A 144,179-nucleotide genomic window follows, 5' to 3' on the forward strand; every position below is an offset into this window, starting at 1 on the left:
GTAACACTCCCACAGTCACCCCACCCACCTCCCTCACAAACACAGTGAGGGCCAATACACAGTGATGCTGCACATGTGAAAGCAAATGTCACTTGAACGTGCACACCCAAACTCCCCCTTCACACTCCTCCACTGGTCAGCCACATGTGTACCATTGGCCAGGGCATCATCATACACTGTGTCCAATTCCCCTAGGCGGGCCTCTGCTCTCACCTAGAGGGCTTACAGGGACTCCCACATGGTCCTCTCCATCCTCTCCCACTCCCTGCAAGTCTCCTAGAGGACCTCAGCCCACCTCTCTGCCCGACACAGTGTTATCTCCACCCTGGCTATGGCGAGTCTTGCCTCCTGAGCCCTCTGCCTCTCTGCTCCAATTTGCTGCCCATACTGCGCCAACACGGAAGTCATCCTTATATAAAGGTCCACATTTGTGTCCTGCCTGATGCCGGATACCTACACCCTTTCGATGGTATGCCCTGAGTCACGAAGCCTCCTACTCAGAGACTGCTGCTGCCTTATTGCCTGATGCCTGCGTTGCCTCGCCAGCCTCCGGGCTGGTGAAATTACCCAGGGGCATCTGGCATGTGCTCTGCTCCTGGATGCCTGTTCTCCCTCCATTGACACAGCTACTGTCATAGCCTGGATCGGCATGGTGACCACCTCGGCTGATCCAACGTTGACTCCCAACTCAGGCAGGGATGTGATGTCCACCAGATGGGCCGCAGTGGGTGGGACAGGTAAACAGGAGTATCTGGGCCTGAAGGCACCAGGGAGGACGACTGGCACACAGAGGAGGATAACGAGGAGAGGGTTGCATAAGTGGCCAGCCCACGCACTCAATTCGAGACCAGGAATGTAGATAGCAAGTTCAGGAGATGCCAGACCTCATTGCGATGATATGCAATCCCACGATTGTGAGCCTGCAAATCTTCACGAATGTCGGCTGTAGGCCTCATAACACCGGCTATCACAGGTTCCACTCTATCTCAAATAGTGAGATCTGCAGGCATTGGGGTGTCAGTTTGGGTGGAAACATCTAACACCTGTGGATGGGTCTGGCCTGGGGCATGCCGGCAGGTGCATACTGGTGTAGGCGCTTGCTCAGGGCAGGAATTGTCCCAGGCACCTCCATAGTGATCTGCACTACCTCCTGACCCTGAGTCAGGACTGTGACAGTCACACCCACCTCACCACCCCCACCGGGCCCCATGGGCTGGGCTGATACGGTATCCTCCTCCTACTCCTCCTCCTCATCCTCCTCCTCTCCCACCAACCTCGATGCCTCCCCAGCGTCTTCCGCAGTGGATTGACCCTGTGTGAGCTCACCTGTACCCCTGCTGCCGATGAGTCCACATCCACCTTTGCACTCTTGGACCTCCCTTCAGCAGCTGTGGTCGATGGATCAGACTTGGCACCAGCCTCCTCGGTCACTGATGATGTCATGACCAGGGGGCATGGCTGGGCCTTGCGTCTCTGCCCGGTGGAGTCATCCCTATGTGTGTTTGGCACAAAACATATGCACATGATGTACACTGCCAAAGGTCACAACCATCATCACCCTCCACAACACACAGGTACATGCAATGTACAAACATGCACATACATGTCTGTCTTTCACAACAGACAATCATATCCTTGGACATGTCACTGTCACCACCTACAAATTGTCAGTGGTCGAAGTGTACAAAAAGAAGTAGTGGAACTATGTTCCCTACTGGCCTGCACCGCTCCCCACAGACCCCATCGCTGCGCCCCCTCCCATGCACAATAAAACCCCCCAAAAACATGTGCCTGCTCTTTAAGGAAACGTCCTGTGCAGTGCACTGAAAGTGCAAGTTTCAACTTCTTCCTACACTTTTATTTTAAAACGAAACCATTCCCGAACGGTTTCTTTTTAACATAAAAGTATAGGAACGGTAAAACCTAATTAAAATAAGTAGAGGAGCACCGCTCCTGACCGCTCCCGCCCACTTCGACCACTGCAAATTGTGCATGCTACACACATGCGTCATGGGACATACACATGTTATGCACACACATCACCTGACAGTCCTGAAGCAGTGCACTGAGCTATCACATCAGAGTCCCCTCTTCATCAATCAGGCAACAAGACTAGGTCACACATTGCAATGCACCAGTTGCATCCATCCAGGAGTGATGGCTGTTGTGTCCTTTCCTGGCTGAGGCATCGGCGTAGGACAGGGAGGCAGGGCCCTCGCGGGAAGGCCTCGCTTGCGCAGCTCCAGCAGGAGCATAAATCACACCGACACACTCAGCTGGGTGCTCTGCCCCGGAACTGCCTCCGCGGAGCGGGGCGGGGCTTTTATTGGACGCCTTGCATCACTGCGTAGCGGGACGCAAGGAGGACATAACATTCCTCCTTTATTTTCACTGAACAAAACAAAACACATACATTTCTCAGCCAACGGGCTGCCTCCTTTTATTGAGTCACTTGAGGGGTGATCTACCATTCATAGTTTCTGAGCCTAGCGGCAGGCCTGGTAGCGGTTCGTAACTCATATCGCCCACCATTGGAACTGGGCCCCAATGTCTCTTCGAGCTACTCACCTTCATTGTGCGGCTTGCCCAGTTCTGGTTCGCTCAGTAGTTCCTCGGCTCCTCCGCCCATGCTTTCTCCGCCGTGTGGTTCCTCTGGTCCCTCGTCTCGTGGTGGATCATCTTCTACTTCTGGGGGACACTTGCCATCTGTCCACAATCTCCTTGGCACTGCCTTAAACCATGATGCATTTCTCATCACTTGCCTTTGCCCCCTTTTTGCGGTTATCATCGTGCCTTGCTGTTTGCTGATTGTCCACAGGGCTGCGTCATAGCAGGTGTCCAGTTTGGATTTGGACGGATTCTGCATCATGACCACTTGATCGCCCACTCAGTGATCAGACTGCTTGGCATGCCTCTTGACGCTCATGTGGGCGTTGGCTCCTGTCCTTCTTGACTCGGTTTGCTCCTTGACGAGCATGTCCGGGCCCCTACTCGAGTGATGTGGTATGGAGGAGTTTATGAGGGTGCCGAACATCAGGTCTGCTGGCGGTATGCCTGTCGTGCTGTGCGGTGTGACCCTGTAGTTCCGCAGGAATCGGTAGAGGTCGACCTGCCACGGGCTAGCATTGACACGTGACAGGCGCAGTACCTTGTTAATTGTCTGCATGAAGCGTTCCACATCACCGTTTTCCTGCGGCCATCTCGGCATAATGTGGTGATAGCGGATGTTGAGCTCTTTGAGATATTTTTTGAACTCTTCCCCTTGGAACGGTGGGCCATTGTCGCTCCTGATTCTTCTTGGTAGTCCGTGCGTTGCGAACATTTTTTCAATCGCGGGTATGACCGCCTCAGCTGCCGTGGAGTTGACAATCTGGACAGGGAGTGGTCGTCAATGGCCACCAGTAGGTAGATGCCTTCCTGTAATGTGCAGAAGTCTATGCTTATTGCGTCCCATCTGCTGGACCCTCACACTGGATGGGCTCCAGGTTGGGCGGCACCCCTGTTATCTGGCATGGGAGGCAGGTGCCGACCAACCGCTCGACTTTGTCATCTATCTGGGGGAACCATACGCAGTGCCTGATCCGGGCTTTGGTTCGTACTATCCCTTGATGGCCCTCGTGTGCCAACGCTACGATCTTATCTTGAAGGCTCAGGGGGTCGATGATTCGAGTTCCACGGAGGAGGAGTCCTTCTTCTGTGATGGAGAGGTCCTGCCGGATCGTGAAGACCCCCGTGAGGAAAAGTTTTGCCTCTGCTGTCTTGTTGCGGATGTTCCGCAGGAACGACCTGCATTCCCCTGAGATAATTGTATCCTTTATTAGGTTGCAACATGGGTCTTTTTTTGTGGCCTCAACAATGTCGTCCAGGCTGATTGCTCAAGGCATCATGGTGTGTATGACTTGGCAGATGTGTTCCTCCGTTTCCTCTGCCAAGTGGACTTCCTTAGGTGTTGCCGCTCTCTGGTGTCTTGACAGGAAGTCTGCCGGGTTTCCGCTGCCAGGCTGGTATGCCAGTTCGAAGTTATATTGTTGGAGGTGCAATAGCCATTTGGCGATCCGGGCGGAGGGTGAGAGGACATGCCCGTGAATATGGGGAGCAGTGATTTGTGGTCTGTATAAGTTGTACATTTTCGGCCGTACAGATATAGGTGGAAGTGTCAGAAACCCCATAGCACGGCTATTGCCTCTTTTTCACTGTGGGAGTATCGTTGCTCCGTCGGTGTCAGTGCCCTGGAGGCATAGGCAATTGGCCTCTGTTCACCCGTTTTTGTCACTTGTGTGAGGATGACCCTTAGGCCCACAGGGCTCGCGTCCACGTACAGTTCAGTTGGAAGTGCAGTGTCATAATAGGCCATTTTGGTGTGGGCTGACAATAATGCTTTCATGTGCTCGAACGCCTCTTGACAGGCAGGTCCCCACTCCCACTTTGTGCTGGCCTTTGTGAGTTCTCGAAGGGGCTCCAAGAGCGTGGTCAGATTTGGGATGAACCTCCCGCAGTAGGTGGCTATATCTATGAAACTGTGCATTTCCGTCGGCGTTGTGGGGGGGTAGCAGCTTGGATGTCCGCCACTTTTTGGGGGTCAGCTGAGATGCCTGTGCTGTTGAACGTGAACCAAAGAATGATATATCGTCCTTCAGGAATTCACATTTTTCTTTATGAATCATCAGCCCTGTGCTTTATAACCTGCCAAGGAGCATGTGGAGTCTTTTCATGTGTTCCTCTCTGTTGCTGGCATGAATCAGAATATTGTCACTGACATTTAGGACCCCCGGTATTGTTTGCTGGAAGACCTCGGCGGCCGAAGAGATCCCGAAACTCAGGGACTTGTACTTGCGAAGGCAAATGTGCGTTGAACACATTGTTATGTACCGGGAGTCCCAATGTAGCTTCAACTGGTGATAGCCAGCGTTCAGGTCTACCTTGGAGAATATGCTGGACCCGGTGAGGTCTGCCACTATTTCGTCCAGCATTGGGGTGATGTGGTGCTCCCGCTTGCGTTTGGTAGGCACATGTCTATGCATATTCTTACCTTGCCAGGTTGTTTTGGCTTCTTCGTGACCACCATGGGGGAGATCCAAGGCGTGGGCCCCGTCACCTCTTCGATTGTGCCAGCTTTCTCCAGTGCCCTTAGTTCCTTCTACACTTGGCCACGCATGTGGAACGGTGTCCTTCTGTGTCGTACTGCCCTTGCTTGGACTGACTCGTCAATGTGTAGCCTGATCAATTTCCCCTTCAGGCACCCAATCCCCTTGAGTAGGTTTGGCTATTTTCCTAGCACGTTCTCAACCTCTCGTGAGTCAGTCACTTTGCAGATGAAACTCACCAGCCCCAGGTCTTCAGGTGTGTCTCCACTCAGGAGGCATTCGATGCCTGCGTTCACTACATAGATCTTTGATTGTAGCACCTTCTCGCCGTGGTTGATGGTGGTACGGAACCTGCCTACTATGGGTAGTGGGGTCTTGCACCCTTATGCAAATAGTAGCGTGTCCGTCACTTTCAGGTCAGGTTGGGGCTGGAGTGTCCTGAACGTGCTCAGTGGCATCACGTTTACCGAGGCCCCGGTGTCCATTGTCATCAATACCTGCTGGCTCTGGATTGTCACCTGGCATTTTCGTCTTCTGAGCTTCTTCCTTGGCGTGGCATTTCCATGGTTGAGGGCTGACACCAGGTAATCTTTTCTCCCTTTTTTCCACTGTTCGTTCATAGAGTCTTGTTGGGCACGTGCTTCATCATCACCTTCTTCCTCCGTGGAGGAGTTTGTGGTTTCGATTCACCGGGCACTGGCCTGTTTCTTTTTCTTACCCCCACTCTTTTCCTGGGGCGCTTGCGGAGCCTGTTGCTGTGTGCCTGACGACCTGCATACCTTGGCATAATGGTCTTTCCTGCCACATGTGCCGCACGTGGTCCCCTGAGCCGGGCAGTTGTGTCTTCCGTGGTGAGGCCCTCCGCACCACCCACATTCCGTGGGTCCCCGGGATCAGGGCTGCCACCTGGAGTACGTGTAGTTTCCACCGGTCTCATCCCTTGTAGATTGCCGATTTGTGATCTGGGCCACCGTAGCTGATGCAAGGGCTGGCTGTAGTTTCTGAAGGGTTGTGCCCATGTGTGCTGCTCTGGCGTGGGCTAGTTCAATCTGGCAGCCCAGCTCAAGGATCCGTGTCAACAAAATGCCCTTCTCACTCAGTACCATCCTCCTCAGTTTTTCTTATTGGATACCGTTGATGAGCTGTCTTCGGATTTCCTTCTCAATGTCTGTGCATTCACACAATATTGCCAGCTTCCGCAGTCTGGTGTGGTATGTGTCAAGCGTCTCCTCTTCCAGCTGGATCGTTGTACAGAAAATGAATGTCTCGTAATCTGGGTTGAGCTGTGGGAGAAAATGGGCCGTTAGGGCATTCTTCGCTTGCTGGTAGATATCCAGGCCGTCATCTATTGTCAGAGAATTGAAGATGCGTAACACTTCATCCCCCATGTTCAGTAATAGGTGTGATCTCATCTTTCTTGCCGTGGTAATGTCCTTAAAGTCCATTACCATCTCAAACTTTTGTAGCCACAGTTGACATCTTGGGCCAACCGATGCGGGGTCAGTGTAGGGGTTAAAAGGATGGATAAACACTGAGGAGCCACCTTGTGGGCAGGCTTGCAGTGTGGACCCCGACAGGTTAGCGGCCAGTCTGGATGGTGTGCTGGGCCTGGGGGTGGATGTTCCGGTCGCCATGACTGGGCTTCACTTTTCCACTTGTGGGGGTCGACGTCTCACCTAAGCGTGCCCCTGGGAGGGTCTTCGGCCTTCGTTGCATGTGTCCACGTGTGGGGCGTGAGTGGGGTGCCTTCTCCCCAGCCAGGATCCTGTTGCGTAGTGTCGATGGCTCCTGGTGCCGTACGGCTGCGTGTAGGGGCTGATACAGCGATGTGAGTGGGTCAGGAGAGGTTTATCAGGCCCAAGCAGTAGAGGAATGAATTTCCCAGAGAAAGAAAAGCATTTTGTTTTGGGTGGGTGGGGGTTTGTGTGCCCCCCCCACCGTGTTTCCTGTTTCCAAAAATGTCGCTGTTGCGTGATGGTGCTAACAGCTGTTTTGCCTCAGCACGTGTGCCGTTGGGTTCACGTCCCTTGTCGCCAGTGTTATGTCCTGTCCTGGCCGAGGCATCGGCGTAGGACAGGGAGGCTGGGCCCTCGCGAGAAGGCCTCGCTTGCGCAGCTCCAGCAGGAGCATAAATCACACTGACACACCCAGCTGGGTGCTCTGCCCCGGAACTGCATCTGCGGAGCGGGGGTGGGGCTTTTATTAGGTAGCGGGATGCAAGGCGGACATAACAATGGCCAGTCACACGGTCACATCTCAGTCACATACACATGTACACCATGCCTGTTCATGATGTTGACAACAACACCCATGTGTCACACCTCTCACACAGGCATTTCTCAGACACATGTAGGAAACCATGTGCACATCGTAATATGCTGCAGTACAACACACATTGCAAGAGTAACATCAATGGAATCACGCATGCTTCCTTGAACACATGTGCAGCACTGTCTGGGACGTGCACACTTCCACCACACATCAACATGCACATGCACAGCGGAGGAAAGCAACACATGGACCACACCTGATGACCCCAGAGGTGCTGCTAATCACTGACCTGGGTGTGCAGCGCTGGCTAAATCCTCTCCAGGACCGTCATGTCGGTGGTGCTCAACCGGCCCCGGCGCCCCTCTTTGTTCTCACCAGCCTTGAGGAAGTGCCGGGAACTTGTTGTGGGTCCTGGCTTTCAGGTCCTACCAGTGCTTGTGCACATGCTGGTAGTCACAGAATGCCACCCCCCCCCCGCGTTGATGGCACCCACGATCTGGTCCCAGATCAGCTTCCGTCCTTCCTTGCCGTCTTGTGTTGGGGCGTTGCAGAGGGCATCATAATGCCCCAGGACTTGCTCCACCAGGATGTCAACTTCCCTGGCTCTGAAGCTGACCGCCCTCTGCCTTGCTGCCATGGGGTTGCCACTTGCCTCTGGCTTTGTTTGATCAGACATGGCAACCCCCGAGGCAGGTGTGGGTGGGCAAGGTGGTCCTGGGGCTGGGCTGTAGAGTGGTGGTGATAGTGTGGCATGTTGGGAGTCTTCTGAATCAGCTGAGGTGGTCACAGGGCCTATGACAGGAGCACTGACAATGGCTTGACAGCAGGAATCAAATTGCAGGGCAGGTGGTCAGCAGGCACACACTGTGGGCAGGCAGCATCAGATGGCTCGTAGGAGCCAGCTCATGGCAGTAGGAGGCAGGTAAAATAGCTCGTAGGTAGGAGCGCATGGGTCTTCCGTGTTACTCATGTGGGTAGCCGGTGACGGTTACTTTGCACGTGTGAAATTAGCATGTACACATGAAATCAGAGGAAAGGGATTAATCGTGTAAATTACGTGACACATGCTGACCGTTGGGCGTTGGCGTTCAGAATCGGGATAAAGGTGTGCATGGGATAACATGAAAACGTATGTGCAATTTGTAGCAGACAAATGTCTGGACTTCGGAGATATTTTGGGGTGCCACGCAATTTGTTCACTACTGTGACAGTGTGTACTTCTTGTTTTGGTGGGGGATTTGCCTCTGTGCACTTGTGCGTGTTTTTCTTTTTTCTGAGGCTAACGATGAGTCGCGTACACAGTATTCATACTCTGTGTGCCCCTGTGTATCACGTACCCCCATTCTCAACATAAGCGTAGTAACCTGGGTTTCATGTATGCATTTTTCGTGTTGCTATGTGCCACAGCATACCACGTAGCGCATTGTTTTTTCACGTGAGCTATTGAGGGGTTGTGCACATGCATTTTTGTTATTTTTGGTGCCTGTGTGTAACACGTACCGTTTATTTTTTCACCAGGGGTGATATTGAGCCTTGCTGGAGCATACTAGTATGTTTTCCATCACATACTCCCCCTCACTGTAATTGCCCAGGACAATTGCTTGCTTCACCTCCCTGTGTACAACTCCACCAGTACCATGAGTGGGAAGGGCACAAGAGGGAAGCGTGTCCAAGATGGCTGTGGTGGCCGAGGTGGCCAAGGTGTTCGGGCTCGGGGACATGCAGGGAGCACTATGCTCCCACCCAAAAGGGTCAGGGAGCTGCAGGTGATGCTGACCTCCCCAGCACCCAGGGTCCGGGAGCTGCCGGGGCAGCTGCAGTCCCCACCACCCAGGCTCTGGGACCACCAGCCATGGCTGTAGAGTCCACGGCCCAGGTCCAGAGACACGCAGGGGTAGATGTTGTCTGTGCGTCAAAGGACAAGGGACGTGCAGTGAAAGGACCTGGCACCGGCACCCGGTGTCCAGGAGGTGCAGGGTCATCTGCTGTCCACACCAGCCAGGGCCAGGAAGCTGCAGGGGCAGCTGCAGTCCCCAGCACCCAGGCTCAGGGACCACCAGCCATGTCTATCGTGGTCACAGCAAAGATCCACAAAGACGCAGGGGCAGATGTCTTCTGTGCATCAAACAGCAAGGGACGTGCAGTGAAAGGAATTGCCACCAGCACCGGGGTCTGAGAGCTGCAGGGTCATCTCCTGTCCACACCAGCCAGGGTCAGGAATCTGCAGGTGTAGCTGCAGTCCCCACCACCCAGGCTCAGGAACCACCAGCCATGCCTATCGTGGTCACAGCCCAAGTCCAGAGAGATGCATGGGCAGATGGCATCCGTGTGTCAAAGGGCAAGGGACGTGCAGTGAAAAGACCTGGCCCCAGCACACAGGTACGGCTACCTGCAGGGGCACCTACCGTCCCAGCATCATTGGGTGATGCTATGGCCCAGGCCGCTAATGGTCCAGCCCCTACTGACCCGAGTGGCCCCAGCCACATAGGGTCAGCACGACCTTCCAAGAAGGTGAAGCGTCCAGTAGCAGAAGAGGCTCAAACCCAAGGCACGGCACAGCAGACCACCACGTCGAGGAAGATGAGTTTCAATGATGAAGAAATCCAGATCCTCGTGGACTACATGTGGAAAAACTACTGTGACATGCTCGTGCAGGCAGGGAGCACACATTCGCCTGCTCAGCAAATGGCCCACTGGCAGCGAGTCACGGATAGAATCAATGCCTTGGGCAATGAGAGGCGCACCGCTGGTGAGGTTGTGAAGTGCTGGAATGACTTCCGGCGCCGAACCAAAAAGAAGCTGGGTGCCAACTTTGCCTCTACTCTAGTGACTGGAGGTGGGTCACCACGAGAGGACGAGGATCTTACTCCACTTGAAGAGGTCATCAGTGAACTGATTGATGTGGAGCAGACCCAAGGCATAGGAGGCCTGCCAGATTACGAGGCAATGTCCGGTGAGTGATGTAGCGTGTGCATCCAGAACATGTGTATGTTGCTTGAATGAAGTGTTATGATTGTCTGGCACTTCAGGCTATATTTACATGACTGCCATGGGTGAACCATGTCATGGTGTACTGACCTGTGCCTGTTGTCCTGTACACTGCATACAACCAATGTGCTGCACACTGGTATTCTCCTCAGCACCACACCTGCTCACTCCTTTCCTGTAAATCTCTGCCAAACCTCTCTTGAACCTCTTCCAGCTCACTGCTGTGATTCAGGACAGCTTGGGATAATCCTCGATTCCACACTCTCCTTCTCTCCTCACATCTGTGACGTCTCTGACAGGTCAAACTACCAGATGCCCCTCCTCAGAGGTATTCTTCTTTTTTTCTCCTTCACCCAGCAGCTCACTGTCTCCTGAGGACTGGTTCTTCCTAGGCTGGGCTACTGCGACGGCCTCTTCCCTAATTTGAGTGCTTGAACTCTCTTCCCTCTGCAACTGATCCAGAACAGGACTGTGAGATATGTCCTTTTGTCTTGGGGCCAGACATTGTATCTCCCCAGGACTATGATCTTGGCACTGGCTCCCAGTGGCTACGACTGTTCAGTTCATTATCCATGTGCACTGTTTTATGGGTCCTGGGGCTGCAATTCCTTCAACTGTATCTTCCTAAGTAGCTTCATTCTCATTATCTTAAATCATCCCTCTCCTACTCCCCCAGGATCAGTTGCTTCTCCTAGAAAGAATGTGGTGGTTGATGTCTTTCTTAGGCTCGGGCCTCCCTCTGGAACAGCCTCCCTGCCTCAATGAAACTTGAGGTGAACCTTCCCTGGGTCTGGAAGCACATCCGATACTTCCTCTTGTGTTGTGCTTTCTCTCCTCCTCTCCCCTGCTGTAGTTCTAGCTGAATGTGAGAATGCACTGGTCACCTAGCCATGCTCTGATCTCTGACACGGGCCTCTGAGCCACCAGTTGCACCTATGCACTGCCTCCCTGGCATCCCCTGCACTTGCGGTCTGTTTACTGTATCCTACAACCCACTACCAGCACTTGACACCTGATGTCTGCATTTACCCTTCCACTGCGACCAGCCCACTGCATTTTACTTACTGGTTATGATGTTAAATGTTCAGTTGATGCCGTTCCCATGTACTGCGTTGCCCCTTCCCACTTCCACCCCCAAGTCTCCCCTTCACCCTTTCCCTTCACTTGTATAATCTCAATGTCACCTGGCCTCATGAGACCAGTGTGTCTGGCTTCACTCTATTCCCCCATACTTGCATCATCGCACCTTGTGACACTTGTGTGTTAGCACTTTGGGAATTCCATGTCCTATCATATCACATCCATTGTACATGGCTCTGGGACAGTAGTCATCAAGAACCATCTCATGATATTTGACAGTTGAGGCATGGCAATGCTACGTGGCATCTGGGTATTTGCATCAGTGATGTTAGTGACCCAACTATGCCAGTCAGGTGCTTGTGTCTGAAGTAGGTGCTATGCACCATGCACTGCATGTAGTGTTGAGCCATTCTGCACACATCCATGGCTGGTTTCAGGCTACCCATGCCTTCCATTCACACTGGCAACGCACGGAACTTTGTGTCATGAGTGACATAGCATGTTTATGTGTTGCAGGACACCATTGTGATACCTATGTGTGTGGGCTATGCTATTTACCTGGCTCTACATGTTTTTTTTCTGTCCATGTGCAGGTGATGAAGCACTGGATGCAGACGAGGAGGTTGAGGAGGAACTGGATACTGACCCGCCATGGAACAGCAGTGGAGGATGTGGTGTGGCAGCCCATGATAATCCACTGGTGCTACAGTCCATTCCGGGTCTGACTCAGTATGAGTCCACCTCTGATGACACCTGTAACTCTGGTGGTGAACCAGATGTGGATTTGCCGATGCTGTCGCAGGTGAGTGCATCAAGTGTTGGTGCTGTTGTAGCCCCTCACAGGGCCAGTCAGTGTTGGCAGATCCATCTGTGGTGTTTAGGGCTGCAGGGTCATGCTCCACAGTATTGGGTCCTGGTCCTGGGACAGCTGAACAACGCAGGGATGCAGTCCTGCAGCCACAGACAGTGGCATCACATCAAGGGCCATGCTCCCTTGGGTCAGGCAGGCTTGGGGCCCGCACACGCAGTGGACATGTAGGGGCTGGCGATACAGTGTGGGAGCAGTCCATGTATACTGTTGCACGAAAAGAGGGTGCTTCCTATGAGATGTTGGCTCAGGCCATGAATAGGGTGGCCAATTCCATGATACCCCAGCAACACAGGTAGAGTACCAGCTGCAGGCATTGCTGTCCACATGCTGCTCACACAGGCTGCACATGGAGGCCAGCAACAGGAGCTGACGGGCGGAACTGGGGTCTCTGCAGGCATCCCTGATTGCAGAGGTTCAGTCCCACAGGGACGCCCTGAGGCAAGAGTTTCTTGCCCTCAGAGCTACACTGGAAGTGCTAGAGGCAGCCCGAAGTGCTCAGTTTGAACAGCAGATGCAACTGTTGACTCGAACCATCTCAGAGGAACTCTGTGCATCCCGTTAGGTGTCGCATGCAGACCTCCAAGGCATCATGTTGCAGATGCATTCATCACAGTCCTGCATGGCTGCTGCCATGGAGGACCAGGCCAGGGCTATGCGTGGTGAACCTCCCTTACCACTACCACCTTCACATGCTACACAGGAAGGTAGCGACAGCAGCGACAGTCTTCCCACTCCATGATAGCTGTGCGGCCCATGAACCCATGGAGGTTTTTTTCTCAACATCCACACATGTAGGTGTTGACGTGCACCCTGCCCCTCCACCCTCCTGCGTCCCCAGTCTCAAGTCCAACCTGTGTATACACCCCTAGTGGGATTCATCATTGACTGCATGGTTACCATCCCTTTTGTTGTTGGACATTGAGATCCATCCTTTCTTCCTGTTCCAGCTTTATGAATTACCTTGACAATCTCCAGTATTGTTTGCCTTCCTGCTGTATGCGCTTACCTACCCCCTTTAATTAGCAGAGCCACATACAAACTACAAGTGTGCCCTGTGCAAATTGTGACACATTGAGGCACTTGTGCAAATATAATGAGTCACTGTCAGACAGAATCACTATTGGGTCCAGTGTTTGTGGCATGTTGTACTGGGCAATTGATGTTCCTGTCTGCATTATTATTTTGATGTGTGAGCGTGTGTTTTTTCTGTACTTGTACCATTAATCGTTGAGCGCTTTGTGACAGTAGTGTTATGTGTTGGCCATTTATTTATGCTTTTGACATTGTCCACCATGGCATGGTGTGAAAACCATTTAACATAATGTGTGGGAGGGTTTATGTGACATACCAGCATTTAGATGTGTACTTTGGCATGGTTTTAGTGGCATACTCCATCTTCCATGTGTTCCTTTCATACACACCAGATTGAATTAGTTTAAGTTCTAAGGGATGCACACAATGTAGCACTTCTGAGGACACATTCTCAGTGTGGTAAGGTTGGGACAGATGATTGTCCCTTTGTCATCATTGAATGGCACCTGGAATGTGCCAGGGCAGGGTGCACTCCACAGGGGTCGGATTTTAGGTGAGAAATGTAGCCACAAGCTGTGTACGGGCAGCCTCACCACATGCCCTTTCCCTGATCATGCACTGCCACTGTGCATGTGGTTGGGAATTTGGGGGCACCACCATGACCACTGGTACACCACCCCGTGTTGCAGCATTGTGCAGGACACATAATGCCACAATGATCCTACACACTACTGGTGGTGCATATAGTAAATCACCACCAGAGTGGTCAAGGGAGCGGATGCGTGACTGGATCACTCTGAATGTGCGCTCCACTATAGCCTGATTCGCAGTATGGGCTGCGTTGTATCTTACCTCTGGTGGTGTTGCAGTGTTCTGTATTGGCGTCATCATGTAGGTGCTCAGAGGGTAGGCAATGACCCTGTAGAGGTGACATGGTTTGTCAGTGGTGTGCTTTTGTCTGCATGTCACATGCATGCATTTGCAGGGCTATTTCTACTCACCAATGAGCCATGTGTTGCCATGCCTCCCAGCTTCCAGGGCCTGGTGTGGGGGTGACATTCTGAATATGAAACTATCATCGGTGGACCCTGGATAGTTTGTATAAACAGAAGGAATGATTCCCTTGCCATCACAAACAACCTTCACATTGATGGAATGCCAATGCTTGCGATTGTGATAGATGTGTTCTGTGGCACTACGTGGACGTAGGGCCACAAGGGTGCAATCGATGACACCAAGCACTTTAGGGAGGTGCTCCACCCCGTATAAGTCCTGGACCACGGCCTGCCTTTCTACCGGTGTTCTGGGCATGTATATGTGTCTGCAAACTGAGTCATGACTGGGGCGTGCAGTCATGATTGCCAACATCTGGTGTAGGCAGCGTGACTGTGTGGGCTGTGAAAATCCACCGACTATGGCAGTTGTCCGCTGAAATGGCCCAGTGGCCAGAAAATGCAGTATATTGAGCACCTTTTCCAAGGGGCTCAATGCTTGGGAGCACAGGGTGGGTGATGTAAGGTCATCTTCCCAATCCGTGACCAGGTCTAATATGAAATGAGGTGAAAACCTATGCCTGTCATAAACCTGATCATCAGGCATTCCAAAAAGGCTGGTCCTGGATAGAAAAATGTGGGCTCTGGCCATCCTCCTCCTACTGCGGTGTCCCATGATCACTGCTGCGAGAAATGGTACATTCATCGTAGCTGTATATGCATGTTGTTTGTTTGCTCTGCCTTTTTATGCATTGGTTTTCGTGCACAGTGATGCTTATGCCTGCTTTTGCATGGCGGACGTGTTTCCCAATTTCTGCATCTTTTTTCGCACGCCGGAGATCCCTGTTCGAGTCCATGAATACGTGTTGTTAGCACGCATATGGGCGTTGCAAGGATTTTACTGTGCTACTTCTGACGTTACACCCACATTTTCGCTTGTTGTTCCCTATTCCACGTGTTCCGCCCCCTTTTTAGGTTGCTGTGCAAGACGGTACGCCACTTCGCTGAGAGTCTCGCGCAAGGCGTTTGTGGTGTCGCAGTGACGTGTTGGACCCACGCGGATTCATCGCAAGTGTCGGGTAAACTCTGCGTATTGTGCTCCATGAATCGATAAACTGGTGCTTGCATGTGTTTTCGCGTGCAAGTCCCCCTTTTCCGGTGCTAATTAATTGCATTAATTCCATTAATCGGGCCCAAAATGACCCAAAATGGTTAGCTGCCTCTCTGTTTAAATGAGAATATTCAGTAATCTGTCAATTCATCTGAGTGCCTGGTTGCAGTAACTCTGTCATTAATTAATATGTTTCTTCCAAATAGCTCTGCTTATTCTACAAACATGGGTAAACTACTTAAAAGTGTTTTTCCAGGTGTAAACGCATTTCTCCACATTACCTATACTTAGCAGATGCACTGGGAGACAGTAGGTGTAGTTCAAGTGATCCATGTTCTGGCCACTAGAAGTAAATGTATAGCAATTAACACAGAGTAATCTACTAATTAAGTATTCCTGTCACATCACCCTAACAATATTATTGCTAATCATGGTGCAATAAGTATCTGAACTACAACAGTTGTGACTTGAGACCCCTCAACTATGAAAATATGTAACTGGTCTGTGAGAAAGACTCAGTGGATACCTCTTCTTTTTGGGTGGAGGGCTGAGATAGGTGCACCAGAAATGTCTGTTACTCTGTGAAGAATGACCAGAAGGTGACAAATTCGGGGTTCCCCAAAGCACTTTAACATGGCCTTGCCCATATTTTCATTAGCGGTGGATGTTTCGCAGAATCTTCATGAAACACATATGTTGTATGAGGGTAATATGACTGTCCCTCTATGTCTTATGAAAGCTTGCCCCTCATTTCTGTATTGGGGACCCTCTCAACTCTTAGAGACACTGTTTCTTTGTGACCAGAAGTTAAAACGTTTGTAAGTGACTAAAGATGTCATCCGTTAGATTAGGAGAACATATGCAGAACTGCTGTTGCTGCCGAGATCAGAATTTGCTGCCAGCGCACAACTCCTAATAAGTTACGATGTACAATCAGGTATCAATAATCAGACATAACTGGTAATCTTGATTAGAAAAGGGAAACGACTCGATAGAAAACCAATAGGAAAGGAACATATTCAACAATACACTACAGAATAATATTTAAACAATCAGGTTAATCTGTAGCACTACGAAAGAGTCCAGGGCTGAGCACCCAGAGTCACGTAATAGATTAGAGATTGTCAGAAGAACGAGTACCATCTGGAGAGCAAAGGGCCAGAGGAGAGGATGCAGGTCCTGAGAACAATCCTGTCAAGAAACATTTGCCCCTTGTGCGTGTGGCCGCAAGTTGGTCTACTCAAAGCCTGGAAAACATTAATAAACAACCTAAGCAAATAACTGAAAAGGGAGTCCTGTGGCTGGCAGTTAAGTATATCACAGCCGGACAACAATCCTGGTGCCTCTGGGGAGAAATGCATCATAGTAGTAGTGTGATACAAGATAGTTCTCCTGGCCCAAGAGGGTGGGCTGCTGCTAGAGGGTAAGACTATTCAGAACTAACAATTACCCTAAGCAGGGGGATTACTTAATTGCTGGGATAAGATTGTCAGGAAGTGGGCAAAGATTATTAAATCCCTAGTTAAGCCCTTGAGACAATTTTAGTTAGCACATTCTGACACTTCTTATTTTAGATTGTTGTCAGGGAGCAACATCCTGTTTTGTGGATATAAAACCTTCATAGGAGTTGCTCCCAGTCCTCTCCTGCCAAACTAAATCTTGTTTGAACCTAATATATGTTTGTGTGTGCTCTGTTGCCCCTTTGTTGCAAGTCAGCATATACACCAAGACCATCTCTGCAAGTGTACATCCTCGACAGCTAATATTTCAGTGCTGCCCCAGACAGATAATTTATTGAGACAGACGTAATTCATAAATTGTAACGAGATTTATTTTTCAGTCCGTCAATGAGTTACAATCTTTAAAAATTGCAAAAGGTTCACTGTTTTTGTACTAGATGGATAATCTAAATGAAAGACAAACTAGTATTTCGCAAGAATGAATACCTTTGATTGTGCGACTGTGTGAATCTAAATATTGTGTTTTTTTTCAATATTTCTTTGATCAATTGTGTAATAAAGTGGTGTACTAATCAATCCACTGTTCCCATTAAACTTAGTTGTCTCTTTTAGTTTTGCTAAATAGGTGACACTTCAGCACCACCTAGTATTAGAAAATGAATGATATGGAGTGTGTCAAAGCAAATATGATATATTAACATCAATACACAGCTTTTGTGCTATAAGTTCTTGCCTTCTGCACATGCGTACAATGCAGGCATGGCTCTACCCAGAGTGGATTCATCATCATCATCATCAGTGAGGTTATTTTGAATATGCATAGACAATCCATAAAAACAGGGCATAATACAAAAACATCAAAAGAATGAGTAAATGTACATCCGTAAAATACAGTATTAAAACAACCAGAAGGGATTAGAAATACATTTAATTCGATATTGTCAGTTAGCTCATTAGGGGTCAATGACTGCAACAAACATTTCCTTCGATACAGAGCTTTTTTCAAGAAAAGAAGTAAGGACCAGGCCACACAAGGTGATTTTGGCCACAACAGGTATATCAATGCTGGCTGATACTGCACAAAGCACTGTTCCTGCATTAATGGCCGAATAAGACAACTTCTACATATCACAAAGATAGGGCAAAAAAAGATCAAGTGGGCTAGATACTCATAAAGAGCATCACGTAATGGGCAGGATCGATCTGCACCACCCTCGGACCAAGCTGTCACCCCAGCCCTCAGATGGATACAATTGAACCTAATCCGTGACAAAAGTACACAGTCTGTTGGGGATTCAGGCCAGAGTAGATTGCCTTGACCACCCTGAGACATTATGGTCATCAGACCACGATTCTTGGGCTTCAGGAGTTCTAGGCCTTCTCCGTTCAGTTTTACAGATTTGTAAAGGCCTACAGTCCATCGGTTTATCTCACTCTGGGATAAGGTGCTGCTCTCTCTCATCTATAGTTTGATTTTAGACAGCCACGGAATCTTGTCTTTCAAGTCCATATCTAGCAAGAAAATAATCAGTTCCTGGGTTAAGATGGCATTATCATTCCCCCATAACCTGAGCCCATGTAATACAGGTTGCAGGGAGACTATGGGCCTCATTCCGAGATTGGAGGTAGCCATGGCGCTATTTGCGCCATGGCTGCCTCCAATACTGGGTCCGGCACCGGTCTGGTTGAATGGGGACTTACCGGGTCATTCCGACCCTGGAGGACCCGGTAAGTCCCCATTCACCAAACCATTCCCCATTCCCATTTGAGCCCACATAGGGCTCAATGGGAATGGGGAAGGTGCTAATAACGGGCCTGCGAATAGCAGATCCGTTATTAGCGCCTTGGTCCCTTAGCGGGACCCGTAAAGGACGTGTGGTCAGACCACACATCCTTTACAGTTCCCGCTAAGGGACCTCAAAATTGGGCAGTAAGGGATTACCGGCACCGGTCTCCTTACCGGTGCCCAGTATCCCTTACCGCCCACCTCAGAATGAGGCCCTATATCCTCTCTTGGTGTGCAACCCAGCTCCATGTGCACACCAAAGTTAGGGGCAGAGGTGGGCCACCCCAACAGATTCTTAAAAAATGGATTCTCCATAGACTGCACCATGTTGGCAGGTGAATGACCTCACAACTCCATTACAAATATGGTCACAGACACCTCTTTCCCTGTGTTCAACTGTAACAGCGGGGGGATTGGTTTAGCCTTAAAAATGCACATAGCACTTGTGACCCCCACCCAACGCCTGTTTGAACTTTAAGGCTTGTTTTAAAATATGAGCCATACCACCAAGGTTTGCTGAAAATCAGACCCCCAGGTAGTCAAACTATTCGACCCTGGGGATAACAGTATTCCTGCAATACATGGTCCTGAAATGTATCCTTCTCTGCCCCTTCCAACAAACCATCACTGTGGATTTAGCTGCGTTAACCACCAAATCCAGCCCTTCCATGTAAGTGGCATGATCCGAAATGAGTGCCTGCAGACCTCTTGGTGTGTGTGCCATCAAGACAGAGTCATCAGCGTATACTAGTACCGGTAATGATTGTCCTGTCAGTTTTGGAACATCAAGGAGAAACCCTAGGAGGTGATTAAGCAGCCCATTTATATACAGGCAAAAGAGAGGAGGCGCAAGCACACACCCCTGCTGAACCCCCATTTCGACAGGGAAGGAGCATGTACATTGCCCATTTATATCACTCCTAACACAGGCCTTCGTGGAACCATGTAACCTGGCCAAAAGATCTACTAGTGATCCCGGCAGTTCATGGGCCTGAGCATCTCCCACAACTTAGTGTAATTAACTTTTTCAGTGCCCAGATCCATGAATGATGGGTAGAGAGGCTCCTCCTCCAAATGAAGAGAATGTGCCACAACCCAGTATGAGAAAATTATTGATATGGAGTGTAGCAAAAGAAAAATGGTATATGGAGATCAATATACAGCTTTTCTGTTATGGCCACGTTCTTGCCTTCTGCACATGCATAGAATGCAGGCATGGCTGTACCCATAGTGGATTCATTCTTAAACCCTCATAGTAAATATTGCCTCTGCCTTCATTGAATTTCACCACAGCCTTGAACAAGGAATGATTGCATGTTTACTCTGATCAGATTGTTGAGTTTATTTACATAAAATGAATTGACTCCCGGTTGGCCTTCTCTCCATCTTCCGGGAGCACAGTAATGTTCCTAGCTTCTTTGTCTCCTGCTGTGCATGAGATAACAAACTCAAGAATGCTCCTTGGTTGTTGCCAGTGATGGGTGCACAAAATTCAGGGTGTTCTCATATAAGTGGGTTGTGGCAAATCTAGGCAATTTGTCCGTTCTCCCCAGAGGGGGAGCCACCCCTTTGAGGCTAGGGAGGTGAGCCCACTAAGCAGGACCATCTCAGTGGTCAGGACAAGCAGGACCTCACTGGAAGTGACACACCTCTGTGGCACAAGGCCTCCCATTGCTTTAAGGAACTCCCTCCAAAGAACAACATTTCTGCCTTATCGGAAGAGAAGAAACTAATGGTATGACTTTTGGCCTGCAAACAAGACTGACAGCACATTTCTACTATGGGCTCAATGTAATGCTGGAGACCAGTTGAACTCAGCTGTGTGCAAACAGCAACAGGACCCTTTGATGTACGCAAGGGTGAATACAGAGATAAAGAATCCTAATTGGAGACAAGAAAATCCTATGTAGAGGTGAACATCTAGTATACTGATGTCCTGGAGGGGCGGAGCCAGCATAGTGTGGAAGTGAACGAGGAAGCAAAGTCACTGCAAGGCTGTTGCCGATAGAGGCAACACTGCTGAATGAGAGGCGATGACTGGCGAACTGTCCAGTTAATGCCATGACAACACTGCAGCAGAGCAGTTGTGGGTGATAGACCCGAGACACTATGTCAAGACCAGGAGAGAAGAGAGGAAATATCACTCCATTCTGGATATGATACTCAAGGGTTCTGGCCTGCCGGTCAATATCGGAGAAGCAGACGCCTACAGAGGCGACTCAGCCGAACAAGAAACAGAGATCGGAAAACCATCTTCCTTGGAGTTGGGAGCATGGTGCAGCTGTGATGGGTCAGAGACCCCAGAAAGAATGCCAAGATCAGGACGAAACAGAGGATAGAATCTGCTATTCTGAATACAAGAACTATGAAGTCTGCTGTGCTGGGCAGCATTCGAGATGCAGATACTTATTTATGGGCCAAGAACGCTGAGAAGGGAATCACACAGCCAAAACCCTGCTGGGAAGCATCCCACTGGAGCATGCCCAGAGCTACAGTAGGTACCAGGGTTTCCCAGGGCAGAGGGTGGCGAACTGAAACCCATGAACATGTAGAAAGAGAAGGAGAGGGTTACGAGAGCCTTAGAAAACAGAGAGATGATAATATGATAAAAGTATTGAGGCCAGCACAACGTTTACAAAACACAGAAAGCAAAAGGAGTCTGTGAGGCCTAAGAGAAATAAGATATATTTGGGGAAACCTCAAGAAAAGGGAATCTGGAAGATAAAAACGAAGGGGTTATAATATAAAGCCAAAGAGACATTTGGAAAACCCCAAAGAGAGGGAAACCTGGAGGGTACAAGCAAGTAGATCAAGGCACAAAGCCAAGGAAGAGAATGTGGTTTAGGTGGTGGGGAAAGTATAAGGAAATCATTCGTTCCTGTCAAGGACTAGAGCCATTCATTGTAAAAAAGAGACTTGCAACTTTTTGTGAAGTTTCAAAAGGAGAGCAGAAACACTTTTGATTTTTGAACTGTTTGTGAAAACCATCTCCAGAATGAGAGCCTCTAAACATTGGTCCAAGAAAGCCTGAGTGAGAACATCATCACCCAGGCTCATTTTATGTTATTTGAATATAGTGGTAGGGCTCGATAGTAAATAAGTTACAGACTGAGGACTGTCTTTTTTTGGTGATGACTGACGGGCACCCTTAGTTTACCTTATAGGTAGGCAAATCCCTTATTACAATAGGGACAACAAAGCATTGTTCTTTCAGTTTCATTAAAACATGTTTAACATATCATTCATGAGCCTTCTTCTTCTTCTGGTTCACCACTTATGGTGTCAGAACTGGGATTCAAATGACCCAATAGAGAGTCAGACCCTCGCCCACATTGTTTGGCCAAACCCATTGACCAGCTCTCACCTACAAGACTGTGGGGTATAAAACTGTCTTTAGGGACACACCCAAAAGGCACAACACTGGAGAAACCAAAGCCTACTGCCCTTTAGCCGAACTCCCCTTTGATTCAGAGGATGAAAAAGATCTCAAGTCACATCCCTCTGAAACATTTTCAATACCAGAAAACTATGAGCACAGAGTCAAGATGACATCACTCGAGACCCTCATAGAGAGAAATATTGAAAATCAGGCTAGGGCCAACCAACACCACCAGGAAAGTCTTGATCCACTATGGGTAGAACAAAGTTACTGGGTCATCCCTCATGGGTTCCTACACCCAAAGCATGAAGGAGAAGTCCTCAACTCCTTATTTACACATTTTTAAAGAATATCGTCTCAGTTCAAATGGGACGAAAACATGAAAATATGATATTTGGCACTGGTACTGAGGGTAGAGTTACAGTTCTTGTACCAAAACATAAATCTCCAATGGACTGCCTTCTTCTCAGATATAAAACAGGCCCTTTTAGAGTGGGTGGGGCAAACTGAGACCATTTTTCGCTTGAAATTTTGAAACACTGAGTTACTTCCTTGTGAAAGCCCAATGCAATTAGCAGGAAGAATCCAAATCTGCTTATCCAATGATTTGGGAAGAAAACTCTACCTGACATTTTAGAGGTTATCACACTTCAACAATTTGTTAATGTGTTACCTCCATTTCTCCAAACAGCTCAGTCCCATTTTGAGCCATTTAGATACCTTAGAACAGTAGGGAAGCCAGTAGACCAAAGATGGGAGTCCAAACCACCCAGTAGAGCCCATACTGTTGAGACCCATAAAAAACTCGAAAAAACGTTTTTGTTAAACCAAACCCAGACTGTCCATAGACCTCTACCTCTCCCAGTCACAAAACCCAAGTTGACTCAAGGGGAAGACATGGGATGAACAAAACATCTTGTTCCTACCATGCCCACATGTTCCTCCTGTCGGATCAAAGTTCACTTTGCCCGAGTCTGTCATAGAAACCTCAGCGAAGAAGCCATTCTAATAGGATGGATAAGGGCAGAAGAATGCATAAGACAAGAGGAGGAAGAGTAGATGGTCTGGAAGAGGCAGAGTTATGCTACTGCACCCCTCAGCCCCTCCATAGCCAAGAAGCCATCAGGGTTAATGACATCTGGGCTAAAGCCCTTATGCACTCTGGAAATAAACATACTGGCATACGTTCCCTGAGGATCAAAAAAGAAAAAGGGCCATAAAGATCACATGCGTGCATGGGGACGTGGAAACTTATCCAGAAATTCCCCACACGCTAGAGGTTACGTGTCATCCCACTAAAATAAGAGCTACACTGGTACCCGGCCTACCAGAGAAAGTCATGATAGGCACTGACTTCTCAACATTTTCGGATCTCTTAATCCACCCTTCTGCAGAAAATTCCTCAGAAGAATATTCCCCCTTATCATCATGGGAATCCTTTACAGGAAAATAAGAACCAACTGTACGGACCTTGGAAAAAATAACCACAGAGGAGCAGTAGACTCAGAAGAAGGGAGCTACTCTGTGGCATTTCACAAAATGGAAGAACAAAGGAATGTGGACTTAACCATGATGGCCGAGCCTTTCACTTAACGGGATTTGAGGCTATGGATGTGAGCCCGCTAAGCAAAACCCTCCTTATGGGTCAGGAAAAGCAGGACCTCACTGAGAGTGACTCACCTCTGTGAGACAAAGATCCCATTCCATTAAGGAACTCTCCCCAAAGAACACAATTTCTGCCTATATGGGAAGAGAAGAAACTTATTGTGCAACTATATGGCCTGCAAGCAAGACTGCCAACACATTTCTACTATGGGCTCAAGGTAATACTGGAGATTAGTTGAACTCATCTGTGGATTTACAGCAACAGGCCCCCATCGCTGTACGCAAGTGTGAATACAGAGACAAAGAATCCTGATTGGAGATAAGAAAATCCCATGCAGAGGCAAGCATCTAGCATCCTGATGTCCTGGAGGGGTGAAGTCTCACTAGGCAGTGGAGCCAGCAGTAATGTGGAGGTGAACCGAGGAAGCAAAGATGCTGCGAGTCTGGTGCTGATAGAGGCAACACTGATGAATGAGACACAGCGACAGGCAAATTATCCAAGTTTGTAGCATGACCATGCAGCAGCCATAGTGGGTCATGGACCTGAGAACCAATGCCAAGACCAGGAGAGAAAAGAGGAATGATCCCCCCTTTCTAATGGTACCACTATATGGCGTTCAATCAAGACTGAGAGCACATTTCTCCAATGGGATCAAAGTAATGCTTGAGACCAGTTGAACTCAGCTGTGGACATATAGCAACACACTAATTTGATGTATGTGAGGGTGAATGCAGAGCAAAAGAGTCCTCAATGGAGATGATAAAATCCTATGCAGGGGCGAGCCTGTAGTGTACTGATGTCCTGGAGGCGCAGTGCCGCGCTAGATGGTGGATCCAGCAATAGCATGTAAGTGAAATGAGGAAGCAAAGACTCTGCAAGGCTGTGGCCGAGAGAAGCAAAATCCATTGAACAAGAGGTGACAGCGGGTGAACCATCCAAGTTGGGGGCATGACCACACAGTAGCCGTGGTGGGTCAGAGACCCGAGAAACAACACCAAGACCAGGAGAGAAGAGAGGAAAGATCCCTCCATTCCCATTACATGATCCAAAGGGTCGGCGTAGCAGACAGAATCCGAGAAGCAGATGCCAATAGAGGTGACTAAGCCGAACAAGAAAAGGAGATGGGAAACCCATCTTCCTTGGAGACGTGGCCATAGTGCAGTCGTGGTGGGTCAAGCACCCTAGAAACAACATATAGACTAAGATGGAACGGAGGAAAAAATCATCCATTCTCAATTAAAGAACCACAAAGTCTACCGTCTGAGCAGCATTTGAGAAGCAGACACTTACAGGCTATGAACACTGAGAAGGGAGGCGAACGGCCACAGCCCGACTGGGAAGTCACTCCAGATGGCCCAAGAGAAATAAGAGACATTTTGGCAAACATCAATAAAAGGGAACCTGGGAGATGCAAATAAAAGGGGTATGACGTAAAGCCAAAGATACATTTGGGAAACCCAAAGAGAGGGAAAACTGGAGGGTTCAAGCAAGTGCATCAAGGTATAAAGTCAAGGAAGATAAAGTGGCTATGGTAGTGGAAAAAGTATAAGGAAATCATTCCTCCCTGTTAAGAACTACATACATTTAATTGAAGGAAGACACATGCAACTTTTCCTAAAGAGCATAAAATGAAAAGAAGAGCAGAAACACTATTTATTTTTGAACGGTTTATGAAAACTATCTCTAGAGTGAAATCTTCTGAACATGTGTCCAAGAAAGCCTGATTGAGAAGGCCATCACCAAGGCACATTTTATTTTATTTGAATATAGTGGTAGGACTAGTAAATAGGTTCTGGAATGAGGACCTCCTTTTTTGTTGATGACTGACAAGCAATGTAATGTCCACAGCTGCACAGCTTTTCAATGTCCTATCGGTCATGGGTTGTGAGGAATTGCCGTCTAAGAAGGGTGTGAAAGTCCTAGCTTTTTAATATTTTCATTAATTAAAAATATAATATGGGTAACTCCATCTCAGAAAGGATAATCCTCTACTTAGATCTCCTTTTCGTAAGCTCCATGCCAAAAACATAGTGTACACCTGTGCACTGCTGAATCAGTACCCCTATCTGCAATGCCTCCTTTTTAGTGGCACAGAGCTGGTTCTGGGGTCAAAGGTGCTATCTTGACAGCTGCAGTGATAACCAAGTATTTGCAGCATGGGGGCTGCATTTAAGATCTGTACCTCTGTTCCCAAACCACATAACTATGAGAGTTACATTTCATGGTGGAAGTATACATTCAAAACATAATGCCCGAGTTAAGGTATGATGGATAACATCTATCATAGTTATTACAGCCACATCAATTTTATAATGGATGTGTCAGCAATGTGAGATCAGTTTACCTATGGAAGGATTATGTGTATTCTGGTCAGACAGCATGTTCCTGCCAAGTGACAGGAGAAGAGACTAGCTGGATATGCCTCTCCTTTTGATCCTTTTGTAAAGTCAGGTAACTCTTCCCTCCAGTGAGCCAGCCTCCCAGTAGGACATCTAAGGGCAGACCTATCCTTAAAAGACTCACCTCATTCCAGGGCACTGTATGCCAATAGGATTTTGCTGCTATTGACAAGGGAAGTGGGAGGATTTACTGTAGACAGAGAGAACTCAATACAGCTGGAGGGAGATTCCACCATCTTGTTTTCTCTCTATATCTCCCTTCCTGTCCTCTCCTTTTCTTTTTTTTATTGTGCATTTGGTTACAAGATAAAACCTTAAGCACACATTTTAATACACGAACAACATTAGAAATTTTATTTGACAGTCCATCGTTATAGTTATAATAATTATAAAAAGGGTATTAGGATCTGCACTTCAAATACATACATTTCCATCATTAGAAACCACATAATGATCACATTCATCCTGGAGACTGGCAATTTATAAAACTTAAAATATCTCAAAATATATCATTCAGTCTCTCTTACTCTTGAAATTGTACTAGCTTATAGCACTAGATTTAGGGAGCCATATATCTCCTCTCTATGTGTCAGTTCAAGAGCAGTTTTACGACCTCAATTTACCACACCCGTTATGGTCAGAGAGGAGGCACCAATTAGGATACTCCAAAATTAATTTCCCTCTATATTGATCATCTCTGTTACCATAGAGGCGCAGGCCTTTTCATACTGAGGGTGTAATTTGGGACATTGTTTCATTATATGTCGAGTAGATTCAACAGCATTCTGGCATAATCTACACCAACGGTCTTCGTATGGGATGCGTATCCAGCTACCCGTATATTTATACGAGAGTAGGATATTTAGACGAAGGTTGGCGATGTATTCCCTCATTTTCTTATTACACAGTTTCAAGAGGAATGAGGCCGGCCTATCCACCATAAAATCCTGTTGAGTATATTCCATGTAGCATCTTTCCATAGAGAGTTTTTGCATCCACACAGCCCTGTCCCATGCCCAGGTCTTCTTCTTTAATTGTCTCTCACAGTTGGGTATTTCTAGTATCTCCTCTAAGGGAAAATGTATGTTATCACAGTGTCCCCATGCCTCCTTGTGTAAACAACTCAAAAAGGAATTCATTGGCTCTACTTGTAGTCTTTTGAACATTAGCCCCATTATTGTGTTATCTTCTTTTGTTCTGATCACAAGACAGCAGTACAGCTTACAGTGCTTCAATAACCAATGTGCCTGAAATGAATGACACAAACAAAATATCAACAAAGAAATATCAATTAGGAGAACAGAGGCCCATTTCACATCGTACTGCCTCTATCGGGGTCCCCTTAGGTACATTTAGCACATATTTTGGAACTTTCCCTTCCAGTTTATCCAGGAAAGTTGTGTGCCTGCCCCGAGAGCAATTCCATTCTATACAGCAGGGCCAGAATAATGCTACTTTGGTATATTTGTATAGCACCTTCGATATTATTTCCACGCACACGAGTAATGTACCATTTTAATAGGTACCATTTCTTTAAAATATGGGGAGTAACATAATCCTCATAACATGAGACCTTTTGTGCCACATTGATCGGGATCATCAAATAAATAAAGTGATCACTGACTTGACGCTTTAAGCCATTGAGCTTCCAACTGAAGGAGTCTGACTGTTTACCTCTTTTTCCAAACACCATGATTTTAGTTTTCAATGAATGAATTAGCAAATTGTTCTCCATAGCGTATTGAGTCAGTGCATCAAGAGTACGATGAAGTCCAATGGGCATATGATCCATCAACACTGTATCATCTGCGTACATAAGCCATGAAATTGGATCATTGCCTATATGGGGGGGAGAATTTCTCAAATCAAATACAAATCGAAGTCTGACATGTACATTTTGTATAAAATGGGTGCCAGCATCCACCATTGCTTTAAACCTACATTAGTTGGAACCTGGTGCATTGAGTTTCTCGATTGTGATAGGTTAAATGAGACCCCTGAATCGCTAAACAGGGCTTTGACATGCAATAAGGTAGGGTCTAGGCCCCACATCTTGAGCTTATCTCAAAATGTTTGATGTGACACAGTGACAAATGCCTTAGTGTAGTCCACATAGCACACACACAATTTCCCTCCACAATGTTTAGTATCCTCAATCATATACTGCAGGACACAATTATTATGTATTGTGCTATGTGCTTTTGGGAACCCTAGCTGGCATTTGTGCAAGTGTCCCGTCTCTTCCGCTCAACTGGTCAGTTTTTTTAATACCAATGTTGCAAAGATATTTGTACTCATTTCCAGCATTGCAAGGAGTCTATAATTAGTGGTGTTTAACCTGTAGGCCCTTTTAAACAAGGTAGCGCTATCTGGGATGGATGGGGATGCAGATCCTACTCTCGCACCAATAATCAGACTGACTGGATGTTGACAAATCTTTGGCTGTTTTATTAACAATTATCTAAAACAGGGAGTACAACGGGCATCAATGGACGCCACACAAGCATCCTCAATGTTTCATATGAAAAAACACATATTTATAGCAAAAACTATTAATCTCTGATGACATGCTACGTGGCAAAATAAGCGAAAACCTGTGGGGGTTTATGATAGGCTGAAAGGAAACCTCTAAGTATTCTTTCTATGGGGGAGTGGACTGTGATTGGATCTCTAAGGTAAGGTGGACCGGTATGCCCACCCCTAGTGCAAGTCCTCTTCTGTGTTATGAATTACACAACGTTTCTTTGGCTTTCAAACTATAGGACTCTTTGCTACGTGGCCCTCTACAATTGGTTGGTACGCTTCTACCCTTCTGGAATAGTCCACCCGCTAGTAGCACGCAAGCTGGTACCCCATGTGCTGGAGGGTTGGACTTGACCATGCCTCCCCACCCAATTACCCCATCATCCATCATCACTCCTGCTGTCTGCCATTCAATGAGTCCTTTCAATAATAATAGTAATAATAATAATAATAATAATAATAATAATAATAATAATAATAATAATAATAACAACAATAATAATAATTATTATTATTATTATTATTTAGCATTTATATGGCACTATGAACCATCAGGTATCTGAGCGCTGCTTATTATTATGTGTGTGGTGCTCATTTATCTACCTCAGAAGGATGAAAGGCTGAATTTGGCCCCGACAGGATTCAAACCTGTGTCAGCAGGCTCTGCACAGATGTCAAAAGCAAGCACTCTACTTGGCCTTGAAAAGGATCACTGTGCCTGAGAATAAAAGAAGTGTGAGCATTGCCTTATCTTCTGGTCTCGGTGTAGCTTGCCCAAGGTCTATTTTCAACTTGACCATGTGACAGGAGACCATGTTTTGAGCTCCTTCTTTGCATTTAACATGATTAAATTAATAAAACGTGCATTTCTAGTGTTTTTCCATTGCACCTCAACAGGAGCTGATCGTGCTTCTCACGCTAGTTGTATCTCCTCGCATAGATAACCAGGCTTTTGGTGGCCCCAACTCTTGACATTTGGCCAAACAAGTCTTCTCGAATCTTCCTTCGCCGTCACCTGATTTCTGCAACTGCGCCACACTTTCAGCCTTCCTTTTCAATGGGTCCTAGTTTGCTAAAATGTGTTGTGGAACATCCAGATTCTATATATATATATATATATATTCATATATATATATATATATATATTGGCCGCACCACCTGCAGTCTATTCACTACGTATAGCCAGTCTCATGATTACTTTGTCTACTTGCGTTACAGCATCTGTACAATTGTAAAATGGCTTGCGTTTTCTCCAGTTCTCTTCGCATGTGCTACCTTCATTCTGCACATGAAATGTTGCTCGATTCTTTACTTGGCCATCAGATTCTATATGGTCTATATACTGTCTTCATTGGCATCTCATGGTGTGTTATTTCTGCTTCATGTGACGTCACCAGTCTTCTCGTTCATTCATCTCCACACTTCTTGCAGAACTTCTTTCAGAAGACTGTCATTTCTCTGTGGGTACATCATAAAGGGTTTTCTCAATGGATACCTTGTTTCGATGTATATGTACCATCACTGGCATTGCGCATTAGGCAATTTCCGGTTTCCAACATATGGGCAAAATGGGAGCCCCTACAGGCAGTGTTTTCACTGAAGTACGGACTTCCTTAGCAATGGTGGCAGTGCTTCAGTTACCCCATTGACCGCAGTCCTATTGGACTCCATGGGAATGAGGATTTACCATTTCCACCGCCTGCCAAAATATCCCATAGGCACCGGGAAGTCAGGTGCCAGAAACGCGTGCATTTTGCACCATCCCACGAAAAGCTGCAACCCTCCCGGGCTGCAAACTCCCAATACCCTGGAACCTGTGCCATGTTGTGGTGCAACATCTCATGAAGTGTGGATATGGCGGGAGCCTGGTGGGCATTCTTCTGGACTTGCTGTGACTCTTATTCACTCATAGACATCCCCTTAATTGAGTTGTGGACCGAGAACGAAGGAGAAGTCTACCGGATGACAACTGTCGCTGACCCAAAGCCTGTGAAGGGCTCCAATGCACCAGTGCCGTAAAGATCCCCTGCTGGGCGTCCCACCGCTCAAGTGTATCCACCTATTTCTTCCAAAGTTACTTCTTCAGCTGCCCAGGCCAAGAAATCCAAACCGGGGACAACTATTGCCTCACCTTGGGGACAAACATGCTGCACCATGTTCTTAATTGAACAGGTACTGTCTCAAGCCTATGTACCTACCTTTGTCTTGCTGTGTTGTTCATGTGTTCTTGGAAGGCTGCAGTTGAGCTGTTTCTTGCACCCACCTCCAGAGCATCCTGAGTCCCAATGGGGTGAAATACCCATTGGGCTCTAAATTGACAAGCCAGCTGTTGCTTACCTGAAGAAAACCTTCAAAGACTCTGTCTATTGCTTACCTGCCTCTTTCCTCCTCAGCCCTTGGTCACTGGCCCCCAGTTCCACCTGAGATTCTGTGAGAATCACCTGGTATAGGCATGGACTTTTAAATATGTGTTAAGCATGGGTTAATTGAAGTTGCAAGAGTTGATCTAAAGTATGCTTAATTCTTTCAGCAGTTTCTCTCACTTTTGTGTTGCTTTAAATTGATTTAAATTGTGCTACCTTGTATTCTTCTGTGATATTACTGCGCGAATAGTTATAAAGCCTGAGTGCATATAAAATACTCTTTTTATATAACTGTTAGTGTGTCAATGTTTCTTTGAACTGATTGTATGCTCTAAGTACTTTGTGCCTCAATACAGCCCTTCTCCCTTCTAGACACAGCCTGTCTGCTCAGCCATTGCTACCAAACCTTAGGGTAGTTCAGGCTAAACATAAGGGGTACAACCCTATCACCTAAGGTGGGGTTTTCCAAGTTCTGTCACAGACAGCAACTTGTTTAACAGTCACCAACAAAAGCTATGAAAAGTGAAAGCAAGAACTATCCAAAGAAATGTTTGTATTATTAAATGCGTGTGGATTGGTGCATGGTGGCTCCAACAGATAATGAAGGTTCAGATATAGCAACAGATATGGACTTGAAACAAATACCAGAATTATTCAGGGTGAATAGCTGCCCCAAGAAGATCTAGGTACCTACAGTAGGCATATGTGCACTTGTGCGATTTTACTGGGATGGAAAATACTCACCTGGACTGATCAAACACATCTCTCCAGCATGAGTGATATTATAGGAATTTTATATTGTATTGAAATTAATTTTATTAGAGGTTGTTTTACTACGTATTCATCATATTTACCACACTTTTGAAATACATTTTGTTTCTCGTCATGTCAAGTGTATTTTTTGATAGATTGAAGCGTAATCCTTTGTGTTAGTACACTGATTTAGTTACTCCTGTCGCATAAACCACAACTTTTACTAAGATGTTTAAATTACTTTTGTGTTTAGGCCACACGAGACAATGCGTAGCTCACATTCAGCAAATAATTGTTCTGTGAATTTTAGGCTCCTCTCCCTCATTATTAGTTTTGACAGATTACTGTTGCCGACTGTTCTCATGGACACTGTAGAAGGCTGAGGAGATCAACGGCACTAAGTAATGCAAACCAAACATTCGATTGCTAGGAGTGTCCGCCCGCATGTAAACAAGTCACAGCAAGGGGAACTGTTGCATACATACATCCTAAAGTAAGGGAAGAGGAGAGACTTTTCCTGACAAAATAATGGGCTGAGGAGTCATACAGCTAACATGGAAACGTGTTCACTTCCCACCTTAGAGTTGCAAGACTTAGTAATCGATCTAATTATGAATTGGCAATAGTTGGGAAAAGGCGACGATTCCCCGTCAATTACCTAGCACAATGCCTGTAAGAAGGCGGAAACTGTTGGCTTTGACAATACTTGTTATTGCATAGAAGGGGAGCGCTCTGTTTTGCCCTCAAATTACAAACCTTAAAAAAAGCCTGCACGAAATTATTTGCTGCATTACACAAATACAATAATTCATGAGACTCTGTGTACAGTGCAAACGATTCCCGAGGGGGAAAGAAAGACCCATAACTCATGGGTGACATCGCATCCAGCCAAGCCCCTCCTGAGTTATGAGTATCTGTTGTACTCAAGGGGATAGGCTCCATATCCCTCAGCTGCTGGGCCGCATTCTCTCGACAGCACAGTCAGCAGAAAGCTCCTCTTTTTCTTTTCTTGCCTCCCTTGCTTTCCCCATCCCAGGCAGCAGGGGCATGAATATATCAGTGACTATCTAATTTATTGCCTAATGAGTTGGGCTTTTCAACAGGGGAACATAAAACATTGGACGATCTGATCTGCTGGAGTACAGGACACGCATCTGCCAACGATCCCTCACTCCACAAAACCTGCAGTCGGTCGCTAATGAAGAAGACCCGCACCGCTACATGGAGCCATAGAGACGGTTCCTCTTCAGATCAATGTTAAGGCGGATACCAGTCTGTCTTTACTTTGTGCACAGGACATTAACGGCGATTTCCACGCATGCCTCCTTGTTATGAAACAACAATCATGTTTCTTTGTAGCCGATGATATCATAATTACGTTTCCTGCATAACTGTTCCCGTATCTGGAAAACAAAACAAAACGCAGAAACTCCAGTAGTACAGACGCCATTTCTTTCCGGTGTATCTTTACTCTCAACCATGCCAATTTAGTCTGATTTTCTGTCAATATTGACATTGGGGTTACTTTTTTAGTGCCTTGGAGAATAACAAAGCCTGTTATAACGTGGATTTTGCACATTTTTGCATTCCTGCTGCTGCATACACGTTTGGCTTTACGCCTGCATAATATTCATGCTGGTATCAAATGATGGATTCGTATGGAATCTGCCTGTGTTTTAGCGCCTGCTAAATGTTATATCCGCCCTACGTCCCGCAGCGCGGTGACGTAGGGCAGCTAAATAAAAGCCCCGCCCCCTGGAGTGGGAGGCAGTTCCGGGCGAATGTGAACCAGCGTGTGTGTGTTTTCATTTAGCGCTCCTGCCTAGGCCGCGCTCAAGGCCACGCGGCCTCCTGGACCGGAGCCAGCCCCTCGTGCTAGGCCTCCGGGAAACAAGCATCTAACAATGGCGACGAGGAAGTGAGCGAGCATCCACGCGCTCCACCACGATTTCGCACGCGGATGCCACACGGACGCTCCGTGTAAATTTTTGGACACCCGGTGGGGGCCCCCACGATCACGTGACCCCCACCCCCAAAAAAAAAAAAAAAAAAAATGTTTTTTTTTCTCATTCCCCTCCCACACACCTCATCCTCAGGGGGTGAAAAAAAAATGTTTTCTCTTGTCGTGTCATCCCGGTCATCACCTGCACGACGTCTCCTGCATGGCACACAGGCCACGAAGCGCCAATCCATCGGAGCACAAGTGCCGGTGGGACACTGCCTCACCACAGGGCGCGCACGAACCCAGAGGGCGGAGAATCGTTGACCAAGCGCACGCAACACCATGGCGACTGGGTCATCTACCCCTGGACCCTCAACACCGTCCAGGATGGCGGCAAACCTGTCTATGGCGTCACCACCGCCTCGCACGCAGGGGAGTTCGTCGACGTTGATCCAACCATTCGACCCATTCACAGACCCATCGTCCAGTGGGCCCAGATGGCAGCTATGGCTACAGAAGTTTGAGATGGCCATGGAATGTAAGGACATCACGTCATCCAGAAAGATGAAAGCTCATCTACTCCTCAGTGTGGGCGACGAGGTGCTGCGCATCTTGAACTCCCTGGATGTGGATGACGGCCAAGACGCATACCGGAGTGCAAAGGACGCTCTAACAGCACATTTTCTCCCGCAACTAAATCCAGACTATGAAACTTTTATCTTTTGCACGACCATCCAGGCCACCGATGAGACTCTCGACGCCTACCACACGAGGCTGAGGAAGCTGGCCATGTCGTGTGAGTTTACGAACACTGAAAGGGAGATTAGGAGGCAAATCATAAATGGATTCACTCGGAGAAGCTGAGGCGTCTCGTGCTCAGCGAAAAGGGCATCCCTCTACAACGCATCCTGGAACTGGGTCGACAGAGGGAACTTGCCCACTCCAGGGCCGCCAACATGGAAGTGACCCTACAAAAACTCCAGCCGTCTCTCTCCACGGCGATGGTTGCTCAAATCTCGGACAGACAATCAACGAGAAGCGAAAGTGGCAGTGGTTACACCCAGAACAGGTGGCAGCCTCGAGCACCAGGACCAACCGAATGTGGATGGTGTGGTGGTCAAAGGCACGGAAGGCGAAACTGCCCGGCGCAAGGCACCACGTGCGGTGCATGTGGCAGGAAGGATCACTACGCGAAAGTGTGCAGATCAGTGAACACGCCACTACAGCCTCCGCAAGGATCCCAGGAAAAAGGGTCATCGAAAAAAAAGAAACAAGCCAGCGCGAGGAGGGTAGCGGTAGTCAACTCCTCGACGGAAGAAGAAGGAGATGACCTCTCAGCCCTACGACAAACAGCAGGCACGGAGAACGAAGGAAAGGGCCGAAAGGTGTACTTAGTATCGACACTAAACCAAGGGCCAGCACCGTCTAAAAGAACCGCCAGGCGACGAAAATGCATGGTTAACATACAAGGCCAGGACATACAGATGACCATTGACACGGGGGCCTCGGTAAACGTCATGCCAACCACCGTGTTCCAAACCCTCGCACCACGGCCCGAGCTAAAATCCACAGACACTCGGCTGTTTGCCTACGGCAGTCGGAAACCTCTACCAGTCATCGGGAGGTTCCGCACCACTCTTGAGCATGGCGAACAGAAGTTGTGATCGAAGATCTATGTTGTCAAGGCGGGAATTGAAAGCCTGCTGAGCGGAGATGCGGCTGAAGACCTGGGCGTGGTCAAATTCATATGCCACATTGACGACACGTCCGAGGTCGAGAACTTCCTCAGGCAACACCCCAAGCTACAGAAGGGGAAAGGCTGTCTCAAGGGAAAGACCATCAAACTACATATTGATCAATCAGTGCAACCACGCGCGGTACGACACCGAAGGACACCGTTCCACATGAGGGAACAAGTTGAGAAGGAGTTAAGGTCACTCGAAGCCGCTGGCATTATTGAAGAAGTCACGGGACCAACACCGTGGGTTTCCCCGATGGTGGTCACCCGGAAGCCCAAACAGCCAGGAAAAGTTTGGATCTGCATTGATATGCGCCTGCCCAATGCAGCCATAAAAAGAGAGCGACACATAACACCTACAATTGATGAAATCATCACTGACCTCACTGGATCGTGTGTGTTCTCGAAGGTAGACCTAAAGGCGGGGTACCACCAGCTGAAGCTCCACAGAGAGTCGCGCTATATCACCACGTTCTCAACCCACCTAGGTCTGAGGAGGTACAAGCGCCTGAGTTTCGGCATATCATCGGCCGCGGAGGTTTTTCAACAGACCATCCAGGAGGTCATCAGAGGCATACCAGGGGTATTGAACGTGAGCGATGACATCCTAATACACGCACCGGACACCACGGAACACATCAAGAGACTCAAGACTCTACTGGGCAGGCTGGAAAACGCCGGACTCACAATTCATCGAGAGAAGTGCGAATTCCTAAAACCAGAAATAACCTTTTTTGGATACAGGTTCGACCGCACCGGCATATCACCTGATCCCCAGAAAGTGGCGGATATCCAAGCTGCCAGCCCCCCGACGACTCCCACCGAGGTGCGCAGTTTCCTGGGAATGGCCACCTACTGTGGCAGATTCATTCGGAACCTAGCAACCCTATCCGAACCGCTGCGGGAGCTAACAAAGGCCAGCACCAAGTGGGACTGGGGGCCCGAATGCCAGGAAGCATTTGAGAGCATAAAAGACTCCCTGTCAACTGATACCAAGATGGCCTACTATGACACGGACCTCCCGACAGAACTATTTGTGGATGCCAGCCCAGTCGGACTTGGAGCAATCCTGATGCAGGTCACAAAAGAGGGCACAAAAAGGTTGATTGCATATGCATCCAGGGCGCTCACAGCAACGGAACAAAGGTACTCCCATATAGAAAAGGAGGCAATCGCCGTTCTATGGGGGTGTCGACACTTCCACATGTACCTATATGGGCGCAAGTTCACGGCGATCACCGACCACAAGCCCCTACTACCAATCTTCATTGGGTCATCGACACACCCACCAGCCAGAATCACCAAGTGGCTGCTACACCTCCAGCAATATGATTTCGAACTTGTCTACCAACCGGGCAGCGGCAACCCCGCGGACTTCCTGTCGAGACACCCACGACCAGCCACCCAGCAGGAAGTGCTAGTCGCCGAAGAAACGGAGGAGCACATTTGTCAAGTAGTCCACACCATGAGGCCCAAAGCGATAAACATTGAGGACATTGCAACATAAACCCAGAATGACCCCTGCTGCGATCTGGTAAAAGATGCCATCATGTCAGGCAACTGGAAAGAATTCATGTCGCACACACGCAACAGAACCGAGGGGGCCAAGGAGTTCCTAGCAGGCATGTTCACGGTTCGACAAGCCCTCTCAATCACTGAGGGAGGGCTCCTGCTAAGGGGTGACCGCATCATCATACCCCCAAGGTTGCAAGACAGGATAGTTGCCCTAGCGCATGAAGGACACCAAGGGCTTGCAAGAACAAAGGCCCGGGTCAGACACAGGGTATGGTTCCCTCACATCGACGATCGTGTCGAGGACCTAGTGAACACATGTCTACCCTGCCAAATATCGAGTGGGCCACCAGACCCAGAACCAATCCTATCGGCCGAGCGTGGCCGGGCACGATGGGAAGCGATCAGCATTGACTTTTGCAAAATCAGAGAGGGTCTACATCTACTGGTGGCAATCGACGATCACTCACGCTATCCAGAGGTCGAGATACTGGAGTCCACCGCCGTGGAAGTGGTCATCCCGGTGATAGAAAAGATGTTTGCCACCCACGGTCTGCCCACGACCATTAAGAGTGACAATGGACCCCCGTTCACAGGGGAGGAATTCAGGTCATACATACAGGAACTGGGCATTAAATACCACCACATCATGCCAAGGTGGCCACAGGCCAATGGGGATGTCGAGCGATTCATGAGGACCATCAACAAGGTACTCAGAGTATCAAAGGCAAACGCCAGCCCGTGGAGGATCGACCTATTCCGGTTCCTAAGGAACTATCGGGTCACCCCCCACAGCACCACGGGCATACCACCTGCTGACCTTATGTTCGGAACTATCATCAACTCGTCGATTCCCCATCATCCAAGCAGGACCCCTGACGACGTCGACCATGCACGCGTGGAAACGAGGAGAACACGTGCCAATGCTCACATGAGCGACAAGAGAAGAGCAAGGCCCTCAAACCACAGAGTGGGCGACCAAGTCATCATGTTGCGAAATCCCACGAAATCCAAGCTAGACACCAGGTACGAGGAACTGCCATGGACTATCAGCAACCGGCGTGGGACCATGATAACTGTCACCCGGGGAGGTCGGGAAGTAACAAGGAACGCCTCCTGGTTCAAGCCCGTGCCCCAGCACCTCTGGACGGATTGCGAGGGGCCTCACGACGACAACGAGCAACAAAGCAGCGACGTGCCGGCGCAAGACCCCGAGGAGGAATCCACAGGGGATCGCAGCTGGCAATCACAGAGACTGCCCAGCAGTAAGGACACATGCAGCGAAGGTGAGCAGACTTACGAACCGAGCGGGGACAGCCCCCAAGCGAAGCGATACAGTCTGAGAAAGACCACGAGACCGCCTGCGAGGCTGAATGACTATGTATGCTAAGCCAACAGCAGTGGCAGGAGTTTATAGTTAAGCATGTTGTTTATGTTGTTTTGTTAGGTTATTTTGAAATAAAGGAGGAATGTTATATCCGCCCTACGTCCCGCAGCGCGGTGACGTAGGGCAGCTAAATAAAAGCCCCGCCCCCTGGAGTGGGAGGCAGTTCCGGGCGAATGTGAACCAGCGTGTGTGTGTTTTCATTTAGCGCTCCTGCCTAGGCCGCGCTCAAGGCCACGCGGCCTCCTGGACCGGAGCCAGCCCCTCGTGCTAGGCCTCCAGGAAACAAGCATCTAAAACTAAATGCCTGCGGATTCTGCAAAATCCATGGAAAATGCGGACTTCTACATGGATATGGCAAGTGGCATTTAAACGTTTTGGCAAAGTGAAGTGAAAAAAGGGTGTTATGCATTTTTTGCTCTTTTAACACGTTTGTCTTTGCTTTGGAGGGAATGCCAGTGGATGTATGGCGGTCCACTCCATGCAATTACTACATTTGAAAAATAAGCTGCATTAAGTTAAATGACACCCAAACCTTGTTTGCAAATACATTTGAAGTGATTGGTCTGATGCCTTAAACTGTGTGCTGAAATTACATTAAAGCGTTAAACAAAACATTTTTTTTAAAAAGGACATTTCACAGAGGGGACTTTCTACTTTAGCAGTTTCGTTCAATACGGGTCAGTCCCTGCTACTGTCATTTGCACCATGAATTGCAAACATTGTTTAAAAACAAGTGCAAGCGCCTTCACTTTATTAACACGTTACAGTGCAAAACGTGTAAATGCTTTCAGAAAGCATTTACAAAGAATATCGATTGAATATTTGGTCGGAAACTATTGCTTTTATGCCACCGTGAAACTATTGTGCTGCTAAAAAACCATGTGGTTCTTGCCGGCAGATCAATGGCGACAGAATTCTTGTTCCGTGCCCCAGCACCATTTTCAAAAACCTGGCAAATCCACTGGAGCCCTGAAACAGGTGCCTCTGTTTCTAACACCCTTTGAAGCACTTGAATGAAAAGTGAGGCACAATATGGAAATATTGCAAACCAGGGCAGTTACAGGGATTTGGTGAGGCCCAGGGCAAAACGTTGGTGACCCCCCTTGCTATGTTTTGCACTTCACCAGCGGCACTGCGAGTTGAAGATGCAAACACTCTCCCTCTGAGTTTAAGCGTGACAGTACAGATATGTTGATGTTTCTCCCTAAACGACGTGGGCTTCCCTACAATCTTGGGGTTGGTCCATTGAAATCACCATCAAAAAGATTAGTAGGGGTTGGCCACCAGGGGGCGCACGAATGACCAGCCTCACTGTGTAAGCTCCGCACCCGCAGGTCCCTAAAGCGAGTTGAGCCCCCGCTTAGAGACCCCCCCGCGGAACTAACAACGAACCGGGGGCTGTGTGTGCCCCCACCACCCCCCACCAGCAGGAGAAATCCCAATGATAATCGGATTCGGGAAAGCCATAAAACCGCTGATCAAACTTAAGGCCACGACGAGATCCAGCAGAGGCAGGAGAAGGAGGAAGATCCGGAGGGCATCCAGCCCGACCCGCGTACCAGGCAGAAGATTCGAGAGGGGACTCCCGCCCCCCCCGGGGGCGAAGAAATGAAGCAGCGAGATGTAAAGCCACCCCGGGTCAAAGGAAGAGCGCTGGTAAAATACGTGCTGCGCCGCCTCCTCCCTGCCGTACACAGACAGTAATAACAGGCCAAGAGGCCCACGGAGCGCAGCGGGCAGAGTTTTCACAGGCCTGTGCTCCCTCTGTGGCCGGTGCTCTCTGTTAGGATGTGTCATATACTATTCTTGCCAATGGGCCTGCCATCTACCTGGCATCATCTCATCTCTGACATCTGACTCCTGGTTACAGCAGAATCCAGATGACAAAGATGCTGAGGGGTCCAGGTTCTAGAGCCTGGTGAGAGAGAATGGGGAAGAGAGGAGGACGGTTATACTGCCCCTGTCTGGGGGTCTCTCTCCTTGCATGTGTTGTTACATAAATAAACACTTTGAATACTTCACAGTTTCCACGTGTGTCTCTCTCAACATTTAACACCTGTGCTCCCTCTGTGGCCTATGCTCTCTTTCATGGGGATCGTGCTCTCTCAGCGGCTGCCGGGGGAGTGGACCGCATGGAGGCCTCATGGATGCGGGTGAACCCGTGAATCCGACAGAAACACAACAGGGGGAGCCCCCCAAAATAACAGAAAAAGGGAAAAAATATGAATAATAATAATAAATACCGAAACCGACACATGGAGGGTAGAGGAGCATACCACGTTCCACTCCAAAACACATGAAAAAATGAGACAACGTGAGGCAACTCTCCACACCCCAGAGAACAGTACCCACCAGTGCGGGGTACACATCAAAGCAGTATTAAGGACAAAGGACCCAAATAGAGAAAGATTAAGAGGTGCTACAAGCCACAAGCCCCCCATATGGAGAGAAAGTGAAATAGACAACAATAAGGTGACTCGCCTACCACTCAGGTCCCAGAAAGAGTGCAAAGTCACTTCAAGGAACCCGTATAGCCCCCATTGAAATGCCTCCCATAAAACACCACCACCCAGTGAGAGACAGAGGACTCCACTTCGAAGCCAACAAGCCAGCGAGGGCCATCAAGGCTGATGGTTGGGCTCCCGTAACAGGGGGGTGTGCCTCCTCAAGTGAATCACCACAAGACGCTTAAAAAGCCTCAGGCAACCCCGCTCACTTGATCACCCACAGAGGTCGAGCGCCACCAAATCCGACCCAACTCTAAACAAAACCAAAGACCCAACCTACTACATAGAGGGTTGGGCCCCTGAAAACAAAAAATAAAAGGGGCGTGTGCCTCCTCGGTGGTACCACCGACTGCAAATCTCTACCACCCAAAACTCAGAAGGGAACACTGAAGGGTGCGAATAAAGTGTATGAACGTGCAACAGAAACTCGCCATCTATGCATATGACTAGAGGTGTACCGAAATTCGGCTTCGAGCATGTATACTGCCGAATTCCGGCTGAAAATTAGGTATTCGGTTTCGGCCGTATACCTAATGCAATACTTACTCGAAGCCGAAGTTCCCATTCTTGTTTTGATTTAATCAACAAAGTCATATTAAATCAAAACAAGAATGGGAATTGAGAAATCCCGGGAACCCCTTTCGAGCCATGCTGCAGTGTTATCTTCAGAGCCACACCATCACATCATGTTAATAGTATGCTGCCAAATGCTTACAGGGTGCCCCTGTAAAATATGTTCTCTGTGCGCTTTTCACCACCAGCACATCAGAATGAATGTATGCCTACCTGAAGGCTCGGTCAAAAAGAAAATCCAAAATGGCTTAACAAATAATAAAAGCCTGCGATTCAGTTGCGATTCAGTTGCGGCTGCAGAGCAGACTGCTGTGTCCTCCAGCACATGATGACCACGCAGCGGGTTATAAAAGTAAAAGCATTGGGGGGGTCATAGAGGGCTCAAGCTTGTGCCTCCTTGCGAATCGTCTAGTGCCATAACGGGCCTGGCTTGCCTTTTGTCATCAATAGAGGATCTGGCAGGCCTCCCTTATCAAGCGTGCCTTCCCTGCTGAGAGCAAAACAATCAGCAGGAATTCCTAGATTGCTCCCGCATGCCTCCAGCTCCAAGGCAAAAGGTGTGTCAGCAGGGCTAGCAGGTGGCATGCCACACGGTGAAGGGAAAGGACACCGGACATTCAGCAGTGCCCGCAGAAGCCACGCTGTTCAGTAATGGGCCACTGACCAGGCAGAAATGCCATCACATGTTGAGGTCTCTGCATTAATAGTACACTGTTTAGGGCAGTGGGCATGGCCGCAGATCAGAGGTTGCAGGTGACACACTATGCTGGACAGGGGGCATGCTGACACAACTGTGCTATCTGAGGTAAAGAGCTGTCATCGTCCGCAGGTGGCTGGGGGTATCTATGCCCTGTGGGGTGCAGCACTGTACATTCTACAGGGTGGGCCTGGAACATAACTCCTGCTGGCATCATTACCCCTTCACTGATGAGGACAGCACCTGCAGCCAACAAGCAATATTGCCTGAATTGCCTAGTTTGTTACCATGGCATCCATAAGTGGGGAAACATTTCAGTGCCTTGCATTTATTCAAGTGTGTGTTTTCATTCAGTGTGCTTGGCGGCTGTGTGTGGCATTTGCATGTCTATAGTACCTTGTAGTGTGCCGGAGCATCCTGGATGGATTGTTTGCTGTAAGGATTTATTTTCTGTTTGTGGGTGGTACTTATCACAGAGGGACTCCTGCTGAGCAGTGCCTGGTCAGAGATTTTTACATTCTAATAGTTTTAACAGTTCTGATGTTAAAAGAAAAAAAATACTTACATGGTTTAACTCTCGCATAGTTCTACGATTTAAGTGCCTGTTTAAGTAAGAAGACAAATAGCCACTTTTAGCATATGAATGTTTCAGTGTGAGCTGACGCAGGTGTGACTGATGTGCCTAGGACTCACAAGATCTCCACCTTGCTTTCACTTTAGTAGTTTCTGCTTTGTGATCAAGTGCAGTGTGCCTTGATTGCCTCTTCTGTCAATTAATCCAAAAGGGTCTCAGATGTCCAAGTTTGAAAGAACATGTTTTCTAGTTTGCATTGTCTTAAATACTCTAAATTGCTGCTGTCACTCAGAGTTTTGAACTGTAGTCCTTTACGCATGGCATTCAATTTAATGAGAAATTTGAGGTTTCCCATAGACATATGCTGGCTGAAACATATTTGCTTTGTGAATGCATGTTTGCAGTCCTAGGTGTGGCCACCACTCATATCAGCAGCTTAGCTGTGCTGGTGCCAGTTGCTCTTGAATTACATTGCTGGGGTTCATTAAGCTGGGCTGGAAGCTCAGTGCCATCATCAACGGCTTGTGCTAGGACATTTAGCGAACCCCCACCTCGGCCCGTGATGAGAGCAAACAAACGCAGGCAACCCAGCTAGAGGTGCACACTGGCCCCAGAGCAGCTCCTTCTTTTCTTCAGAGCCTGTGTCCGACTGCCCACTAGGTTTACATACCCGCCCCAACCTATGATCACCTGGCGCGAGGAGGGTAGGGGGGCGGCCGGAAATATAGCACCAGTGGCACCATCTCAATCGTACATAGTGCTTAATGCCCAATGCCCACACTTCCGAGCACTGTAATAATAAGTCCCATAAAAGGTGTCACAATTTAGGCACTTTGGTTTAAAATGCACTTTACAAATCACAATTCACTGCCTGCAAAGGATTCACCTGTTCACATATGAACAGGTAGAAGGGGCCGGCAGAGCACTGAAATCAGCACCCTCTCGCTCTTTCTCTCTCCACCATGAGCAGTGCCCATAATGTATCCTTTCGGGCCCTCCTCTTTTAAAGCTTAGCTACAGCTATGATCTGTTTATAAGCATGTCCTTCACTGAAGTCCTGTTAAAACAAGCATTGGCAAAGCCAACAGTTTAGGCTTGTTATGTATATCTACATTTCCAGTAGTAATCTTGTCGGAATTGAAACAATATTATGCCTCCTATCGCAGCAATTGTATGTGTATTGGCCTACGCCAAGTTGTCTAAAACATCATATGCGAACAAACTCCGCGGCAAGGTCTTGACCTTAGAGAAAGTAATGTAAGTCGCCATCTTGGATTAAGCCGCCATTTTAGGTTCTCTTGTAATATGGAAGTCACCCTGAACATCAAAATGGAGTCCGGATGGCATTCTGACTAAGATTCTGGCCGTTGTGACCTCCGTACGCATGAATAATTAATATGCCTGCAGGCCACTTGTCGGGGTCGCGAACTGAGACCTTGTCCTATTGCTGACCTATGTGTAAATGTACAACTATATCAGTGAAACTAATCAAAAATGCATATATTATAGGATTGACCTGGCAAGGAACCCATAGGCCCGATCCCTAGAATGGTTAACCTGCAAGGGGGTTGGCCAGGTGCTGGACAAATCATATAAAAGACCCAAGTATTCCAATGTACGGTCTCTCTTACTAATGCATCGAACCTTCGTTGAAGTTTGTTACGTTACTCTGAGAGCCGAATAGCTATCCGTTTGTCAATTGACTTTGCTAACTGTTGTAGCTTTTAAATAAAGCACTTGTATGTTCTTTGTAACCTGTGTTGGTGTGTTTCTTTTGGGCTTCCCGGCCTCATATTATTTTTATGTTTTCACAGTTGGCGCCCGAACAAGGACCCTCAAGATTGATGCCGGATCATTGAAGGTTGACGCAGACTATCGAACCGGGATCGGACGGTGTGATACTGCGGGCCCAACCGAACGAGACGCAATACCTCGGCAGCGCTGCACGATCCGATCCTTGGACGATAGTCGTGTGGTCTGACACGGCATCTTGACGAGGGTCCATTTTTGAGGCGGGCAGATTTGTTGAAACCACCAAACACAAGGTAAAATTTGTTAGGTAAGTTCTTTGGTAAACCGTACGGTCCTCCTTAGGTTTGGTCAGGTGCAGTCGTGACCCGGCTCTTAATTTAACCCTGACAATTTGAATTTGGCGTATTGTATCTGCAGACACAATTATTGACCAGGTAACACCAATTTTTTGTGAAATGCCTGGGAAATTGTCTAGCTGCTTTAGGGTTCTGTTCCGCAGCGATCGACAATCTTTGGAATTTAGCCGCCCGGCACCACAGGAGGGGTCGCCGGCATGTACTATGTACTGTAAGTATGGCATTGGAAGTATAGTATTTAATGATATTTGGCACAGACAAACCAGACATCCCTCTGAATTTCAGTGGCCAGTTAATGGTAGTTTTGAGATCCCCCGTATTGAATACCTAGAATCGGTCTTGCTAAAAAAGAAGGCCAGACCTGCAGCCTTTGATGTTTTGCAGAATTGGAAAAAAGAAGCATTGCAGCAGCTTAAAATTAGGGATAAACATGCACGCCGTTATAAAACAAATGCCGAAAAGGCGTTGTTATATGATAAGGAAAAACATACAGTTAAAAATATGGATAGGGCTTTTTCACTCGGAATCCAGAAAATGTATCCCTCTAAAGATTTCCATGTTTCTGAAGAATTTATTGAAAAGTTGTTAAACGGACGCAGGCCTGGTGCCTCTGCGCCGCCTCCGTATGATCCTCTCCCGGGTGCTCTGCCCATTCCTGCTGTTGTTCCTGTTGTTATTCCTGTTCCCCCTGTACAACCTATTGTTCCTATTCCTCTAGTTGTTGTTCCTCCACCTATCGCACCACCCCTTTCTCCTGCGCCGATAGTTGCACCCTTATTGAATTTGCCTGCACCTCCGCTCCCGAGTGGTTCTGTATTGACAAAAGTTGATCAGGATTCGGGGTCAAAGATTGTCACTTGTAATACTTTTTCTACAGATAAGAAACGAGAATTATTTGCATGGGCTAAGCACTGTATGGAGAAAGGTGATCAAGTTAATGTTTTTTCCACATTGTCAAATATGGACAATTTTCCCGAGAAAAATGTTTTTATCGAAGGTTTGGGGACTCATTTATGTGTGATGTGGGGTAGATTACAAAATTCGGATCACCCACAAGGAGTGAGGGATCTAAATGCTTTAGCACTTTCGAGGGACACATAGGAGAAAGTACATGGTCATGTTGAGAGATTGTTTGTGTATAGGAGGGACTTTGAGAAATCACAAGATGAGGATGATGAAGACGACAGTATGTATGTGCAGAAACGGTTCCTTCCGTGTCGTAGATCAGCACCTGAGGAAGTACGAATTTGTACCAAAGATGCGATTCGATGGATCTCGGATTCATCGAGACCGTCAGATGAAGTATATGACACGTATATTCAGTATACAGTAGAAATGCAAAGGAAGGTGATTCAGGTAATGGTACAGTACCTGCAGGAAGAATGTGTAAGGAAGAAGGTTATTTGTCCTATAGAGTTATTGGGAATTTGTAAAAGGACTTTTTCGCCCGACACTTCTTCGACTGCCTTAGCGCTCGATTTGGCTCTGTTGCTTAGTAAGCGGTTGGAATGACCTATATCTCAGTTGCCTATGAGAGAGGTTCCTCCGACATTTGTCCCGAAGGTTGAGATTCCTGCTAATGCTGGGACTGGTGCACCCGCTGTGGATATCCCTGCGCATTATGTATCGAAATTTGTTCACGTCCCGTTTTCACGACAGGAAGTGAACACTATTAGACAATCAATTCCCAATATCAGGAAAAACCCGACAGGGTTTTACAAAGAGATAGAGTCCGTTTTGCAGTCCTCTGTGTTCACCTTAAGTGATATTGACTTGCTATTTACTGCACTCCTACATGTAGATTTATGGAAGCAGGTTCGGACAATAGACGATGTGCCAGGGTTGGGAGATACGTGGGCTAACATGACTAGGTTTGATGGGGAAAGACCAGCTGGTGGGAAACCACCTTAGCTAATACTTACTTTGCCTGATAGAATTGTCGCAAAATTAAAAACTATCATTCCAGAGAAAAGAATTATTTGGGACAAGCTTACGGCCTGTGTTCAAGGAAAAACAGAAGGCGCCACCGAATTCTTTAATAGATTCGAACAGGTGTTCTCTGACTTCAGTGGACAGGACTTGGGTACAGAGTCTGGGAAAAGGTTGTTTGTGGACAAATTTGTACGTGGATTGTTGCCCGACATCCAGTCACAGATTATGTCCTCTGAGAGCGCTTGGCAGGCGAAATCTCAATCTGAAGTTTTGCACATGGCTCAGTATTATGAGAACCGTGTTAATAATGAAAAGGTGAAAATAGAGAAGAGGGAAGGAGATCTGAAGACTAAGGTATTGTTACAACAAATTGTTAGAAATCCCAGAGGAGGTACGACACAGACCAGAGGTCAGTATGTCCCAAAAGGAAACGCTCCTTTGGGTTCTGTGAATATTAATCAATGTGCCTATTGCCGCCAGGAAGGTCAATGGCGAGCACAGTGCACTGTCCTTCGACAAAGGTCAAACAATGCGTTTGGGAGTATGGGTAGACGACCTAGAGGTCGCCCTGGAGCAGGGGGCCTTGATAGAGGTCAGTTTTCACAAGATCCTCAGCAACCTTTTTCACGGGAAAATCAGACTTCGAGTGTGGATGCAAGAAAAATATTCGATCACCCTTCTGCTGCCTACCTTTCTGAAGAGCTTCCTTCCGACGACATTTTATTTCATTAGGACTGCCCGAAGCAGGGTTTGGAACCTTCACCTATTCCCGTTAATCAGAAAGGTCCCTACGTTGAATTGTTAGTGGGGAATAGGAAACATCAGTTTTTGATAGATACTGGAGCACAGAAGTGCTCCATTTATCATTCCCGGGTTCCAAACATTCCACTGTCAGGGCAAACAAATGTTTCTGTAGGGTTTTCTGGTATACCAATTGTTTGTCCGGTTTCTTCACAGGTGTCTGTTTCTTTGGGTCCCTTTACGGACCATTGTCCCTTTCTTCTGACTTCGAACTGTGGAGAGAATTTGCTGGGGTTAAATCTGTTGAAGAAATTGAATGCAGTAATTCATTGTTCCTCTGATGGAGTACGACTGACGGTTTCACCACAGCAACTTCCCAATTCTCAGTTTCTGATTCGCCCATTGCCTCCTGAGTTTAGCATTGTTCCGGAATGTTTATGGGCAGTTGACGACAATGATGTCAGGGTACTACAGATTGAGCCCGTAAAAATAGTTTTGAAACGTGGAGTTAAACTACCACGCATTCCGCAATATAAAATATCAGTTGAGGGCGAGCGTGCTTTGAAGTACATTGTCTCCGATTTTGTGCATCGAAGGGTGATTGAAGAGACTGCAGGTAGTTTATGTAACAGCCCAATTTTGCCTGTATACAAGAAAGGCGACAATGCAATCCCATACCGTTTTATAATTGATCTTCGTGTTATTAACAAAGTTGTCGACCTACAAATTCCAATTGTGCCTGATGTAACAACGATACTAACAATGATCCCTGCTACAGCTACGCACTTTAGTGTTGTGGATTTAAAGAATGCTTTCTTTAGCATTCCTATACACAAGGAGAGTAGATATTTGTTCGCATTTACCTTGGGAGGACGTTCATTTACATTTACTCGGGCACCTCAAGGGTATACTGAAAGTCCAAGCATTTATAGTAGAGCTTTGAAATAGCAGCTCGACACCCTTGAATTGCCACCTACTTGTACACTGCTTAGTATGTCGATGATTTGCTTTTGGCTGCAGATTCTGAAAGTGCTTGTAAAGAAGGCACTGTACTATTGCTTGTTCCTCTAGCTAAAAATGGTCATAAAGCTTTGCTCAAAAAATTTCAATATTGTTGTCAGGAGGTCGCCTATTTAGGCTAACTCCTGTCAAAGGAGGGGAGAAGATTGACACCTGAAAGAATAAAACACATTTCTGGCATGTCTGTTCCAAATACACAGAAAGAAGTCAGAGCCTTAATAGGTATGGCTTCTTACTGTAGGTTGTGGATCCCGAACTTTTCACTAGTGATACAACCGATGTTGGCTTTGACGAAGAAGGGCATTTCTCTGCCACTGCCATGGAAATCGGAACATCAACGATCATTTGAGCTTCTCAAAACCGCGTTATGCTCTGCACCGGTTCTGGGTACTCCAAATTATGACAAGGCCTTTGTGTTGTTTGTGCATGAATGTGATGGATGTGCTTTGGCTGTGTTAACACAGGAACACGGAGGGAAGAATAGGCCATGCGGCTACTACTCCTCAGCCCTTGATCCTGTCGCATGCGCTTTGCCAAGATGATTGCGAGCTGTCGCTGTTGCTGCTGCGTCAGTAAAACAGAGTGAGGGAATGGTCCTAGGCCATGATTTAATTTTGATGGTACCTCACTCTGTAGACGTCCTATTGAATAAAACCCAAACGCAGCACCTCACCTCTGCACAGCTGACAAGGTATGAATTAATTCTGTTTGCCCCTCACATTCAAATTAAGAGGTGTTATGTTCTTAATCCGGCTGAACTTCTACCTTTACCGCAAAATACTGTTTGCAGTGACGAAGATTTACATGACTGCCTGTATACGAAGGGCAGGATAGATCTTATAGATACTCCTTTGGACAATGCAGAAGGGGAGCTGTTTTGTGATGGCTCCTGCTTCAAACTTCCAGATGGTACATCTACAGCTGCCTATGCAGTTACTACATTGAGTACGGTTATTGAAACTAAGAGAATTCTGCATAACTCCGCGCAGGCCGCAGAGATTATAGCGTTGGCCCGAGCTTGTGAACTCTCCGAAGGGCGTATAGTAAACATATATACTGATAGCCAGTACGCCTTTGGGGTGGCTCACAACTTTCGGAGGCTTTGGTCGGAAAGAGGGTTCCTAACCTCACATGGGACCAAGATCCAGCATGGTCCCTTGATAGTGCAATTGCTCTTGGCACTCTCACTCCCTAGGCAGTTAGCGATCATGAAATGTGCAGCACATCGTAAGGTCATAGATGATGTGGGAAAAGGGAATGCTTTTGCTGACCAGATAGCCAGGCAAATGGCCACAGACCTTAGCGCAGACATGTATGCTCTAAGGGAAACAAAAGATGCCTATGTAATGGATGAGGGTGTTGGGTCTGTGTGAGATATTCAAACTGATGTCACAATAGAAGAGTCTAAAAGGTGGGCCGAAGGAATGGGGAAACTGGATGATGATGGGTGTTGGGTGGATACATCTGAAGGAAAATGGTTGCTCCCTGATTCATATGTGCTGGCAATGGTTACGATGGCACATGGCCCTACGCATGTGTGTGCTCAGCAGATCACGAAAATGTTAGAAAAAGTCTGGGTGAATGATAAAATTTTGAAGACTGCACAGCAACATGTTCAGAATTGTATGATTTGCTTACAGCACAATGTGGGGAAGGGGACAGCAACTCCAAGGGGAAGCTTTGGGCCCCCTTCAGTTCCCTTCGAGGTCATCCACTTTGATTTTATTGAGATGGAACGGTGTAACAATCTAAAATATGTTCTTGTGATTATTTGTGCTTTTAGTAAATGGGTCGAGGCTTTCCCAGTTTAAGATGCTACTGCTATGACCACTGCAAAGACTATGGTAAAAGAATTCTTTCCACGATTTGGGCTTCCAAGGGTAATTTGGTCGGACAATGGTCCCCATTTTGTTGCTGCAGTAATTTTGCAGATGTGCACAGCGTTACACATTGAAAAACGATTTCACTCAGCTAGACATCCTCAAAGTGCTGGGTTGGTAGAGAGACATAACGGTATCTTAAAGAATAAGCTTGCAAAAACATGTGCCGACACCAAATTGAAATGGCCAGATGCCTTGCCTATTGTATTGTTAGCCATGCATACCATACCTCAAACTAAGACTGGCCTTTCTCCATTTGAGGTAGTGATGGGGAGACCTGCTAACATTTGGGGTCTTCCGAAGCCTAAAGCCCTGAGGGAGGTAGAAAATGTATTGCTTGTATACCACTGCAACCAGTTGACTAAAAACCTGTATTTCATTTATCATCAGGTTCAATCAGCTTTACCTGTACGGTTTACGGGCCCAGGACACGATATTCAGCCTGGAAGTTGGGTCCTAGTGAAGGCCTACGAAAGGTCTTCCTGTCTCGCTCCTCACTGGAGGGGACCCTACCAGGTGCTGTTGGTCACTCGGACAGCAGTGCGGGTGGCTGGGAAAAAACACTGGATCCACGCGACGCATGTCAAGAAACTTCCTCACCCGACGCCACATGTTACAGAAGAAGCAGAACCCCTCGCTGATGCTACAATCTCTGATCTTGGAGTAGCAAACAGCGCTGTGAGTGCGTCAGAGAATTTCTCTGAGCCCGTGGAGCTTGGGGAACAGTCCATTTCGTCTCCGCACTCTTTGGAAAAATCATTTCCGGAAAACATTGTTTCAAGTTCTGCGACTTCCGTCGCCTCCGATACATCGCTTCCCTCAGGAAGTGACGTTACCTTGTTTCCGGATCAAACAGTTTTGGGTGCCACCAGGTACAACCTTTGACGAAGAAAATAGAACTACGGCACGGGTCTTTCCGTGCATCTGGAAAGAAGAAGTGATTGAAAGTCTTCTCTTGTAAAAGAAAGTTCCTTTCGAACAAAAGGAAAAAAAAAGGGATTCTGCTGGCTAGGGTTGGGAAGGACTAAGAAGTCGCGCGACCGTAGTGTCGCCAGCAACAAACATTGGGGTCGCCGATTGAGAAACTACGATGCCGCCACCTCCACCGCTGCTCCCCGCACTGGACTTGTAAATAAGGGGGTGACCAACTCGGACAACGGACAATGTGCCTTGCCCCTGAAAACATATTGCTGTGTTGTGTTAATAATAATTGGAATTTGTATAGTTACTGCTGTGGGACTTTGGTACTTTGAAGAAATTTACCCTCTAAAACCTCTACTGCCAATTGAAATTGTACCTACTGCTTTGACTCCCTCTGTACACCTTCACACTCTGTCACGTAGAGACTCCCAGCAAAGACGAAAGTATCATAATAACACTTTAATGATAGTAATGAATGCAACGCATGCCATTTTTAATAAGAGTAATTGTTGGATTTGCACTCATTTACCGCAACATGGGAACAAGGGGCTAGGATGGTATATTCACCCTGTACCTTTAACGACTGCTTCCTATGCCTCTCTTAGAGCACTATTCTTTGGCCGTTGGAATGATAGCATCTCAGGGAACTTTGATGGAACTAATTTAAATGATTTTGAGAAACGTGAATTGACTCCCCTGGGATGCTCGCTTTTTGCAAATAGAAGTAAACCTAATGTTGCTTCTATTAGGCCGTCTGATAAACTATCTCTTCCTTTTCAAACTCTAATTTCCTTTAAAATGGCTCCGATAGGCAATAAGGACGCCGTGCCTCCTTCCTACTCTATTAATAATAGCCCCGATTCAGTCCCCTTTTGTGTACAAAGAAATTGCACTCGGCCAATGGGAGATTTTGAAGGTTGTGTAAACATTGTAAATTTGACTGGGGAGAACAGGCCTCTGTATGTAGGGGGCCTGTTTATTTCATTTGTGGTAGTTCAGCATTTCCCTGGCTGCCCAAGGATTGGCAGGGAACCTGTTATTTAGGAATCCTGTTACCTGGGGTATTTATAGCTAATACATTGGAAGTTTCTAAGGCTCGCCCACAGCGGGACGAAGATGGGGATACCCCTGGGCAAGTATTGGGAGACATAGCGAAATCAGTTGTGCCCTTTTGGGGACAGATAGCAAACTCTGAAAATATTAGGGGACTAGCAAGAGTACTGGAGAGAACCATCAACCGGACCACGGATATACTCTACAATATGACACTAGAACAAAAGGCAATAAGATTGGTAGCACTTCAAAATCGGATGGCATTAGATGTCATTCTGGCAGAACGTGGTGGAGTATGCAAATTAGTGGGGTCCGCTTGCTGTGTTTTCGTACCAGATTCCTCGCCGACAATTTTCAAAGCAATACAGAACTTGCACATCCTTAGTTCTGAAGTACATGTTCCTGTGGGAGATTGGAATATTAGCGCCTGGTTTTGGGATTCTCTACGATCCTGGGGTTGAAAGGTGCTTTCTGTTATCCTGGTTATTTTGGGAATCCTGCTATTCCTTTGTTGCTGTTTTCAATGTCTACCTAGTATATGTGCAATGCTAGGGGGGTGTTGTGCTCAAGCGGTGAGCGCAGTAGGGCACAAAATGTATGCCCCAGATACAGCATCTAAAGAGTTTGTGTTACAAGAGGTTTTGATGAACGACCTGATGGCTATAGACATTACAGATAATGATTCAGATGTATGGATGACAATGCATGGAGTTATTTGCAAAAGTATTAGAAATTATATTAGCACTTGGCATAGGCCAAAAGGAGGGTCTGTCGGAATTGAAACAATATTATGCCTCCTATCGCAGCAATTGTATGTGTATTGGCCTACTCCAAGTTGTCTAAAACATCATATGCGAACAAACTCTGCGGTGTTGTGTGGCTCCCGTGCCTCGGGCCTGCCTGCATGCACTCATGCGCTCACTCACCCATGCAGGAACACAACGGACACGGTGTTGGCTGGTTCACCTCCCGGCCGCAACTGCCGGCACGGGCGCACTTTATTTTCAACCGCGCATGCGCGTAGCCCGAACGAGGCTCGCGCATGCGCATACCGTGACTCACACGTCACATCCCTTTTTTTCTTTAACAAAAACACAAACCCGACATACCTGAAAATAACAGTTCAAACTTATAACACCCCAAACATTTTCTTGCTCTCAGAGAACGCCTCCCCCCACCTCGGCACAGTCTCCCGAGTCCAGGACGTAGTCCTTGAGGTAGGAGGGCGGTCTGCGACCCCTCCTCATAGGGTACCTGGACATATCTGGCGCAGCTCCACAGAGACCATCCTCAGCTGGGCCAGGATCCCTCTGGATGTCTTCCACTCGACCCTCCGGGGTTTCCTCGGAAGCCCTGCTCTCGCTCGGCTCACTCGTCTCCGATGAAGTATAGACTCTCTTAAAGAAGGACCTGTTGCGAGTGACTGTGCCGCGGGCACAGGCTGCCGTCACCATGGTCCCTTTTACATGTGTGACTGTCCACGGGTGGGGTTCATAGGGCAGTGACAGCTTGCCCTCGGGGTGGCGGTTACGGACTAGCACCGTGTCCCCTACACGTACTTCTTTGTCTTGCAGACCCCTCCTTTCACTTTCTCGCTGGATTCGTGCGATGCGATCCTCTCTGACTTTCTCATTGTCCCACGGCCATCCATTTCCGGTATCATGCCTCTGGGGCAGCGTCCAAACAGTGCTTCAGCGGGGACTACCCCCGTTGACTGGTACGGGGTGGTTCTGTACTCTCTTAAGAATTCCACTAGCTTCTTTGGAAGGTCTTCCCCTCCATAAGCGGAAATTCCTAGCACTTTGTTCAATGTGCGCATTAACCTTTCGGCCTCCCCATTTGCGCGAGGCCACAGAGGTGATACTCTCTGGTGGTGAATGCCTCTGTCCTTGAGGTACTGGGCGAAAACACTGCCGGTGAACGGGGGTCCATTATCAGAGCATAGTATTTCCGGGAATCCATGTGTCGCAAACATTTTGTCCAGGGCCCTAGTGGTGTATTCAGTCGCCGTGTGTTCCACCACCTCTACAACCGGGTATCGCGACCATTGGTCCACGGCCACTAAAAAATACATGCCCCGACCAGTCGATCCAAAATCCACATGGACAGTTCCCCAGGGCTTTTCGCTCCGTTCCATCGACCTAATCGGTGGGGCCTTGTCCCCGGGAGCCGCTTCTTGACACGGCAGACACCTTCCCACACAGCGCTCCACCATCCCTTCACGGTTGGGGAACCACACCTTTGGACGGAGCCTCGCTTTGGTCTTGACGACCCCTTGGTGCCCGATGTGTGCTAACTCCAGGACGCGATTCCTCAGGGCCTGCGGAATCACAATTTGTCTCCCTCTCAGTAGCAGTCCATCATCCGAAATGGACAACTCATCCCTCACCTTCCAGGGCGCCTGAAGGTCCTTTTGTGCTTCTAGCTGCCGCCTGGAGTTGTCCCTTAGCACAGCTTTCCAGTCACCACTCCTCACTGCTGCCTTGATGATGTGGAACACCTCATCCTTGGATGACTCAGTTGCGATGGTGAGTCTCGATAGCACCTCTGGCAATGCCCCTTCCACGATGTGGCAGAGTAGTCCCTGGCAGTCCGACACTTCCTCGTTCAGGTCTCCACTCACCCTGTTGGGGTGACGCGACAGGTAGTCCGCCGGGTTGTTGGTGCCTGGCCTGTACACGAGCCTCACCCCATACTCCATCAGGGCCAGCATCTAACGCTCGATTCTGGGAGGTGGCTTGGACGACACACCCGCCAGGATGGGCAGTAACGGCTTATGGTCAGTCACGACCACCACAGGCTTGCCCAGAATGTACAGCCGAAAGTGGCGACAGCCCCATAGGATAGCTAGAGCCTATCTTTCAATTTGCGAGTAGCGCCTTTCAGTGTCAGAGAGTGCTTTGCTCGCATAAGCGATGGGTCGCATGTCCCCTCTTTTGTCTGGCTGTAGTAGTACTGCTCCAACACCCACGGGACTTGCATCTACAACAATTTCAGATTCAACTGATGGGTTGAAATACGCCATGGTGTCACTATCCGACAGGGCATTCTTGAGGAGCTGAAAGGCCTCTTGCTCCTTCCTCTCCCAGGCCCACACGGCATCGTTCCTGGTCAATGCCCTGAGGGGTTCCGACAAGGAGGCCAACCCTCTGATGAAGCGCTTGCAGTAATTGACCATCCCCAAGAAACTCCTCACCTCGGTAGGGGTTTGGGGCGCATCGGCCTCACAAATGTCTTTAATCTTTGCCGGATCCGGAGACACACCACTGGCATGGAAGATGAATCCGAAGAACCCAATTCTGTCCTTGAAAAATTTGCATTTTTCGCGATGTAAGGTGAGTCCCAAATCATCCAACCTCTTTAGTGTGCACTCCAACCTCTTCATGTGCTCAGACTCAGATTCTGTGAACACTAGAATGTCATCACTCATGTTCAAAACGCCTTTTAGGCCCGCCAGCGCCCCCCTGATGGTGTTCTGGAAGACTTCGGCAGCTGATGAAATGCCGAAGCTCAGGCGCTTAAATTGGTATAGGCCTTCATGCGTCGTGAACGTCGTAATAAATCTGGAGTCTGGGTGGAGTTCTAGCTGATGGTAGCCTGCTCGCAAATCTAACTTCAAGAACACTCTTGCGCCCTGCAGTTCCCCTATAATGTCGTCCAGAGTGGGTGTGATGTGTCTCTCCCTCTTGATAGCAGCGTTGGGGAGACGCATATCTACGCATATGCGCACCGCTCCAGGCTGCTTCGGCTTGGGGGCTACCACAATGGGTGACACCCAGGGCGTAGGGCCTTCCACCCTCTCGATGATGTCCATCTGCACAAGCGAACAAAGCTCCTCTTCAACCTTTTCGCAGAGGTGGAACAGGATTCTACGATGCTTGAGCGCCGTAGGCCTGACGGTGTCATCTATGTGCAGACGTACCGGAGGAGCCTTCAATTTCCCCACACCTTCGAAAATACCTGGGAACTTGCCCAGTAACTGCTCAATGTCGACTTGGTAAACTTCCCATGCAAAATGCACCAGGTTGAGGGCCTCAGAAGCTGCACAACTTAGTAGAGAGTGAGGGCTCACATCTGTGACAAAAAAACAGCCTTTAATGGTCTTGCCTCCTCTGGACACCGGTGCCACGAAAACGCCCTTGATAGGGAGCGGTGTATCTCCTCCAAACGTGAATATTTTCGCTGTTGAAACGTCCAGCGCCGGTGGGCCCGGTATGGACTGGTAGTGGTCGGACGCCAGTACACACGCCGAGGCTCCCGTGTCTACCAGTACTTGTGTCGGCACCCCTTGAATGTCCACAACACACTTCGGTTGCCTCTTCTTTCTCGCCCCCGTGGCCAAGCTTGAAATGAAGAACACCTCCTCCTCCTTATCTTCCTCTTCCTCGGCCATGTTGAGCCTCTGCATTTCCTGCTCTAGCACGGCAACGCTCCTTTGTCTCTTTGAATTTCCGCCAAACGCCCTGGCGGGGCCCCTCTGTACGGTCACCGGGGCGGGAGCACGACACATCCGGGCATAATGACCAGGGCTGTTGCATCTGCCGCATGTTCTCGACTTGGCCGGACACTCTTCAGAGTGTGGTAGGTCATATCCACAGTATTGGCACACAGACGACGCCCCTTGCACCGACCCCGTGTCCTGGCGCCTTTGGCCCCACTTAGCCTTCGACGCCACCTGTTTGCCAACGGCAAATGCCTCATCCACTTTTCCCAGGCACACTGCGGCATCCATTTTGGCAGCCCTTGACTCCGCCAGCTCATAAGTCCTGCCGCTGTCCAAAATTTGTTGTAGAGTCCAACCCGGTTCCCTCAAAACTTGCCTGTGTAACTTGCCTGAGCCACAGCCTTGAAGGACCTGATTCCGAACCATGGATTCCTCATTGTCCCACCGACAAGTTGTAGCCATTTGACGCAGGCGAGTGCAGAACTGATCGAGTGACTCCTCTTCCCGCTGCTTTTCGCCGCAAAACAGGAATCTCTCACAGTCCACATTGGACAGCGGGATGAAGTAGTTCTCAAGAGCAGCTTTGACGGCGTCATAGGTTGTTACCTGTAGATTCAGGGACTCATAGATGCGTAATACGTCCATGCCCGCTGAGTACAACAGGGTGGCTCTCTTTGCGTCGTCATCGGTTTCCCCCGTCGCAGTAAACTACATGTCTAATTTCTTGATCCACAGCAGCCACCTCGGGACTAGTTTGGAAGGGGGGCCCGTCGTGTCGAATTCTTGCATGGGTAGTAACGCCCCTTGTTGCCTCCTTCCCACCATTCTCGCTGCCTCTTGTTTGCCGTCGCTCTCTGCCATGTTCACAGGTCGCACAGGCACCTCGTGGTGGGTTCGAGGCCGCAAACCTGACTTGGGTGACTAGTGGATGTACCTTGGATTACTGCGCAGTCCTTGAACCTCCAAGTTGCCTGTATTTTGCACCAGCTGCCCCTTGGGTGGTGGCGGCTAGTTCAGGTGCAGTCCTCCTGTCTGGTGAAGACTGCAGAATTTCCAAAAATTATGTTCTGAGAGGCTTTTTCAGGTAAAAGCAGCACACGAGCACCTTTTCAGGCCGCTACTGCTGTCTACCAAGCGTGAAAACACCTCTGTTGTGTTCGCGCCGGGTTCGTAACGTACCGCGATACGGCGTTATGAAGATGAAAGCATTCAGTGGCGTATCACTCTACGCCCCGCTTGCATCCCGCCTCGTCGCCACGATGTTGTGTGGACGCCCGTGCCTCGGGCCTGCCTGCATGCACTCATGCGCTCACTCACCCATGCAGGAACACACGGGACACGGTGTTGGCCGGTTCACCTCCTGGCCGCAACTGCCGGCACGGGCGCACTTTATTTTCAACCGCGCATGCGCGTAGCCCGAACGAGGCTCGCGCATGCGCATACCGTGACTCGCACGTCACACGCGGCAAGGTCTTGACCTTAGAGAAAGTAATGACGGATGACATTCTGAGTAAGATTCTGGCCGTTGTGACCTCCGTACACATGAATAATTAATATGCCTGCAGGCCACTTGTCGGGGTCGCAAACTGAGACCTTGTCCTATTGCTGACCTATGTGTAAATGTACAACTATATCAGTGAAACTAATCAAAAATGCATATATTATAGGATTGACTTGGCAAGGAACCCATAGGCCCGATCCCTAGAATGGTTAACCTGTGAGGGGGTTGGCCAAGGGCTGGACAAATCATATAAAAGACCCAAGTATTCCAATGTACGGTCTCTCTTACTAATGCATCGAACCTTCGTTGAAGTTCGTTACGTTACCCTGAGAGCCGAATAGCTATCCGTTTGTCAATTGACTTTGGTAACTGTTGTAGCTTTTAAATAAAGCACTTGTATGTTCTTTGTAAACTGTGTTGGTGTGTTTCTTTTGGGCTTCCCGGCCTCATATTATTTTTATGTTTTCACAATGTACTATTTGATAACTATTCGGCATTCGGCCGAATATTTAGGCCAACTATTCAGCATTCGGCCAGATAGTAAATTTACTATTCGGTACGCCCCTACATATGACCCACCAGCTCTTCACCCCGCCGGCCCCAGGATGGCATCACGACCAAGCGCAAGTGCAGAAACTGCCGCCACAAAAGGAAATATTGCTGCTTTATTGACAGAAATAACAAAACAGGGGGCCAACATAGGTGGGAAAATTGACAAACTCATGTAACGGCTAGAAAAAATAGAGGACAGGGTCGAAGGAGATGAGAACAATCAAGCTTCAATAGATACCTTAGAAACACAGCTGGCCCACAGAATAACAGACTTGGAGCAGAGAGAAGCGGAGTTCAAACTTAAGATGGATGATTTGAAAATCGGTAAAGGAGAAACAATTTATGCTTTTTTGGGATTACAGAACAATAGGGGAGACGGAAGGAGGATCTTAAAACAACGCTCCAAGACATCATCAAAATGCTAGCTGCAGATGAAGACATCAATGAACCCGAAACGGAACGCATCCATAGAGCCGGTGGCCTACCGGGAGGCCCAAGATCAGTCCTTGCACAGTTTCACCGGTACCAAGATAAAGCTAGAGTGTTGGAGAAAGCGAGGAATGGAGGCACCATTACATTAAGAGGAGCACAAATAACGATATATCAAGACCTCTCCTCCCTGACTTTGGCCCTAAGGAGAATGTGTAGACCCATCACAAAATGGCTGAAAGCACAAGACACTCGCTATAGATGGGGATACCCCTTCTCCCTCTCCTTCGAACATGAAGGCACAAAGATCAGATTGAGTTCGGAGAAAGAAATCAAAGCGTGCATATCAGACTTGTTGGGTTCACAAGGACACGAGGAAGATCAAGATGAATCTACGAGGGATGAAAGAGAATGGCTTATTCAAGGCCCAAAGAGAAAAAAGGTGAAGGGTTTGAGGAAATACCGTAGAGGCAACATCTCTCCTGATGGGGGCAACTAACCCCTGACAAACATGGTACATTTAATTTAGTTGTCTCTTGATAACAATGGACACGAGTACTGATTGTTGAAATGCTATAGAGACTGATGTCTGACTTGAAAATACATGATGATTCCAAAGGGGGTGTTAGAGAGGGGGCTCATTCATTATAATCATTTTATTTTTGCAAAAGGGACCGAGAGGTAACGGTCTCCACTGGTGGTTCGATGCCGAGCCAGTGTTATCAACTGGGCTCCATCGGACGCCACCAAATAGGAGGAGGGAAGGGGGAGGCGGGCGGGAGATAGGGGCAAGGGAAAACGTTAAGGGAAGGGCTAGTGCAGAATATGGACAAAACAGAAATTTAATGTGGTCAATTGTGAGAAGGACATGCCGGTGGGAACAGTCGAATACTATGTATAATCTGAGATTCCATCATTACGATGACCGCTGAATCTTATAGTGGGGGCTCCACAAGGGTGGGAACGCTTAATGTTAAGGGCCTTAACTCACCGACCAAGAGATCGCTTGTCTTCAGAGAATTCCGCTGAGCAAAAATTGACATTTTCTCTTACAAGAGACTAAGTATATGAAGGGCGATGAGAGATCAGTACTGGGGAAACGGAGCAGAATAGAATTCTGGGGCTCTGGCCTTTTGAGAAAAGGAAGAGTGGGAATCCTCATCAGGAAGGGGATAGACTTTAAGATTACCAAGACGTGGTCAGACATAGAAGGCCAAGCCTTGCTAGTGTCAGGATCCATTGGGAACGTGTCCACCACAATCGCCACAATCTATTCCCCCAATGTAAGTAAAGCAAGATTTCTGTCAAAAACAATTCCCAAAATCATGTTAGAATCCTCTGGTCATGTCATCCTAGGAGGTGACTTCAATATATGGGCTGACCCCACACTAGACCGAAAAGCTGGTAATCTGGAAACACGAGACAGGACCAGAGATGAACATGCCTAGTTCACGGAGATGATGGATCTGTATGGAATGAATGATGTATGGAGATAAATGCATCTCGACGAAAGAGGTTAAACCTTCTTCTCAACTCCACACAACACCTTCACTCGCATTGATTATATCGACTTCTCTAAAGATTTATACAACACGACAACACACACACAGATCGCCCCAATCACATGGTCCGATCACGATTTGGTGATTGCCGACATACAATGGGAGTATTTGCCAGTTAAAGGCGGGAAATGGAGGTGTAATGAGACCTCATGGAAAGACCCCGTCTTCAAGACCGAGATGGAAACCAAAATCACTGAATACTTTAGATTGAACGATACTGGGGAGGTCTCCAAACAGGGGGTCTGGGATGCGGGAAAGGCAACTTGGAGGGGGATTCTTATGAGAGAGGGAGCCAACAAAAAAAGAGAGAGAGCCCTGATCGAAAACAGAATCCGGAAGGAAATCTGTTGGCTGGATAAGGAGGCTAAAAAAGGAGATATACTAGACCCCTTGCCAAAAGTAGTGAAGCAAAGAAAAAGAGGGAAGAACTCAGCCTCCTAGAACACGATCAAATAGTTCGCAAACTTCAACTATTGAAATAAAAATTTTACAAGAAAGGAGACAAAGCGGATGCACTACTTGCAGCTAGGTTGAGGGAACAGCGAGCAGATTGTAGGGTCCAAGAGATAGCAGATGGATGACCAAATACAGAGATAACCAAAACCACCATCCCCGAAGCCTTCACAGACTTCTATGAAACATTGTATACCCCAGAGACAGACCCAGACTCCCCCAACACTGAGTCCTACCTAGCTGGCATCAATATGCCCACAATAACATGCACTGAATAGGCCTATCTGGACACTCCCATAACAGGAGAAGAGATACAGAATGTGATAAAAAGATTAACCCTAGGCAAGTCCCCAGGAGAAGATGGAAATATGTCCGGATTCTATAAATCCTTTAGTACTCAGCTCAGCCCCTTTCTGGTTGAACTGTTCAATTAGATCCTGGAAACAGGAAAACCCCCGGACACCTTTGTCAGAGCTCTCATAACAGTGATTTCATAAGAGGGAAGAGACCCCAAAAGATGTGGATCGTATTGTCCCATATCCCTGCTTAACGTAGATGCAAACATCTACACAAGAGTTCTGGCCGCTAGAACCGAATCATTTATGTCCCATCTTATCCACCCTGACCAAGTGGGCTTTATGTTAGGCTGACAGGGGGCCGACACCATGCACAAGACCCTATAACTGGTCCACGCCTCTCAAAACATGAAAAACGACCCCACCCTGCTCTCCATCGGCACAGTAAAAAGCCTTTGAGAGGGTTGATTGAGATTTCCTGATGTGTGTCTTGCGCAAGATCAGATTAGGGCCCAAATTCAGAAGAGGAATTCAGGCAGTCTATACGGCACCCAAAGCCTCGGTATTTGTAAACGGGGAATACTCCAGGTGGTTCGAACTAAAGCGAGGTACCAGACAGGGATTCCCCCCTGTCAGCCATTCTGTTTGCCCTCTCATTGGAACCATTGGCACAGAAGATGAGAGCGGACACCCAAGTAGAGGGAATGCACCTAGGCCAGACCGAATATAAAGTGGCACTCTATGCCGACGACATACTCCTGCACGTCGTCAATCCAGAAACGTCCATCCCTAGAGCTATACTCCTCCTTGAGGAATACGGCCGGATATCTGGATTTAAAATTAATCGAACCAAGTCAATCCTGTTCCCCCGACAAGGGTCCACAGAGGTAAATGAAACCAAATACTCATTTCTTGGCCTAATGTTTGAACATAACATGTTACAATATTTGGGGATACGAATCACGAAACAAATTGTAACCCTATATGAAGCCATTTTCCCGAAACTCCTTGAAAATGTTCACACAGACCTGGCTAGATGGAACAAACTGACAATATCTTGGCTAGGACGCCTTAACGCAATAAAAATTGTCTGTCTCCCGAGGTTTCTATACCCCTTCCAAATGCTCCCTATTAAAATACCAGGACACTATTTCTTAGAGGTCAATAATGCGATCCTAAAATTCCTATGCAGGGGAAAAAGGCTAGAATTGCCTATAACACCTTGACAATCCCTAAGGACAGGGGCGGGGTAGGCCTTCCAGATCTCAAGAGATACTACGAAGCAACCCAATTATGAGTACTCATTCCTCACCCACGCAATCAGAAAGAACCACAGTGGATTGCAATGGACAACCATTATCTGTACCCGGCAACGGTCTCCGAGTGACTATGGGCTCCACGGAGGAGAGTATTGAATAGGTCAAAGGCACATCCAAACCTAGCAACCATATGTGAAATATGGAGGTAGGGCACAGAGATGAGGAAGATCACCACATGGCCGTCACTGTTGCCACTTATGGTCCCCGGGCATTAACAATCACATCCCCAATGTGTAGAAATAGTAGGCTAACTCTTGTGAAGCAAATCCTTTATCACATTCCCAGAACTAACAGAGGCCTTAGGAATAGGAGTATTGTCCACATTCCATTTTCTACAGATTAAAGGAGTTCTGACAAAACCAGAATGAAAGATAAACTGAGTAGAGAACTCACCCCCTTTGAAAAGTTGCTTGACTCCAGAACAGACATGAGGGGCCTGATATCCACCATGTACAAAACACTGATAGAAGCGGGTAGGGGAAATACGGAATATCTCAGAGCACGATGGGAGAAATATTTGGGGGCAGATATCGATCAAGAAACATGGGACAAAATGTGCCGAGCAGCATCCTGAACTTCCATATCATGCCAATATAAACTCCACGCTATCAAGCTCTTACACCGGTGGCAGTATGATCCATATAAACTATCCAAAATGTACCAGTCAGCTAGCCCCTTGTGTTGGTGTGAATGTGGAGAAACCGCAGACTATTGGCATATGTGGTGGGACTGCCCCCGAATCAAGCTCTATTGGGACGAAGTCCTGGGGTGGATCAGGGACCTAGACGAGAAATGCGAGGATGAATGGAGGAGAGTCCAGGGCCTGGCTCCGCATCTATTGCTGGCCGCTGGAGCTCTCCTAGCTATGAAGTGGAAATCTAACACAACCCTGACTGAGAAAGAATGGGTCAATGTGGCAATGAACATATGCACCATGGAAAAAATAACGGCATCCCTACATGCCAAAGTGACACAATGCAATATTCTGGGGATAGATTTTTTAAACAAATACATGCCGGAGACAACACATTAAGAGAACTCAAAATATAGAAAGCTTAAACACGAACACCCCTAGTCACACAGACATCCCCTCCAACACTTGACAGTGCCTTCCAGATACTCCAAAAGATATCGAAAAAACATATAGAAGCACCCCCTAATAAAGGAGACCCCGAAAATGCTGGAAAAGAAACCACCGACACACAAGAATACAAACAAGCACATAAAACCACATTACTCCTGAGAAATAAAAGCCCAGACCTAGGGGGGATGACGGAGGGGGAGGGGTGAATCAAAGAAATGGGAGCATGAAAAGTTATTTTCTTTTGAACTTTGCTGACTACAAATGAAAGAGCGAATTAAGTTGATGTAAAATGATGTTACTGAATCATTGAGAGTTACATTTTTTGATGTATAATCAAAGCATATATGTTTGTTTATTTCTCTCTCTCATCTTCGAGGGAACTGTTTTGTATGTAAACCTAATAAAACTAAAATTAAAAAAAAAGATTAGTTGGGTAAATCTGGAGACTAAACATACGGAAAATCTTGCAGAGATCATATCATGTTTGCCCAACATATGTCATCCTACACCAGTATCTAGGTTAAAGAACCATGCGCCTATCTTGTCATATGAAATTGGTGCACATTGCTGCTAAGCTCTAATAGGACATTTTCATCCCAACTGGAGAGAAGTGTGTGTTTATTTTGACAGGCAGACTGGATCATTTTGCACAAAAATACTCCACGTTGAGATGCCACTGTGTACTGTATCCAGGTATAATAGTTGCTATTACATCATATTTTGTAAGTGCTGTAAAAATATGTGTTATTGCTGCCAAATGTTACAGTACTTAATGTATCCACCTCATGCAGATGAAACACTGCTAAAATATGAACTTGAACAGTGCACTGTGACACTGGCACATGTCAGAACTTGAACTTGCTGAGCTATCCAATTGCAACATAGTGGGTCTCACCACGACCAAGGCAGTAAGCCTTAGAAAGTGGCTTTAATGGAATTAGCGCCACCAAAACTCCTCCACTGCATCATGAGTCGGCGCTAATACCGCAGACTGTAAAACGGCTGGTGCTATTACAGCTGGAGGAATCTGTGCTGGTACCAAGAAACACAATCACTGCTGCACCACAAGTCCCTGCATGGAGCAATTAGACCCAGCCTCCAGGTTGAGGTAATTAAATACAGGTGACAGAAATGAAGCCACAGGTGAACCCAATCCATTCAAGGGGGCTACATAAGACACACACCCTCCCCAAACAGTTTCCAACATCATGCTGCAACTAGCCATTACGAGATGGCACATGTAGCTGCTCATGCTGCGCCTGGAAGTACAGAGGCAGGACAACCAGCCCAGGGTACAGGGTGCACAGGGGAGGAGGAGGAGGAGAGGCCAAGCAAGGAGTGCCCCAATACCCAGGGTCAGTCGCTCTCGCTGCACCCTCAGTTGGTCACCCTGTACCAACAGGGAGACCATAAGTGAGCTGCTCACCACAATACAGGGTAACGTACAGAGCAGGATCAACATCCGGACACCTGTACCCCCACTGCTAAAGCTAGTGTCCGTCCTACAATTCCTAGAAACCAGTGCCTTCCAGTACTCTGTGACCATGATGCACAGCATGGCACAGCCAACATTAAGTGCAGTGTTAGTCCAGGTGCTGGATGCTCTCCCGTGGCATGTCAGACGCCAAATCTCACTGCTCTCCACCCCAGCACAGGTGCATGCCATGAAGTCGCAGTTAATTTTCATTGCATAAATGCCAAATGTCATTGCAGCCTTGGACTGTACACATGTTGGGTTGATGGACTCCCAGGCCCATGAAGGATTGTACCACAACAGGAAGCACTACCACTCATTGAACGTGCAAGTGACCTGCAATCCCAACTTGTACATCACCCACTTGAGCACATAGCCCTTTGGATATCGTGCATGCAATGGATGGAGATGCAGAATAACTCTGACACAAAATGATCAAACCAACTCAGGAAGATTGTAAAGGTTTCTGTTTTAATAACAATTATCTAAAACAGGGAGTTACAATGGACATCAACAGACGTTCGCTCGAGCCCTCAATACATTTCACATAAAAACATCCTTTTATACAAAAAATACATCAGAAATAACATCATACTATGTGGCAAATAAGAAAAAACCTATGAGGGATTTTGAGAGGCTCAAGGGAAACATCTAAGTATACTCTCTATAAGGGGTGGGATTGTGATTGGCTATCTACTGTCAGGTGGACAACTCATATCTACCTCTAAAACATGTCATCTTCAACACTATTAAGTACACAGTATATAATTGGTCTTCAAACTATAAGGCCCTTCGTTATACGGCCCTCTATAATTGGTTGGCATGCTTGTGCCATGTCTGTAACAATCGGTTCACCTTGCAGCATGTAAGCTCAAACCCAGGTGCCAGGAGGTGGAATTGACTTTACCTCCCTACCCAATTAGCCCAACATCTCTCATCACCCATGCCTTATGCCATGAAGATTGTCTTTGAACTTGGTCTTGCACAGTATTCCTGTCTCCAGGAATATAAGGGAGTGCGAGCACGCACTATCGCTGTTCTAGACCTCCAAGCTCAACTCTCTTTCCATCCTTGGATCACGTGACAGGAGATCACGATTTGGTCCATATTTCTGCATTTTATGTCTTAAATGAATAAAACTTGGCATGCTTGGTGTTCTTTCTACGCACCATAACAATGGATGATTCAGCCTCTCATGTTCACTGCCTTTGAAAATAGATAACCACCATTGGCTGCTTCAACTTTGATACCAGGCCAAACAGACAGCCTTGCCATTCATTTCCATGATCTCAGATTATTCTTGCTGCAACACAGTTCTCAGCCTTTGCCCTCCATGGGTCTAGGCTTACTAAAATGCATGACACTGATGACATATAGCCAGCTTCTAAGATTACTTAATCCACTTGCGTTGCTGCATCTGTACAGTTATTGAACAGCTTGCATTTTCTGCAGTGTGTCACTAACAAACAATCTTCTCTTCGGATATGAAAGTTTACTCGATTCTTAACTTCGTCATCAGTTTCTATAAGGTCCATGCATTCTCTTCAGCCAGTATTCTTGGGGCGTCACACTAGTCTCTTGTGACATCACCAGCTCCTCTTTCACTCGTTCTCATATTCCTTGATGGAGCTGCTCTCTCAGATTATCGTTTCTTCGGGAATACATTTGATAGGGTTTTCTCAACGGTATCTTCTCTAAAATATTCAACATGTAATGGTCACAACTGCTGGTATCAAGCATGGCCCAATCTCAGGATTCCAACATACAGGAGGTAGTGGGGCGGGATTTCCTGCAGAGACATTCAACTGCTCCTCTACATTCCCCCCTCTGGTTGAGTACTGGACCAACTCCTCAATTGTCTCCACATCTTGATATTTTCTCTTGAAGAAGTGCTTCATTGGAATTCCAGATCTTCATCACACTCCTCAGGGTACCGGCTTATTGAACATGTTCATCCACACTCCAGGTCATGTCCTGTCCATTCTGATTACAATAGGCCCATCGTCCCACGCACTTCATATGATTCTTTGGATACAGGAACCTCCTTCCTTCAGGTACTACGGTGCTGGCCTTTATTTATTTTCTGACACCTTCATCCATCAATTCCTTGGGTCCAAACCCTGATTCGACATTGATCATGATCTTCATTCCTACTGCTTTCTTTGCTGTCTTCTTGCTGTGTAATTATTATCTTGTTCACACAGAATCCAAACATCACCATCACCAACACTGCTCCAGGAAACTTGAAGATGTTTGCCATCCATTGCAGAATCCATGAGAATATGGAAGCAAACCAACTGTCATCTATGATGTCCTCTGTCTCGTCTTCCATCTGATTATGGAGGTTTGTTAGCAACATTAAGGCCCCTGTCAAGATCCCATTCTCGCCATTGTGTGAAGGTATGAATGTGCAACATGATGGCCCAATTTTCGCGCAAACTCCTTCCACCACTGTGATCATGTCAATAACATATCTAATCTGCAGAATCATTAGTCATATGGCCCTCAGCTCTCCCTTGATAGCATTGAATGCCTTTATGGTGGTGTTGATTGTCTGCAGAAGCTCCCATCTAACAATCTGAAATCATTTGGCACTGGCCATCGTCTGGATTCCAGGCATGAATACAGTCATAAATATTGAAGCAGTCTTGCTGAACAACCTGTGCTCATAAGGAATTGAATCAAACACTTCTATTGACTTGGCTGAGAAGATATTCTCCCTTCTGGTTCGATTAAGAAATTCAAGCAATCTTCTCCCTCTCAAATGGACATCCACTTTTGGAAATTCTCCAATGTTCAGGTCACTCTGAGGAATCACTGAAGCTGGAACATGGATGAGCACCAAGGAACACGTCCCTCCCCAATCCGTGGGCAGCTACATGCAGTCCCACAAGACAAATATCCATCCATGAGAACAGCTGTCCCTGCTCCCATTCTTGAAACATCAACTGTAGTTTTGCAGCCTATATTATCTCTGACATGCTTCCTTCCTTCTCTTCAGAAAGACAACAGTGCATTCGCCATTGGGATCATAACCATTGGACCCGATTCATCTTCTACCAATGTCAGTAATGTGGAATGCTTAGCCCATGACTTCAAAAATCCATTGTTCTCTCTCTGCACCTCTTGTACATATTCTGGCTTCAGTATATGAGCTGCACAGGACATCAGTCTCCTTCCAATACTTTCTTGGACTTCACTCGTCCATAGACTAAGACTTGAGTTTGTTCCCAACATCCAGGTGATCCAGCTATCTCTGTTATATAATGGCATTCCATTATCTTCATATCTTTCATGACTACCTCTTCCTGTCCTTCTGCAGGATACACAAGCATCCTGCTCTCCCATCCAGGTTCCTTTTCCATCTGTGAAGTCTTGATATCATTGTCCTGGAATCAAAATGACCATTTCGATCTCCATCGTAGAGTGGCCCAAGTTCCCTGGAATTGTCCTCTGGTCATGCATGCTGCAAGATGAAAAGAAAACTTGGCATTGTGTTCTGGAACTTCTCTGGATATTAACGTTTGCACTGTATGCATGGCATATGGTATGAGAGTGCAGATGTAGCAACTCTCCTTAGATGTTCTATCTCGCACCTTTCTCATGTGCTGATACCACATGCTATTACCCAAGAGTGCTGCAATTATCACATTTCTTTACACCTGCAACTGTACAATTTGCTCAATGATTGCAATTAGAAGCCTTCTAATCACAAGGCCATTCTTAGGATCCTGTAAAAAAGTGTGAATATCAACGTCTCTTCTGAAAAGAGCAGGATAAGCTTCAAGTATAAATACAAAAACAGCAAGCACAAGCCAATGGAGATCACTATCAGTAAGAACCATATGTTTAACTGCTTTAGAACAGGTATGCACCACACAATGAATCTGGATACTGATCTTTTTTCCAATTTCTGATCAAGAACTGACGTTTAGGCATTTATTTGATGCTGCAATCTGTTTCTCAGAAAGTACTTACACTCTTGCTAAAGTATCTATAAGGAATGTCCACCAAAATTTAGTCCAAGATAAATCTGTCTCATCCACTGGTTGTTGCTTTATCGTCCTTCTTTTTTGTCATCGATCAAGTATGTACACACTGAAATTCTTCTTCTTGTCTTGCTTCTGGATTGGCAACTGTGAGATGTGGGTCTTACCTTTACAGGCTTTTACATCGCCCAAGTGAAGCAAGCTTGTCTTCCTTGGACCTTTACAGCTTAAGGGGTTATATTTTCTACGCAAAAGGGGCCATTAAAACATGGCTCATGACACTTTCTAGTAAAGTTCTTTATCAGCACTAGGTCACCAACATAAAACTTGGGTGCCCATAGTAATTGATCTGTGTTGGTTGCTGAATTGTCTTCATCTGTGTTCTGAGAGTAAACCCCTGGTGCTTGACTTGATCTGAAATGAGAGAGATGCTAGAGGACATGCATGTCAAATAGTCAAGCAATTCATCACCAATAGTTTTAGCTACACTCTGGGCATCACTTCTACTCCAAGGTGGAGGTGTAAGAGGCGTTCTCATTCGCCGCACTGTCACTAGTTAATGAGGGGTGAGGTGATGGTCCGATCCTGACTGATTCCGAAGGGCATATAAAGATAAAGGTAGGCAGTGTAGCCATCCCTTCTTCACCATCATTTTATTCTTTGCAATCCTTTCTATAAGGAGGCTGTTGAGTCTCTCACATATCCTGTTTGCTTGCGGGTGATAGGCAGAAGAATACTTGTGTTTTAGATTCAATAGAAGCCCTATTTGTTCAAATAGCTCATTAACAAAATGTGGCCAATTGTCAGATCTCAGCACTTCACAAACACCGATCTCGGAACGATTTGTTCACTAAAAGTGCACAGGTGGTATCAGGGTGTGCACACGGACCTGCCTTGTTCCACCAAGAGAAGGCACACACCACCACTAATATATTCCTATATCCATTACATACTTGCAGCATATCGACATAGTCAATATGTAAATGCTGAAATGGACCATTCGGTCAAGGCATTACCCCTCTAATTGTTCTCAGTGTGTGCCTAACAGTAAACTTTTGACACACGATGCAGTTTACCATAAATAGTGCAACATGCTCAAACAAATTCGGAATGAACCAGTCTTCCACAATCATAGCAGCAAGACTCTCCCTAGTTACATGTGCGGGGTAATGCAGCTGTTCAAGGGCGACCTTTAATAATGCTACTGGCATCATCGACTTTCCAGTGCTATCTTGTCAACATAATGCTTCTGTGGGGATAAAGAACACCCTCTTCATTTCCACAATTCCTGTTCTTTCTGCGGCACTCCCTTGAATCTCCATTAATTGGGTTATCGACAATTTATTAAACCCTTCTTGCATCAACACGGTTGTGACTACTTTTTTCTTTAATACTCTCAGTATCAAAACTCAACATATCTGGTGAACATGCTACCCATTTTGGCTTCTTCGTCTGCAGCTTTGTTCCCACAAGAGATAAAATCTGTTTACTAAGTGTGTGCTGTTCATTTAATGATCACTATGGCCGCTGAGAGTTGTAGTTAATAAGCCTGTCCAATAAAGGATGCATGCTGCACTGGAGTGCCGTCGGCACAGAGGAAGCCCCTCTTTTTCCAATGCACTAATCCTGTGTGTACGGTTGTTGTCACATAGGCGGAGTCATTGTACACTGTCACTTCCTGCCTTTTGTGTTTTTTAAGCGTGACAATGACCGCTACTAATTCTGCTGCTTGCGCTGAAAATTGAGATGACGGCTTTTCACTTGCTACAACTTCAAATTCTCCATTTAATCTGTGCCTCGCTACCACTGCACCTGAATGCTTTTCACCACTAGTTTGATCAATTTTTGAAGAAATATCAATAAAGAGGATTTCCCCTCCCGCCAAAGTATTCTCCTTTACTCGCGGTATATCATCATCAAATTCAACATAATTAGCACAGTCATGCACAGGATCACCTTCTTCTACTGGCTCAGTTATATACGTGGAAGGATTCACTATTTTACATCTTACAATTTTAATCGTCGTGTTAGAAATCATTACCTCCTAAAATGAAGCTCTTTGGGATGTCAATATGCATTTGGGTTTCTCTAAAATGGCAAATAGAGCATGCTCCACGAAGAGGGTCATAGAGCAGGCCATATCAATACTTGTGGATGTCTAAATTGCGAATCCAGCAGCTGCCAAACATTTTTCACAAGCAAAGTGTAATCTCATAACTGGGTGTAAATTTCTACTGTAATACTCTAAAGGCTTGTACGCCAGTGTGGCTATCTGTGTAAACACTGCTGTCATGACTGTCCCATTTGTGTGTGAAAACAAATACAATTCCTCAGCATAATTGGGGATTCCCAAAACAGGGGCTGTGCAAATTGCTTTTTTCAGCTCCTCAACCCCTTCCTCCATTACTTCAGTCCATTCTATTTTTACTTTTTCGACTTGTCCTTTATTTAAAGCTTGCAGAAGTGTGTTGTGTTTTAACTGCAGTGAAACACCCAAGCTCTAACATAGTTGCGTAATCCCAAAAACTGCTGCATCTGTTTCACTGTATTTGGCTTCAAGGTTTTCATAATTGCCTCAGCTCTTTCAGGTGTCACCTTCTTTCCTTCATGCAAAATCAACTGCCCTATGTATAACACTTCTTCTTGGCAGTATTGTAACATCTCCTTGTTTACCTTATATCCCTTGTCTGCTAGAATAGTCATCAAATGAATAGAATCTTGTCTGCACTCATCTTCTGTGGTGCTACAAATTCAAATGTCATCTATGTATTGTATCACAGCACTCTTAAGATCAATATTGCCTAAATCCATCTGTAGGACTCTGTTAAAGATCGATGGAGACTCAAAGTACCCCTTGGGCAAATGAGTGTGTTTCAGTTGAGTTTGGCGGAGCGTAAAGGAAGTCAAGTCTTGTGAACCATTGTGCAATGGGATCGCGAAAAACACATTTTTCAAATAGATCACTGTGAAATATTGAGCCTCCACCGTGATACTGCATAGTGTTGTTGCCGGATTGGGAACTAAAGGAAACTCTGCGTCAACAATCTAGTTAACTGGTCTCATATCTGGTATAAATCTCCACAACCCTCCTTTAGATTTTTTGAATGGATACAGCTCAGTGTTACATGATTCTGATAACACCAGAATCCCTTGTTTCATCAGTGCCGAAATAGTCTAATATATACTGGCTTGTTGCGAATGCCTGTGAGGGGAATCATTTGCACTTGCTCTTGCTGCTGAACCTGCTGTACTCACGGCGATTGTGTCTGATAAAGCATGTGATCTTGGGAGAACCCTTCTCTATTTATTTTGCTATATGGTGGAGAATAAGCTGTCCCCTCTTGGAAATTGGCCATTCTGTACATTTCCTTGGCTCCCACACATGCATGCAATGTGCCCTGTCATCCCGCAAGTCCAACATACGGGGGGTGCTCGTCTCACAAGTCCCCCTTGGTAAAATCCTCCCTCGGTACTCTGATTCTGTGCATTCTGATACCCACCTTGAATCCAAGTCCTTTTCCTCTGTAGCCCCTACCTCTGCCTCATGGCACAAACCCATATCCACGTTGGTCCATCGGGCACTGATTATTCGCCTGCGATGTACCCATTGCTTCCTGCATTCCCAATCCTTCTCTGCTTGTCAATACCGCCCCTTCTATGTCAAATTTTGACAATTCTTCTGAACTAACTTGACTTCCTCTATTTTCCTATTCTCATCTTTCTTCGTATTTTTCTCTTGTAAAAGCCGACAGTGATGCACTATCATCAGCTGTATCTTAGCCCACGGTTTCTCTTCCATTCTCACTTATTTCTTCATCTGCCTCGCACTGGTTCAGGCAACCCATGGCAAAAAAATTGGTAAAATAATGCCATCGCCTTTTCATAAGGCTTGTGAGTTTAAAGTTGCCATTGCTCCTGAATGTCGTGAATGTAAGGAAGAGGATTTTCATCTTCCTTCATCTTAAGTTTCATAATTGCGGCCATATCTGATATATCAGGATACTGTACCCTGAGAGCCTTCCAGACATCTGCTCTACAATAATTAAACGGCGCTCCGTCATGCGCTGTGTTTTGTGCTGTCACACTTGAATACCCCGCTCTCCTCCAAATGTCATCAGCTCTCTCTCCAACAATAGCTGACAGTAGACCTTTTATGGCCTCTATCGCCAACATATTTCCTCCTGTCATTTTTCCTAATTCTATCCATTTCCCAGGGCCCGAAGTCAAACTCGGGAGCTTACACCTTAAATTATCCTTATCCACCTGCAGCCATGGAATATACTGTGGTCTTGCTTCCCCTTTTTCCAATAAGGGAAACTGCGTAAACCCAAACTGCAGTCTACTCCCATCGTTAGTCTATCCATGGCAGGGACAATCATCCTTGTCTGTCTCCTTGCCGGTAGCGACCTTAACCTGCTCACAAATTCACAATTTGAAGAAAACCCAAATCCAATGACAAAAGGTGATGAAAAACCAGCTCAATGTTTGACTGACATCCAGAGAAATGGTGAACAGCTGTTGTTCCCCATTCAGGTAAATAAGGGGGGAGCCTGTTCTCGCCAGAGTATGCCTGAATAATGGAAGAAGCTTCAAACACACAAAGCATTATTCAGGAAACTCCCAAAAGACCTGGCCATTCTCCTTGTTTAAGTTGATTGATAAGTGGGAAATGGGCCTGGAAACTCCAAATTCCAACCCTCACCTGGTGCATGCTAAAAATTTCCATTGGCGAAAAGAGAATAGAACATAATTGTTGGGTTGTGAGAGATGTCCCCTCCGCCTTTTACTTAGTGAGGCAGTGACATTCTCAATCGATTCGCAATTAATTTGGACATAATTAATTACAAAGCCTGGTCCCGACTCAGGAGTAGCCCCATGGGCTTTGACAACACTGAGAAAGAATTTCGGTCAGCAAAATAATTGCTGCCGTATGCAGTTGAAGTTCAAATGGGAGAAGAGGTCACCATTCCTGGACAGGTACAATAATTTACAATTCCCCTAAAAATTAAGCAAAGACAGAACCTCAAAAACAAGGACACTTATATACATTATATTTGAATTATCACCTCCAACAACAAGGTTTCTATTTAGATCCGACACCCCTAGTTGACCTAGAACATTACACCATTTGAATATTGGTATAAACAGTGACCCTAGAAGTATCACTTTGGGCGCATACATCTTTATTGGAATGACGGTTCATGCCCAACATTATTCTATTGACTTAGGTAACAAGATCATGGACCAATTCCAAATGACTGTTACAATTATGATGGCAATATCCCTCCGGAAAAGATTTTCACTATTGGTGTACTCCTCCTGCCCTTATGGTGGGGAAGAGGTAAATTGCGACATCAGGAAGGATGAGGTGGTATTTCAAGTCAACAGTGACTACCTTGCATCCTTGAAACATCATGTCCAGGACAACACCATAACAAGAGATCTCTCCACCCAACTGGAGGATACTGCCGAAATTGCCAAAACCCAAGGACTTACCAGGTTTTAAGCAGATGGTTACAGAACTAATCAATCTTGCTGATGCTTGTGACACTGAGGAGCAAAAGCAGAAGCTGAAACAGGTGTTTTTGGAATTACAGGAAATCTTTGCCATGGATTTGTACGACTGTGGGCGCACAGCAATACATATAACCTCCATACCAATGGACCCTGAGATGGCTCCCATATTTGTGAAGCAATACCAGATGTCTCCCGCATCTATGGAGTCAGTCACATAGATTATTTAAAAAATGTACAATATCGTGGGATAATTCATCCAGTCCACAGTGCCTTTAATAACCCGGTACTGGGTATACTCAAACCCAATGGCCAATGGAGACTTAGCACAGACCTTAGGGAGTTAAATAAACAGGTCCACATGTCAAGATGGCCCCTTCCCTACATCGATCACGGACTGGCCCAGATCCAAGGGTCAAAGGTGTATACCACCAATGACCTGACCAACGGTTACTGGACAGTACCTGTGAGTAGGGAAGGCCAGTACAAGCTTGCCTTTACCTTCAGGTGGCAGCAATATATGTGGACCCAAACCCCCTGTGGATACATAAACTCTGGCAATGAATGTAACATCTTCCTGCATAAGATCATGACCGAAAGTGGAAACCTAGTTTATGTAGATGATGTATTAATCAAGAGCTCAACTGTGGAGGAACATATAGCTGAAATACGCTATGTTCTGACCAAGCTGCAGAAACCCAGAGCAAAACAGTCCTTCCAGAAGGCACAGTGGTGTAAAACCTGCGTGACCTTCTTAGGGCATGAAATCACTCCTGAGGGTCTCAGTCCCCAGTGAAAAAGGTTGAAGCTTTAATGAAATTAAAAGACCCTACTACTCTGCGAGAACTACAGAGCCTTCTTGGACTCACTAATTATAGTAGAAGACTAGGCAGAGATCACGCAACCCTTTGTCCATTTCCTAATGGCCGGGGTCAAGTGGGAGTGGGGTACAGAACAAGCCAAGGTAGTAAAACAACTAAAGACAAGCATTTCTCAAACGGCTTGTTTGGCTTGCCCCATAAAGAACAAGGAGTTCTTGGAGACAGGGTTCTCAAATACTTGCTTAACAGCAGTATTATACCAAAAGCATGACTAGGTCAACAAAGTAATCTCATATGCGTGCAAGACTTTGTCCTCTGTGGAGGAAAAATGTAAACAATTATGAAAAGGCACTCCTGCAATGGTGTGGGCATTGAAGAATTACCGCCTATCAATCCAAGGGGAGCACTGACATCCGCCGTTATGGCAGAGGACGAGATTGGCGGATTCTTGCTCATTGGACTTGGCGAAACCGACATAGAGGGTTTTTGTTTCCTTACGCACAGCTCCGTGCAGCATTTAATCTCCGCCCACAGGAGATGCGTTGCGTTGCAACCCTCGATTCAGGACGCTTCCTGTTTCCGGGTCCCTCTCGCTTCGTGTTTCTGGCTTCCTTCGGTTCTGCCAGTGACTTAGCTGTTTCGCTTCGGCAATACTTTGCACTTATGTGCTTTCCTCCCTCCTCTGCTCCTTCTCTCTCTACGGCTCTCTGCCGTGCCTTGCTTACATATTTTTTCACTTGTGTTCGGTTCCGGCTCCACAGATCCTCTCCTTTTCTCCTTCTCTCTTTCTCTCTCTCTCTCTCTCTCTCTCTCTCTCGCTATCTCTCTCTCGCTCGCTCTCTCGTTTCTCTCACCCTCAGGGTCTTTCCCTTTTACCTGGGTCTCCGAAGTGCCCTTACCTGCTCCCGGCGCTCCTGGACCTGGTGCATCCACCGCCTCCTTCTCCTCCCTGCACAGTAAGGACGGCTGCTTCTTCCCGCGGAGTCTTCTACTCCTTTTCACTCGTCCAGAATCTCCATCTACTGGACTGCAATTTACCTTCTGTGACATCGCTCCTTACTTCCTCCGGTTGGAACTTTCTCCACCTCCTCCAGTCAGCACCATTGGGGATTTTGACTTCTAAAGAAGAGCCTGTCTTTCATTAAGGGTTTTTCCCTCCAGGGTTTTTTCCCTTTCCGGCTTGATTCCGGAAGGGGAGCCACAGGACAGCTGTTCCTTAGTTGTCACTGTGGCTTCTCTCCGTAACAAGAAAGTGCATCCCAAAAAGAAAAGAGACTACCTCACCCGGCGATGCCTCCAGGAAACCAGTGAATCCAACAGCTCAGGTGAGGAGAAAGTGGGCATAGGGGAGGAGGGCAGCAGGAAGGAAACCTCGGCACAAGCACATCATTGTCGAGACTCCTCACCAGCCCCTGCAATATCAGAATCTGAAAAGGGAACGTGATTAACTCCAGAATTACTTCCTGGATTCTGTCCATGCAAGGCTTTCCTGTGGAGGTCAGATATGAGCAAAACAAGAAAAGTCCCCTACTGCAATGGTTGGCTGACTTGAAAGGCTGTGTTCAAGAGAACTGTCAGGCCATCCTCACTGCCATGCAACAACAACTAAAAGAACTGGTCATAATCACTGATTCATATTATGTCAGGAAGGGGTTCCTGGAGCACCTGATTAATTCGAAAAATCGAGGCATGCTGTGTGCAAATAACAATGCTGAGAGACTGTGTGAGTTAAAACCTGACCAAGCCCACCTGTCAAAGTCGGATGGTGAAGCTTTCTCCTCCCACAGCTATCCCAAATCACTCCACCATCCCCTTGTCCTATCAGCACACAGGGGGGGCAGGTAGGCAGTGAAAATCAACCAATCTCTTACGCAAGAACTATGACAAGTTTGTGATGTCATTTGCACTATATGTAGATTCATTTGCATTGGAGCTGGAGATCTTCCACTAATTCCGAGATCCAACTTGTTGCCAAAATCTGGCAAGAAACATCTCAGCAGAGAGGCCTAAGTCTTGCATTGGAGACAGGAGCCAGGAGACATGGAAGCTGACTGGGACCCATTGGAGGAAAGACAGGAGACACTTGACTGACCCCCTTGCTGTCCCAGCGGTGCCCTGATGCTCCTCGATGCCCAGTTCCAGGCCTCTCCTCTCCTCTAAGTAGAACTACCCCAAAGACATAGGTTGTGTAGGCCCTGTATTCTTTCAGCATTGTTTTAGTTATTTCCCCATTGAAACTTTCATGTTGTCTGTGTAGATCCCTAGCATATCTAATCAAAGTAAATCAAAGAATTCCCATATTGAATTCACGGGATCTGTATTGTTGGCATTCAAAACCATTCAACAATCATTTCCCAGTGTGTGTTGAACTTGTATAGACATAAAGATCTGCCAAAAGAATCTATCCCAAACCCTGCTTCCATGTGTGTGCGCAGGGTGTAAAAATGAAAAGTGTGAAGCCCGGTAGTGCCTTTGTATATTCAAGGTGCAAAACAAAATTGCCTCTTTGCATCCATTGTGCTCTGATCAAAACCCCATGAGACCCACATGTTCTTTGTAGGTGTGACAAAACGAATTTTGCCATTTGCATTTTCTTTCTCACATTGCATGTGTGATTCCAACCCAAAAAACGATGTTCCCATTCTGTTCTGACTAAAACCCCAAAGCCCTGTGTTTTATTGTAAGATGTGGCAAAACAAATGTTGCCCATTGCTTTTTTGTCGCCCATAGTGTTTCTGTGATTAAATATCCAAAAAAAAGATGTTCCCATTGTGTTCCCACTCCCTGTCACTGGCCTTCCATTCAGAGGAGTCAAGTCTTATTAATGTTTGGAGGGTGACGGTTGCTGGGAGAAAAGCATAACTGTGTTTGAAATCACTGTGTGCATTGAATTGTTCTTTTCTTGTATTGGTGGGTGATTTAAAAGGAAATAATTGTGACAGCATATCTCTATGTTGTGCATTTACGGAAGTCATTTTGTTCTTGTGTTGCACCAACATTGGTGGCTGATTTTAGTCTATTTGTGATATTTAGCTAAATAAATTAATTAATTCTGAATACACACAACGGCCTGGTTCCTATTCTATTGTGGGACTGGGTACTTGTTGGGGATGGGTGCGAGACGGGTTGGAGGCATCAACAAATAGAACCTGAATCAAAATCAAAGTGCTCTATTGTGTGCCACATTCATTGTAGGGAAAGGAACTCCATGAGTTGGGTTTGACTGTGTAATAAATCGTGACATTGCATAGGCCAGGCCTGTGGTACTGATACCTACACAAATCAAATAATGGCAAACCTTAAGTCTGCTTTTGTGTCGACTACTCAGGACTCAGCTCTATCACCAAGACAGATGCTAACCACATACCTATTCAAGATGAGCTCATTGACATATTAAATGCACCAATTTCATGAGTACCTTTGACCACATGGCTGGTACTGACAGGTCATCTTAAGTGAAAATGAAAAGAGAAATCAGCATATACCACAGCAAATCATGTCCTGTCTGGATTAGTGGAACTCAGCGTTGCCTATTTAGATGATTTTCTCACCATTAGCCAAACCTGGGAAGATCATCTATCCCACCTGAAATAGGTTTGTCAAGTGATGGAGAAGGCTGCCTAGACTATGAAGGCTTTTAAGTTCCAGATAGTTCAGGAAACTGTGACCTGCCGGGTACACCAATTAGGTGGTGGCATGACACACCTTCTGTCAAGGTGCAGACTGAGGTGGATTGGGACACCCCCAGCTACCAGACATGGGTGATACTTCTTATGCCTCACGAGATACTACACACCTTTCATCAAGTGATACTGGACTGTTTCATTTCCCCTGAATGATGTGACATTTAAGAAAATGCCAACGAAGATCACCTGTACACCTGCCTCCCCAAAGGCCTGCCAGAGATTGACAGATGTTCATGGGCACAGTTCTAAAGATCCTGGATTATGGACATCAATTCATCATGCAGACAGACGCTTTTGAATTATTAATGTTTGCAGTGTAAGCGCAGCTAAACTCTGAGGGGGGCAGACCACCCCTGTGCCTATCTTAGTAGCCGCTTGACAGAGCAAGTGTACAGCTGATCCACCATTGAAAAGGGGGCATTTGCAGTGGTGTTGGGCCATGCACAAGTTGAAAACATACAATTACCAATCTTACTTTATGATCCAGACCAAACACAGGCCACTGGCTAATGGCTATGTAAGGAGAGAATCCCAAGATGATGTGCTGGGTTATATACGTACAGGGATAGGACACTGCCATACAGCCCACACCTGGGCCACAGCACTCCAGTGCATATGGTTTCAGTAGATACTTTTGCCATGGGAATGAGCCTGTCCCTTGGAATGGTGCAATACAACATTTCTGGCTGGATTATGTCTGAGGGATTGATATCTGGTGACGGTGTAGAAGCCCTGGCTTTCTATTTGTATTAAATAATGAAATTATGTGGGAATTCCATCTCAGAAAGGGTGATCTGCTAGTCAGACCCCCTTTCATAATGCTCCATGCCAAAAGCAAAGTACACACATGCCCTTCTGTAGCATAGAGCCGGTTCAGAGGTCACATGTGCCTCATTTGACAGCTACTGTGACCCGAGATCACTGCAGAGATTGCATTTAACTGCTGCACCCTTGATCCAAAAATCATGACAAGTGTGGCCATATCCATCGGGTGGCAGGGTAACCTCCAGGCATAAGCCATACCTGCTTTTGATGTGATGACTAATAGTGTGGGGTACACGCTTGTCATCAATTACATTAACAGATAGGACAACAGAGCACTAATAGTATTTTCTTTTTGGGGTGCCCCTCCAGCATTTGCTGCCATCTGTCGCTGTGCTCATCCATCACACTGACACACATGTGTTCCACTGTTGAGACATCTACTCTGTGATCTACCTAGGTTCCCTTAGGCGGATGACACATTAGCAGAACGGAATACCTAACACGACACTGCTACCCAATCAGTTTTGTGTGCACTTTCTTTGCACATGTGTTTACAACGATTTAGCTATTTATCCGCATCAAATTCATGAAAATATTCCATACAAGGCTCAAATATCTATAAGAAAGAGAGAGTAACACGTCATTGCAGCTACAAGTAAAACATGGCTGTGTATGGCTTCTGAACAATACCTGTAATCTAAATGACCTTTTTGCACGGGCATGATGTCACAGCAGAACTAAATGTGCTTAGGAGCAGTCGTTGACATCCAAATGAAAAGCATGGACCTGCTCGCTAACAGTGCTAGTGCCACAGGTGCAACAAATAAACAGACCTCCCATCTCCCGCGCTCCCAGAGAGCAGCATGCACGTGGTGTTTGTTCTCTGCGTCAGAGGCCTTCTGCTGAGTGAGCACGCTTATCGGTAATGACAGGGACGGAAAGGTGACCCTATGACATGTGTGCAGCTCTAACCCGGACAGCTGTGAAACCAGGAGAAGGTAAAGGGGAAATGATGCAGGTGGAAGAGGGCGACGGGATGATAGATATTTGTGTTTTACTTTGGGAATTTTGCAAACATGGGAGAGGTAGGGAACCTGGCGGAATTCCATGTATTTTTTAAATGGGGGCGGGGGAGGGGCGCGCATTACGGATATGGCACAGGGCTTAGGGTGCCAGGTAATATTTTGCTGTGAGGGGCAATATGTGAGAAGTGTGAGGGGGGTTGTAGGCTGCTGGGTCATACTGTCCCATGTTCCATTTGATGGAGGGGCAAATGACAGTGACTGGAGGAGAGGAACATTCTTGCAATGGGGGATTAAAGGAGCCCACCTAAAATGTCGGTGGTTCAGTCGTGTTTCCACTCTCTACCTACTGCACTGAAACTCCAAAGTGAGATGGTAAAGAATGGGAAAAGGAGGCACAGAAGTCTACAGATCATGAAATTGAAGACTATCAACAAGAGGGATACATTCTACCTTGAGGTTCTGAGTGGCATCATAGAAAACTCAAGCTTCACTATCCTCATCTATCAGATGTCACTCGCATCCCCCTAACGGAATATAGCCCCAGAATCTATCAACTGAGAACTGTAATAATAACATCTTTGTCGACAATCCTCTCATGGGCTTGCAAGCTGCATGGGCCGGTGAAGCCACCGTGGGACTTCTCGGGTTCACCAAATGCACCGTAGGAAAGGGCCATGATTCTTTGCAGTTTGGGATTCATCGTCATCACAACCCTGCTGTGCAGATACTCTTCCATTCGTTCTCTGTGCCTGAAGAAGGGCTCCCAAATATCAGCAACACGAATGCAGTACCCATAGATTCTGAGAAGTGCCATAATATTTGCTCTTGTGTGTACTTTGGCATTGCCTGCCTTCATTGTTAGTCACCTCACATGCTGTGCACTTAACGAAATGACAGTGGCCCTCATTACGACCCTGGCGGAAAGCGAAAAACGATGGCGGAAATGCAATACCGCCATCGAATAGCACTCGGTGCGACTATGACCCGTCACCGTAAAGTACGATGCCATTAGCGACACCGTAGTGAACGCCAACGCTAACTGCACCAAGTACGCGCGCGCGCGCCATGCCAAACCGTAATTAGCACCATGGCGCAAGGGTACGCGAATTCCGACCCTAGCGGACATGTACCTAACGCCATCAAGCACGGCGGAAAGTACCATTCCGCCATGGTGAGAAGTACGGCATCGCGAATTAACCGTAAACGGCCCCACTGAGTGCCTGTACACCGCTTCCTGGCCACATAGTACAACTCCCCGTAGGTGCAACGAAGTCACAATGCAACCAGTGAAATGTACAAGTCACCCATGCATGCCAACGAACAAAAGAATCACAAGAGGGGCCAATGGGAGCTGCAGGGCACAGATGGCACGAATACAGAAGCTATACCAATGGACATGACCTCAGTCTCCCACCAAGAAACGCACGCAAACACAGGCAGCATAATTCCGATAATCACATCATTCCACCAATCCACCTGGCTGACCGGCATCTGTTACACAAAACCTACCCCCCGCCCCTGAGCATGACATCATCCAAACAGTCATATTGGCAGCCCTCACCCCTGACCTCACTGGGCTTCGTAGGCAAACGCGCCCAGCACAGTACCACGCAACTATACTCCGAAGCTGGAACCCAATGCAGATCTCCTCACAATACATCGCTCCCCAAATAGGAATATGCCACATCACTTGCAAAGAAGAACGCTACACGGCCCATATCAGAATAGAAATTTAATGCACAACAGATTCACCAAGCCCATACAGCCATTAGGCCATGAACTCCAAAACACATTTCACCATTGTGGGCTGCATCCGCAAGAAATGACCAGCTACTTCCTGTGTGACGCCCTGTTCCCTCATGGTACACAGGGGCTACATTCCGTACGAAAAGGCAACATGGAAGCGCCTAGAACCGCAGGGCCGTCCCAATAGGGAGGCACTAGTCCAGCTGAAAGGCCGAAATGTTGCTCCGAGCCACTAGTACTGCGTAAGGGCATGTGGCCCATTGGCGATCGTCCCATAAGATCGTAATGCTGCTCCACTGATTAACACGAAGCAGCAGGTGTCGGGAGTAAAACCCATCTACAGGAGTGGCATACAGATGGCAGTGGCAAAAGGGGAGGAGATACCTGTCAACCAAAAGAAAAGAAAAAGAATAGAATGGCCATCAGAACTACATTCGAACAACTCACTTCAATGATCACACTAGATCCACAGCCATATGCATGCTAGCCCACTCCAAAGGATCATCACCACCCCAAAACCACTTGCGACTCATAACTATCCATATCGAGGTGAAAACACCATCACAAACGAGTGTACCTGTGCATGCGTCTGTGAAAACAGAATCCATCAGATGGGATTGGTAACGTGCATGGACACAAGTGTCTGAAGGCGCGTCGAGACAGGGAGGGCTCAACAAGGCCAGATAGACGATGGTCCCACTATGGCAGCCCTGCATCACATAGCGCAGGGGAGGCGGACAGATTCCAAGAAGCCCTGTACATGGCAAACACCGTATCAAATCATCTGCCCATGCATCCATTCATCATTCCCTCATCCCGTAATGATAACGCCTGTTTCCATACTCACATAACATGTGAGAATTCCATTGAGTCTGTGCGTTATGCAGCCTGCAAAATCCACTGTGCCCCAGCCCGTAATTCCAGTGTTGTGAAGTAACATGTATTTGGGAACGTCCGGCCTCATCATCCACTTCGCTATTGCGCATCCCAAACTATTCATATCAATCATTGCATCCTCGCCATGGCCCCTGTCCCAAGGACACTGAACAATAGAACGTTATATTTGCAGTCAGACCTGTGGGCATCTCCTCGCCGCTAGCTGAAAACCGAAAGCGCCGCCCTCCGAATTCCTCATTTGCAACATCACGTCGAAAAGGCATCTGTGGCCGCTTGAAACCACAAATTAATCCATCTAGTGCGGCTGTGTGTGAAAATGGCAACTGCCTTCACTCACAAATGGAACGCCCCGCCCGTCGGTGCAACTCGGTACAGTGATGCATGAGGGCCCACCGTTACTCGAGTACTACGTTCCACTGACCCTTCACAAGTCTGTTCGCGACTGCAAAGAATGCATGTGAAACAATGGGACCATAGCCGAATGAACATATCAACCAATGTTACACGGCCATCGGGTACTAATACATGATTGTAATAGCAAGATGCCATTCCTCGAATTGCAGCGTTGTGTGCGGGACATGCTCGCCCAAAGGGGAGAGCAGCTTGCACAGGTGGAATGAATCACCACAGGTGGAGGCCATACAGCCTGAAAACACATAAATTGCATGCCCAGTCTCCTCCCACAACCACTCCGAAATGCTACCGGCCGGACTCGCGATGTTGGCCCTGGGGGACCTGATAGCACTGCAAGTACTCCAACTCCAAGAAGAAGACGAACACCAACTACAACCGGCCGCACGGAGGAGACGCAGGAGGAGGAGGAGGGCAAGGCATGGCCAGCAAGGGCCGCCAGCACAGCCACTACCACCACGCAGGCAGCCCGCAATCCCACTCCTCCGAGCACATCCGTTCAACCTCACTGATGAGCAGATCCACACCCTCTACCGTTTGGACCGGGACACCATAGCCGCCATTGTGGACATGACACAGGTTGACCTTGTCAGCATGATAGATAGCCCAACCGCCATCCCACCCCTACTGAAGGTGGTGTCTGTACTCCACTTCCTGGCCACAGGCACCTACCAGCACACAGTCGGACAGTTGCATGGCATTTCTCAGCCACTGTTCTCACGGACACTATTGCAAGTGCTCGATGCCCTCCTGCAGCACGCAGACGACTACATCTCTCTACCACGCTCGGAGCAGGAAATTACCAACACAAAAGTGGGATTCCATGCACTTGGCGGCATACCGGGTTGCATTGGTGCCATCGACTGCACCCATGTGGAATTGGTCGTCCCACATGCCATGGAGGCCCAGTACCGCAACCGAAAACAATTTCATTCACTGAATGTACAAATGGTGTGTGACTCCAACAGGATCATTACACATTGTTGTGCCCGATTCCCTGGATCAACCCATGATTCTATGGTCTTGAGGAACTCTACAATACCACGCTACATGGAGCGACACGCAGGGAACAGATCCTGGCTACTCGGTGAGTCTCATTTCATGCATGATGATGTGGGGTATGTGATGCGGCAATGACCTGGCAGGAAGGGGGGGGTGCGTACGTAGCAATGGCATTCCACATAATTCGTTTATCGTCCACATACAGGTGATGCCGGATATCCACTGAAGAGATGGCTCCTCACACCAGTCCGGAACCCACGGGACCAGCATGAGGCGGACTACAACCATGCCCACTCACGTACCCGTGTAGTCATTGAACAGGCATTCGGCCTACTGAAGACCCGTTTCCGGTGCCTCAGCAGGTCTGGCGGGGCACTCCTGTACCGCCATGAGAAGGTTGCAAAGATGGTGATGGCATGTGTCATGCTCCACAACATGTGCGTACGTAGAAATGTGCCCATGCCCCCTGACGCAGAACTGCAAGCACCTGAAGATGGTCATGATGAGGGTGGGGATGTGGCAGCACCTCAAGGAGTCTGCGAGGCACAGGAGGGCCGTGAAATTCGTCAGCATCTCATAGATGCATGCTTCTAGCACTCACGCCTGGTGGCTGATACATGGACACGGGACTCGTGGCACTGTGTGTGTCTGGTACATGCACAATATGGACTGTATGCCTATGATGGCCTAGTACACAAAGATCATTGTCCACACATCTCATTGTTTGATCGTGCATTGTTTATGGCATATGTGATATCATGTGGAACACCCTATCGACCCGCCACCCAAGTGAGCCCAACACACCCCCTCCACCCTCCTACCTCCCCCCCGAACACCAGTGTCCAAAGATGCTCATTGTCAGTGGGCAGTCGCTATTGCAAGCCCCCTCTGCGGGTATCAGGGGCACCCCTGCCTGTGGAGCGCAGGTTCCTCCCAGATCTACGTTGGGGGCTGCCCTGGACGGAACTTGCAACGGATGATGTCTCTGCCTGCTCACGTCCATGCATGTCCCTAAGGGTTTGTGAGAGCTCAGTGAGCACACGGCGCACTGCGGCAAGTTCGGCACATACGTCTTTGGACGTCGCATGCAGTTCCCCCCTCAGGCTCTCGGTGCTTCTCTCCATTTGGACTCTCAGGCTCTCGGTGCTACTCTCCATTTGGACTCTCAGGCTCTCGGTGCTACTCTCGATTTGTGCCCTAAGTGTCTCAGTTGATGTTTCTATGTCTGCCTTAGTGCCCCCACATCCATCGGCATGGTCCTTGAGGAGCGTGGCCAGTTGCTGCTGTTGCACGATTAACTGGTCGAGGGACTGTTGCCTCTGCTGGGCCATGGCCATTTGCGGTGGTGTCACAGAGGGGCTGTTCGCCTCATGTTGCCCTGCCACAGGGCTTGTGGGGGATGGCCAGTCGTCGTCTTGTGGGTGCCCCTGCGTGGTATCCTCATGGTGTACGGGATGGAACAGACAGGGGGATTGGGACAGGTCATGGATGGATCTGACTTCGACATCCCCGTCTTCTGTGTCGGAGCATGCTGCCATTAATGGGGTGTCACCTATGGTGCTGCTGCCACCAGAGGCAGTACCTTCTGTGGCATCCATTGGGGGGACCTGTGGTGGTGGTGTTGTGGGCATGCTGGCTGCTGGGGTGCCTGTTGATGTTCCCTCCTGTGTGCTGCCACTTGATATGTGCTGCTGCCGTGTCTTGATGCGTGCAGCTGAGGTGGAGGGTCTTTGGCCGTCGGTCTTGGCCCTCTTTGCAGGTGTGCTGGTAGGGGTGTCCTGGAGCTCGTCGTTTGGATCGGACCCTGTGGTGGAGTAAAGGAGGGCGAGCGTTATTGATGGGTCTGTGGGAATTGGAATGGCAATGTATCACATGCATTGGGGTGGTACCTGAGGGTGATTTGGGTCGGGGCCTTGGAGGTGCTTTCATTTGTGTGTGGAGTGAGGGTGCAGTTGTTTGGCAGCCTGCAGTTAGGGTGTGCCTGCTGCACGTGTAGTGGGTGTTATTGGGGTTTTTAATTATTTATGTATTTATTGTGGTTTTAAAGTGCGCTATCAGGCCAATGTGTGTGGACGTTCTCCTGGCCATGTGTTTCTGTTGCACTATGTGGGCACGTGGTGCTTCACATGATTGTACATTGTGGTTTTGGCATTGTTTTATTTGGGCCACCTACCTGATTCTCCGGATGTCTGCACTCCTTTCTCCATCCCTCCGACTCCCTCTATGCTCTCCATTCCGATGGTGGAGGCACAGATTTCTTCCCAGGGTGTCAGCTTGATGGGTGATTCCGACCCTCCCCCGGTGGCTGTGGCAATGTTGCGGTTGGCAGAAAGTATGCTACGGACGCGTATCCGCAGGTCGTCCCACCGCTTCCTGCATTGCTGTGGGTTGCGGGGTGCGGTCCCCACCGCACTTACCCGCTGTGCCACCAGGGCCCATATGACCTTCTTGTTCGCAAGTGCCGTCCTGGTCATTTGCGTGGAGAAGACGGCGGCGGCATTCTCCTGGAGGGTCTCTGTTAGCACGGTGAGTTCCTCACGGGAGAAGTGGACCTGCCGCTTGCGGTCGCACGCTTTCTTCGCTACTTTTCCCATTTTTCTTGGTTTCACTAGGGTGGATGACGGGTTGGGATGTGTCTCAGGGTGGTGTTTTTAGTGGTTGTGTGTATTTTGTGGTTTTATAGGTGTACGGGGTGTTGTTTCCCGTTCCGGGCCCATGTTTTTACTTCCGTTTCCGTATATTTACGGTCGCCGTACTTTCCGGTTGGCGCTCACTGCGGTGTCCGCTATGATGGGTGGCGGTATTGCACCTAGGGCGCCGTACGGCGGCGGTGTGGGCCGTTTTGGGGTCATTTCCGCCATCGCGGACTTTGCACTTCCGCCATGGCGTGGTGCTCGTGCCCGATGGGTCGGAATGGGCCGCACTTTGCTCCATCGTGCAATGGCGGAAACGTTATTTACGCTGTGGCGGTCCGGTCAGTCACTTTCCGCCAGGGTCGTAATGAGGGCCAGTGTATTTTTCTTTCATTTAACTCCTGCTCATTGAATGATTGCCACTTATGTATGCAGCGTTTAGCTCCATGCTAACACAAGAGAAGGTGGTGGACTTAATCATATATGAAATACAAGCCCATTTTATTTATTTATTTATTTATTGAGCATTTGTTAGGCGCCTACACAACCGAATGGTTTTTGAAGGCGCCACAAGGCACAATGGGGAGAGAACGAGGGGAGAGGATAACATTGGCAGGAAAAAAAAAAAACAACAGCCTTAAATGCAGTTGTGGTCCCAATAGGCCTTGTGGCATTCGGAAGTGCAAGTGCAGTCAGGAGAAGTGCAGGATAGGGATGGGTGGGAACATAGCAAGGAATGGACAAGTGCTGGTGGGTGCCCAGAGGGCAGTCCCAAGGGGAGCCAAGGGAGGGCCATAGGCTAAGTGCATAAGATGACGATGCATCCCAGGGTGGGATGCATAGCCGCCAGGGGGGCTACAAGGGGCACTGCTGAGGGTAGGGGTGCTGGTGCCAACTGGGTGGAAAGGGAGAAGGATAGGGTACTAGAGAGAGAACCAGACAGAGAGAAATTGAGGGACACAGGGCGTCATTATGACCCTGGCGTTAACCATGGCGCTATCAGCGCCATGGTTGACGCCAGTATTTTACCAACTCCGCCATGGTGAATGGCGGAATTACCACCCCATTCCAAGGTTGGCGGGGCGGTAATTCCCCATTCACCATTGACCCTTTCCCATTCCCATTTTTGCCCCCATAGGGCTCAATGGGAATGGGGAAGGCAGTAATTACGGTACCGCAAATTGCGGTACCGTAATTACCTCGAAAGTCCCTTTGCGGGTTCCTTCCTTAACGGCTGGTAAAACCAGCCGTTAAGGTCGGGACCCGCAAAGGGACCTCGTAATGAGGCGGTAAGGGTTTAACGGCGCCGACACCTTTTACAGCGCCGTTAACCCCTTACCGCCTGGGTCGTAATGAGGCCCACAGTGTGGAATAGAGAATACGAGATCTAGGAGAAGAAGAAAAAGAGAGTGAGTGAGAGAGAAAGTAAAGCGAGGGATTGAGATAGATACATGGGGGAGCTGGGAGGGCTGTAGTAGAGAAAGAAAGAAAGAGTCAGAATGACAGAGAAGGATATTGAGGCAGAGAGATGGGAAGAGAGGAGAGACAGGAAAGAGAGAGCAGGAAAGTTGTTTAGAGAGGTGACAAACTGATAGAACGAAATTCAAGCGATGTGACAGAGAGAAGAGAGGGTGAAATACCTATAGAGGGAGAGAGGTAGAGCGAGGCATATTGATGCATGGGTATAATGTGTATATAAAATAAGGGGAGAGAGAGCGCGAGAGGTAAAAAGAAAAAAGAGAGAGAGGGAAATTTACTTCTCATAACATAAGCTACAAACATTTCCTCTCGGCACCATTACGCCTGAAAAAACCTAAAACTGTACATAAAACGTCTTTGTACGAAGTCCATTAGACACACAAAGCTTCATCACAGAGTGCAGCCTCCATTGTTTCTAGCTCGCTCAGCAGCAATGGAAGCATCAGGGGTTAGCACTGAAACACCATTCAGTGCAAGGACTCGCCCTCTCCCACACTGAACGTCTCAACATCCTACCAGGAAAAGCAGAACAGAATAGGACACCGCCGCACGGAGCAACGGTAACATGGAGAGCAACAAAGCAATGGGTTATAACTCACTGCAAAACAACATTTTCATAATCAGTAGCCCTATCATGCATTTGTAAAATGAATGCCTGACAGGTGAAACAATTCGTTTCCCCGACAGCCTTTCTTGGGTCTTAAATCAATCCTGCACAATTGTTTCTTTTTCGCTTAACACAAGCTCGCCTTCACCTTTTGATAAACTGTACCCCGGTGAGCAGTAGAATGCTTCAAGTGCCTACCTTTTCATGCGTTATGGCAGCGTTTGGATGGCAATGCAAAGCAGATTCATTTTGTGGAATTAATTTTACATGCTTACCTGGATGGAATTTCAAGCTTCCCTTCCCTCAGCCACGCAAGGGCCGGTGCTGTTGCACCGGTTCTTAGGTAGGCCACAGAGGGAACATCTCCTGTCACTGAAAGACTATTGCGAAGGTGTACACCATACCAGGGCAGAACGTGCACAGACAAACCATGGAGGGTGATTTAGTACAACACCATCTACCCTTATTATATAAAAGCCATTAGTGCAATACATGGCCACGTCCACTAGCGGTTCAGATTGACATCTGATAGAAAGCGAGCTGTCCTGTTTCCTCTGCGGCCCGTTCCTCTTCCTGATGCTGGTGTCCTCCTATCACGGGTCCTTCCTGACCCTGCCCGCCCCTCCCCATCTCTGCCCTTTGCTGCTCCACTCCCATTTCTTTCTTTTTTCTAGTTCCTGTGCACGTGACTCTTCCAGCTTGCACGGGATTGTCCTTTGTGTGCTCCGGGGTGGGGTTAGAGGTGGTGTCCTTTCACGGGGTACCGTCGTAACCCCCATCCTATTTTGTCCCTTAATTGGACACTTCCACAACCCTGTTTCTTTTTCTTTTAGGTTGCTGTAGCGCGTCCTTAAAATCACCTTCTGTTGAAAGATGTTGAACCATGTAGCATACAGGCAAGACAGGGTTTCCAACCAAAAGAAAGAGCAAACTCTCTAAATGGGTATCTATAGGAGAGGACTCTGGCTTAACCCAAGGGAGCAGGTAGGCTGTTCGCAAAGTACAGTCAGTCCCAATATCTACTGTTAGAAACACACTGGTAAACTGAACATGTATTATAAATTCACACAGGTCAAACATGTGCTTTTGGTTAAACATAACACAAATTAAAGGGCCTCATTATGAGTGTGCCAGTCCAGACAAAATGCTGGTAATTCCAGCTGTAGCATTTTTTCCAGACCGGCACACTTCAAGTTTGCCGATGGTAGCCATGGAACTCCTGGCAGGCCTGACCTGCCAGGAGTTCAGGCCCTTACTGGCCAATAAATGCCTGAATCACCGGCATCGTTATTAACGGTGCCGGTGATTCAGTAAATCCCATCCCGTGGAGTCCTATTGGACTCCATGGGAATGGGAACTTACCAGCACTCCACCACCTTTAGTGGAAATGGTAAGAGCAGTTTGCCAGTATCCCACCAGTAATACCTGTGGGATACTGGCCAACTTGTATTCAGGGCCAAAGGTATGTATACAAACCATAAAGGGCCCCGCATAGACGCTACTCACTCCTAATCTAAATGTGTGCCCACTACCTGGTACTAGACATAATGCATGTAAGGCTAAAGAGTTGGAAGGAAAGGTGACATCTAGAAAACAGTAAAACACATGTGCACAATCCCGTTCAAGACCCACAAAGCCACCCACGAATAGTCACAGTATTTTCTCTCACTTCTTGCACATGATAGAAATAATGAAACAAATGTACATCAGACTGCATGTAAAACACCTAGGAGGAGAAGAGGTTAACACTTGCCCAACAATGCCCAGAGGGCCTCCAAACGCTATGATAAATGGAGTATTTTACAAAACCAGACTCCCAATGTCCCTTTACACACTCTTAGAAATCAGGTACAATAATCAGTATTTGTTCAAAGTAACTTGGAACATTTCAGCAAGCAAATGTGTAATGCAGTGATACATAGAAAATCAGTAGTATTGCTTACAATTCCAATCTCTTGGTTAAAAAAAAAAAACTCAATGGGCCCCAGTGGGACACAGGAAATATTTCAGTGTTCATGTAAGTCTTCTCCAAAATCACTTCCAAGGAGTTTGTATAGATGATAAAAGTTTCCCATAGGTATGAACTGGACACATCTGATAGGCATAGACACAGTTATAGTGACATGTCCAATAATTCTCTGTTCTATCCCACAGGTTAAGAAAATGCAGTAACAAATTCCCGGGGATGCCAGAGACGATTCTCTTGAAGAGTAACAGTTCTGGATTTGAGACTCAAAAGCCCTTGGAAGAAAGGAAGCAAAGCAGGTTTTTGGACAATGAAATTCTATGGTGAACTCTGGAAGAAGCGGGTCTGCCGAAACTCACTTTCACAGATCCAGGGGAGACCTGAGGGTAAATATGAAGAATTACCAACCAGCCTAACTAGGACCAAGGTGTAAGTACTCACAGTGTGAGCTTCAGAGAATTGACAAAGAAATGGCAAAGCAACCCAGTAATTAAACATCTCCTTTCACAGGTCAATTTACAGGATCTGGTCATGTGCACTCAGGATAAACGATGACTCATATGTCACAAAAGAAGAACAATCAGCCTTTGCAGGGCAGTAGCCCACCAGCCAGGAGTGTAAGCAATAATGGCAGAAGCACCAAGAAGTTGGAGCATTATGACAATTTCCATCTGTATGGCTTGGAAGACATATTAAGAAGCCAGCTAGCAGAAAATCGTCCTGTGACAGGGGAAACAGCAGACTTAATGCATGATATCCCCGATAAATAGCAGAGGTGGGGTACTGGTGTCTCGCCAGCCTTCTGGGTGATGGAGGCTCCCAACCTCAAGGTGCTACTTAAGAAAGTCAAGTCGTGAAGACGGTGGGAAAACAACCCAGAAACAGTCTGAGAAAGGGACATCCTGCCCATCCAGTGATTAGATCCAGGAGTAGAATGGGAGACAGTCCAGGAAGTACATCCTGCAGCCGAAAAAAAGGAAACAGGAGCAATGGGACAGGGAACAGAGCCCAGCCAGTATTGTGAAAGCTGGTCCTAAATAATCTAGCAGCACATCTTTCTGGCAAAACCCTTCAGCAATGCAAAAAAGTAAGCCTACAAAATCCCAGGAAAGTTGAGGAATAACCAGGTCTCCCCTAAATATACCCATTGACTCATGAGCTGGCCTAAGTTAGCCCTCCAGTTAGCCAAAAGGTAGACACCAGTCTAAGTTAGTCGAAGCACTACAGAGATCTCGGGGCTGGGCTCGGAGTCAGGCAATGTTTCTACCCTGGTCATTTTATACCTGTCTCACGATTTATTCAACCAAAAACAAAATCACCAAAAATACATTAACACCCCAATGGCCCCCATATATATACATTGCGTTAATAATGGGGTAAAATCAGCTACACCCTTTGGGAAAGCAACATTAAAGTGTGACTGGGACTGGCCTGCTCTACTACATCATTAGAGCGTGATATTGTCACCTGAAGGGCAACATGGGGTACTTACAATGCACAATTTCTTTAGAGGGATGTGGGTAACCATAGGGCAACCATAGGACAATTTGGTAAAATTGTTTGCAGTTGCAGTGGACCTTCGGCATAAGTCTCTCTGACCAAAGAAAAACCAAAACGTTTAGGGTTACCATAAAATGGCACAGCAGAACCCCCAAAGATTGAACTCTTCCATAGCAACGAGAATGAAGCTAGAATCTTCTACAATCTCACGTGACAATCTGTCATTCTTGATAGGTTCCTATCCACAATAAAATGGTGTGCATATCCCCCACAGTATCCCTTTCGCCACCCACTGATCTGCCCCCTTTGGCCACTGGTACCTGACCTCACACTATTTTCAGCCGTCCTCCTGTCCTCGCCATTCAACAGCAGGCTCATGGGGGCAGAGCAAATGCTGTTTTCCCTACTGTGACTGTTGCGAGGTCTTATCCGAGGAATGTGACTTCCATAATCAACTAGAGCGATGCTCTATCAGAGGTCTGCAGTATTTATGCACTCAAAATGAGTCCTTAAAAAAGGTTACAATAGTTGAATTAACAACACTGGAGTTCATATTATACCACTTCAATATGTTTTATTGACAGATTTCTGCACTTTTTTTTTTTATAGCGGGGTGACTTTTGTCTAACTCAGTTATAGCTATTTTATCTCACTTGGGAAGACATACGTCTCTGTCAATTTAAGAGGCTCTATACATGTTAACTGCAGAAGTCAAGCAGATATCTGAGGAATGTGTTTCAACACTGTGAGCTTTTTATGGGTCCATTAATCAAATGCTGGCCCCAATGTACCTGCGTAGCATTCAATCAGTGTGCAAACGCAGCAGTAATTTGCGAAGTGGCACAATACTTGTGATTGATATTTTTAATATCGGTCAAAACAGCAGCCACGCTTTGCCCTAGTATAAGACTGTTCATCTTGGGTAGTGCCCTCAGAAGTGTTTGTTTCCTTTTTCAACTCACCAATGGGCTTTAAGGCAAAGTAAGAGCACCCGCCCCCTCTCTCCCGGAAGTGGCGCTAGATGTAAGAAACTGCACAGCCCATGCTTATGTTTTGGTGCATGCTTTTTTTTTGGATATCCACATCTGAAAATGGAACGGCCATTTGTGTTGTGCTCAAATCTCACCTCTTCTAATGACATTTTTGATTGTGTAGTATTGTTTCATGGTTTTATTCTGGCAGTTTTGCGTTCCGCTCCACAACCAGTCAAATAGAATTACTGTCAATATGTGGGTGAAACCTACAAACACATGGTCAACCTGCAGTCAAGCAACTGTACACTAATACTGACTTGGGGCTCATGGCTGATATGGTGTCATGTGTTGACCTCCTGCAAAGCACCCAGTACTTGAGGCATGGTATCCTCAGATAGTTTGTCTTTTCAAAAGGTGTGGATTTACACCTTTTCCATAGGCGATTTCTGTCTAACCAGGCATGAAAGATGAGTGGGAGCCTGATTCTTACAGCTCTTCACCTTGCTAATGGCTGTTTACGCATTAGTTGTATGGGTGCACCATGTTTTCCTTTTTTCACATTGCTTCGGAGAAAAACAGCACGCTTCCTCAGCCATCCAGCCAACCATACCGTGTAGTACAAGACCCCTTAGTAAAAGTGGATTATGGTATAGAATAAGGCATAGTCATACAACACGCATCGCTAATGCAAGTTCTGGCCATTTGTACCCGAGGTATGCCTTGGTGTTCTGTCTATGATGCAGAATTATAATGACTGTCAATGGCCTTTACCATACTGTTTTCTTGTGCAGCCGGCCCAGGGACACTTTAGCCCGCTTGCAAAAAAAAGTGTAAACACCCATCTGTTTACAAGCCAAACTAATTCTTCTAAGTGGTACCCTTATTCTGCAGAAGTGACCAGATAGTGTAAACTGTAGATAGAACATTACTTTAAGTGTGCAGCCTTTCCCTTTTCACTATACAAATTTGGGGGCATGGTGCAAGCCCCTGCGGCTTTGTCTGCACTAAACACAACTCTGCCGTTAGTTTTAGGCGCACATTTTTCATGTACAGTGTTAGCTAGTGAAATTATCATCACAACAACTCCCATCAGCCATACGCTGCATAGTCAACGGGGAGGTGTGTGGGAGCGAGGGGCTGGCATCCTTTTCTTCTCAGTACAAAAATCGGACCAAGTGCTTCCAGTAGTGGGTTCACCCCTTGCCCTTATGCGATGTCGAATTTGGTTAACATTCACGTAGATGGGACCACTGAGCAGGACACACAGGGCATCCATTTTTGTACCCCCTTTCGACTCCATCTTGGTGACTAGGCCTCATTGCGATAGTACAGAACGCTTCTCTTCCCTTTCTCGCCAACAGCCAGATGCGCAGGGCACATGGCCCCCACCATCTTTCCCACTCTGACTGGAAAACTCTGCGGCTCCATTCTCACGCCGCAGCCTGAGGTACTTGCAACAAATAATAAATGTAACACATCACTCTTCCTCTGAGATCACTGTCCTGCATGTGAACCAGCCTGAGCTAAGCACATAGCTCGTCCATCTCCACAAACGTGTCCTTGCCCCCGCACCCTTGCCAGTGGAAACTTACTGCCATTGTGACCCTGTGCCCCTGCAAGGTATTCCTTTCCTGTGCCAGACCACTGACCACACCATGATGCCCACCCAACAGATCCCCAACTAACATATGATAATTGCAGTCAATTGACGAGGATGCAGGGAAGATTTAGTTCAAAATATGTGGAGAGATGCATGTTGCGAGTTCTGTGTTGTCATGTTTCTAGTGTATGCCCCTTTATATTGTCATAGTTATTAATATCGGTTGACACAACCATTTGTGAATTCCTGCAGGCCTATCCCACCACAGTAATCAAAACAAAGATGTAACGAACAATTTGTTTTTCTCTCCTTTATCTGAATAACTGTCATTTAAAAGGAATGCATAAATACACGATTAATGTGGGAACAAAATGGCATGCATTTCATTGGCGCATCTTTAGAAGTGTGTTTATCTTGTCCTGTATGTGCTGGGTGTGATCCATGTGAATCTTCCTTGAACAAAGGACAACTTCATTGTCCTCAAATTAAAATGGCTGGGTTCGTTTTTGTCAGGCCTGTCAAAGTTGACCTTTTCTTACAGTTCATTATACTTCTGGAAAGACTCTGGGTGTTTGACCAGATTGCAGACCATCAGCCCAAGGGAATGTTTATAGGAGCTAACAATGGCATACTCATGCTCCAGGTTATTTCTCACAATTGGCAGTTGGGCAGCAGGGGACCAGTGTTCGTCTTCCTTCAAATCATGGGGTGTGAATGAGGGAACATTGTTACCATGGCGAGCCACTAGGGAAGAAGCTGTGAGGTGGGATCTGGGTACCTGGGTGCGAACATTCAGTGCGTTGTGTTGCAGTGCTCTGGGAGAGTTGCCACAGGCAGTTCTGCCAAGGGGTTAGGTGCCATAATGGTATCAACAATCAGGTTGGGTGGTAAGAGTGGCAAGAGGAGGGTGGGACACTGTTACGATTGATGAAGATATGATGGAACAGCAGGCCAGAGAACATTAACAATGGCATTAGACCTTACTGGGTAGCTTGGGCACAAGTCATGAAATGTTGGAGTACATATATTGGTTATGGCTCTTCATGCTGGGGTTAGATCCCATGTATATTTTCAGAATAAATAGTAGGTAGTGGACCTTTTGCAGCTGGACCTTTTGCTCCTTCTATAGCGTCCACACCATAAGGCTCACCTTGTTCCTTGGGACATGTAAATGCAACTTGTGTTTGCACAGTTCTTTGAAAACTCTCTTCATACAGGATTCCATGGTATAGGGGTATCCTTGCAGTTGCCAGTTTTATTATGTCACCTATACTTCTTCTACTTCATGTTAATGACATTCACCACTTCTGGAAAATAACCCAAATCATCACGATTTTAGGAGGACCTTTCCCATATAGTTGCACTAATAATAGGAAGGGCTGTCAGGTGAAGAATACAACAAAATGTGCTATTATCAGACCCAGTTTCACACTCTTGCTATGTCAATACAGAAACAGAAAATGTAATAGTTTACAAAAGGGAGAGAGACAGATAAGATACAAACCATGGTGAAGAGGACCTACTGCCTCACTGAAGCTGCCCATATCTCCATGGTCTTTTGGGGCAGTTTCCTGTTCCTGCATGGCTGGCTCCTCATGTCCCAACATTGGTCTAACAAAGAAAGCAAGCTTAGTGCATGGAATGGTGCTTTTTTTGTAAAACGTGTTAGTGTTCATTCAGAGAACATTATTGATGGTTTGGTCTGGTTTCTGTCAGGAAATGTGTTCAGAATTGGAGGAGGAAGGTGGGAGATGAGAACATCAGAGGTACAGAGGAGACAGATGGCGGGATGAGAGATGGAGAGTGGGAGAAGAGGATATATAAGGGTAGGAAGTGAAACGAGAAGATGGCAGAGCAGAGGGGTGAGACCAGAGCGGGAGTTGAGAGCAGGATGTGCAGAAGTAGGAAGAGAGGCAGATAAGGGAGAGAGGGAGAGGAAGAAAGGGGAGTAGGGTAATGGAGTGATGTATGATCCAGGAGAGGAGTGAATGGGAGTGAGAGTGAGGAAAGTCAGAGCAAGTGTCTTAGAAGATACAGGCACTGTTCTTTTGTAAATATCACTATTTGAGCGAAACTGGAATAGGGCAAACTTCAGTAAGTGCCTTAGGGAGTAAGATAGATAAGGCCTTAGCCTTCAGCCTCTTCCATATCACAGAGGCTAAGTTACAGAGTAGGGCAGGGGTCTGAAAACCATAACTCTACAGATATGTTGGACTGTGAATCCCATGACTGTCCATCATTGGCTATGCTGGCTAGATCTGATGGGAGTTGAAGTCCAACACATCTGGAAAACCAAAGGTTGCAGACCTCTGCAGTAAGGGTTACTGATTGTAAGTGTCCAGATGACTCTAGGTGCCAAGAAGGCCTGGGCTAGTGTAGAGAGTACCTTTATATCACAGTCCCAAGCTGGAAGAACCCTTTCATCACACCATCTGGCAGCTAAAACCACCTCCCAACAGCATCGCAAAGAAGTCGTTCATTAAAACCCTTGAACCATTCTTTGGATTTGTGAGTTTCTTAATGCCATCTGTGACACAAAAGACTCTGTGATTATATGCAAACTATCAAGTAGCTTGCGTGGGTGGTATTTGTTCATCTTTGTCTTTCACAAAGGTCTCTTGTGGATTATTCCAGGATGGGTTGAAGGTGTTGGGATATGTTAACACCTTGAGGCCTGTCTTTAGATGGGAAAGCACAGTTAAAGTGAATACATGTCCTTTAGATTGAGTAGATTGGGTAAACTGGGGCCTCTGTATCTAACATGTGTAATAGCTGCACATTATCACTGCACAGGCAGAGAGCAGGGCAGCACAAACACTAAATGAACACTTAACAGGTATCAAGCACAATGAGACTCTTTCCTCTGGCACTGTTCATGTTGTGGGTTTTGTTATAACCAGGGCCAAGAAAATTTGGGATTGGGCCTGCCTTAATAGTTGACCCTGAATCCTCTTTGTCTGGTCATTTTAATGCTGGAGTTTTTTGTTGTAATTGCACATGGAAAAAGGGACCATGGTATGGATAGACCTTCTATTCCATGATCCAGGTGCTGCTATTGGTTTTGTATAATCAGGGCCAGGGACAAGGTCCCCCTGTTGGCCCCTGACAAATGTAAGTGCCCACAAGCACGGGAACACTCTTTCACTACTGTGTGTGAAAAAGGCAAAGCAGAGTGCCCAGATGGTCCATCCAGAAACAACAGCATGAGTCTGTGAACATCATGTTAGGGGCACGACACATCATTTCTTCTCATTCTAGAAATATATCTCCATCTTGTTATGGTTGGCTGCATTCAAACAGCTACAGAGATGTCTTCCAATCAGATCCACAAACTGTCAATCTAACCTTCGCTGTGCAGCTCAACATTTGAGCTGTAGCCTTTAACTCTGATATTTTGTTTGTGTTGTGAATCAGAGGTTGGTATATCACAAATTGCCTTTTTAAACTTGTATAGCGTTTTCTTAGAGGATGTACATTAAATCAAATCTAGGAACACATTATGCAGGTATGTTTTAATAAACTATTTTTAAAAATTATCAAGTATGTTAAAATGATACAGTAGATAGTGGATAAAAGTAAACATGTATAACATAATATCACAATATTTTACAATATGCAAAACTCATCTCTCCCATATCATAAACTATGAATTACATTATAACAGATGTGTTGATCTTTTTAAAAGAGATTTAGGAAATAGGTAATACCTTCTAATGTATCTAGATTGTCTTCTGTTATCATGTGTGTATGCAGTACAAGATAACCAGCAATATCTGTATTAACACCTTTACATGATTCTCTTATAATTATGACATCACTCCTGACCGGTTATAACACAATGATATCACTACTACTGTGTAAACAGTAATTATACTTAAGTTGTGATGTCATAATGATCACTGCTTGAGCCATCACTCAATAGAATTCCAGTTAATTGAGGTTAATTAAAGGCATGACACGGTTTTCAATTTCCTTTCTTGTAAAATAGCTTTATGTAATACTTTACAGCCATGCACTGATAAGGGGTTATTTATTTTTGTATCATTTTAATGTGCAGGGCATTTAGCATTCAAGAGAAAGATTCCACTTCTTATAAAATGTTTTAATGCATACAATGAAATCGTTTTAGATTCATTTTAATAAAGTGCTAAATTATGTTTTTCTGCAGCACATTAGAAGATGCATATTAGCTTTCTTCTGTAATTGAAATGTTTTCAAATGGATTACATACATCAGTAAATGGAACAGGGCTTCAAATTGTTGGGAGCTGGGAGCAATTACATTCCTGCGTCAAGCCGTGGAGAGTCTGATTGGTATGACGCAAACAGCTACGAGGATTTATATCTAGTTACCCAGTATAAACAGTGTGATACAGGTATATAAAAAGAATAACAAAGTATCAGGAGATATATGGTAGGAATTGAAAGCATAATGCATCACACATATTGGGTAAAGAACTAAAGTTTGCATCTCATGTGGGAGTTAGATTTGTGTCAATGCTAGACCACAGTTCTAAAAGAAAGTGTTGAAATATGCTGCCACATTTGATAGTTCACCATTAATACCATTTGTAGAAAACACATTTAACACTGTACAGTGCAAATAAAACATGCACCTTCAGCACAGATCAATTCCAGTGTCAGATAGGTAAAAAAGATGATTGAAACTATTCTATGCACTGATTTTTTTTTTTAAACATAGACATTCTAGTAAAATGTCCTTAATTTCACAAATGTAGAAGAAGGTATTTTATTCCATATTTAAGTCTAAACTAGCAATTTGAATATTTAAAATCATAAAAAAGAAAAATGTGAACATTCAAAAAGAGCACATTCTAGCCTTTAAGGTCTCATGTAATATCACAATGGAATAGTAACGACAGCATGTCAAACATTCTATTGCCAAAATGGCAAATTCATACAAAGTCATGCTTAGTCTTTTTCACTGTATATATACTATTAGGAGCACAAGATGAAATACATTTCCATACATTGCAAACTGCACTTATTTGTACGTTTAACATGTGCATTTTAATGTGCAGAAATGCCCCAGAATTCAAGGGAAAACAGGAAGAATTAAAAAACAAAAGTATACAAAATCATCAGAATCATTATGAGTGTGGCATAATAGGGTTGCACTGTTTGACTGGGATCAACGTCGGCCCCGCTCTCCACCATCCCTCTAGTTGCACTGGCCACACCCCCATTGATGTCTATCAGGGATTTGAGACGTGTTAGACTTGGGATAAGGTCCCACTAATTGGCTTGACTTTGGCACCTGTTCTTCAACATACCTCCTGTTGTAATGGCCATGCCCCCATGGATGCATAGCAGTATTTGAGATGTGCCAGCGATGTTCCAAGCTCATGCTAAGGTTGCGCTTTTTGGGATTGACATCAGACCCAGTTCTCCAAAGCGCCTCCTTTTATTCTTGCCATTCCCCCATGGAAGTGAAGCAGGGTTTGAGACACGCCAGTGATGCACACATCTCACGCTAAAGTCGCTTTGTTTGGCGAGGAGGTGAAGCAAGGTAAAGGGTGAGAGCTGACGAGGAGACTGGAGAAAGCTCATATGAAACTTAACGTACAGCTGGATGTGAGGAGGGTTTTTAACAGTATAATTAATGCTCTGGTGCCTTCTGTGAATTAGGTTGTATCTACAACCCAGTAGTCATGCTGCTAATGTAACTTATCAACTGTTTCACATGGATCGTAAAGGATGAACAGGGAACCATAGACCTATAATTGCTTCAGTGGGCAATATTGAGCTGTTAGCTATGGATTGCCCTTGACTGTTTCCTCTGGATCGACTGTCCTGGATTGATTGTCTATATCCAAGCTGCAGTCTATATAGTCAAAACTAGAACCAGATGTGGTGAACTAGGGCAAGACCACAAGAGACGAGGCTCTGAGGGTGGACATACAGACTTGTGGCAAGCCCTATAAGCCAGTTGGGCAAAGGTAGTAATTGTTTTTTTAAGAAGTTAACATTGGAGTTTTTATAAAATGGAGCAATTGGTAACTGTAGAAGGAAATGTGGTGTGTATATATTATTTTAAGTTGTTTATTTGTAGATTTATATGATATTTTAAACAAAGTAAGTAAATAATGATATACATCTGCAACAAAAGTGTATTTTACATTATCCAAGCATGCTTATGAGTAGTAGTACAGTATGATTACAATCATGTGTTTATAAGTATTGGTGCAGCGTCCTTCCAGTATACATGCACATATATATAGCAAATTATGCATACTTTACATTTGGCATATGAATATGTATAGTGTTTTGTATGTAATTCAAAGTGCACATGCACTTGTACAGCAAACTAATTGTAGTTTATGTATGCATACAGGTGTGCATAGTCTTAAGCATGTATTTTCCATTGTGCATGTGTTTGTAAATGTTATTTTCCATATGCATACGGTGATATAAATTGCTTACGTAAAATACATATCTGGTGCAGTTTATACATCACATCAAATGGAACAACAAATAAGTGTTGTAAGAGAGATTATATATATATATATATATATATATATATATATATATATATATATATATATATATATATATATGTTTATATATTCACTGAAAAAACATTGTTAAAGGGACATTATGGTTACAAGTAAAACCGGAAAAACAGAGAAATTTGCCGGTTATGGTAAGCTAAGCAACCAAAACTCGCGGCACCAACGTGCACTGCTAAGACCAACAAGCAGGACATGAAAGATGTCATCACAAATGTCATTGATGACATCACTGATGATATCACATATCTGGGCCACTTGTTTTTGTTTATTGAGATGATTAGGGTAGTCTTTCTGTTTTTACGGACAGTGAGAATTTCCAAAATTTAAAAGCTGCTATATATCTACACATTAACCTTTTTATATGTTCTTAAAGTACTTTCCTTAGAGTTGAATCTGAGCTCCTATTGCACATACATGGGACAATAAGCACACCTCAAACACACAATTAATTATTGTACATGATGATTAACTCTAATGTTATTGTCATTTTATGGTGCTGTTCTTTTATTATTCCTTACTTTATTTTCCCTGTATGTGCCTCTAGTTTGTATGCATTGTGCAATGTTATATGCATTTACTCTACTAACACAAGTGTGTGGTAGGTTTTCAATTGTTACCTATTTATTCCATGTTTAACATCACTCAAAACTCTGATAAGGTACCATTTATTATTTTACTATTGGAAATAACCTGATTAAACATATAGTACTTCTATGGGGCATGCTGCAACCATTGCCTATTTGTATGTATGATTAGGTTCCTCTACTAACAACAACACTAGAATATAATGATTTGTTTACATGAGAACATTCTTTAATACATTAAGCAGTTCATGATAGTTCTCCCAATCACACCTAACATCTTGTTTCCAACTTTATAAACTCAACCCCTTGTAGGGACTGTTAATTAAAATTAATGTAATATGTGATGTCATCAGTGATATCATCAACGACATTTGTAATGTCATCTTTCATGTCCTTTGTGTTAGTCTTAGCAGTGCATGGTGGTGGCACGAGATATCGTTGCTTAGCTTACGATAACTGGGGAATTTCTGTGTTTTTTTTGGTTTTGCTTGTAACCATAACGTCCCTTTAACAAAGTTTTTCAGTGAATTTCATGGGTTTTAACCAGTGCCCTTACTAATATCATACTTACCCCAATATAGCAACATTTCTGTCCAATTTACCAAGTGTCACCTTAAAACTCTGCCCTTTCCCAACTTCTCGCATCATTTTTAACACTTCTATATACGTTTTGCAACTTTTTCCACTGTTTTTTTGATCGCCAACGTTCGTGAAAGTCTGACATCTTGCTGAAATTTCAGACAGTGTCACGCATCTATGTGCACTCGCGCAGCATGATGAGGTGTCCTCGGACGCGTCCCCACTTCATGGACGGCTCCGTGTTTGGCAAACTGTTCGGAGCTGCATTTTCATCTAGGAACTGTGAAGCTCAAAATGTTCCCTTGCACAGCTCCTACACCTATTCTTACTCCATTAACAATCTAGCACACAGCACATACTTGGAAGAATATTAACAAAATTGCTATTTATGTTAAAAATGGCATCAACTATTGCCATCCCTCCTCCCAAAGAGCCACCACCATGACCAGCTGGAGGATCTACACAACAACAAAAAATGAAATGCAGTACTTCAAAAGACAATGAAGAGGACCAGGAAGATTAAGTAGAAGAAGTGCCGACCTGTAGCACCCAGAGAGAATCATGGGTATGGCAGTTCTTTCCCACTGTTGGGAATCTACCAAAGGCTAAAGCTACCTAAGTGAAATGCACTGAGTGCAACATTGTACTCAGTCGTGGACTACCTGAACAGTAGCCCTACAGGACCACTTCCATGCGCTGCACACCAAATCCAACCACCGCAATACCCTCAGAAAGATTGTTCCTTTCTTAGCAAATAGTAGGCTGTCTTCCTCCACCACATCTTCCCCAACCAATACTGTAACCACACAGCCTACTTCAGTGGAATACAAAATCCCACAGAAAACTTGCAATAAAAGAGGCTGTTGTCCCATATCTTTCGAAAATGTATATACTGCAACACACCACTCTGCAGGGGGAGCAATTTCGAAGTGCTTTTGAAGCTGTAATCAAGGAGCATGAGAAACAATGCCTCTACCGTAGATGTAACACACACACAACGTCTTCCCCTGTCCACCTGCTCCTCCATATTTGTGGTTGGTGCCTCTTCCCCGCTTACCTTACTTTCTGACCTCTTCTGCAAAAATAAAAATAAAAAATAAAAACACATCAGAAAAAGGTTCCTTTAAGAACTACCTTTCACAGTTAAAAAACAGAACTAAAAAAAATAATCTTATAGACTCCATCTACTTTACATTTCTCAGTAAAGTAGATAGACTCAATAAGATTTTCCAACATTTCCATTAGCATTTTGTGTTATGCTAATGGGAATAATGGACAATTGTATACTAGAGAAAAATATAAAAGGACAGAAACAATTTTCTGTCTCAAATACTTTTCTCTAACATACAATAAGGAGCATAATTGATGAACCTTTATAACTGTCCTTGGTCTCCACAGTCTCCTTTCCAGGCCATGGATCATTAAAAGACCTGGATGGCACATGCACACCATCGCACAGGGCAGCTCTTCCACCCCTTTTAATTTTATATTTGTAACACTCCCTCAATACCTTCTTTCAAACAGTCAAACATCCATCCACCAATCACTACCAAAAACTGTACATATAACCCAATGTGAACATTAAGCTTTCACACACCAACTGCAACTTAGCAATCTTCTACAAATCTTTTGCATCTGGATTTCTCTAACTTATACAAATCTTTTTACACAGCGATCCTATAAATGCACATATGCATTGTGCAGTCAGATAAGTGCATACATAGAAGGGGCAGTATGGATGGGCAAGTGCACATGAGAACCCAGGAGGGAAATGCCAAGGTGGGACGCCACTGGCTAACTACTGGAGCAGAGGAGTGCCAAGGGTGGGATGCATATTTCCTGTAACATCCCTTTAACAAAGTTTGTTCTGTCAATTGAATCCGTTTTATAAGTAAAAATGTTTCATGGTGTTAAATCACTGTATATAAGTTATTAATAATGTCTCTTTTCATATATATATGAAAGAACTATAAACTTCCTTTAAGAAACATATTTTTTGCAACACATACGTATGTATATCTGTTGTTATCAGCAGTGCATGCTGGGGATGGAAATCATCATTCCGTTGCCTACGGAATAAGGCTCAATCATGACCCCAGCTGGACCAAACCAACTCTATTATTCACTGCACCTACCCAGCAGTTTAGCTCAGTGTCCATTATACCCTAATAATGTAACCAATGGTCAGTACTCATGGCATGCAGCCATGGTCAGTATCCAAATCCATGGGGCATGGGATTTGACCATGCTGCATTCCCCAATAAGAAAATTAGAGTACAGCTTTCCATTTTGCCCAGGGCCAAGCCCACTACCCAGACACCAAATGTATATCACTGTTTTTTCTGCTTACATTCTTACACTTTGGAAAAATAAAACACAAGACATATTTCCCAAAACATGATTTCAGGTCCTTGTTATTGGTTGTTGTGCAAGATTGTTGTAATCTAGTCCACCACTTCAGGCTGTAACTGCAAGCAGAATATGTTTTTGCCATTCAAACCTACCGCCATGCCACATGCCCCAATAAGCAAATTACAGTAAACATTTCGCCTTGCTGATGGCCAGGCCCATTGCCCAGACACCAATGTTATATCACTGTCTTGTGTAATAAAATGTTCACACTTTCCAAAAAATGAAACACAGTACATATTTGCAAAACCACGCTTTCAAAGATTAGCTTACCCTCCTCATGCATATTTGCTGCAATCCCATCCAGCACTTGAACCTGTTCCCACAAGCAGATTCTTTTTCCCATTTAAAGCTATCCCAATTTCGAAAATCTTTACTACATAGCCTGTCCCCGGTGGCCATGCCCACTTTAACCTCATTGCTGGCTCCTTGTGGTAATTGCTAATAGCCAGATAGCCCATGGCCACAGGCTATACCTCGGTCACCAAAGGCATATCACTATTCATTGTAGCTACATTATGACACTTTAAAAAAAAATACGGACACATTTGCAAAACCATGCTTTTCAGGTCCTTGCCAATGCTCCCTACACAGATTTGCTGCAAATCCGCCCATGTTTTATTTTTGGAAAAGTGTCAAGATGTATGTACATAAAATATTCATATAACTTAGCCCCCACTTGACAGAGTGCATTCGGACTTTGCATAAGCATTTAAGCTTGGGTCTATAAACTGTCTGAGAATTTTTGTCCACATTCATCAAACATTAACAAAGTTATAAGCCATCTAAAAATGTTAATACCACCATATTTATAAGCCTTTAAAATATTTTGGGACCTCCCCTCCAATTGTGTTCCCTCTTGACAAAAAAACCCTACACTTTGCAGAACCATTCAGAGTCAGGCCTAGAATGTCATGCAGTTCCATTGAGTGGTCCCAAAGTTATAAGCCATCCAAAAACTGCTTTTCAACAGCACTGTAATGCAGAAATAGGCACAGATGTCCCTGAACATCACAGTGGAAAAACACCTGTTTTTTGGCTTTTTAAGGCCATATCTCATCCTATCCCATCCTCATGAACTCTCACCTCTCCAGAGATTGTTTCATTAGCTTGACAAGTGAAATGTTGTGTTTTTTAATATGATTTTATCGCGATGTTCATGGACGACAGGCGCTGTCCATGAATCCAACATGGCGGTGTTTCCAAAATTTTGACGCAATTCACATTTTTTAACCATCCACTCAGCGGGCATGTCCTATGTCCGCAGACATCACGCTGCCCTCTTTGGCAATCGGAGGCCCATCCGCGGACCAAACAGGGAAGTGAGTCCGCAGACAGAACCCAGATATCACACATTTTTTTAACCTTACTTTTGCCCATTTATCCAAAAAACTACTGGATGGATTTACACCAAATTTGCAAAAGCATGCCTTTGGGACCAAGCTGCCACTCCTGCCACAAATCTGGTGAAAATCTGTCCAGCCGTTTGGGCTGTAGGTGTGAGCAAAATTATGTTTCCATTGCATCTATGGGAGAAAAAAAACACACATGTTGGGACACTCTACAGCTCTTTGCCCCCCCCCCCCCGTACAAAACCTCACCAAACTTCCCAGAGTCAATCTGACGGGCCATATACTTTTTTTGCAAAGTTTCATAAGTATTCGTCCAGGGGTGGCAAAGTTATACACCACTCAAAAAGTGTTTTTGCTATAGGTTAAGCAACTTAACCATAACTACAGGCCGGTGACGCAGGTGCTGTAATAACAAAATACATGTGTGTGAAATATGTTAAAGGCATTATTACACGGCCCACAGAAGTGGCCTTGTAGCTATGGTTATGTTGCTAAGCCCATAGGAAGAATGCTTTTTGGGTGGCTTATAACTTTGCTCCCCATTGACATATGGCCCACTCTGATTTGTTTTGCAAAGTTTAGTGAGGTTTGGTGCAGGGGGAAAAAGTTGTAAGGGGGGGTCGCAAAATGTATTTTTTTTTAATAGAGTGAATTGGGAAAAAACTTTGCTCACGCCTACAGCTCAAACCGCTGGACAGATTTGCACCAAATTTGCGGCAGGAGCAGCAGCGTGGTCCTGAAAGAGTGCTTTTGAAAATTGTGTAAATCCGTCCAGTAGTTTTTTTTTAAAAAAAACCAAAAGTAGGTCTAAAAAAATGTGTGATATCTATGTTCTCTCCGCGGACAGGACACTGATTGGCTAATTGGCTTGCGTCATGTCCACGGACATACAACGTGTTCGCTGATTGGCTGGGATGAAGCGTGAGGTGTGTCGTATTGTTTTGATGCGTCCGCCTTCTTGGATCCACGGACATCCGCGGACAGTGCAGCGATGAATGGAGGAAAATACAACTTTGGGGAGTGCGTTGGTGTGTAAGAGTGCTTGGGAGGGTAGGGGAGTAAGAGATGGGTCAAATGCTTTATTTGTTTAGGTAGCAGGTGCACAGCAGCAGCAGCAACATGGTGGGAGCAATGATGGCTCGGGGCCTTCAACATCGGAGGGGCAGGCATCGGCCAGAGGGCAGGATGACCCAGGATTACAAGTGTCTTCCATGTGGCAGTGGTTGGGCCACGCCATAGATGTGGAGCGGCAGCGGGCGGAAGAGGCACGGCTCACAATGGTCAGGGCGGAGAACTCCATGCGGAGGGCACTGAGGCAGGCCAAGTGCCTCGAGGCAATTCGCAGTGAGTTGAAGGTCAACATGTCATCGTCCCTGTGGACCCTCTGGGCCATGGAAGAGGACCACCTCCAGGACATTGAGTGGGAATTCGATGATGCGCTGTCCCGGGACATCAAAAAGTGAGCCGTCGGACTAGCCCACTGCCATTGTAAATAGTTAGTTAGTTAGTTAGTGTTAGGTTTCATTTTTGTGTTCATTTCCACGGTCACTAGGGCTGTCCGCGGACATAAAAAATGCACTTCTGGCTATTTTACTTTAGTATGATATTGGTTTTGGGTTGTTAGTACAGTGTTGATGGATTTAATATCGTGTATAAGTAGCCAATATAGCACAGTTGAAAAGTTTGATTCTATGGGTGTGTTATGCTGCAGTGTTTGAGAAGGCCGTAGGCCATGCACCCAAGACTCTAGGCCCTGGTCACAACCACTGCAGCATAACACACCCATAGAATCAAAAAATCCATCAAATATCCACAAATATACAGTTTGTGTACTGTTTGATTTGTAGAGTTTGTATGTGAAGTTTTGGCTAAGTTATGCAATTAAGATTGTAGAGTTTGGTAACAAGCACTGCAGTATAACATATCCATGGAAGTAAACATTTTGGATTGTGGTGAATGGTTAGATGTTTGCTTCAATGGTTGTGTTATGGAGCAGTATTTGTAAGTTGAATTATTATATACTTACTGTTTGATTTTTTGTGATTGGATATTTTTTTCATGACTTGGGTAACGGGAGCAGATATTCTTTTTCAATTTCTGTGATAAAAGAAAAGATCATGTTAGTGTAGGTAGTTCATAATGAGTTATTGCATTGCATAATAGACATTTGTGCATTATTTCGACCCTCATATTTAGTAGTTTACAAACCTGTGTACTGTGCAATTTGCTCAGTTTATGTGTTTGTTTATTAAATCATTGGGTCTGTGGGCAAAAATCCATGCTGGATTAAAAAAAAACTTTTTTGTTATGGTACAATATATTTCTTTCTTTGTTTTCAGTGTTTATTTGTTGCTTCTGGCTAATGTTATATCTATTGGCTTGTTGCAGATTTTTTAGGGCAGCTAGATACCTGTTGGCATATTCTAACTGGTTATAGTTTTTTATTTATATTTTCAAGTTACTCATCTATCTGTTTGGTGGTTGCAGAATCTTGGGGCAGTTAGATACCTGTTGACGTATTCTAACTGTTTATAGTTTTCTAACTGAAGTTTTGTTAATGTTTATGCACAGATTAGTTATTACATTTTGGTTTTAAGAATATTAAATAAGCGTTTATAAGATTTGCTGGTAATCTCTGCTTTAGAGTAACTATCATTACATTCAAACCATCCACAATTCTTTCTTATATATGCAGTGTAGTGACCTGCATTGGTTGTGGCTTCTGGGTGGTAAATTATACCTATTGTTGTGAAGGTTTTCTTACCAAATGATACTTGACCATGTATGAATCCAGTCAGCTTGCAGTTGTTTTTGGTACCATCTGCTCTGTAACGTAAAAGCATTAGTATTACGTATTTACTATGTGTTTGTATTTGTAAGGTGGAGCGATTATCTGAATTGCAGGTAGTACGTAATCTGCCATGGTTTGCATTTTGTACAAGTTGCTGAAATGGAATGGATTCACAGTTAGGTATTGATACATACACAAAGCGTTCCTTAGGGATTAGTTCCTGTGTCACATGGTTGCAGAGAGTGCATGAATGTTTCAACATGTATGCAATCTGAAAGACATCATTTATAGGTATGTTTTTGTTTTCCAGTACTTGTAGTAAGTATATTAGAAATTCTTGTAGATCTTCTTGTGAGTTTATAGTGAATTTGATCATTCTAGCACAGTAGTCCAATTCTTGTCTTGTTCAATGAAACTGTAGGTGTTGTCAGGATTGTTGGTTGCATTTCTACGAAGGACTAACATTTGCAAACACAATTGGTCTGCATTGTGTAAGTAAATGTTTTCAATAATTGGTGGCAATTGGAATAGAATATTTATTGCTACATTTGCGTAGCAATTTACACCAGTTATATTTGAAAATTTTAATGGACCTGATAGTTCTGTGTCCAAGCCATTTTTTCAGAGTGTGTGCTGTTTCTTTGAAGAAGTACCTGAGTTAGTTTGAGCAGTAGATTCTTCTTTGGTTGTAGTAATTGATGAAGAATTAGCTTCTTTTACTCTCTTTCGAGGAGTTGCAGTGCGATCCTGTTATGTTTCTGTTTGAAGTAGTTTTCTTTTACAACGTTTTGCTTTTTGTGGAACAGGATAGGTTTTGAGATGGGGGTGTAGAGTGAACGTAATCTATTGTATTCTAGAATGCAAGGAATATCAGCATTTACTTTACTTGCATCAACTTTGATAAGAAATAGACTGTCAAGTGTACGTAAGCGTGATAGTGCTACATAGCGCATGCCTTCTTTAAAGACTGCGCTATGAATATCTATTAATGCTTTAACTAGAGTAAGACCTTGTGATTTGTGAATGGTAACTGTGTATGCTAGAGTTAGAGAAAATTGTTCTCTGCGTACATACATGTCTTTGAAAAGAAGGAATCGGGCTGTTGAGCATCCTATCCTTTTAACTTCTGATAGTTTGTCAAAGAGAATATTGACAAACTGAATGTTGTTGTCACATGGGTATGTTTGAAAGCCAACAACTGTACCCAGTGCTCCATTAACTAGTCCTTGCTCCCTCCACTTCAAGGTTATGTTTAAGAATTATTCTATATTTTAAATATAATTTTAATATTTTTTCCAAACCAGCTGTGTTGTTGGTGTATGTGACGTCTGTGGACTAGTGCATGTTTTCTGTTAATTCTCTGTATTGGAAATGTTGCCAAAGGTTGACATTTCATATGCTGCCAACAGTTTTATGGCAGAGTTTGTGCCCTAAGGTTTTAAAAATAGGTTCACCTTTCACTGGTGTCAATTGAAGAAGATCTCCGAAAACAATAATGTGTTTTCCTCCAGGGAGCTCTTCGTAGTCTGTTTTGAGTACTTCTTGTAATCTGAGGTGAATCAAAGCCAACATTAGGTTGGACATCATGCTCACTTCATCTATTAGTAGCATTTTAATTTGTTTCAAAACTCTGCCTAGTTCCATTGCAGCTTCTTCAGAAAGTTTGTAATAATCTAATTTGTTTTGGTCATCTACTGGAAGGAGTAGTAATCGGTGTAAAGTGACACTGCATATGTTGTAGGCAGCTAAACCTGTGGGGGCAGTTACAACAGCCAACAGTTTGTTGTTTGTCAATTGTTGAAGGAACTTGCTGATGATTTTTCTTAAGAATGTTTTTCCTGAGCCAGCTTGACCACTGAAGTATAGCAGTATAGGTTTGTAGTTTTGGCAGGTACACTTTTTATTTTCATATTGTACACGATGTATAATTTATTTTGTTCCTTCTTGGAAAGTGCTATGCTGCTCATTATTCATTTTGATTTCAGTATAGTGAAGTGTTTTGTATCTTCTTCATAGTGAGACATGGTGTTTTCTACTTCTGTCATAGCTAATTCTGCCTCATTTGCTGTTAGTGGCTGTCCCAGTGCTTCTTGGCTTCCTGTTACAGAAGGTTGACTACTGTCAGGAGTGTCCTTATCTAGTTGGTCCTGGAGTTCTTCGTGTTGCTGTTCATTGTGCAAGATTGTTTTGTACTGTGTAAAGTTTACATCTGTTATAGTGTTTTCAGTTGCTTTGAAAGCGTCTTCATAGGAGTCATAGATATCTAGTAACTCTTCTTCTTTCCTCCTTGGTTTAAAAAGTTGTATCAGGGACATGTAATATAGTTCTTTATGTTGAGGAGTTTTTAATGAACATTTTATATGATTAATTAAGCTTCATTCGGTAGGTTTTACTAAGCTGCCTTCACAATTTGTCACTTTGTTATCTACCTTTGTTTTCATCTGGTATTATATTATTTGTATATGTGAAGTTTTGGGCTATGTGGTATAGACACATGGTTTCGAAAGTGGTACTCCTGTTTGGGTAGTATATGTCTAGTACATTGTTTTACAAAATGCCTTGGCTGTTGGAATCATTTTTGGCTATTGCTTCTATGTCCTCATATGATTTGAGAACTCTTTTTCTAGATTTAGCAGGACCAAGACTTAGCCATACTATATTTTCAGATGTTCAATTCAAAGCAGTACCGGTTAAACGGTCTGCAGCTTCATAGCAGCCACATTCTCTATGAGAAAGCATTTTTATGCCTAAGCTGTACAATTTCTGTGACAGTGTTTTATCACATGATAAGTCATCCCAGTGGTCTTGAAGCACTGTTCTTTCTGCTTTAGTTAAGTAGGCTGTAACATATTGTGCAAATGCGGTGGACTTGTCTGCAATGTACTGCACATCTATGTTTGCATTCCATAAGAGGGTAATGATTGCATTGTAATGATGGATATATTTTGCTTCTTCTTTTCTTTTTATGTAATATGTGTTCTTAGGTGATTTACCTTTTGACACTATGTCTAACTGAAGACATGAAGTTGTTTACTTGACCTTTTGCTGTAACTGGTCTAGGGAAACCAAAGTGGCATTTGGTGTAGTATTTCCCTTTGTTTTTATATTTGCGATGACCATATTTCCCACATTTGTGTCTTTGAAATTGTAAAATTTGTGCATGAAGCTCACTATTTGTTGTTTGTGAAGGAATTTCACAAGTGACATATGTTTTGATAAACTGTAAAACAGAGGCTTCACTGTCTTGACCAAATTTAGGAGCATCTTTAATCCATAAAATCATGTGGAAGTGTGGTGCTCCTCTGGCTTGGTATTCTTTTCTCCAAAAGAAATGTTCCACTTCTCCGAGGTGAGGAACAGTTTTATTACAAATAAAGTGTAGCATAGCAATGAAGCAACAATGGAAATATCTTCAAACAGTAACAGGATCTAAAGAGCAGAGTTCTCCAGGTGTTAGTGTATCTATGTTTGTTTTGTTTTTGTTTGCTAAGCGTTTGAAATCATGTAAATCTTCCCATGCATATTCTGCACAACTTAATGTAACAAATGAAGTGGGTGGGCCAAGGTTTCTTATCATACAACATACTTCTCTGTGACATCGGAACCAGTATTCATTTGTACCACGCATGTATGCTAACAGATTTGTAATGCCTGATTGTAGAACCTCATCTTTTTCTTGTACTTTTTGTAGTAATTGTGTAGCTGACATATTTTGAAAATGGGTATCTGATTTCAATGTGTGTGCAACTCCGTAGCATAGAGTTGCTAGTTAACTTTCAAAGAGTAGGTGGAATATGTATTCCACATTTTGTCTAAATCTGGGATCTTCAGAATACATTCGTAAAGAGTGGTATTCTGATGCTGTTATCTGAGTGGGTCTATCATCGTACCTTCCTCCTTTCCCAGTAGGAAAGAGTAGAGGAAACGCGCATGCTTCTATACTTTTTTACCATATGCTGATTGGTGATCCTTTGGTTTGTTGCATTTGGTATGTTTCAGTACATCATCTATGGAGTCTTTAGAGTGTAATAGATGAATTATATAATGGTCTAACATATTGGATACTGTAGCAGGATCTAGTAGTTGAAATTGACCAGTTTATGGTGACTCTTGAATTATTTCAGTGGTTTCCTCAGGTTTTTTTCAATATTAATTTCTTTATAGTATTCATTATTGTCTTTTAGATATTGCAAGGCTTGTCTAACTTTATGTAAGTCCACAAATGGTTGTCAATTTTTGTTGTCTTTTGTAGGTGCACCATTTACTAAGACAATTAAATATTGAACTATTGGAAGTTGCACTCCCAGAGTGTGTACATTTTCGTTCAGATATAATGGTAAATAAATTACTTTGCCACGGATGCCTTTCAGTAATTCAGAGGGAGGTAATTTTGCTGGTTTTGGTTGAAGGTGTATTATTGCTTGAAATGGGTGCACTGTTTGAATTATGATGCTCCCATATAATCTGAGTTGTTGCAGGGGTTTTGGTAGTGGGAATAATTCCAAGTTATTTGTGATAGCACGAGAAGAAGTTTGGTTGTTGTCAAGTTATGCATTGCAGTAACTGCAAAGTATTAAGGGGTCAGTTATTTCGTATTTGTTTTCTGCTATAAGCCAGAGCGCTAATTCAAACCATTTTGAATCTTCATTGTCTTCTATTTTGTAAGTTATGTCTACAGTTTTTGTGCTACTTTTATAAAAAGTTCTGCGGCAACCCACACACACACATGGTTTGGTACTTCAGCGGATGTACTTTTAAATTTTAGTATTTCTTTTTTGTATGTGTGTAGTAGAAGATTGCCATTTGTACAATTGTTCCTAGTCAGTTGTAAAGCTATTGCATTTTGTAAGTGGCTTTCACTTCCAAAATATTTTCTCTGGATATGCTCTATTTCTTCGAGTAGCCCTTTAGCTGTACCATGTAGAAGATTGTTATTTAAATTGTCTAATGCTAAAGCAGGACATTTAGCATAGTACAGTTTATGGACTAGATTTCTTATATTTGAATGATGTGTTGATATCATTTTGATATGATGTAAGGTGCTTTTGCAAATAAGTCCTGAAATGCAGGCTACAGAATGTCCTTGTATTCCTGTGTATTTGCGCACTGGACAGGTATCCATATTTTGTAGGAGTTTCATTTTGAATTTGTCTTTGCATTTCACATACTGATTGAGGAACTGGCATATATGATTTGAATGTTTTTTTTGTCAATGTTAAACATTGACATGCACGGCCATTTGTACACTTGACGTTTTGGTTTAGTCGGATGGAGAGGTGATACTGAGTTTTCTGGGGACATTTTGTAAGCAGCATTTCTTGTTCCATTATGGTATTATTAAGCTTGTCATACCCTTGTCCACTGCTATTTATGGAAATTGTGTTTGTTTGCTTTCGCTTGTATGCTTCTTCATTGAAATATGGTTCTGTGCCCGTGGTGAGACTCCATTCACCGCCACAGATATTTAAGAAGTTATTTTTGTTGACATTCCGTTTATTGAGAAGTCTTTTTTGTAGTTTAGTAGTTAGCTTTGGTAGTGGTTTCATTCTGTTTAACACTAAAATAAATAACTTCCTTTTGAAAAGGATTGCACTGTCTATGAGAGCTTCTAATATCAATTTTCTATGGTAGGTTTTAATGGTTGTGCATGACTTCTCTCCTGTTTTTATAAGATTCTGAAGGACTCTATGGTGGAACATTTTTTGTAAAATACTTTTTTGGGTACGGTTACTTGCAACTACATCAAGATTTATAGGAGCAGTGTTAGCAGTAGTGGCAGCTGAATTCTTGTTAATCACTTTCTGTTTCATTTTACAGTTTGAAAGAGGAGGCAACGTTTCTGTACTGGAAGCTTGTTTTGTTTCACTTAAGGACTGTATTAGATATTTTGTTTGAACTTTTTTTTACAAATTCTGCTAGAGATGGATTCTTATTTTGGACACATTTATTTTGATTTGCTCTACTTTTGCGTTGCTTTCTACAGACTTGCTTTTTAGTAGGCATTCTTTGGTGTCTGTTGGAAAAAAAGAAGGTATGGGTTGGGCTGTTCTACAATGTATGTGTGCTGTGTGCATGAGTGTCTGAGTATGATGGTAAGGATGTATGTGGAGGTGTGTGATTGTGCAATGGGCAGCTACAACTAGTTGGGAAGGCTATTCTTTTATTTGTGTGTTACTCTACGGGGGTTCAGATGGCAATACAAAGTAAGCTAGTGGTGAGGAAAAGCACTAATACTAAATCTAATGGTATAGAATTAAAACAGTTCTTTGTTCTGCAATACTAACATTCTAGGGGCTGATTCATGGAATTTGTGAGCTGAAAAATGGCACTTTGTGTGCTTTTCTGCCCGCAAAAACCCTGTTTAACAAATGTGGATTTGTGGACAGAATGGCACACAAATCCCCGTTTTTCGGCGCACAAATTTCATGAATCAACCCCCCAGTGTGTTTGAGTTACAGTTAGAACATTATGGTAATATTGTACTTACTTTTTTGTTTGGAATGAACAGGTTTCTTCTGAGTTGTTGTTTGTACTTCAGATGCTGCTGCTTTTCAGGAGAGTGGTCTTCACTGCAATTGTAAAAGAAAGAAGTTAGTAATTGTGTGTGTTTATAGCATTGTTGTTAATTTAGACATTGATTTTTATGTTTTTGTCGTAGTATTGTTGTTTGATAACTGAACAAAGTGTGTTCATGCGGTTTCCTTTTATGTGTAGCCTTTATATTTTACGTACAATCTGTTAGTTAAACATGCTTTGCAAATGAGTATAATACTAAGCGTATGAAACTCACTTGGTTTCTTAAGGGTGTGTTAATGGATGTTAGGAGATAGAAGAAATAATCATATACTTATTTTGCTATTTTTATAGGATAAATTGCAGAAACTGTATGGAAAAGCATGGAATGTATGCATTTGTTTGTGAAGGTGTGGGTAATAAAGCAGAAGGATATGATGTAGAGGCAGTGGTGTTTTTTCAGATGGGAGCTTTTCTAATGATAGTGTCTATCTGTGTGAGGGTATAAAGATGAGTTATCTCATCCCGGCTGTGTGTAATTTTATAATACACTACTAAGTGTTTTTCTACAATTATACTGTTATTTCTCCAATCTTTGAATATTAAATTACATTTTTTTAGATAGCTGTGTGTGTAAAAAAAGATAGCAGAGAGGTTTGGAAGGTACAGTTGATTATAGCAGACGGGAAAAATGACAGCAAATTCATTTTATAGGTTATGCATTTATAAGAGTTGTACATGCACTCTGCATAAAATATGCATACCTGTAGTTTGTATTCATGCATGTGTGTATGCATGCAGCTGCAAGTAGAAATCTTGGAGACTTGTACAGTCGTTTTTGTAGTAGGTGCTTTCCATTGACATGAGACGTGTACTCAGAGTGATCAACAGTACATTTGAAGTGCTGAACTATGATGATGGAGTTAGATGTAGAGGTCTTGGATGTGATTGGTGGATGGTTGTGTGACTGCTTAGCTGTATCCAATGAGGGAATGGCACAGAGAGTGAAGTGGAAACAGTAGGAGGGCTGTCTAAGAGTTACTCGCTCTGCGGACACCGCAACTATCCGCGGACACCACGGCTATCCGCGGACAGGGCGTGCCACATCCGGGGTTTTCCAGCAAATCCAGCATGGAAAGGGAACTGTAGGGATTAGCCAATCAGGTGTTGAGGTTGTGGATTTGTGTTGAAAGAGGCTGTGTGTAGTGAAGATGCAGAGGTGGAGAAAGCCAGGGTGTTGGTGGTTGGAGATATGTTTGTGCATGGTTTAGAACAGTATTCTAAATGCAGGAATGTGGCAAACAATTTTGATGTTAAAGTAGTGCAGGTGGTGTGGAGCACTGTGCCTGATTGCAATGTACAGGGAGTTGTACACGTTTGTGAAGATATGGGTAGGATGAACAGTCCCCATGTAGTAGTTTTGCACTGTGGTGCTTTGCATTTGGGCTATGTCAGTGCCTACTTTGTTAGCAGATTTGGAACACTTGGTTCAAGCAGTAATGAACGTCCTCCCAAATGCCAAAGTTCTTTTTTCTGGTTTAGTACCTAGGGCAATATGGGACAATAGTTCTGTTTTTTGTCCTCAGCAAAACATTGCTAGGTGTGCAATCAACCGAGGCATGTATGCTTTCATGCTTAGACCTGGTATTTTCTTTTATAATAATGAGAACATTGATTCTAGTAATGCTGTTTATTTTAAAGAAGAGGGGATTTCTTTATCTTTTATGGGACATGCGATGCTGTTTTGGAATATAATGGTTGCTTTGGAGAAGCTTATGTGAAGATTTTAGGAGTAAAGTAAGAACAAATACATTTTAAAAAAATACAAAATAACAGGTGTCTCTAAAGCATCTGCAAAAAAAAACCAAAAAGGCTCTTTTCAGAGCAAACCTCAAAGGGTAAATGGGGCACATTATTTAAATTGAAATTCATCATTATCAGATTTTCCAATATGTCCACGGACATGGCGGTTGACTGCGGACAGCACGTATTACATAGAGGGATTTCGGGGTGGAGAGGCATGCAAATGAGAATGAGTAGAGCAAGGGATTGGTCAATAAAGTTTACTGGGTGTGTTGTGTAAGGAGAGAGTTTGTCAGAAAGAATTTTTCCTGAGAGAAGAACAAATAGCTATGGCTGTGTGTTTCAGAAAAAAGATTACCTGGATTTTGGGAGACTCATGGATACATTGGTTGGAGGTGCATGCAGAATGCTGTGGAGTGGCTGCACATCTTGGATTCCCTCATGTGGAAGTGCACTGGCATGGAGTGTATGGAATAAAGTGGCTGGATTTGGTACCTCTCTGTGCTACTTTGGAGACACAGCATCATCCAGACATAATTATAATTCATTGTGGAGGGAACAGTGTCAGACATGTGTCTGGAATTTCTTTGCAATTTTCAATGAAAGAAGTACTTGGGAAGGTCATGGACATGTTTCCAGATTCGCAAGTAATTTTTTCTCGTATTGCACAGAGACAAAAATGGCTGCGTTTTTCTTCATTTGGTCCACAAATGGAGAAAGCGAGGCACAATGTCAATAAGGCTGTTTGTGCCTTTTTAAGAGATGTTGGCATGCCCTCTTTTCACAATGAAAACATTATGGGTCTGATTCGTGGACTTATGTGTGCCGAAAAATGGGCTTTGTGCCCCAAACTGCCCGCAAATCCCTGTTTCACAAATGGGGATTTGCGAGCAGAATGGCACACAAAGCCTGTTTTTCGGTGCACATAATTCCACGAATCTGCCCCTATGTTACGTAGCACATACATTTTTCGCAGAGATGTCGTACATCTTACTTATGCTGGCAATCCAATTTTTCTGCGAAATACACAAAATGAGTTGCAACCTTTTTTTTATATACATTAATACATTTTGCAACAGGTGTTAATCATTTGAAGTTTTTGAAATACAAAAAAACACCACCAAAAGGGTCTTTTCAGAGCCACCACTTCCTCCAATAGAAAAGTGAAATTGTTGTGATAGGGAGCACTCCCAAAAAATAAAGGTCCGCGGACTGTCCGCAGAGTCCCAAAAAATGCACAGGGCCCAGCACTATTTATTTGCCACTTCTATTTTTAAACTGTGAAAGGCGGCTCTGAAAAGAGCCTTTTTTTTATTTTTGTTGTTTTATATATTTTTTGGTTTTTTAAACACGACACACAAGGAAAGGAGGGAAAGGAGGCTAAGGAAGGGACACCAACCACAGAATAAGAAAGAGCAGGGGGAGAGAGGAAGTAGGGTGGGCCTTATTCAGGCAGTGGCCAGACCTTCTCATGCTCCTTGACCGCAGTCTCAAAAGCACTCTGAAGATTCTCCCCCCTGCAGAGTACTGCGTCGCAGTGCATAACCCAATATTGTGACCCTCGAAAAGTAAGAGTCAACAGCATCATGAATGGCCTGTGAGGCAGCTGGAGGGATGCGCTGTCCCAAAGGAGTGTCTCTTGTGGTGACAGGAGTGGAAACAGAGGATGTTGTAGAGGAACTCAACCTACTACGTTCCTCACATGGTATAACCTTTCGAAAGGCCCCACCATGGAACAACCTTAGGTGTTGCTTCATTGATGTCGTACCAAAGCTGTACGAACCAGGCCTCCCACAACTCCACACCATTTTGCACTGGTTGCAGGTGACCTTATTCGCACGCGATTTTGGCACTCCATCAAAAGTGGTAAACAACCGCCATACCCAAGACTCACGGCAGGTGCTGGTAGTAGGGACTTCCACTACCTCATCCTCTTCATCCTCTTCATCCATCTCCTCTACAACCTCAGACCTGTTTCCCTCAGCAGGACTATGGGGACGTGGCGGTGGTGGAGGGGGTGGGGGTGATGATGCCAATGCAGGAGTAACTGATGCAATTTGGGATGCCATCAGGAACCAGGAAGCAAAGGCAACGAAATCAGCAAAAACAGGTCAATGTGCCAGGTTAATCTAAAGTACTGGAAAGACAATGCTCTGTCAGGTAGCCATAAGCACAATGAGGATCAGCTCGGGGTCCCGGACAGTGTCCGCTAATCAAGACACACGCTCAGCGTGGGTGTGGTCACATGATGACGTAGCAAACACATTTGTGAATGGGACGGGTGTCCGCAGGACACCAAATGTGCAGCGACGGTTGTGCGCATGCACGCGGGTGTTCTACGGACAGTGTTCGGGTCCTCAATCTAATTAAAGTGCGACACACGTGCGACAGACAGTTACGGACAGGAGCGATGTTCGCAGGACCCATTGCGTGTGGTGCGCATGTGTGTAGATGTTCTAAGGACAGTGTGGACACTCCCATTTTAATTAGGAACAGTACAGACAGGTATAGAGTCCTTAGGACACTTCCATCTTGGTTAATTGTGGACATTCCAGACACCAAGTGTGTTCTAAGAACAGTTCCATCTTGATTGTGGACAGTAAGGACAGGTATAGTGTCCTTAGGACACCTCCATTTTGGTTAATTGCAGATATTCCGGACACCGAGTGTGTTCTAAGAACAGTTCCATCTTGATTGCGGACAGTACAGACAGTTATAGTGTGAAATCAAAAAGAAGATATCGAGGCTGAGTACCCCAAAAGGAAATACACCAAACGCGGGTTACAAAGAAAGATACAAAGATCTTTATTCTATACTGAACAGTTTCAAAGGACAAAGCAACAGATAGCTATCGGGCCCTCAGTACAACACAGCGAACTCCAGCCCTGTTCGGTGTGCTCAGTGAGTGGGACTGTACATTAGAATAGTCGCACCTTTTATACAGTTTGAAACATGTCGACCAGCCCACCTACAAGTTAATACATCATGGATCTAGGGTTCATGCCGAGTTCATGCATCTATACATTTAGGGTTTACCATTAATACATTCATCAACAAGTTACACTAGCAACAGTGTGTCTTCAGATTTCTCATCAAGCCTTCTCATACATCTTTATACAATGCAGTTAAACAAGTGTTCACATTTCAATATTTGAATATATTATGTTTAATATGTGCTCGTGGATTAACTTTGTTGGTGCAGGTAACCCTCTATACACAGGTCAACGAAGGACAAGGTCTCAGTTCATGACCCCAACATGTGGCCTGCAGGCAAGTTACATATTAGTTTGTACACAGAGGTCAAGACGGCCATGTTACATTCGGAATGACACTGTCCACCATTTTAGAACACAGGGTGACTTTGTAGAGAGAATCTAAAATGGCGGGTGAACCTAAAATGGCAGATTACACTGATCTAAGGTCCAGACCTTGTAATGCTGACTTCTTCGCAAAGCAGCTTGGCTTAGGCCAATATAGATATATTCATACTGTATAGGAGGCGCAATATGATTTTCTGTTCTACAAACCCTCCTTTTGGCCTATGCCAAGTGCTAAAACTACTTCTGATCACTTTACGAACAACTCCACGTCCCAACGTCCATACACCCTGAATCATTATCGGAAATATCTATTGCCATTAGATCAGTTATCAAAATTTCTTTCAGCACATATTCATTGGAGTTCTTGTCTGGGGCGTGTACCTTGCGTCCAAATGTACCCATCGCCTGTGTGCAACATCCCCCTAACATTGAACACATACTAGGAAGACACTGTATACAGCAACAAAGAAACAACAAAATTCCAAAAATGATCAGCAAGACCGAACGTACCTTCCAACCCCAAGATCGCAAGAAGTCCCAAAACCAAGCGCTAAGATCCCAGTTTCCCTCGGGAGCGTGCACGTCTGAATTTAGGACGTGCAGATTTTGTATTGCCTTGAAAATAGTTATAGAGGAATCTGGCACGAAAACACAGCAAGCGGACCCCACTAATTTACACACTCCACCACGTTCAGCAAGAATGACATCTAATGCCATCCGGTTCTGAAGTGCTATTAATCTTATTGCTTTCTGTTCTAATGTCATATTATAGAGTATGTCCATGGTCCAGTTGATGGTTTTCTTCAGTAGTCTCGCTAGTTTCCTGATATCTTCACAGTTCATTATTTGTCCCAAAAATGGCACAAAGGATTTCGCTACGTCTCCCAGAACTTTTGCTGAAGTGTCACCATCCTTGTCCAGCCGTGGACGAGCCTTTGAAACCTCTACAGTACTGGCTATGAATACCCTGAATAACAGGATCCCTAAATAACAAGTTCCCTGCCAGTCCCTGGGTAACCATGGAATTGCTACATTACCGCAAACAAAGTAGACAGGTTCACCTACATACAAAGGTCTGTCTTCCCCAGTAAAATTCGCAACCTTGGCGCAACCGTTAAAATCTCCCATTGACTGAGTACCATTCCTCTGTATGCAGAAAGAAACTGAATCGGGGCTATGGTTAACAGTGTAAGAAGGAGGCGTGGCATTCTTATTGCATATAAGAGCCATTTTAAAAGAAATCAAAGATTGGAAATGATCAGAAGGCCTAATAGAGGCAACGTTGAGCTTAGTCCTATTTGCGAAAAGCGAGCAACCTAAGGGAGCCAAAACACGTTTCTCCAACTGATTCCAATTAGTCCCATCAAAGATCCCTGAGATGCTGTTGTTCCAGCGACCAAAGAACAGTGCTCTAAGAGAAGCATAACAAGCAGTTGTCAAAGGTAAATGATGAATATACCAACCTAGCCCTTTATCCCCATGTTGCGGTAAATGTGCACAAACCCAACAGTTGGATTTATTAAAAATAGCATGTGTAGCGTTCATGATGAGTAATAACGTATTATTGTAATATCTCTGTCTATGCTGAGAATCCCTAGGAGATAGAGTGTGCAGATGCACAAAAGGAGTAGAAACAATAGGTACATTTTCAGTCGGTAACACATTTTCTAACGGATGTACTTCTTCTAGATACCAGAAGCCTTGAACAATGACTTATTATAAAACCAATTAACATTATAAAAAGACAGCAGTACGTTCTCGGGCCCAAATAGTTTGTCCATTTTCACAGCTGGTCACATGTTCATTTATTAGTCCTGTACGAGCGCTAGCGGTTGCAGGCATTGTAATCTTCAAACAAACGCGCCAATGTTATTAGCTGGCGACCTCCAGGGCGAGCGACTTCTTAGTCCTTCCACAAACCCTAGCATACAGAATCCCTGTATAAACAGTAGATCAGGCAAAAAAAAGGCAATCCCTTGATGATTTTCCTCGATCGCACAGCCGAACCATGCAGTAGGTCTATTTCCTAGGTCGCAGATCGTACCTCGTGCTTCCTGGTACTGAGTGATCTGAAAACAACGTGTCGTCACTTCCCATTGGAAGCGATGTATCAAGAACAAGAGAGGATGCAAGATCTGGCACAACAGTTTCTGGAAACAAAACTTTTGGAGAGTGTGGAGACAAAATGGCTGTTTCCCCAGGCCTCACGGGCTCAGAGAGAGTCTCTGACGCACTCTCAATGCTGTTTACTGCTTCGGGATCGTTGATTGCAGTACTGATGAGGGGTTCTGTTTCTTCTGTATTGTATGGCACTGGGTGTGGGACCTTCTTGGTGTGGGTTGCATGGATCCAATTCTTCCTGCCCGACACCCGCACCTCCGTTTGCGTGACCAGCAGGACTTGGAAGGGTTCTCGCCACCGAGGTGCAAGGCAAGATGATCGCTCAAAAGCTTTAACAAGAACCCAGTCACTGGGCCATATGCTGTGACCGGGGCCCTTGTATCGTACAGGTAAAGCCTCTTGCACCTGGTGCTAAATCAAATACAGGTTTTTAGTCAACTGGCTACAATAATCTGAAAGAAGTACATTTTCCACATTTCGCAGTGAATGATTTTTCGGAAGGTTCCAGATATTAGCAGGCCTCCCCATAACCACCTCAAAGGGAGAGAGCCCAGTCTTAGATTGAGGGGTCGTTCGCATAGACAACAACACGATCGGTAAGGCGTCCGGCCATTTTAATTTGGTGCCGGCACACATCTTAGCAAGCTTGTTTTTGATGATGCCGTTGTGTCTTTCCACTAATCCAGCACTCTGAGCGTGTCTGGCCGAATGGAACCGTTCATCGATCTGAAGAATTACAGCAGCGATAAAATGTGGACCATTGGCCGACCAGATGACTCTTGGGAGCCTAAACCTAGGAAAATATTCTTTTAACATTGTCTTTGCAGTAGTCATGGCTGTAGCGTCTTTAACAGGAAAAGCCTCAACCCATTGGCTAAAAGCACAAATGTGTTAAGGGACTTCAATTCAGCACTCCAACTAAGTCAATGCCTGGTCTGGGATGCCCAAGGGAAGCCCTTATTTATATATTTTTATGACAAGTTCATAGATCTGGATGATAAACCCTTGTATAACGCCACTCTCTTTGAATCCCCCTGACCTCACTGAGCCAAGAAGTAGGTTTGTTTTGCAAATTAACAGATTTATTTGAAAATTAAACAATATATATATATCACACTTTTATAATAAATTAATATTTGATTGCACACTTATGAATAAGACAGTGATCAACAATGGCGCAATGGACCACGGACGTGAGCATTTGCATTGCAATGGAGAAAAGAGTCTACACGGCTAGGGGATGTCCTGAGAAAGGCCAAAAATTTGGCAAAAATGGGAAGACACACACTTAGAGGTAGCCTCCACCAACAAACCGGGCTAACACCCAAAGACATGTGTGGGAACCTAAAATTATGTGAGACTAGTGCAACAAACGCAATTAGATGTGTTAAGAGACTCCATTGTATTGGACCCATAGTGTGAAGTTGTTGCTGGGTGGGAAAGGGAATTAACCGTTACCTTGCTGCGCGATGCTGCATGTTTTTATGTCTAAAAAACAATAAAATGTTATATTTTAAAAAAACAATGGATAATATTACACTAGCACACTTTTGTGATCACTTAGGAGTTGGTAGGAAGGATAAGGTAGCTGAGAATGCTTTTATGGTTTCAAGGAAAAACAATGGTGGAAAGAATGCAGCACAGAAATAAACTGATATGGTTTCAACAAGAGAGAATATAATCACTTTTCCCCTTGTGGCAATTCACTCCCCTCTATGCAGTATAAAGAGGTGGAAGGAGAGCACACCATTTTCAGGAATACAATGAAAATACAATGCAATGTTCAATTACCCCCAGCAAGCCTAGAACAACCGGTATGCTTTTAAACACAGGCAAAAATACTTAAATGTGATTTGCAAAGAAGTGAAAATATGCTAAAAATGATTTTAATTCCCTATAGGAGATTCAGGGTAGGTGACAGCTACTTTGAATTAGTTCAGGTCAACACTAGCAATGATTCATGAGGGATTACCAGGTTGAAAACGAATTTCAGCAATGCAATGCAAAAGACAGCAATTTTTTTACAAGTGGTGAAATGACCTAGTTGCAATTCGCGGCACTTTTTCCGAATGCGTCGAGCGCGATTACGGAAAAACTATTAGGAATAGGAAGTCGGTTCCAAAGATACAGACAATTTTGTGGAGGTAGATTTTCAGAAATAAATTAATGATTCAGAATGGCAAGTGAAACTTTCGCAGCTTTAAAATCACAGAATGAACACGCGATTTCTAATGCAGTTCTAGGCAGATTGAATTGGATGGGATAAGCTTATTTTAAACTAATTGATGACTATGCACAGTTCCGGCTGGGTACTCACACTATAAATTTGAAATAGGCTGTCAAGATCTGGTCAGGTTGGCTGCGGTTCCCTCGCCACGGCACGGTCTCTGGCACCGGTTCTGCTCACAGCGATCTAGTCTGGGTCTGGTCTGCGGTTCTGGATCTCTGGTTCTGGTCTCGGCACTGCACAGCGGTCTGGTCTGGGTCTCTCTGAATACAGCACTGCTTTCTGGGTTCTGGCACAGGGTTCTAGCCAGAATCAAACAGCTCGCCCGGCTGTTGAATAGTTTGGTAGGTTGCTGGATTCTGAGGCCTGCTGAGAAGGATTCAGCTTTTGGACTAGGCCTCTCTGCTGCAAGTTCTGAAGTCTGGAATCTAAGTTCTGGTCTCTGGAGATTGTCTGGTCCGGCAAAATGCTTCTCAAGAAATCAGTTTGAAGTGGAAAGTGAATGTCCCTCCCTGGGTCTCAATAACTCCTTTTATGTCTTTTGAAAGTGGGTGGGAAGGCTGACTTTCTATGCCCAACCCTCTGAGGAGCCTGATAGGTTAGAGAATCTATCATCCTCTGATTGGGGAAGAAATTGAAGTGTCATCGTGATGAGGTAGGTTTATGGGTCAGAGTATCCTCCCCTTGTCAATTTGCACACAAATCTATTTTTGATCCAAATACATATTTATCTATGTACAATTTTTCAAATATTACATGTCAAATTAACATATTTTCTGTAGCACCAAACCATCCGATCCCTGTCTTTGTAAGATGTCGTGTCCACTCCTGACAGAATTCTGCCCTTTTCATCCAGAACACAACCTCTAAACTTTTCCAGAATTTACACAAACATGCGCAAGGAATATGGGCATCAGATGATAAAGCGTCAGATTTTTAACATATAGACATTTGGAGTAATACCTTATTTTCCGCTAACACCCCACAGAACACACCAGAGTCCTAACACCTCTTAAAATGTGCACAGAAAAATCACAAGAATAAATGATATTATTATATAATTTTGACAATTTCGTACTATGAATTATCCATCTTTTTAAAATTATGCTCTGGCACAGAGGGGTGCGGTTTCCCAAAGCACATGGTGGAATTTCTGGTTTGTTCACTTTCTCCAAGCTCAGCTTGCTCACAGAGGCCCTGCTCCTCCCAGTTTCTTCCAAGAGGAAGCCATTTACGACCCCTGATTTAGCATTTGCCTGGAGCAAAGGGAAGTTCATTGTTCTATTTCCCTGCTCCCAGGTGCTCCTCCCCTGATTCAATCAGAGAGGTGTAATCTCCTTTTGGTGGGAACAGCAGAAGGCAGCCAGGCCTGTGAATGCAGTTGCTGGGCAAGTTTCAACTCCTGTCGGGGGTAGTTGCCGGGCAGAATTCAATCTCTTCAAGCCAGGCTTCCGCTAAATGTCACTTTTGTTCCAGTTTTCTTCATTCAAATCAAACTTATAATTTTTACACATGCAGCTAGAACGCTGATTCTAAGTTCAAAACTATGACATTTAAACAGTTGCAAACTATGTGACACTCAACAGTAGGTTACTCATTTATTTTAAACATTTAGATTTTAGTGGCTTTCAGTCCAATTTCACTTAAACTGCTGACATCCACAGCTAAGCCAGTTTTTTCATAAACATTGCTTTAGGCTCTTCATCTTTCCAGATTTTGTATGCACACAAGACTACATTTTGCCAAATGTCTGCTGGTGTTCAGTGAGATTTTTGAATATCTTGCAATGTTTAAAATAGGCATTTTTAGCTTGTATTTCAGAGAAACAAATGTGATTTCAAAGCACTTTTTGAGCTAACAGGCACTGCTGTTTTTCCTTTGGCACCACGTTTCACTCATGGCGCTTCTGGCCCATCACGCTTCGCACTGGTGGGTGGCAGGTCAGGCGACCATTTTGGTGTGTGCAAAACTGCGCGGTTTCCTGGATTCTGGTGCAAATGTGGGCTTTTCAGCCATCTTGGATTTTCTAAGCCCACAGCACCAAATGTTGTAGCCTAATAATTCAAACGTGGGTCAAGACACCTGACAAGCCCCCCCACCCGACTGTACTTTGATTTCAAGTCGAGGGGGAGTCGGGTGCAAAGGATGTTTTGATCCACGCGCTTGGATATCCGCATCATCTTCTTCCTATTCCGCAGATGGCACAGTTCAGCATGTTTTCCTCCATCAGGGTGGATCGATCAGTTCTCCTCGCCCGTCCTGATGGGAGTTTCGGGTGGTACCCCAGGCCCCTCATATCTTTGCTCTCGCTCCCCGGGTCATCCTCCTTGGTCAGTCTCCATGGTTTCATCTCTCCTAGGATGACAAAGCAAAGCGGCAGAAACATATTCGTAGACATTTCACCACCACTATTAATGGTGGGGTGAACATATACATTTTATATATCTGGAAACATTTGCATTCAAGAATCATGGAATTTTATAGGCTATATGTGGAATATTTTAGGGTTGGAACTGTATTACTCTGGAGCGGCCCCCTATGGGATTGCAGAGGACTCCTCCAGTTGCTGCAGAGTGTGCCTGGGATGGCAATACTTTAGCTGATTTATATGGACCCACTTGTCTTCCCCTTCTGCCAAACTACCTTTGGAGGATACAGATCTTGTAGGCGACTGGGGAGATCTTGTTTACAATTTCAAAAGTTCCCTTCCATGTAGGCAGAAATTTTCGCTGTTTGGCCTGGTTCCTTTGGAAATTGCATAGATAGACCCGGTCTCCCACATTGTATTCTTTCCTGGTAGTCTTCAGGTCATAGTGAGTTTTCATACTCTCGGCTGATCTTTCTAGATTCCGCTGAGCATAGGCAAAAGCATGTTGGAGGTGTTTCCTTAAATTCTCAATGTATTCATGAGTTGTGGAGGCATTTATTAATGTCTGCTCTTGGGTCCTGTAGAGCAAATGGTGGGGAAGCACCATCTTGCGTGCAGTCATCAGCTCAAACGGTGACATTTTAGTTGAAGATGAAGGGGTAGATCTGATGGCCATTAGGACCAGTGGTAATCGGATATTCCAACTTGGCCCAGACTCTGCCACAAACATTTTTAATATGCTCACAATGGTTATGTTGTATCTCTCTACTGCACCAGAAGAGGCTGGCTGGTAAACAATATGTAGCTTCCTTTTAACCCCCAGTATCTCCCACATCTTAGTCATTACTTTGCTGGTAAAATGGCTACCTCTGTCTGACTCAATCCTTTGGGGTAGACCAAAACGTGAAACGATGTGGTTGATCATCAGGGCAGCTGCTGCTTCTGCCTTGCAGTTTGGGGCCGGGAGACATTCCACCCATTTAGTAAATAAGCATGTCACCGTCAACATGTACTTATTTTCCCTAGCAGAGCGAATCACGGAGCCTATGAAGTCGACTTGAAAATCTGACCATGGCAGTGTCATCCCCCTCTTTTGGAGAGGTGCACGGTGTGTGAGGGATGTTGGCTGAAATTGTGCACACACAAGACAACCCTTCAAGTATTGGTCGAGGTCCTGCCCCATGTGTGGCCAGTATGCAACCTCTCTTAAGATCTCTAGTGTTGTATGGAACCCCCTATGACCGGCGGTGGCCACATCATGGGCATGACTTAACATCAGGCTTCGGAATGAGGTAGGGACCACCCACTGATCATGGCCAACTTGGGATTTCCTTACCAGCAAACCATCTTGGATTCGGAACATTTTTGGACATTTCATCAACACTCTAAGGTCATCTTTCCCAATGTAATCGGTATCCGTCAGGGGAAAGTTCTCAGGGTCCTCAATGTGTTGGTAAAACTTCTCAATTATTGTATCCCCTTTCTGAACCGTGATCAAATCAGCATCTGGGGTCTCCTTACTCCATTGTGCAGTTGAAAGATCATTGTGAGCATTTGTCTGGGACCTAGTGATAGCAGTGACCTGGATTTCCCCCAACAGGGACTCAATCTCTATTAGATCCCCTTGGATGGTCCTGGTTTTGGCCAGCTGATCAGCTAAGTCATTTCCAGTTTTGTCTGGTCCCTCTACTTTGGAATGACCCTTGATCTTTTTCCAGTAGATGGTCATCCCATTCACTGTGACCAGATCATCAATGTTTTGAATTAACTTCCCATGTTTCAAGGGTTTGTTATTAGCACATAACATGCCTCTGGTTTTCCAATTAACCAGGTGCTTCACGAACCCGTTCCGTACATAAACTGAATCTGTGATTATGACCAGTTCGTGGAGTTGATGTTGGACAGCAGTGAGGATGGCTTGATACACAGCCATCAACTCTGCCATCTGACTACTTCGGGCACCAATTTTGTATCCAGCGGAGGGTTCTGGGGACTCATTCACTCATGCATTCCCTACGCCGACCACAAGTTCTTTTTCCCTGTTGTCAACATGGTAAGAGCATCCATCCACATAGACAGTGGGCATTCCCTCACACTTGTCTTCTTCAAAGACTTTGTGTGGGGAATTAAGGTATGCCTCCATGTTGTCCTTGATTTTTAGACTTTCGTCCTCGAGACAGTTTTCTCTGGCACAATCATGCAAGTCAGCCAGACCATGCGCGAAGGGACTCTTCTTGTTTTGGCCATATTTGACCTCCACAGGAAAGCCTTGCATTGACAGAATCCAGGAAGTAATTCGGGAATTTCTCACATTTCCGGCTCGGATTCTGTCACTTTGGAGGTATTGCAGTGGCTGGTGTGGCGTCTCCACTATGATGTGTTCCCCGTGGATAAACGGGTGGTAATTCTTCAATGCCCACACCGTTGCCAGGAGTGCCTTCTCTCAATCATTGAATTTTTCCTCCACAGAGGATAAAGTTTTGCTCGCATAGGAGATTACTTTATTGACCTTGTCATGCCTTTGATATAATACTGCAGTCAAGCATGTATTAGAGAACCCTGTCTCCAAGAAAAACTCCTTGTTTCTGACAAGGTAAGCTAGGCAAGGCGCCTGTGAGAGGCTTCTTTTGAGCTGTCATACTGCCTCGGATTGTTCTGGACCACATTCCCACTTGACCCCCCCTTCAAGAGATGAATCAGGGGTGTGGTGATCTCTGCGTAGCCCTCAATGAACTTTCTACTGTAATTAGTCAGTCCAAGGAGGCTCCTTAGTTCCCGCAGAGTTGTGGGGTCTTTCAGTTTCTGAAGTGCTTCCACTTTCTTTTCCTGGGACAGAGACCCTGACGAGTAATCTCATGCCACAAGAAATTAACACAGGTTCTACACCACTGTGCTTTCTGAAAGGAAAGTTTTGCTCCAGCAGCCCTCAACTGGGTCCGAACATAACGGATCTCCGCTATGTGTTCCTCCACAGATGAACTTTTGATGAGGACATCATCTACATAAGCCAGGTTACTCCTCGCACCCAGGTCGGGCATGGCCTTATGTAGAAAAATGTTGAATTAATTGCCCGAGTTGAGGTATCTGAAGGGAGTTCGGGTCCATGTGTACTGCTGGCCCCCAAAGGTAAAAGCCAGTCTGTATTGGTCCTCCCTACTGACAGGCACGGTCCAGTATCCATTGGTCAGGTCTATTGCAGTGAATACCTGTGACCCCTGGATCTGGGCCAGCCCTTGGTCAATGTATGGAAGAGACCTTTGGGAAGTATGGACCCGTTTGTTGAGCTCCCTAAGGACGGCACAGAGTCTCCATTGGCCGTTTGGCTTCAATATTCCCAGCACTGGATTATTGAAGGTGCTGTGTACTGGACAGATTATTTACCCGGGACTCAAGGTTCTTAATTATTTCAGTAAGGAACTCCATGGATGCGAGAGGCAAGCGATATTGCTTCACAAACACTGGAGTCATGCCAGGGTCCGTGGGAATTGTTGTTGTGTGGATGTTGGTGCGACCACAATCATATGAGTCTACCGCAAAGAGATCTTGGAAATCCAAGAAAACTTGTTTCAACTTTTGCTTCTGTTCCAGAGTCACACAGGCATCAGCTAGGTTGACTCTCTCTTCCACCATCTGCCTTAAGCCTGGAAAGACTTCTGGTTTTGCTATCTCAGCGGCCTCCTCCAGCTGGCTGGAAAAGTCCCTGGACAGAGTGCTGATTTGGACTGGAAGCTTCAGATGGGAAAGGCAGCCTTCATGGACCTGGAAAATCACCTCATCCCTTCTGAAGTCACAAGTCATATCTTCCTTACTTTAAGGGCCGGAAGTGTACACCAGGAAGTTCCCCCCATGCCGGGTAAAGATCCTGTCTGGTGTTGGGTTGTCATCACTGTCACTGTCAAAACAGTCCTTGGGGATTGGTCCTAACAGTTCATTTCCTAAATCAATGGAAAAATGTCGGTCATCAACCGCCATTCCAATAATGGTGCATGCGGCTAGATTAACACTCTTTAAGTCGCTGTTATCCACCTCTATTGGAATGGTGTCATGTTCTATGTTGACTAATGGTATTGGGTTTACCCCCAACCCTTGCTGAAAGGGGCCCCTGGGAGACCCTGACGTCTATGGAAACAAGGCGGGTCACCACACACGATAGAGACGCCAGACACAAGGTTGTATTCCCAAAGCTGGGGTTTTATTGCAATAACACCCATCTTCATTGGGTTTCTTTGAACTTGGTGTGATGATGGACATCTCCGACCACTATGACACCTTCAAACATCTATTCTAGTAACAATTTGCAATTTTTTAGTGCGTAGGCATCTTTCGGTTATTGAATAGAACATGGCGCTTCTGTTCTTGGAAGCGAACTACATACAGAGGGAGTTGTATTCCAGATCTTGCTATCTATCAGGTGCTATTCGTGTCCTGGGAGCCGACATGCTCTTAGCAGGCTCAGCAAAGGGGGGCCGTTAGAAAAGCATAATTCAAGCCTTTAGCGGTATTATTCTAACATATTCTACCATATAACAAGACTGGCTGGCAGCTGTGAAATGCCCTGCGGCTCTCCTTCAAGGCTACATTAAGGAGGGAGCCGGGCATTCTTCCTGGCGCTGCCTACGTTTGTGTTTCAGCGAAACTCTTGTTATCCTCTCGGCCCTGTGGCCTTGTCCTTTTCATATACAGACAACAATGTTCCACAGTCGAGCAGTCTAAGCGGAAAATATACTGCAAAGCAATAGCAACAGAAAGAAATGAGCAATGGTTAGAAAACAAAAATGGCGATTCTTGTTACATCAAAATGGCCGTTCATTGGAAAACTCGAAAACCTATATTCTGTCATATCGTGCATGAGACAGTTGGCCCACGGCCACCAAAATGCATTTGCGGTCTCAAATTAGATTTCTAGACTGACATGCTGTTGGAGAGAAGCATTTAGATGAATATAAGCATCATTTCCCCTTGCACTTTTCCCTTTCCCCTCCCCCTGCACTTGCGCGGTCTTAATGACACCTGGCCTAGTAGGATCGTTGACTGTCTTCCCCTTGTTCCCCCCTCCCTGACTCGTCGCGCCTTGAAACACTTGTGTATAGGCGCGTTACAAATGCCATATCATATCATATCATATCAGGGTTTTTCAATTTTTGTCCTCTTTTAAATTTCACTTCAAGGGAGAATTGTCAGGTCCTTTTTGGGATGGTGACTTTCTCTTTGATCTGAATTTCAACTGCATAAGGTAGCAATTGAGCTGACCTAAATGCTTTTTTTGTATCATCAAAGCCCATGGGATTATCCACTAATCGGGACCAAGCATTGAAGTTTATTAGGTCCAAACTAATGGCAAAGCGATTGAGAATGTCATTGCCTAAGTAAAAGGCGGCAGTGATGTCTCGCACGACCCAACAATTATGGACTATGCTCTTGTTGCCAATGGAGATTTTGAGCATGCACCTGCTTGGAAGGAGATGTTTGGAATTGGGTGTTTTCAGATCCATTTCCCATTTGTCTATCAGTTTGAATGTGGGAATGGCTGGATCTTTTGGGAGTTGGCGGAACATGGCTTAGTTGATGAAGCTCTTACCGTTGATCACACACACTCGAGCGAGAACAGAGTCCTTCCCATCATTAACTGAACAGGGATGAACAACTGCTCTCCAATTTGCTGAATATCAGCCAGGCTCTGAGCTGATTTCGCATCTTTCTGGACTATGGGAGTGGGAATGTCTGATTGTGGATTAGTAAAGAATTTCAGAGTGTTTCATTCCAGTGTGGAATACCACCTTAAACTGGAAGGAAGGTTGATTTTCATAAATAGAGAGGACTCCTCATCACCAGTCTGTTGTCCTACTGCTATTACTGTCACGTCTGAAATTTGGTTGTTCTGGAAGTTAAATTCTACTTGGTCAGATTTTTGTTCAACCATGTGGCAGGTGCCGTTTAAACTAACATGGTTGACCCTCTGTTTTAATTTTATTGGTCAGCTAGTCTGGGTCCAGAGGACCGTGTTTAAGCAATCTATTAGGGGTGACAACCTTCTCAGGAGGTCATTCCCTAGTAAACAAGGGGTGCCCTCTGCAGTCACTACTATGACCGGGTGATTTACCTTGTGTCGCCCAATTTTGATGTCCAAATCTGCAGTCCCCTCGACGGAAATTTCCTTCCCGTCAAAGTTCTGAAGTTGTCCAGGAAGAGAGGTGAGAGGAATTCGGTAATTCTCCCCCCTTCCTGCATTTAGTTCATCAAAGGCCCTTTTGGATAGAAGGGTAGCTTGGGATCCAGTGTCCACTAGTGCCAAAATTGTACCCTGCCCCTGTACTTGTACCGAGGCATAGTATCTTCCCTCCTTCTCCTCAAGGGGGCACAGATAATGCACATTTTTGGACAACTGGTGGGCTAATTTTTTTTGTTTTGGACATTGAGAGAGAAGAGATTTGGACAGAATTTTGTGGAGAGTCATGGGAATCTGCAAGAAGAAGTTGGCAACTTGAAAAAGGATATTTGAGTTCCCCTGAATGGGTTTGAACCAGGGGATTTTGATGCTGTTGGTTCTGGGATGAGATGATGGGCGGCACTAGCTCAGTCCCCACATTTACCCAGTCTAGGTTTGAATCCCTTGGGACCCATTTTTCTTTGGGAGGAGTTCCCCCATCTCTGAAGGAGAAGATCCTTTACCCAGGATCCTCTGAGGATCCCTCTCCCTCAAATTGGAAGATCTGTACCTCCTACATAAACTGGGTCTGTTTGGGTCCTTTGTTTCTCCTACCTCCTCTCTGCTCCTTTGGTGGCAGACTTTCAGGGGTAGGAGATTTTGTTTCCGGTTCCTGAGTTTCCATGGGCTGTTTACAAGTGGGGAAGGAAGCTTCCTCCCAGGCTTTACACCCCCTTCCCCTTGTGCCTCCTCCCTGGGAACCGGTGGGTTATCAGGGTGCTGCCCCCGTCATTGTTCTGCAGCACCAGGCCCAGAGTTTGGGGCATTCTGCGCCGGCATGCTCGTCTGAGGGTTCTGTTGAGCCCTCAGCATGTGACCCAGATGCCGTGCCATATTTCGGACCTGGCGCTCTAACTGGTAAACCCGCTCAGGCTGATACGGGGTTCTATTTTCTCCCCTGGGCTGATCCCGGCAAGGGTAGCTATCCCTTCTCTGGTAGTACCCCAGGTTGGGAAGATTTGGGTACCTCTCCACCCTTGGCCTCCCCTCTCCAGATTAGGTTGTCTGGGCTCAGGGAATTGGGGAAAGAAGGATGGATGAATTGGGGGCTGGAAATTGAGTGGATACCTGGGAAAAAAGTTCTGGCCAGGGTTGGGTGAATTTCTGCCCTCCTGTGGGAAGTTAGGAGGGAAGATCCCTGGGTTGAGTGCCTAGTTGGATCCCCCCTCCTTGGGCTGGAGGAGTCCACACATACCCCAGGATGGGTCGGTTTCCCTTGTAGCGGGGACTTACATAGTCAGGGGAGCGAGGGACCCCATTTGTGGGACTACCTCCTTGACTCCCTGTCTGTGACTGGCCCGAGGGCCTTCTGGGCTGAGAATTATTCGGTGCAGGCAATTTTTTAGGCCCCCCATCTCCAAATCTAAAATGGGGGCAACCTTTACCTCTGCCACCTTGGCAGCAGCAGGGGTGCTGGTCGGTTTGGGACTTTTCTGGGCGTTATTTTTATTTTCTATGGGCTTCTGCACCTCATAGATCTGGGTGGCCTGTTCAATGACCCAGTGTAGTGACCTTTTCTCATGAAATTCTCTCACTAGCTGGGTCATTATGTATTTGGGTAAGGCATGGAAAAACATATTTACAAACTCTTTACTGTCTGTGCGCACGCTTTTGGTAGTCTGCGCAAAGGCACGCTTCAATTCCTGCACCCGTGTGGGGCCTGATCCTCCCCACATTGCAAATTGTAAGCTGCCTTGCGAGCCTCTTGGGGATTTCTGTGAACAGAAAAATGTTTCAAGATGGCTGCCCTATATGTGGACCATCTTGAATGGTTTTGGTCCTCCAGCCCAGCAAAGAAACTGGAGTATTCTGGGGAGAGTGTCCATTTGACATACTGAATGCAGCTACTGCTGTCCTTCAAATGGAAAATCTCCATCATTTGCTCATAAAGCTCAAAGTGTTCCCATACAGAATACTTGGCGTTCTTGTGATAAGGGGTGATGACACACCTTATTGCCTTAATCTGTTTTAAGGGGTCCTTAAGCAAGGCCCTTTTTGCCTTATTGGCCTTTTTAGTTCGGGTAACCCTGGTCCATTCATCCTCTGACTCAGAAGCACTAATCCCAGAGGTGCCCGGCTAATCTATCAGGTTTTCCCGGATTCTGCGAGCCTGGGAATGGCTGGCAGAATGTGGGGACCTGGTCTCCTGTGTCCTATGATGTTCAGAGGAGTCTTCAGATTCCTCCTTGCTACCAGGATTTGATGAGTACCCCCCCCCACTGACCTAAATGGGCAGAGGTTTTCAGAATGCCCTTAGAGGGACTACTCTCCCGGGGATCCCCACTAAATTGCACTGTACTTAGGTGCCCATACCCGGATGCCCGCCCATCCATTCCTGGGTGGTACTGGCCTATGAGCCCCATACTTTTGTCTGGATGGTAATCAGCCATCCCCGTAGCCCTGGGCTCATGTGCGCCATGGGACATGGGGGTGGCAGAGTCCAAGGACTGGGAGAGATGAAGGCCTCTGGTACTAGGGCTCCTGAAGTTATGCTCAGGTGTTTCCCTTTCCCAGCGAACCTCGTCTCTATCAGCCCCTGCTCCCTGTTGCCATGCAAGAGCCTCTGCTTTCAGTTCCTCAGTTAAGGCCTTACTAGACTCTATCAGTCTCTCCTGCATTGCTACCTGTTGCTGGAGCCTATCATTGTGCTGACAGAGAGCCTCATTCTCTCTCTGTGCCTCCTGGTTGGTCCTGGAATACTGGGCCAGTCTTTGCTGCAGGAGGGTTACCTCCTGAGTCCCATCCCTACTGGCCTGTTCCTTTCTTGCCAGAGCATCTTCCACCCTCCTGGTGTGCTCTAACAAGTTCTGATGCTCTTTTTGGAGGTCACCCAGTCCCTGGAGGGACAGGTGATTTTCTTAATTTTTTTCTTTTAATTGGCAGACTTCCTGGCCTAAGGTGTCCCTTTCCTGACTAAGAGCCTACATCTGTGCCGCCAAGTCGTCCTTCTGCCTTTTAAGGGCCCCAGCTTTCTGGCGCTCTTCTTCAAATTCTCTCTGGGTTTCCAGGTCTTTCAGAATCAGTTTGTTGCTCTCTGCCTTCTCCCTATCTAGGTGGCTTTGGAGGGTGACTACCTGCTCTGCGCCTGCCCTATTGAAGTCCAGTTGTTGCTCCAGCTTTTTCTGGCTCTGCAGTAGGGCGTCCAAACCTTCTTGGTACTCTTTCTGCAAGGCCAGAAATCTGGTATCCTGGTCAGACTTTTCCTGTTGCGGGATACCCATATCCTCTTTTGTTTTAATGATATACTACCTACTATCATTTTCTGACTCCTGGCTTCTCTGCAGCCTCTGCTCGGAAGAGACCAGGTCAGATTGGGCCTTCTCTAATGCCATCAGTTGATCTTGGCCTTCAGCACATTTGTCCTGTAAGGCTCCCATATATAAATATAAATATGCTGCTACCCTGGCAATCTTGTTGTGCTCATCCTTGGCCTTAGGGGCCATATATAGTTCACTCAGGGCCACATGAAAGGGACCCTGATCTCTCCATGTATCTGACCCAGTTACAGTGACCTGTTTCGGAATTGCCTGCAACCACACATTCTGGTCCTGTTCCGTCCATTCGCCTCTCACAAATAGAATAGCTTATCTAAGAGGTGCTCTCTGGCTATTTTGATATCTACCAAGGTCGTCATTCTGGAAATTGTTTTCCTTCCTGACTTACAGAAGTTAGTATTTTATTTTGCAAAACAGACCGTTTCCTTAGACCGTTCCTTTGAGGAATGTTTTTACAGTGTAATACAGCGTGGTGATCCAACAGGATTTATGTATCCTATCAGTTAGCACACTGTATCAAGCTGCACAAGTGGTAGATCTAATCCAGATGTCCCAGGCCGAGCCCCCACTCTGTTAAGGGACTTCAATTCAGCACTTCAACTAAGTCAATGCCTGGTCTGGGATGCCCAAGGGAAGCCCTTATTTATACATTTTTATGACAAGTTCATGGATCTGGATGATAAACCCTTGTATAACGCCCCTCTCTTTGAATCCCCCTGACCTCACTGAGCCAAGAAGTAAATTAAACAATATATATTTCCCACTTTTATAATAAATGAATATTTGATCGCACATTTATGAATATGACAGTGATCAACAATGGATAATATTACACTAGCACACTTTTGTGATCACTTAGGAGTTGGTATTGGAAGGATAAGGTAGCTGAGAATGCTTTTATGGTTTCAAGGAAAAACAATGATGGAAAGAATGCAGCACAGAAATAAACTGATATGGTTTCAACAAGAGAGAATATACTCACTTTTCCCCTTGTGGCAATTCACTCCCCCCCTATGCAGTATAAAGAGGTGGAAGGAGAGCACACCATTTTCAGGAATACAATCAAAATACAATTCAATTTTCAATTCCCCCCAGCAAGCCTAGAACAACCGGTATGCTTTTAAACACAGACAAAAATACTTTAAATGTGATTTGCAAAGAAGTGAAACTGCGCTAAAAATGATTTTAATTCCCTATAGGAGATTCAGGGTAGATGACAGCTACTTTGAATTAGTTCAGGTCAACACTAGCAATGATTCATGAGGGATATCAGGTTGAAAACAAATTTCAGCAATATAAAGCAAAAGACAGCGATTTTTTTAAAAGTGGTGAAATGAGCTAGTTGCAATTCGCTGCACTTTTTCCGAATGCGTCGAGCGTGATTACAGAAAACTATAAGGAATAGGAAGTCGGTTCCAAAGATACGGACAATTTTGTGGAGGAAGATTTTCAGAAATAAAGTAATGATTCAGAATGGCAAGTGACACTTTCTCAGCTTTAAAATAACAGAATAAACACGCAATTTCTAATGTAGTTCTAGGCAGATTGAATTGGATGGGATAAGCTTATTTTAAACTAATAGATGACTATGCACAGTTCCGGCTGGGTACTCACACTATAAATTTGAAATAGGCTGTCAAGATCTGGTCAGGTTGGCTGCGGTTCTCTCGCTATGGGACGGTCTCTGGCACCGGTTCTGCTCACAGCGATCTGGTCTGGGTCTGGTCTGCGGTTCTGGATCTCTGGTTCTGGTCTCGGCACTGCACAGCGGTCTGGTCTGGGTCTCTCTGGATACAGCACTGCTTTCTGGGTTCTGGCACAGGGTTCTGGCCAGAATCAAACAGCTCGCCCAGCTGTTGAATAGTTTGGTTAGGTTGCTGGATTCTGAGGCCTGGTGAGAAGGATTCAGCTTTTGGACTAGGCCTCTCTGCTGCAAGTTCTGAAGTCTGGATTCTAAGTTCTGGTCTCTGGTGATTGTCTGGTCCAGCAAAATGCTTCACAAGAAATCAGTTTGAAGTGGAAAGTGAATGTCCCTCCCTGGGTCTCAATAACTCCTTTTATGTCTTTTGAAAGTGGGTGGAAAGGCTGACTTTCTATGCCCAACCCTCTGGGGATCCTGATAGGTTAGAGAATCTACCGTCCTTTGATTGGGGAAGAAAATGAAGTGTCATCGTGAAGAGGTAGGTTTATGGGTCAGAGTATCCTCCCCTTGTCAATTTGCATACAATCTATTTTTGATCCAAATACATATTTATCTATGTACAATTTTTCTAATATTATATGTCCAGTTAACATATATTCTGTAGCACCAAACCATCCGATCCCTGTCTTTGTAAGATGTTGTGTCCACTCCTGACAGAATTCTGCCCTTTTCATCCAGAACACAACCTCTAAACTTTTCCAGAATTTACACAAACATGCGCAAGGAATATGGGCATCAGATGATAAAGCGTCAGATTTTTAACATACAGACATTTGGAGTAATACCTTATTTTCCGCTACTACCCCCCAGAATACACCACAGAGTCCGAACACCTCTTAAAATGTGCACAGAAAAATCACAAGAATAAATGATATTATTATATAATTTTGACAATTTCGTACTATGAATTATCCATCTTTTTAAAATTATGCTTTGGCCCAGAGGGTTGTGGTTTCCCAAAGCACATGGTGGAATTTCTGGTTTGTCCACTTCCTGCAAGCTCAGCTTGCTCACAGAGGCACTGCTCCTCCCGGTTTCTTCCAAGAGGAAGCCATTTACGACCCCTGATTTAGCATTTGCCTGGAGCAAAGGGAAGATCATTGTTCTATTTACCTGCTCCCAGGTGTTCCTCCCCTAGTTCAATAAGAGAGGTGTAATCTCCTTTTGGTGGGAACAGCAGAAGGCAGCCAGGCCTGTGAATGCAGTTGCTGGGCAAGTTTCAACTCCTGTCGGGGGTAGTTGCCAGGCAGAATTCAATCTCTTCAAGCCAGGCTTCCGCTAAATGTCAATTTTGTTCCAGTTTTCTTCATTCAAATCAAACTTACAATTTTTACACATGCAGCTAGAACGCTGATTCTAAGTTCAAAACTATGACATTTAAACAGTTGCAAACTATGTGACACTTAACAGTAGGTCACTCATTTATTTTAAACATTTAGATTTTAGTGGCTTCAAGTCCAATTTCACTTAAGCTGCTGACATCTACAGCTCAGCCAGTTTTGTTATAAGCATTGCTTTAGGCTCTTCATATTTCCAGATTGTGTATGCACACAAGACTACATTCTACCAAATGTCTGCTGGTGTTCAGTGATTTTTGAATTTCTTGCAATGTTTAAAATAGGCATTTTTAGCTTGCATTTCAGAGAAACAAATGTGACTTCAAAGCGCTTTTTGAGCTAACAGGCACTGCTGTTTTTCCTTTGGCACCACGTTTCACTCATGGCACTTCTGGCCCATCACGCTTGCACTGGTGGGTGGCAGGTCAGGCGACCATTTGGGTGTGCGCAAAACTGCACGGTTTTCCTGGATTGTGGCGCAAATGTGGGCTTTTTGGCCATCTTGGATTTTCTAAGCCCACAGCAGCAAATGTTGTAGCCTAATAATTCAAACGTGGGTCAAGACACCTGGCAAATGACAACTAGCACATATTTCAAGTTTTTACATCGTTCCATTTTGATAAAATCAAAGTGTATGACCTTGAAGGGGACATAAGGTGGACCAAAACTTCCCCTGGGAATTGATGTTCCCTTTCCCACATTATGCTGTAGACAGATCATGCAGTTCTGAACGAAACATTCAGCTACTTTAGAGATTTTGTCATTCACCCATACATTTTCCAGCATTTTTGTAATCTTGCGGGAATATCTATGTGTGGGGCCATGAGCCATACCGACCATCATCATGATGTATGCATCGGGAATTAGCCATTTTCCCTCAACTCTGTCCACCCAACACCCATCATCAACAAGTTTCCCCAAGCCCTCAGCCCACTTTTTAGACTCTTCCAATGTGGCATTGGCTTGGATATCCCTTACAGAATTGACACACTCATCCATTGCATAGGCATTTACGGTCTCCCTTGAAGTGTACATGTCTGCAGAGAGATCGGTGGCAGTCTATTTAGCTATCTGATCAGCGAAATCGTTCCCTTTTCCTTATATCATCTACAATCTTTTGATGCGCTGAGCATTTCACAATAGCTAAGTGAGTAGGGAGTGCAAGCGCTGAGAGTAGCCGTACTATCAAGGAGCCATGCTAGATCTTTATACCGTGTGAAGTTAAGTACCCTCTTTCTGACCAAAGTCTCCCAAAGTTGTGAACCACCCCAGAGGCATACTGACTGTCAGTGTATATATTCACGGAATGCCCTTCGGAAAGTTTGCAAGCTCGGGTCAATGTTATAATCTCGGCAGCCTGTGCGGAGTTATGTGTGATTCTCTTGGTCTCCACAACTGTGCTCAACGTAGTGATTGCGTAAACGGCTGTGGATGTACCATCCGGATGTTTGAAGCAGGAGCCATCGCAAAACAGCTCCTCTTGTGGATTGTTCAAAGGAGTATCTTTTAGATCAATTCTACCCTTTTTGTCTTGTTCGGTAGTGTAAAGACAGTCATGTGACTCTTTGTCACTGCAAGCAGTACCTTGCGGGAAAGGTAAGACAACAGTCGGATTAAGAACACAACACCTCTTAATTTTTATTTTTGGAGCAAACAAGATCAATTCATATCTTGTCAACCATGCGGAAGTGAGGTGTTGTGTTTGAGTTCTATTCAGTAGAACATCTACAGAGTGAGGCACCATCAGGGTTAGATCATGGCCTAGGACCATTCCCTCACTCTGTTTTACAGACGCAACAGCAGCAGCGACGGCGCGCAAACATCTTGGCAAAGCGCATGCTAAAGGATCAAGGGCGGAAGAAAAGTAACCGCATGGCCTATTCTTCCCTTCACGTTCCTGCATTACTACAGCCAAAGCACATCCATCACATTCATGCACAAACAACACAAAGGTCTTTTCCGGTGCCGGGCACAATGCAGTCTTGAGCAAATCAAATGCACGCTGGTGCTCCATGTTCTATGGCAATGGCGAAGAAATGCGCTTCTTCATCAGAGCCAACATCGGCTTAATCGTTAACGAAAAGTTGGGGATCCACTGCCTACAGTAAGAAGCCATTCCTATCAAGGCTCTAACTTCCTTCTGTGTATTTGGCACAGACATGCTAGAAACGAGTTTTATCTGTTCAGGTGTCAATCTTCTTCCCTCCTTTGACAGGAGATAGTCTAAATAGGCAAGCTCCTGGCAACGATATTGAAACTTTTTAAGCAAAGCTTTGTGAATATGTTTAGCCAGGTGAACAAGCAACAACACAGTGCCCTCCTTACAAGCGCTCTCTGAGTCAGCAGCTAAAAGCAGGTCATCAACGTATTGAAGAAATGTAGAAGTGGAGGGCAATTGAAGAGTATCAAGCTGTTCTTTCAAAACCCTCCTATAGATGCTAGGACTTTCGGTGTAACCCTGTGGTGCATGGGTAAATGTACATGAGCGTCCCCCTTAGGTGAACGCGAACAAGTATCTATTGTCCTTGTGTATAGGAATACTAAAGAAAGCATTCTTCAGATCCACAACACTAAAGTAAGTAGCTGAAGCCGGGATCATGGTTAATATTGTCGTCACATCAGGCACAATTGGAAATTGTGGCGCGACGATCTTATTGATGGCACGTAAATCAATTATGAAACGAAAAGGAATTGCATTATCACCTTTTTTGTACACAGGCAAAATCGGACTATTGCACAAACTACCTACAATTTCCTCAATCACCCCTCGATGCACAAAATCGGAGATGATGCATTTCAAAGCTTGCTCACCCTCGACTGAAATCTTATATTGTGGAATACGTGGCAGCTTTACTCCATGTTTCAAAACTATTTTAACAGGCTCAATCTGCAAAACACTGACATCACTGTCGTCAATTGCCCATAAACACTCCGGAACAGTACTAAATTCCAGCGGCAAAGGTCTAGTTAGGAATTGGGAGACAGAAAGTTGCTGTGGTGAAATAGTCAAACGCACTCCATCAGAAGAACAATGAATTACCGCATTTAA

Source organism: Ambystoma mexicanum, chromosome 4q (assembly GCF_040938575.1).
Source record: "Ambystoma mexicanum isolate Mex_15411 chromosome 4q, UKY_AmexF1_1, whole genome shotgun sequence".
Classification (NCBI taxonomy): domain Eukaryota; kingdom Metazoa; phylum Chordata; class Amphibia; order Caudata; family Ambystomatidae; genus Ambystoma; species Ambystoma mexicanum.